The 144,179-nt window shown below is 42.1% G+C and overlaps 2 protein-coding genes across 2 annotated transcripts; both read left to right on the top strand.

Annotated features, from left to right (window-relative positions):
* Positions 1-31,562: 31,562 nt before the first annotated feature.
* LOC147890169 (uncharacterized) lies at positions 31,563-48,121 on the top strand (the record flags this gene model as incomplete). Its single annotated transcript, XM_087390225.1, has 7 exons — positions 31,563-31,605; positions 33,991-34,142; positions 34,463-34,561; positions 35,541-35,729; positions 35,916-36,035; positions 36,170-36,241; positions 47,766-48,121. Coding segments are annotated over 7 exons (909 nt in total), but the record flags the coding sequence as incomplete, so codon positions are not given.
* A 31,212-nt stretch (positions 48,122-79,333) lies between these two features.
* Positions 79,334-132,795, top strand: LOC147890168 (uncharacterized). Its single transcript, XM_087390374.1, has 15 exons — positions 79,334-79,732; positions 111,639-112,041; positions 112,168-112,345; positions 112,442-112,581; positions 112,892-113,969; positions 114,107-114,207; positions 114,426-114,570; positions 114,818-114,886; positions 115,021-115,066; positions 115,213-115,664; positions 116,518-116,597; positions 116,698-116,833; positions 117,771-117,954; positions 132,132-132,214; positions 132,508-132,795. The coding sequence occupies exons 1-15, from the start codon at positions 79,633-79,635 to the stop codon at positions 132,628-132,630; spliced, it is 3,318 nt and encodes a 1,105-aa protein (XP_087246500.1). The 5' UTR covers positions 79,334-79,632; the 3' UTR covers positions 132,631-132,795.
* The last annotated feature ends 11,384 nt before the right edge of the window (positions 132,796-144,179 follow it).

Here is a 144,179-nt window from a genome sequence, read left to right as displayed (position 1 = left end):
ATACCAAAAACTCTTCTTTTGGGCCAAAACAATCAAATGTTGACATCTTGCAAAAATACAAGGATGTGAAAATGCCCTCTTTTGACGCGCTCCCTATTTTGGCCCAAAAGATGACATTTTCACATCCTTGTATCTTTTGATTTACAAGTCCCAAATGGGGTCATGTTACATATCAAATAAAATGGCAAGGCATACTTAGATGATTATCATGTCTTTGTGCACCATCTAGTAAAATTTAATGCACCAAAATATGAATTTGTGGTCAATTTGTTGCATTGATAAGTTTAGTGGGAGGTAAGAATAAATCATTAGGGAAGGATATTTTGTAGTAACAAAGAAACGTGGGTTTTGTTCCAAGAGTGAACAGAGTTAAAAAAGCTAAGCATTTACATATGCATGGAATCTAGACTAATCCATGCAAGGAGTCCTTGGAAATACCCCACTTGTGTGGAAGGTTGCATTGATGATCTCAATTACTCTAGTGGAAAGAGAGAACTTGATTGTAGTAGGGTTTTTCTTTGATACAAACAATGACTTGGAAATTAAACATACAAACTGTCTTAAATGGATGATGTGAAATTAGTGTTAGTACTAGGCTTTAAAGCTATATGCATATTTAACCTTCTAGCATTGAGGAAACATATAGACTTTTGAATAAGTTATTATTTTTTCCTACTAAAATGGGAGATTTATAATTCTTTTATTGTTTTTTATTGCTCACTTTTTGTTGCTCGCTTTCTGGTAATCCTCCGTAGACACCTAATAACTCTTCTTCTTCCTCTCATGATTGAGGCCACTTTAATTCCAAGATTACTTTCGAATCCTACTATCATGGTTAGCTTTGGTCTAATATGTTCTATCGAGGCCATTGATTTGATCACCATGAGTGCAATATCTTACATATGATACACAAATCTTGCTGGCACAATTGGACAGCTAAGAAGACTTGCCAGGATACTACAATCGCCATCTAGGAAGTCATTTGCACCTATGCACTCCTCTACTTTGTGACCTATAGGATGCCTATAATTGTTATAGAATGCAGTGTCCGAGTCATTTCATCTTGTGAGATGCTCCACACCATGAGCCTTGTATACAGCTACTAGTGTACAACTCTGTGTTGGGGTGATACTAGCAGTCGCTACTCCGTATGTAGTCAATATTCGGGTTCAGTACTTAAGGCCTTAATGTAGAACTTTGTCAGCTGGAGTCCATTTTGACTTTGAACTGATGGATGATACATAGAGAGCCTTAGATGTAGTGTTTGGATGACAGGGCTCTAATATAGACTATGTGCTCATGATTCTTTTGCTTTATGAAGTGGCTCTAACATAGATCATGTACTACAAATAGTTTCAAAGGAATGGAGTTGATCATGGTAGAGAGTCGCCTTGCAAATATGCCGAATGGAGATGCACTGGTAGGAGTTGATCCAACATAATTACGATCATTGATGCTTAGAGAGAAAACCACTACTGGATTTTCACATATTTGGGCACTAGATACGACTACTATAGGCCATACACTTAGAGACAACAAAATACTAGTTGTTAGCTTTTAAATATGCTATGTGTTTACTTATACTCTAACCACCTTGGATAAGCTTATTCCAAGACTAAAGTTAGCTAGACTAGTCTACATGCTGGCTAACTACTTTTGGTAAGCTCATTACCATTCTAAAGAGGCGAATTGAATCGGTTCATCAGAGCAGTGTTAATTATTTTTACTGTTTTATGTTAATCATTTTCACTGCATTTTATATTTCTTCTTAGATACTATTGTATGTAGAATCTTTATTTGTCTATACCTTCCTTGCAATGAGGATTCTTATGTATGAGTTAGTGAATGAGCCGACATATAAAAGTGGATCTATATCCAAACTTTTTGGTGATATCAAAAAGCTATACATGAAACAACAACCAGTCTCTATGGTATACAAAAGTGTCCATCTCGTTGGTAATAGATAATGTGCCAATGTAACATTCAAAAATATTCGTCTGCAAATCTGGTTGAGAAGTGTGCCAACTCACCTGCATCCATCCACATAAAAGGAATGTCAGAACAAGAACCTTTTCAAATGTGGGACTGCAAGCATCCATGCTGGCACACAGATGTTATCCATGTCCCTCACCCTGAATTGCAATAATACACAATTAGGCACTTACATTGTCAAGAGTACTTGGTTAAAGAAAATTATAGAGTATCAGTTTACAGAGTAAATAGAGTAGGGGGCTCAATTTTCCATAACTGTGGTTTCATAGAGGACTCAATCTCCGTATGAAATCTTTAACAAATTTGTAATTCGCTTATTTTTGGGATTTGTCTACTAATGCCTTCAGAAAACTGATAACCATATAACTTCCCATGATTCAACTATTATGATAGATATTTGAGCGCTTAGCATGAAGGGGAAGGTCAGAAAACTAACATGACTTTTATTAAATAATTAAACATGGTTGGCCCAATATACTCTCTGGATATTCTCTGGTCTCCAGATCTGTCACGAGTTCAGCAACTAAAGTGTATGCAAGTAAATGGTACAAATATTTTTTTCATGATCCTCATTAGAGGTATGAATGGAGGCTGGTATTTTCTAACTGGTACTTGTCTATTCTACTTTCCAACCACATTTTAGTACATCAATCGTGCAACTTGGTGGTTACTTCACCCAACTGCCAAACTATTACAAAATAAGAAGATGAGCGAAATCTATTCCTCCCCTAGTTTTTTCTTGGGCGGTTTGAGGAAGCAGTATACTCTAAATCAGAAAATATAGGAGCACGCCGATGATGCCTAGTATATTCGGCGTTGTGCCAGTTAAAGTACCGGGTCGATCCCCTCACTGGCATGAAAGGTGTTGCCGCATAAAGACCATTTCTTATAGAAACACTAAGCCATGCTGCGAGAGAAATATCAACCCTCTTACAGGCAACATATGGATCTTCACATGGGATCCTCAGATAATATACCATCGTCAAGTATATCGTGGCATCTTGCTTGTAGATCAAGCGTAATCCACCTATTAATCCTTTCGTAATCTGCTCAGAGTGTTATCTCACTCATTCTTGTAGGTCTGGGTGTCCAAGATTGCTTATGACACAGGTTGATGGTGACACCATTCGTGTCTTCTACTATTTCATATATGGCGGTCGAGAAAAGGGCTGCCCAACCCACTCGTCTTCATACCTCATAGGAGACCTATGGTGTTCCGAAAGCTCTTCGCTTGCTAGTTCTCGTCAATAGTCCTACAGAATTTAAACCGCATGAAAGTGAAGGGAGTTCCTCGTCTCTTAACTATGTAGAAGTGGATTGTGACTTCGTAATACGAGCAAATGAAAGGGAGGACGTTTTTGTAATTTGCTATGTGACTTGTATATGCTCATGACGGGATCATGACGGGAATCGTGCATGACGTCCATTACGTTAGGCTGTTAATCATCGAAAACTATTCGATGATAAATGAATAAATCATGGACTGGCACAACGTGTTTCGACTCCAAAGCGTAGAATGGATTTTTGGATGTGCTACTGGAATGCATATTGTCACTATAGGGTGGAGCGAAAGGACTTCTAGCCTTTTGTCAAGCTCTGTAAATCACGTAGGTTCCCGGTAATCCTGGGGCTGACATATCACGCTCAACCATTATGGAATCGAGTTCTAGGAATGACCACGACACAATATGCCGCTCAAGCTCACAGTTCATGAAGATAATGTGTTCGACGGATTCTTTCTAGAGCCAGGCCGTCATCACGTTCCAATGTATCCAGAGATCATCCCTCAAGCTCCCGACCTAGGGCTTCCTCTCCCTTCCAGCATTTCGATTGTGTGGGGCTCCTTCATATTTTGTGTAGTATAGCCTGGCAAGTTGTAGCGAAGCTAACGTCTATAACTTCCTATGATCGCAACCTCCTATGCGGAGGCACCTCTACCGCCTTCTAAAGTAGGAGGTTTATTAGAGATTTTGCGGGGGAGGCGGGTTCTTCCCAAGCGTCTCCTTGATCCTTTCGTCTACGAGAGTCTCAAGGTAAGTACTCACCTGTGGAAGGTCCATTAGTTATCGCGTGTGTAGGGAACATCTCTTCTAGGCTCCTCGATGCGCGCAACTACGTCTCCAAGTATATTCACAGCCTCTTCCCATATGGAGTTCACCCGCTTCTTCTATCTAGCATGAATGACGGGGCTGTTTTACTCAATACTAGTAATATCCTCCTGATGAGAATACCTTGGATACCCCGTTTCTCAGGTATGGGTGAAGTTCCTTCTCTCGTGGTGGTAGTACCTAGCTCCATAATTGCTGGCCGTTCTTTCGTCGTCTCTCAGCCTGTGCGAATCTTGCGCCAAAATCTCCACTAGGGCTCTGGAGTCGCCTTCATTACTTCAAAGTGGGTGGAGGTAGTTGGATAGTCCTTAGGTATGCTTTGACTACCCAAGCCATAGTCGAAACTTATATGCAATATTCCTTACCGAAATCTCCCTCGTTGTCTCATCTTAATACTCATGTAAACGCATAAGGGGAAAATTATCCCATATTTCTTTTAAAAATTAATAGATAAGGGATACACAATCCCCATGGTGAGGTATTCTAGTCATCATTAAATTTTGGTCAATTAAGTAACCATGTGACAAAATTTCCATACTAGGCACCATGTTAAATAATCTATTATATTGTCATGTGTCCAAAGCTGTCAATATTAGTGTTTCTTATGGGGGCAAAACACCTTCATAATAGGTGTTTACTTACATCCTCAACAATGAAAGGATGTGTGTGCGTGCATGCGTGTATGTGTGTGTGTGTGTGTGTGTGTGTGTGTGTGTGTGGCATTAAGTCAGATAATAAAATGCTTATAAAATGTTAGAGTAACCCTCAATGGAAAAAATAGACTAATCAAAAGGCTTGTTGTCCTTTGATCGATTCTCCACTAATCATGATATTGAATCATAATAGGCATGCAAACAAGAACCCAAATCGATGCATAGGAACCATCATATAGAACCAAAGGGTAAAACTGTCTTCACTCCTGTCATATCCAAGAAAGTCATTTGATTCCTTCAGCAATTTATAACATAGGGCAAAAAACTCCTTTTAAAAAACAATGGTCTAAGATTTTCCCAATCATAACACATTGTGATGCCATCTTAATGGCCATTTATTCAAACCTCCATGGGTACCTATGAAATGTTATCATTCATAGCTTGCATTTAAATTCATTTATGCAAAGGAAAAAAGGGCATAAAGCATTAGGGGAGAATTGGGGTCTCAAAAGGACCTCATAAGGAATGGATTAGGGAATGCTTAGTGGGCTAATGCAAGGGGCTTGGAGGGTCCCAAAGAGGCCTAACCAGCCCAACCTAGGTGGGTTAAGCCCACATTTGAGCCCACCTCTCCCCCCATCAATGAGGGGAGGGAGCCACTTTTTGAAATTTGACTTTCAAATTTCGAATCTCCCTCCCTCCCTCTCTCTCTCTCCCTCCCTCCCTCTCTCTCCTTCCCCCTCCTCCCTCCCTCCCTCCCTCCACCTCCCTCCCTCCTCCTCCTCCCTCTCCCTCTCCCTCCCTCCCCCTCCCTCCTCCTCTCCCCTCCTCTGTCTTGCTCCTCCTCCTCCCTCCTCCCTCTCCCCTCCTCCTCCTCCCTCTTTCCTCTCCCCTCCTTCTCTAGCCACCCCACTCCCTCTCCTCTGCTCCTCCCCCCTATAGAATCTCTCCCTCCTCCTCCCTCTTGTAGCATCTCTCTCCTCCTCCCTTCTGCAACAACTCCTTCCCTCCCTTCTACACCTGTTGCCCTACTCTCCTCCTCCTCTTCCTCTTGCCCTAATCTTCTTCTCCTCCGCCCCTTTCCTTGCTACTCTCTCCCTCTTACTGCTCCATCTTTGCCAGCTCTCCCCTACATTTTAGCATGCATCACCGATACCTCTCTTTGAGTACTCATGGCACCATTCGAGGACATATCAAACAAGTACCATGTGAACCTACAACTCAAGGATGAATATGTAAGCACACGCCGTTTGGGACTCATGGCACCATTCGATGACATAACCAACAAGTACCATGTGAACCTACAACTGAAGGCAGAATATGCAAGCATGCGCCATTTGGGATATAGTTGAACTCCTCAAAGTGTGCTCCATAGTCTTCGATTGCAAGAGAACAAGCATCTTATCCTTTGAGTGGATAGAAACTTGTATCCTTTAGACCCTGCCACCCAAAAGAGTCCTCATTTTCATACAATGCATGATGTTGTTTGGTTTGTTGGCAATGGACATGCTGGATTGCTCAGTTATTACAATCGATTGAACCATTCTCAAACATTGGCTATGCAAGCAAGCGAGGTGAAGAGAGCCCAAGTAGAAGAACTTGCACATTTGGGAAATATTACTATTGTGGCAATACATAGTAGTATGCAAGACCTCCAATTGCAAAACAAACAACTTAGTGACAAAGCACGTGCACTGGAGCGACAGGAATTGGAAGAATCAATCCAAAAGAGAGAAGAAGAGGGAAAGGAAAGAGGGAAAAAGAGGGGGAAAGAGATTGAAAGATTGAAGGAGAAGAAGAAGAAAAGGAGGGAAAGAAGAGAAGAGAAGAGGGAAAGAAGATGAAAAAGAGGGGAAGAGAGGGTTCCTACACCCATCACTGCAACTAATGCCTTAAGCGCTAGCTGCAGGCCAATGCAAATAATAAAAATAACAAATGGAAAAAAGAGGAAGCACTTACCTGGAATCTTCTGGAATAGTACGTCCCGCTCGATGTTTTGTGAATTGGCCCTACAAAAGAGAGGAAACATACCATTTTTCAAATAAGATGTTAGAGGAAGGAGAAGATTACAAAAGCAACTTCTCAAAAAGATTGGATTGAGGAGACAAGGAGAAAGAGAGGGAAGAGAAATACAAAAAAGAGTAGAAGAGGTAAGTCTTCTTTCTTTCTTGAAATCTTGTTTTTTGTTTCAATCCTTTGAAATCAAGCATGAAAACTAGTACACAGGTTTAGCAATACAAGGAGAAGCACTCACAAAACGAAATCTTAAAAAAAACCTACCTACATTGTTGAAAGAGACTCACCTCTTGAAAAACTTCCTTTCAAGAAACCAAAGAGGGAGAAGGGTGGAGAGGGAGCACAAGAGCTAGGAGAGGGGTGAGTAGTGGTGAGGAGTGGAGATTAGAGTGGGACGTCATCGGAAATAGGTGGGAGGAGAGATTTCCTTGCTTACAATAGAGATTAGAGAGCGCTACAGAAAGCGCCACGTGTTGCATTGGGTTTCGGTTTTAATCCACAGCATCGCTATATAGCGACGCTTTTTCGTCGCTATATAGCGATATTTTCTCGATAATTTTAATCAAAATCGTCGCTATATAGCGACAGAACAGAGCAAAACGTTGCTATATAGCGACACTTTAAGACACTTTATGTTCTAAGTTAAAAAAGAAGCTCATAAATGCTATTTTATAACTGTTAATATATTTTCTTGCAACTTATCTTATGATTTTATAAGTGTAGATGCAAGGGACGGAGTGGAAGCTGGTCCGATGATGCAGCGCTAATGCCCAAGAGCACAAAGTGGCTTACGGAGAGGTTATACTGTCATTGCACTCATTGCAAGCGAGAAGTACGACATCGACGTCGTATTATCATGCACCACTTGCGGATGTATAGGGAGGAGCCCGAACTAGTACCCACCGTTGGTGTTGCACGTGTTGATGGATTATCGATAAGTCAAAGCTATTTAAGTTCGCGGTTAATATTGGATACCAAGAAATAGAAGATCTTATACTTACACAAAATCTTAAAACAGGATGAGGAGGATGACGAGGGTATGCATATACCTTCACACTTTGAGCAAGACTATAGTCTCCCAGATGATGACGAGGTTATGGTCGTCATGATGGATTCTATTTTTAGGGGCACTACATCCCATGTACATGTGATGTCAGAGTCTGAGGTCAAAATGCGAGAGTTGCAATCAACACAATTGTATGAGGGTGCTAGGATGTCTAAACTGTGTGCTTGTCTCTCAATCTTGAATCTGCAAGTAAAGTATGGGTGGTCAGATACAAGTGTCTCGGCCTTAATGAGGTTAGCTCTTGCATTAATTTGACTCATTATTTGGATATTGTTTGTTTTGAGAATCATCATGTATGGATTAGTGTATCAAATCATCATTGTTTGAAGCCTATGTATGCTTGAATTGTGATAGGTTGCTCCAAAAGATGTTGCCTACACCAAATACCATGCCCGCATCAAGAGATGAAGCAAAAAAGATGCTAACAATGGTGGGTATGGATAATGATACCATCCATGCTTGTCATAATGATTGTATTCTCTTTCGTCGTGAGCATGGAGATTTGGCTAGTTGTCCAAAGTGTGGGGAACAATGATATAGAGATGACTTGCAAGGTAAGCGGATATCGGTAAAGGTCTTGAGACACTTTCCCATCATTGCAAGAATACAACACATGTTCCGATGTAAATCCATAGCGGAGTTGATGACATGGCATGCATCTCATCGGTCCACTGATGACACATTAAGGATTCCCGTAGATTGTGCAGCTTGGAAGCACATAGACGATCAGTGGCCGGACTTTGTGAGGGAGCCACACAACTTACATCTTGGGCTCGCCATGGACGATGTGAATCCTCATGCTTGCACTACTTGTGCCAGGAAAGTACAAAGCAAAAAATATGGACGTGTACATGGCACCTTTGATAGAGGAGTTATAGATATTATGGAGAGGAGTGTGGGTTTTTGATATTTCTAGAGCTCCTAGACATACCAATGATATTTTGGTCAGGGGTATCTTGATGTGGACCATGCATGACTACCCAGCATATGGAGAGTGCGCAGGTACATGGTTGTGTCTCTACATGTATAATATAGGATTATGCTTTTATGACTCTCTTTCGCACGCATGTCTTATACTAACACATTCATGCACACGTGCAGGACTTGCTACAAGTGGGTATCATGCTTGTCCTGTTTGTGGACCGGGTTTGAAATCACTTGCACGCTACTTCAAACATATGAGAAAAAATGTTTATGAAGGTCATGCTCGATACCTTCCGCTCGACCATCTCACACATGGAGGTCCGCTTAATCCACCACCATCATATTTGAAGGCAAGTGACTGGATTCAAGCTTGGAGGGCAAACGGAGAGGAGCCTTCTCTTGGTATGAAGAGGCTATCGATCTTTCACGAGCTTCCTTATTGGGGTCAGTTACAAATCAATCATCTCTTGGATCCCATGCATATCTTCAAGAATGTCAGGGCTACTATTTGGGCACACTTGGTTGGTTCCAAAGACTCGAGAGGAGTGCAAGAAGACTTGCATGCTATGAATAGGATGTCTCGTTTGTGGCCCTAAGTGCATGCTTTGGGAAAAGTTGTCCTCCCGAAAGCAACGTGGATCCTCTCTACGAGGGAGGAGGCAACGGTCAATGCGGACATTGCCTCTTTTCAAACACTAACAGGGTACATGTGTTGCTTGAAAGGAGTATTTTCAAAGGACAATAAGCTTAGTGGGCTCAAGTCCCATGATTGGCACAAGGTCTTACAGGTATTCTAAGCTGTAGAATTAGTGTACCGATAATCGTGATGCATTAGCATAATTATGATTATGTTATATTGTTGACATGACTTCTTTGTTGCTTTGATAGTTCATCCTCCCAATTACAATAAAAGGGTGCTTACAAGAAGATGTTAGAAATGCTATATTCAAGATCTGTGGTATTGTGAGGTATGCTTACTATCAAATCGCATTGATTGCATTTTCTTCAATTTAAGCTAATTAATCTGTAGACTAATTATGAAAATATCTTACATGGACATGTGAAATAGGTGGATATCTCAAAAAGACATCTCCATATCGAGTATTGAGAAGGCTAGGGTGGAATCCATTGAAGCCGTATGCTTGCTTGAGAAGCACTTTCCCTCGAGCATTATGACAACTCAAGTCCACTTGCTTGTGCACATAGTTGATGAGGTGGCTATTGCAGGTACCGTTCATAGTCGATGGATGTTTTTCCTCGAGCGGTTTATGAAAACTTTGAAGGGATTTGTAAGACAAAGAGCAAGACCAGAAGCAAGCATGGCAAAGGGATGGCTTGTGCAAGAGTCATTAGTATATATCACGGGGTTTCTTGCATCCATAGATCCCGATATGCCACAAGCTGGACATAACAAGGATGATGATCGCATCGTTGGCGAGGTTCTATAATGAAAAGGGATTGAAAGAAACATGAGCGAAGAGCAAATGGATAAATTCCATAAGTTTTGTATCCTCAATAGCCCTGAGATGCAAAAGTGGATTGAGAGATATGAAGTGGCCAAAGCAGAAAGAATAAATGCAAGGACGAGATTCAGAGTAATGTATAGGCGATCACAACCAAATCCACAAGATCTAGCTCTTCTCCCCACTCACATGTCACTTGATTGGCTACAACTGGCTCTACGTAAAGCCAAACACGATGGAGAGACAATAAACGAGCGTGAGTGAGAGTTATCATTTGGATGTATCATGAAAGCCAAACACGATGGAGAGACAATAAACGAGCGTGAGTGAGAGTTATCATCTGGATGTTTTAATGATGCTCTTTTACAATACAAAAGGTACAGTGCATTATGGTCATATGGATGACATTTTCGCATGGAATGCATCGATTCAAAGAGAGTCACGTATGATTGTGGAGTCATGGCTAACTTCACACAAGATAGCCGAGCAAGTGCTTCGAATACCAATCTTCTCTCCTCACAATTGGATTATTGTGGAACCATACGCAAAATCTATGAAGTTGATTTCAGACGATTTAGTATTTTCATTCTTGATGTAAAATGGTTTAGAACTATTTACAACGGTCCCCATGCGATAGTGAGAAAAGATAATAGCAGTTTCTTTGCAATAGACTCCACCAAACATTGGACCAATGAAAGTGATACTTTTGTTCTTCCCGAGCACTGTGAGCAGGTGCATACTAATGATTTAATTAATCCAAGCTTTCGTTTTTAAAGATCCATTGATACATGTACTTGAGCATAATATCATATATATAATTGATGACATCTGGCACCCATCTTCAATATAGGTGGTTTTTCATCCGGATTGTTCTGATCCAAGATGGTGGTACGTGATCCAAGTTGCACCACAAAGTAAGCAAATTTTTGAAGATAGAGATGTGGATATGCCACTACCAATGCCGGATCCAATTGATCCCAATGAATCTAGCAAACAAGATGAAGATCACAATATGAGCCAAGAGGAAGATGCCCATAATGACATCGCACGGGAGGATGATGGAGATCACGATATTAAGAAAGAAGACAACGATCATCAAGAATCACCACACTTTATTGAAGAAGATGATCAAGTACTTTTAGGTGAATATACGATGCTAGAGTACAATGATGATATAGGAGATCAACTCGGTATAGAGTTGGAGATAGACTTGTTTGGCGCCTTAGACTTGGCTCAAGATGAAACAGTTGATGTAAATGCTCTTCATTGACTTTTTTCATCTCAAACTTAGACATGAATATATGAGCTTCAAAGGCTTGATGTACATGCTCTCATATTTTTATTCTCTCAAAAGATCAAACATGTATGAAAATTTAAAAAATTTTGGTAAATAAAAGTACATGTTATAAAACAAGATATTTACATAGTATTTTACATAATTTTATCAAATTCTATTTATAAAAGTAAGCCTTACTCCTCAGGCAAAAAGAAATTCATAAGGTGAGAGAATCAAGAATATAGTACCTATACAATGCCTTGCATAATTGCATCTTTGACATTTTTTGAAAATATTCTTAAAGAAATGCACTTTGTTCACACAAATCAACGGAAAGTTCTATTTTTTATTCTTGTAGAGCGTAGAAATCAATTATGCATTTTGCTAATTGTATCTTATGTGTTGAGGAATGGGTCATTGGAATGGTCATCCATGTACATATGGTGGGACGCATCTGTATATGTTATAAACATGAGGTAGATTGTTAGGAATGTGAAGAACTCTATGATGGATCTAGGTCATAGTGTGAATAGCCTTCATCTTAGTGATGCATAGCAAGACTTAGGGAAATATAAACAGTAGTGGAATCTAGTTGCCTTCAAAATACTAACATCAACCACTATGAGTCTTTAGTTGCTAGAAGCCATACAGAACTAGAAGTAAAACATGGAATAGAAAATGTGCCTTTATAGTTGTTGCATAGCCACACATAAAAAGATTTCTTCTACAATTCTTTACAAAGTGTTTGAATTGAATCTACCTCAGCAATCTGACTATGAATAGAGAACTCTCTCTCTCTCTCTCTCTCTCCCCCCCTCTTACTCAAGAACATATCTCTTTGCTAAAAATAGGAATGACATAGCCCATCCCTCATCCTAGCAAAAGGGACTCTAATACCGTTTTAAGAAATTTTTTAAGAAATTGGAGTTGTGTCCAAATGAAATCATATATACAATAGAAGTAAAATAGAGAAATGACACACGTCCAAAGGCTAGTAGGTATCACATATAATCACATGGATTTATTCATCCATATTTCACAAAGCTAGTTCTCACTAAGATGAATTACAAAGGCATCATGCAAGATCACCTTAAGTAGAAACGAGAATGCTAAAAGAAGTAAAAGTAGAAGAGGTAATTGCTTAGCAAAGAAGCAAGAAAGCTTGCTGACAAAGCAATGGTGACATAAGGCATGAGAGATGAGAAAGATCATGTGAGTTGAAAGGAGAGGGTCAACGCTCATGTGCAATCAAGAAATCATACAACAAGTGATGTATAGAGAAATTTCCAATAGCTAATGATAAGCAATTGCAAGAGATGTGGCAAACACCTATAGGGATAAGAAAGAAGCTCGTAGAAGACCTCTTGAAGGGTTAAAAAGACTTGGTGAGTAGAGAATCTTGTAAGGAAAAGTGAGCCTATGAAAAACTTAGGCGACACTTCAAAGAAGATTAGTACAGAATTGTAGAGAAAGGTTGCATTAGAGACCTAGAGCAAGCCCACATTGCATTGAGAAGAAGCTTGAACCAAGATTGCAAAGCCATCAAAGAAGACAAAGTTGAGCAAGAGAAGTGGCACCTAATGGACAACTACAATTAGTCAAAGGCAATGGATCACAAAGGAGAAGGAGAAAGAGTTGAAGGTAGTGGATCACAAAGGAAAAGGAGAAAGAGATGAAGGTGATGTGATGAACATGTGAAGTGATGACAAAACAAGAGAACCCCATTTTTAAATATAGGGAAATCAAGCAAACTCCACCCTCCTTTTTCAATGTGCCATTTTCTAGGTTCTAGGGCCATTATTGTCTTGTGTACTCCTCCTTATACACCATATGGGTGCCTTTAGAGCAGTCAATTTCTAAACTCACCCAAGTTGTTTTGAAATTAAGCAAGTCAAACTATAGATTTTAGGGAAAATCCAAAACTTAAGCCCTTAATTTTTTAGACTTGCCCAGGCAAGTTTAAAATTGAGAGGGTAAAATTCTTGATTTGGCACCTTGAGGTACCCATTTACTTTTAGGAAAATCTTTTGCAATTTTTTCAAAATTTGTATATTGGACAACAAATCAAGGGGTGGTATCATAAGAGGCAAATTGGCATTTTGGAAGCAAATTTTTGGGAGAGCATGACTTCTTGCTCATAACTCCAATTGTAGAACTCCTTTCTAAAGAGCTCATCTCCATCTACATGATGCATTGCTCAAATGCTAGATTTGAGCAAATGCTTTCAAGATCGTGAAATTTGTACATTGCAATTATCAATGCATTTGGCATATATGCTTGGATTTTGTAAATCCAAATGTGTCAGTCATCACCAAGATGACCTTTGTGGTATAAATTTGAGTGCTAAACCATTTAATGTGTGATGGCAAGAACTTCAATATCTATGAGTGCTAGATAAAGAATCTCTTTGTGGGACAAAAGCTATGGGCACTAGTTGAAACAAAGGTGCCTACTGTAGCACATGTGCCACAAAATCAAAGAAAGATACCTATGATGAGATGAATGCCAAATTTGTTAACACCCTTATTTCTTATCTCAAGAATATAGTGTTTGCCTAAGTGATACATTTGCAAAAGCATTTGTTGTATGGACTACATTAGCATCCATTTAGTAGGGCAAGACATCAATCACATGTCTCAATTTGAAGGCACAATTATGAAAGCTTAGATCATCATTAAGGTACAAATTTAATGAGAATGGATTTGGAATGGATGACTTGAAGTTTGTTGAATGGATACTCAAGAGCCTGCCCCCATTCTTTGATAGCTTTAAAATAGAGTGACTGCCAATGGCATAGCTATCAAGCTTGATGCATTGATTAGCCTATTGTTATAAGAGAAGGATTGGAGAAAACTATTAAGGGAAGAAATGCTAAGGGCATGCTAGTAGCAAAGATGCGTCATATGTAGTTCAAAGGTTGGAAGCCTCAAAAGTTAATGGGACTCAAACCAATCAATGATGTTGTAATTGTGCCTACATAGTTGTTGTGTAATTGTTAGACTCCATGAAGAAAACGCACTCAATTTTTTTTTGGAACCAACTATTGGCTTGAATTCTAACTTTGCAGCTCTAGTATTTGGATAATTGAAAAATAATGGAAGTAGATCAAGCACTCCATCAAAAGAACTTAATGAGGATTCCCAATTTCTTGAATAGTCACCCTCTAAATGAAAATACTTTTGTATGTCTTTTAGAACTTTTCAATGCACTTACATATCAAAATTTGATGAATATTATTTTTGAGGACATTGTGACAACCTCAAAGGGAGCCACTACTCCATGGCATATCTTAAGTAGAACATCAAAGAATTCATCTTTCAATTTATGTGATGTTCAAAACTTAATAGAAAAATCATCCTCATCTATGCTATAATTGTTGACATTCTGACTCGCTTCCATAATATTTTCAATCAACCATTCAAATTGCGACGCGTCAGCCATTCCAAGGTCAGTACAAAGCTTCAATAGGGAAGGCTACACAAACATCTACTCACTCATTGTTGGTGGATGAATCAACTCAACCTTGGTCCATCATTCCATTGACTTGAATTAATGGTAATCGTGCCTACTCTAAGTGGTTTAAAGAAGATGAGGCATTGTTGTATCATCTTGTGTTGGAACATGTAAACTCAACAGCAAATACTATTGCTTGCCTATTAGCAAGGAAATTACACATTACAAAGCACCATGAAAAAAATTTACAAAATTAGAATAACATGCTTTACTCCAAATGGACAAAACCAAGAGAATTCATTTATTCCAACAATTGTTCGTACATCTGACAATATTCGAAATAGTGAGCTTTAAACAACATTTAAAATTAATACTACAAAGAAAAGAAAAAGAAATAATACTTCATTGCAAACAAAAAACGAGAAAAAAATCTTGGACACTCCAAGTTTCCCATGAATTTGTTGTGATTCTTTGAAATTTTGTCAAGGAATGAGCAAGCTAACACCAACATTGGCAATTGTTCTAGGGCCATTATTGTCTTGTGTACTCCTCCTTATACACCATATGGGTGCCTCTAGAGCAGTCAATTTCTAAACTCACCCAAGTTGTTTTGAAATTAAGCAAGTCAAACTATAGATTTTAGGGAAAATCCAAAACTTAAGCCCTTAATTTTTAGACTTGCCCAAGCAAATTTGAAATTGAGAGGGTAAAATTCTTGATTTGGCACCTTGAGGTACCCATTTACTTTTAGGAAAATCTTTTGCAATTTTTTCAAATTTTGTATATTGGACAAATCAAGGGGTGGTATCATAAGAGGCAAATTGGCCTTTTGGAAGCAAATTTTTGGGAGAGCATGACTTCTTGCTCATAACTCCAATTGTAGAACTCCTTTTTAAAGAGCTCATCTCCATCTACATGATGCATTGCTCAAATGCTAGATTTGAGCAAATGCTTTCAAGATCGTGAAATTTGTACATTACAATTATCAATGCATTTGGCATATATGCTTGGTTTTTGTAAATCCAAATGTGTCAGTCATCACCAAGATGACCTTTGTGGTATAAATTTGAGTGCTAAACCATTTAATGTGTGATGGCAAGAACTTCGATATCTATGAGTGCTAGATAAAGAATCTCTTTGTGGGACAAAAGCTATGGGCACTAGTTGAAACAAAGGTGCCTACTGTAGCACATGCGCCACAAAATCAAAGAAAGATACCTATGATGAGATGAATGCCAAATTTGTTAACACCTTTATTTCTTATCTCAAGAATATAGTGTTTGCCTAAGTGATACATTTGCAAAAGCATTTGCTGTATGGACTACATTAGCATCCATTTAGTAGGGCAAGACATCAATCACATGTCTCAATTTGAAGGCACAATTATGAAAGCTTAGATCATCATAAACAAGATTAAGGTACAAATTTAATGAGAATGGCTTTGGAATGGATGACTTGAAGTTTGTTGAATGGATACTCGAGAGCCTGCCCCCATTCTTTGATAGCTTTAAAATAGAGTGACTGCCAATGGCATAGCTATCAAGCTTGATGCATTGATTAGCCTATTGTTATAAGAGAAGGATTGGAGAAAATTATTAAGGGAAGACATGATAAGGGCACGCTAGTAGCAAAGATGCATCATATGTACTTCAAAGGTTGGAAGCCTCAAAAGTTAATGGGACTCAAACCAATCAATGATGTTGTAATTGTGCCTACATAGTTGTTGTGTAATTGTTAGACTCCATGAAGAAAACACACTCAATTTTTTTTTGGAGCCAACTATTGGCTTGAATTCTAACTTTGCAGCTCTAGTATTTGGATAATTGAAAAATAATGGAAGTAGATCAAGCACTCCATCAAAAGAACTTAATGAGGATTCCCAATTTTTTGAATAGTCACCCTCTAAATGAAAATACTTTTGTATGTCTTTTAGAACTTTTCAATGCACTTACATATCAAAATTTGATGAATATTATTTTTGAGGACATTGTGACAACCTCAAAGGGAGCCACTACTCCATGGCATATCTTAAGTAGAACATCAAAGAATTCATCTTTGAATTTATGTGATGTTCAAAACTTAATAGAAAAATCATCCTCATCTTATGCTATAATTGTTGACATTCTGACTCGCTTCCATAATATTTTCAATCAACCATTCAAATTGCTACGCTTCAGCCATTCCAAGGTCAGTACAAAGCTTCAATACGGAAGGCCACACAAACATCTACTCACTCATTGTTGGTGGATGAATCAACTCAACCTTGGTCCATCATTCCATTGACTTGAATTAATGGTAATCATGCCTACTCTAAGTGGTTTAAAGAAGATGAAGCATTGTTGTATCATCTTGTGTTGGAACATGTAAACTCAATAGCAAATACTATTGCTTAACTCCATCAAAGACAAAATTGGCAAGGAAATTACACATTACAAAGCACGATGAAAAAAATTTACAAAATTAGAATAACATGCTTTACTCCAAAATGGACAAAACCAAGAGAATTCAACTATTCCAATAATTGTTCGTACATCTGACAATATTCAGAATAGTGAGCTTTAAACAACATTTAAAATTAATACTACAAAGAAAAGAAAAAGAAATAATACTTCATTGCAAACAAAAAATGAGAAAAAAATCTTGGACACTCCAAGTTTCCCATGAATTTGTTGTGGTTCTTTGAAATTTTGTCAAGGAATGAGCAAGCTAACACCAACATTGGCAATTGTACTTCAATCCAATGGGATTAGAATTGCCACCTCTCCCTTTTCACTAAAGCTATTGTGCTCCTTGTGTCACAAGCAACTAAAGCAAAGCAAAATACCATTAATGTCGTTATCAAACATGAAAATATCATGTGCATTAGAAAACCCAAGCAAGCTAAATCCCATCGAGCAACGTCTCATTTCCATTCAAATACCATTCGCGCAAATAAGGGAGCTAAACTATGAAGGCCAATATGAATTACATGGAAGTGTGGTTAATGTGTTTGCAGATGTTGATAGGGCACAAGAAGTTCTTCCTAGATTTTTGAGCCAACAAGACACAATAGCAATTTCCATAAAGCGCAAACTAGCATACAAGCATAACTACATGAGTGGCATAGTTCGACCCACTTTAACAATTCTAGCTTTAAAAGAAATGTTGCAAACTCCTCTCTCAAAGTCAAAGTAAATCCACTATGGGAAACACATATTAATTTTAATCAAGAACAAGAAAAGGATCTACAAAACAAAGAATGTTGCACCTTCTGAAGGTTTTTCTCCATTAAGTATTTTCAAAGACAAATTTTGTGAGTTGTCGTCTTTTCCAACATTTTTCTTTGGAACATCACATCAATACAATCTACCAGAATGCACCCCATACCAAGATGTGGCTCTCAATGAAGATATTGCAACGTGGCATGACATGTACAATGAAAACAAAAACATTATAGACATAAACAAGGATAAGTTTAAGAAGCTCATTTCAAAGACCCATTCTAATTCATCAACCACAACAACCTCAACAACGACTACCAATGTGTCGCATCTTGCAAATGTTGACAAATACGACATTGGGGTTGAATTAGCATACGTTGAGAGACCAAACCAATTCAATAATACAACATCACTGACCTACAAACTTGTGCCCAATGAAGAGTATTACATGACACTAAGAATGCTCAATCGTGAACAATGATACTTCTGATGATATCATGCTAAAAAAAAGAGTGGACACTGAAAAGCATCTCGATCTTTTCCTGACAGGGAATGCAGGAATAGGCAAGTCTTTCACATTGCTAGCCATTGTCCAAGCACTTCTTCGCCATTATTCCAACAAAGAAACTTCAAATGTTGAGCTCCCTAAAATTCTCATCTTAGCATATACAGGAAAGGCAGCATTCAACATTAGTGGCACAACGATCCATGCAGCCTTGCATTTGCCACTAATGGCAAGTCACTATAAGAGTTTATCAGCTGACAAATTGCAAGAACTCTCTCTATTGTACAAAGACCTTGAACTAGTGGTTTTTGATGAGGTGTCTTTGATTGGCCATTGTACACTAGTTGCAACAGACATGCGACTTCACAAGATCAAACATGAACACTCAAAGCCTTTTGGCGGCATTGATATCATCCTTTGTGGGCATCTGTGTCAAGCAATCCCAACAAAAGACTCATGGCTTTTCACCCACACTTCCACAACAATAGCATCACTGACATCTTACTGGCAAGAGAACGTCTTTCAATATGAATTGCACCAGGCAATGCGACAACGCAACTCTGAATACCTACTCATCCTAAACAGAATAAGAAATGGCGAACACACAAATGAGGATATTTCATATGTAAACAACAACTACTGGAGAAACCTTGTAAACAAAAGAAAAATTCCCTATTTGTTCTACACAAACGCATCAAAAGACCCTCATAACAAAGAGGTCTTTCAATTACTAGAAGGTGATGAGCATGTCCTCATCACAATAGACAAAAAACACACAACATGCAACAAACGCATTGCAAAACCAAAAAACTCAAAGAATACAGCAAGCTTGCACCAAGTTCTCCACTTGAAAAAAGAAATGATAATAGAGCTATGCTCTGGAAACTTGAACATACCTGACGGTCTTATAAACGGTGCCGACAAAATATTAAAGGATGCCAATCTCCAACCATCAACGCTATACATTTGGATTCTCTTTGCTAATTTGAATACTAGGAAGCGTGCACATTCGGAAAATAAACATCTTTACAACAACCACATTCCTAGCACTTGGACTCTAATAGACCACATCAACAGAGAATTCCAAATAGGGAAAAACAAATTAAATACCATCACACGATGCCAATTTCCAATACAACGTGCAACAGTAAGAACAATTCATTGTTCCAAAGGACTCACCATGGAGACACTTGCTTTTGACCCATAAACACATGGATTGGCCTACACAGCTCTCTCATGTATTTGAAATCCACAAAATCTTTACATTATCAACAAATTAGAAAGTAAACATATCAAAGTCGACAAAAATGTACTCAACGAGATAGAGCGCCTCAAAACAACATGAGCATGGACACTTGATCAAAAGGATTTAACAAATTGTGATTCAAACACCAAAACTTTGCAATCACTAAACACGAGATCTCTAAAAGCACATATTAAAGACATTCTCGCGGACAATAGCATGCAAAATGCCACAGTTTTATGCCTTCAAGAACTGCACAATAGCTCGACTGTATTTATTACATTCCCCGAATTTACTGTGTTTGAAGAAAAAACAAGAGTTGGCATAGCTACTTGCTACAAAAACATAATTGACGTAATCCATGACGAATACATTTTGGATAGAGGTTGCCAATGTCTTCTGACAAAATTCAAAACAAATTCCAACAAAATATTTGCAATTCTCAATGTATATAAATGTCCCAAAGCAAACACTAAAATATTGCTTGCTATCTTGGGTACTTTTCTTCAAAACATGGATGGTAACACACCAACACTCATCATAGGAGATTTCAACATCAACTACAATTCATGTAACTCAAACCTAATCCAACTATGCAAATTCATGAAAAGCTTCAACATGACACAACTAATAACTGTACCAACAACAACATACGAATCCACTATTGACCATATTTGGATCAACAAACTAGAATTCAACAAATAGTTTGGCACAAACTATATCTATTGGTCAGATCATTCTCTTCTTACACAACATTAGATCTACTAATAAGGCAGGCCTTTTGAATGTAATTCACCTTGTTACAAGAAGGTGGATCATCATAAGCTTCGTTCATAATCTACACCACTGCGACAAAATAGATGTTCATCAATCATCATGACCACGAATTCACGCTCATTCATGGATTATCATAAGCTTCTTTCGCAAACGTGTATGAAATTGTGAGAGGTTGGAGGAAAGCATGTGTTTGTAAGCTTCTTTCATCATCTACACGAGTGCACCCGAATTCGTGTTTAACATCACCACGGATTCAAATAGCCTAGACACTCTCAAGGTGTGGATGAAACATTCTTCTTCTAGCATCTTGATCTTTCTGATCAATCCATCATTGGCGGTCTGGGAGGACATAACCTGCTTGACAAGAGTATCATTGAGTTGCATCAAATTGGCAATCTTCTCCTTCAGGGACATTTCATGGTTACGATGGCTGCCACCAATCCCACGGCATTCCTCTTGAGACAGTAATATTTTTATCAAGCTGTCATTATTCTCTTCGCTCACAGCTCCATGGGTAATATCACATGCTTGATGGCTAAGGAGTAGGGAATTGACTTAGGTTCATGGCCTGATCCATGGGAGGAAAATGGGTGAATAGGCCGAGAGTGCGGATTCTCTCGATTCCCAATTGAGATCGATGACTAGTGCTGATTGTTTACTATGAATAGATGGGGGAGGTAGTGTGCCATGTGGCATGGGTCCGATGGTGCATCAAATTTTGAGATCCATCTAATAGTGTGAGTAACCTGACCCGTCTATGATGGGCTAGAGACCTGCTCCACTGGGTCTCAAAGTTGCGATCATACATTACCTTTAATAAAATTTAAGGTTTCATTTATAATTCTCAAACTTTAAGGAATTGCAAGAAATTTTTTGAAACACATACACACACACATATTCAAGAATTTTCAGCTGTACAATAATACAAAAGCCTTTCATTAAACCAAACTTCTAAACACACACACTCTCTATGTGTGTGTGTGTGTGTGTGTGTGTGTGTGAGAGAGAGAGAGAGAGAGAGAGAGAGAGTGTGAGTAGCATGACCTCATATGCATGCACATGGACACTTAAACATAGAACATCGCTTCTCTTTCTCGTGTACATCTACACACACATACATGCATACATCTTTGTTGAAAGTTTCTATGTCCCTCATACACACAAAAATTCTCTCTTGTGACTATTCCACTTACACAGACACACATGCACATACACACACAAACACTCAAATTTAGGCTCGCTCTCCCCTTTGGCTACCACATGGCAACTCTTTCCTAATAAAAGAATAGTAGTAAATATAGACATGTCTATATGTGTTTACATAGCCTTGATTGTGCAACACGCATGTAAATTTCCTTTCTATCTTTTCTTTTTAAACATGCATAGAATCTTTTTTCTAACTAAAAAAATTGCTTAGGCTTAACTGAGACCTAATTAAAAAATTCCTACAACAAATTCAAATATTGAGATCTATAACAAAACCTTAAATGTTATTCCATGAAATTTAAGGAAACCTTGCAAGAAATTTTTATAACTCATTGACGGATGATTCAAATTAAACAACCAACTATTAAGAAACTGCAATGAGGCCAAAGACAATCACAAAGGGAAAGTTAAAAAATTTTAATAGAGAGAGAGGAAGAGAGCTTAGCTCTCTATTACATTTGGTCTACCCAATGAGAGTCTCTTTATTAGCTTCTTCCTACTTGGACTTAAACTAATATGCTCCTCATCCTCCTTTTCCTCATCATCCTTATTAGTAGTAGTATGACCTTCTACCTCTTGCTCCTCTTTTGTTTGGATTGCAATGATGATGGGGGGAATCTCTTTGCAAGGGGTGGGATCGAGAACATCATATGCCCATTTTGGAGTGAGCTTGCATCTCCTAAGGTAGCTAACATTTTACAAACCTTGTAATCTAAAGCTTTCCCTAATGAAAAACTTACTAACTTATCGGATTCTATAGCAGAGATGTTCTTCTTACATTGAATAAAATGTGCTTGTTTTCTAAATCTATCCATACCAGTGAAAATTTTCTCATTTTTTCTCTTATTCTTTGGAAATTTAACATAAAATCCATAGTAGTATGACCCATATATGACGGGTTAGAGCAGGTCCCCATGCACCAGGTTCTCCTATCCACTACAATGGAAATTACCAGCTACAATCTGGGTGAAGGTACCTACTTCTAACTGGCTTGTTTCATCATTCAATCCCCATGGATGGGTCCTCGCTATCTGTGCGTGCTGTTTTTGTGTTGGATATACATCTCTGGTTGTTAGGTGGTGCTACCAACCCACATCCTACAACCTCTGGAATGAGTCTAGAGCTTTGCCTCGAGGCTCTAGCAATTTTTATGTCTATGAAACCTACTCTTCCTCATTTCCTCTTTATTTCAAATTTCCATTCAAAGATGCCATTGGTGGTGTGCCTATAATCCCCCTCAAGTAACCAAATGTAAACCCCTTGGGCTTCTCTTTGCTGCCCTTGGGCACACTATGCGTTTTCCATCATTTGGGTTCTCTTCTTCTGACTCCTCTCCCAACTCATCGCTCAATTGGTAACAGATCTACACTTCTCTCTATCTCTAGTGTTTTCTGCCCCTTTGTGAGTATATTCTCTCCCTGCCTTGGTTTGTTGCCCCACATCAACTTTATATATATATATATATATGTATAGATAGATAGATAGATAGATAGATAGATAGAGAGAGAGAGAGAGAGAGAGAGAGAGAGAGAGAGAGAGAGAGTTGAAGCGGTCCCATAATCAGAATTGAGCCCAGGCACTTCAAACAACAGGCGATAAACTTTTTTCATGCCAAGGGTGGAGCTAAAAAAGATCCATCCTTGAATTATTAACTGATCTACCCTCTTTTTCTCTTATATTTTCTGCCACTTTGTGAGTATGTTCTCTCCTTGCCTCTCCTTCCACAGAGTCCCGACATTGATGCCCTCAGCTCCCCATTGATCAATTAAGCCTCCTACTATCTGCCTCTCCTTTATATTTCCAAACCAACATGTAGGATCTCACCAAATAACTTTGTGCACACCTTATCAACCCGAATTTCCTTTCCAACTTTGGTTACATTCGTCTTCTTTCTTCAATTGTCTTTCCTTCCTTGCTTTCTTTGTGGCTTTAAAATTTCCCTAGACATCAATGTCTTCTTTTAGGGCCCCAGATTTAAAGACAATTGATTTTAGCATGCTTTATTATGCATTCTAATGATCTCTCTCACACTTGGCACCTACCACCTATTTGTTTCCCATTGCAAAGCAGGATGGCTTCACGGATGCTGACTAATTTCGAAAAGGGGAAAGAGGGGATTCGGGGGAATGATTAAGGGGAGGGGAGGGGAGGTGTGAAGATACAAGGGGCAGAGGTGATTGCAACGAAGAAGAGGTTTATAGAGGCCATCTTGACGATCATGGGACCAATGTAGGGTGAAATTGAGCACATGAGCTAGCAATCTAGGTTGGTACATCTCCCTAAATAGCATTCTTGTGATCTCTATGGCCTACTTCTATGTTATGAAGGGCAATGAATCTTGACAACCGCTTGAATTTTTTTTTGTGATTTGAGAAGGTGGGAAAGGGAAACATATCTTTGCACTAAGTGACTTAGAAGCATTTTGTGATTCAAGAAGGTGGGAAACAAATCTTTGCATTAAGTCACTTAGAAATATTTTCCTCGCTTCATTGATAAATATGGGTTAAATAGCTAATTGAAGAAGCAAAAGCATTACATGGTGAACATGACTCAGCTCTGAAAGTGAGGCTAAATGCAAATTGAGGAGGAAGAACCTATCTATTAATGACCATGCTTAATTAGAGAGGCCCGATAGCCAGGCTTTTTGTATCCACAACAATTAAATTCTACAACATTCAAGACAGGGATAAGGCAGGCAAAGGTAGCCATCCATGAGCTCCCCACATGTCCCAATGCTCACCAAACATCCCAACACATCCTGAAGGGGCTATGGTGTGAGAGGAAGGAGGGGGTTTCTAGGGTAGAGTTGATGAATAATGAAAAGAGCGATACATGCTTGGTGAGGAGGAGCGGGGTTCATCGAGGAGGAGTAGGGTTCATCCAAGAGGCATGTTCAAAAAGGAACCCCAGGCTGCAAGGAGATGCACCATATGGCAAGCTCCTACCCTCCTCTCCCTCCACATGGCACATCCCTCTTAACTTCCTCAGAAAGCTTTCCTTAAGGAAGTAGTAAGAAGTAAGATAAGATATATATATTTATATTAAATATTATACATACATCATGTATAATATATAATAAATAATAGATATATTAATCTTTTATGTATATATATAAATGAATTATATATATATAATATTATCTCTCTCTCTCTCTCTCTCTCTCTCTCATTTATTGCAAGTTTTGAATGGATTCATATAAGAAAAATATAAATGAAACAAGAAGATTGTAAGACCAAAAGATGAAAACACAAACCAAGTTTGAGCTCACTTCACAAATCAAAAATAGGTTATCAAGAGTTAAAACACATACGAATATCCCCTAATCACCTATAGCATGTATGAAACGATCTATGTACTATGATTAGATCGATAGCCCGCATTCTTTGTCACATTCATGAGTGGAGAAACCAATTGTTTTATTGTTCAATGCCTTGAAATCCTTACAAGTAGATTCATCTCATAGTACTATAGCTTCCATCTATTAGTTAAATCCTGTGTGCATTACTTGGACCACTGGATCAAATGTTCAAAATGACATTACAAAAGGAACCATCATATTTTTGAAGAGGTACTAGATTTCTTCATAGTAACAGAGTTTTAATGATGTGGTAACAAACACATCCATACACTTCTATGGATTAATGGTGCCCTGGTTTTTGGGGAGAAACAAAAAGAGATAGATACTCTTCTTGTGAAATTTCATTACTCCCCATAGTAATACAAGCAAATTCACAACATAAACCTACACAAACATGGAAAAAAAAGATCAATGCTCTTTTCAAATTCCATTTCTCACTACCTCCAATGGAAGAAGCACCTATATTATGACCTTTTAGAGAAAGCACAAAGCTAAAAGACCATGAGATGTACAAGACTTTGAGAGAGTACTTTCAGACACATATATAGTATTATTGATTTTATACAAGAGTTGCAAATTACAAAAAAGGAATACATCACAGCTCTATAACCAAGCTTAAAAATGACAACCTTAGCTTTAAAAAGAAATACTTCTAGCATATTGACAAACACATTTTGCAATATTAGTTGTGTCACTATAGGAACCAAATTCTGATGCACAATTCAAACTTGCTCTCTATGCAATGGCTGCATATTGTATTAGTAAACATTGATAATGCCATTAAAAAAATGCCAAGTGAAATAATACATAATAATGATAAAAATATGATGCAATAATAAGAATAAAAAGATTTGGATTTACTTCAAACTTACAATAAAGTCACAAGAACAAGTAGTTACATGATCTCATCATGACAACTCAATCATGCATCTAAAAATACACGATTTCTAAATATACAACTAGCTAATAAATGAATAGGAGTACTAAGATTGAACACAAGTCTATAAGCACTCCTTGATTACTGAGTTGATGTGATGCGCCAAACAATAATAGACTAGTACATTAATTGACCACCTTCCATGGATAAAATTTGGGTTTGTTTATGACCCAAAGAAATACACCCAAAGAAGAAAAGCATGAGTGATACATTACAATCATTACAATAAATATCAAGATCATAACAACTATTATAGAGAGCAAATGATGTTAGATAATAGATATTGGCAAAATACCACACAAAAAGGGTAGACACAGTCACAACAATTAAAGACAAATTCATGAACAAAAAAATTCGAATGATATCAAAGAGTTGGAGGAAAAGGTATGCAAGCTAGCAATCGAATGCAACAATATTCTTTGGGCTATAACAGATAAAATGATAGATATAACACTTACAACAAGAAAGACGATAAAATTATCAATATAGATATAAAAATTAAAACAAAAGCCCACGTGACATTAAAAGAATAAGGTGTATAGGCACCACATATGTTAACTGATATGGAGACTTGTCACTAACAAATTCAAAAGTTGGACATTGAATAAATAATTTATATGATGCCATAGTTTGGGGGGAAAAAACTCAAACCCCAATTCATCGCCTTTTAATCGAAGGAGCTAGTATAGTTATACAAGTCATTGTTTTAAGAATTATTACAAATATAAAATAAAAACTCCATCATGGACCACCCATTGAAGAAAAAAGTACTAGAGATGGAATACACTTGAAAAGCATCTTACAATATAGATAGAGATGCACTTCATTCTATACTCCTCATACATTACAAAAGAATACATAGAACTACAAACCTCAACCTTAAATGAAATCCCTTTAGTTGGAAAATAGAATTGATGAATGTTTATAGAGTATTAAATATGACCAAAACTTACCATTTGGTGGAGTAGAAGTTCTAGTAATAGGAGACTTATACCAAATCTTAGAAATCAAATGTGTAAAGAAGTTGATAAACATTTACAAAGTAGACATTCTAGTAGACATTGACAAAGTTGATAAACATTTACAAAATAGACATTCTAGTAATCAGAGAATTATACCAAATCAAATCTGTACATGATGCTTGGTTTGCTAAGAAGAGAATGCATTACAATTAAATTTATAGAATAATTGCATTTAATGCTACCAACTTTCAACAATTACATCTCAACAAGATGACATCTTCACTTGCATATCAAACGGACCAAAATACGCATCCACAAGCAAAAATTACATTGACACAATCAATTCAATATGCATAAAAAGTGCTCGTCATGATTTGCTTCTTCCTAGAATGTTCTACCTAAAAGCATCAACTCAACTCTAAAGCCACAACAAGTACTGGAACAAACAAATGGTGAGAGTTCCATGCAAAAGACAACACCATAAACCATACCCATCCGTACTGTTGATGTAGCGTCTTTAGAGCCTGTTCACGCAGGAGGGGTTGTTTGCAAACCACCTTGTCCCTCTCAGGGCTGACTAGCGACCAAGTTTTTCTACTCGCCCCTAGGGGCTCTTCCAAAACGAGTAGAGGTGAACCTAATTTGGAATTTGGCATTGATTCACCTAATTTGAAATTTGGCATTGATTCATCTAATTTGAAAATTGGCATCCAGCTATGCTATCACCTTCCATGGTGGGTGGTGCTGCCTTGTGCAACCCCCCCCTCTTCCAGCGTGCCCTCCTTCTTGTATCACTGTGCAAGCAGCGCCCCTTCTGCTGCTTGCCCTCCCACTTAATGGACCTTTCTCACTCCTCCAAACGCCCAACTGGCGACCCGCTAATGTCTACCTTGTGTGCTTGTTATTACCACATCATGTACGGTTGTGGATACTCTTCTTTCAGTCTACATAGGATTAGATTAGTTGTGTCACCTCTGTTTGCATCCGTTTGCTCGATAACACCTTCCAATAGAGAGAGGTAGAACATATAGCTTTGTTAATAAGTTAAGTCAGCATATAGGGGCTAGACTCTCCCAACCATGTGATCTATACCATCTCTAGAGACCATGATGATATCTAGCTAGAGAAGGTAGAACCTATAGCTTTGTTAGGGGCTAGAGGCTGCCAACCGTGTTTTCTTTACCATCTCTAGAGATCTATCCCTTGAAGTACAAGTATAACATCCATAACATTCGCAACGCAAAAAGAGATGCAAATGTGGTTATGAAAAGGTAAAGGAAAGGCTGATCACGCGTGGGTATATGCCAGTTGACTCTATACCTCTAAATGATTGAGGGGGAAGGACCTAAAAAATTCCTTCTTCTTTTGACATGAATATGAACATATGAGCCTCTTGTATCTATGTTTTGGGTGACATCGAGGAGCTTTTGCATGACACTTCTTGATGGGGACTTTTTTGAGGTGGAAGGCAAAGGTTGGTAAGCAAGGCAAAAGGCTTGGGCATCTAATGAGGAGATTCCATGATATTGCTAAGAGTGTGTGCAAATGACAGGTATAGGCATCATGTAGGTTATGATGAGAAGGGATAAAATGTATAGGTGGGCACATCCTTTGTAGATATTCACATTGTACGGCCGGTCTGGAATTGGAAACTATATATGCGTGTGTGTGTGTGTGTGTGTGTGTGTATGTGGGTGTGTATTTTGGGTAGCGGGTATGAGATGTGGATTAGGTGCAAAAGAAGGAAATTTGTCAATGCGTTATAGATAACCAGACCATGTACTCTTCATGGAGGCAAGCACATCACTTCATATCAAAACACATTTCTTGGGCTGGTCTTCTTTGCTACATATCATGTAGCATAAAGGAGTCTCCTAAAAAAAGTGAAATATATGTGAAAGATCAGGGAGTCCTCTCATCATTATTTTGTATAACAATGGGCGATATCAGAGGTGTCTAATACACCCACACACAATATAGTGCTAATGATAAACAACACATAGATATGTATCTCGAATGAAGTATGTCTAGGAATTGTGCCTAAAGGCCCTAGGGCCTTTGATAGTTGTGAAGCATGTCTGAAATCTGCAGTTGTCATTCATTAGTCTACTCCGTAAATCTTGCTGTGGTGATGTGCCAAAGTCTGTTGTTAAGTAGTTTGATGATGGGAGGCATGTGATCTCAACATAGGATCTGATGTGAGAACTAGCGGTATGAATGAACATGGCTAGGGTCCCAACTCACATTGTGATGTCTCTTGAGTATGTCCAAGATCTATCTTTGCCGTCCTCAGGGCTGCTCGATGGGCCTAACTTGCCAGAATTGGGATACAACTTGATATTGTGAGGTTGCTAGGAAGGTACATGGCTGCTTGTTGGCCTTGTCTCTATCATTATGATGGGGCCGATTTGTAGACCCAATTTTGTGAACCATTGTATGACCCATGTATGCCAATGCCTGCCAACCCTATTTTAAGCAAGCCAGGAGGAGCTCAATGCCAATGCATGAAGTGTATCATCATTTATCTTTGTGACTCTTGGTATGTACGCGGTAGTGTGGAAGGTTGTGTTTGGTTGCAAAGCTGATGCTTCAAACTCTCATGGACAATTTGGTGTGGATCCACATAGTTACTAGGGAATGGGAGTTCCGGGATCGTCCGATGCCGGAACGTTTCGAGATGGCGGAACGTGGAAGGGGGAATGGGAACGCCACATTGTATGACACATCACCAAATCACATGGAAATATACCAAAATATGAAAACAAAATTACTTTTAACCGCCCTAAACGTTCCATTTCAGCTTTAAACTTTTTAAAACATACCAAAATCCATAAAAAACTGAAATGCACATTGATGAAGATGTTTGCAATGTGCATAATGCCATAGAGGTGCAGATGCCAGAATATTATAGATCAGAGAGCATAATAAATATGCAAATTACAAGAAAAGGAGGCCATGCCTTAGGCTTGCAAGCGTGGGCCTGAAGCCCTGAATACAAATAGGAAGAATCGACTCAAGAGTCAAGTACATGATATATAGAAAAAGAATCTCAAGTAGTCAGCCCTAAAGTTTTGAAGGTAGCATAGTGATAGAGGGCTCCCCCAGTCCTCTTGAGCTCATCATCATGGTCATCCCCATGCTTAGGAGCATCCTCTGCTACATCCTCAGAAGTGGGAATGCCAGGGAATGCAGAAGGGGGAACTCTAGGGAACTTAGGAGCATTATCAGAAGGGGGAAATGCCAGGGAACCTGGGGGAACACATTTCAAGGACGGGGAAACGTAGTCCCTTGGTGTTCTGGGAAGCGGGAATGTATTCTAAGTTTCCCTATGATTAGGGAACGGTGTTGCCCCTGTCTGAGAAGGGGAACGGCGTTCCCTAGAACTATGGTGTGGAACCTTCGGGTTACTGCAGAGAGCATTGTGACCTTTAATTCTATCTCGCCTCTTTATTGGTCCTGACTGATTTTTGGTGCCCATAAAGCAGCCTAATACATCGCTCTAACACATAGCTGCCAGTCTAACAAATGAGTAAAAGGAGTTGTTTTGTCTATGGATCTTGGAGTATGCTTGGAAGCATTGGCATTCTAACGTTGCAATGGATTTATATCTCTTAACAAGTCTATCTTATGTTAGAGAACCAAATAGAGGGTATATGCAGCGGAAGACTAACCCCAGATAAGAATATGGAGCCCAGGAACTCACACAATGGTGTATTTCAATCTCAAACTTCTTTCCTTAACGGGTACTACGCCTAGATTTGCAGGAAGTAAATTTTCAATGCACACAAGAGAGATGATGTCTAGTGTGTCACTCTCCTACTCGCTCATCCTACATAAAATCATTAATTTGTCTCTGGATCGACCCCCTTCAATCAATTAACTTAAGCTCTGCGAACCTAAAATCGATTAATCGTCGCGCTGCCTCTCCCCTCCGCACTGCCTTTCTCCCTCTCAGCGCTCTCTCTCTCCCCTCCACTCAGCCGTCTCTTTGCCTCCCTCTCCCTCAAGTCTCCCTCCCCCTCCCCGCCTCCCTCCCCCTCATATACTTGCTGAGGGCGCTGGAGGGAACCTTCTGGAAACTGACCTGCTGGAACTCTCTGGAAACGAATCCTCTCGAATCCATTAATTCACCATCAGTTTTACCTTAATTCGCTACGCACCTTTCTCAACTAATACTAATGCAAATTTTTCTCATCATGGGGAGCTACTAGCAGAGTGTTGACGAGATGTGGACCCCTGAACACACAAAAGGCTGTTCTCCTACCTCCGTGGCACTTCCAAAACACTTGGCGTATGGGCTCTCTTAGAGCTTGAGTTGGACTTGTATGCGTGCCCCGCAATCACCACTTTCGACTGATCCTCCTGGACAGCCCCTTCATAAAGCAGTGGTTGCTATGGAACCTTGGCCTCCTTGCTGCTCTGAAATGCGGGCGCAGTCTTCCTCCGTGACCCTCTTCCTTGCTGCTGTGAGGGAAGCCAATGGTGAAGACCCTTGAACTCTTTGCTTGTTGCACTCAACCTCTTCCCTTGCTGCTCCAAGTCTTCCTGGATGACACCTAGAAGCTGGCTGGAGTGCTGCCCAAAACAGCTCAACAATTGGGTGGTAAATGTAGCCTTGAAGGCTCCCTTTTATTGGCCCCAAAGGTAGCCGACCAGTCAGCCCTTATCAACCAACTCAGCCAGCCCACCACTGGGTCTGTAAAACCCGACTTGCATGCAGCACTCTGCTGCCTGCCCTGCCTGGCCACGTGGAAGACTGCCACTGGCCCAGGCCTTCCTACATGAATTCTGCCTGTTTCCAGGCCTTGTATCTGGTTCATTCTGCGCCCCCAGGTACTCTGCCTGTCTGCTGAATCTGTTCGAGCATTGCTGCACATGCTACAGCTCTGCTCTAGCCACCTGTACTGATCCGAACAGTGGCACCACATGTCAGTTCATCCCTGCAGCCTGTTCCAGTCCCAGTTGCACCTACTCCAGGTCCCTCCAGGCCTGCACAAGTGCTCCCAACAAGTCCATGTGTCGATTGTGGCATGTCCTTGCAGGTTTCCATGGGTTGCTGCTGTTCCGATTCTGTACCAGAAACTTCCAATCAGCTCCTGTTGGTCACGCCTCAGTTCTGTGCAGATTCCGTAGAGTCCAAGCAGCCAGGTACTCCACTGGATGCTGCCCACATGGCAGCCTAGTTGCTGCCCATGTGGCAGCTCTGTTTTCTGCCTTTTCTTTGATTGCTTGCTGCCCACATGGCAGCCTGTGTGCTGTCCATGAAGCAGCCTTGCCTCCACAGTTAGATCTCCCCATGTGGTAGGCTCTCCTACTGCCCACATGGCTCCTAACCTACCCTGGTCCACCTCCGCCATGCTCTCCTCAGGGCTCACGGATGGGGAGTTGACCATCTATACTCCAATATCTTGTGCACTGGTCTTCATGGAGTCAAGCTGTAAAGAGTTCATCTTGAGGTATACATCATATGAGCGTCTCTCAACTAGCTGCTTGGAGTATGTGAAGACTCCTATGTTTGACCACTATAGTACTAATGATCTTGTGTCCATCTTGCCACTATACAGGCTTGCCTCGATATATTACCACTATAGTGTTCCCTGGTATTTGTAACTCCTCCTGATTAGACGTGCTGGAGGGAACGGTGTCAAATGCTTTTCAAAAATTTACAAGCACTAGTATGCCCTTTGATTTCTCGCCTTGCCCTTGTCAATGATTGCTTTGAGGGTAAACATGTCGGCTAGCATTGAGTGATTGGAGCAGAAACCTGCCTATCGTCTGGCTTTCTGTCCTGCTATCTCTGGATTATCACTGTTGTGTTAATCTATCCTTTGCCATGACTTGGTGGATCATGGTCCTGCGGTAGTTGCTTGGATGCAAAGTTTCCCTGACTTGAGATAGGATGGAAAGGTTTTTCTAGGTACAGGAAGGAAGCTAGAGCAAATTACTTGATTAATCCCAATCATGTACAAGGTATTCTCTTTGGAGCTGAGGCTGAGAGAGAGAGAGAGAGAGAGAGAGAGAGAGAGAGAGAGAGAGAGTATATTAAAGTCTTCAGAACATCGACGGGAATATGAGACTGTGAGAATCCTGATACAAGACAAGCTGAAAGGGTGGAGCTACTAAGCGAGCATCAACACTCAAGCTACATGCTACATGCTACATAGTCATAAAGAACATCAATACAGAGTCATAGTGTAATGTCAATGTGACCCTCCACATCACCTATGTCATCATATCATCAAGTGCAAAGTAAAGCCTGCCCAATACCATGGAGGACCTAGCGACTGGTGGAACAAAGCTAGAATAAAATCAGAGATAGGGTGTTGCCAACTATCCGTGGGTGCTGTATGGCGTCATCTCCTGGCAGAGCCTTTGTGTCGGACTAAGGCTACGGTGACCCCTATCAGACGCATCCCGACCCCGAACATAGAGGGAATGTCTCCAAGTGTAATCTCCATGTGTGTCCTCTGTCAGATACATCGTGTCGCTGGCTCTGGATCCTGTCAGTGTTGGAGGCTTGCTGGGTGATCACCTGTGCTGTTTGGCTGGAAGCCTCCAACACTGACAGGATGAAGCACAGGTGGGTGATCACCTGTGCTCTGTGATCTGAGTAAGCACTCCCGGTGTCTAATTGCCTCATGGATGAAGGCAGCCAAACATCTCTGGTCTGGGAAGTCAAGGAAGTGGGAGAGGAGCCCGGAGTTATCTCTAAAGATATAATAAAAGCAGCCTCGGATCTCGTAGTATACTGGACATCTAAAGATGAAAGGCTTGTTTGACTCAATCTCTTTAAAAATGAGAGAGAGAGCGGCCCCATTTTCTTTTTGAAAACTTGATTTTTTTTGTTGGAGTGCAGATTTTGGAAACTTTGGATGCTGTCCTAGATGTGGGTGGTATCTATGATCCACAGAAGTTTCTGTTTGATCATCATCAAAGAGGGTTTGATCAAACTTTTGGGCATGGTTTCTCAACAAAGCTGAGCAGCGCAGGACTCATATACAAGGTTTATTCCTTCAATCTCTTCATGTGAAATGAGAAACTTACGATGGGTGATTTGAGCTCCAGAATCTATGCTTGATAAGAGTCATAAATCTTTGCTAAATTTTCTCTGCTGCTTTAACTAGCTCCAAATACTCTAGCAAACCTCACCTTCTTTGTGTGCTAAGGATGCTACCACTTGACATCAAGCAAAATGAGCACTTTGCATTTGATAATCTTTGTGATTAAAATCATGTAATGCTTTGTCTTTAATATTCATTTGTAAGAAGCTGAGCGATAATCAGTAAAGTGTTCACGACAATATGGCTTCTTCTTTGGCTGCAGCATTTTGGGCTTGAGATTGTCGCAAAAGAGCTGGGTTATCCACCAACTCATCTAGATGTTGAACGTGTGTACAAAGCAGTGTACAAGAGTTTTCTAGAGGTATTCCCATGATTGAAGGTTTTGTTTGAATAGAATGTCCGTATGGTCTTCATAATGCGATGTTTTTTGAAGATATGGATGATGCATGAATGGTTCTTGCATATGTATTTGTAACATGCGGGGAATAATTGTGTGGAAAACATATTGAAAAGATGAATGCCAATAGGGACAGACACAGAGATCTTCCTCATTATTCCTACTACTCTTCCATTTGGCTTATCCTATAAGGTACTATACTCACAGGCTAAGCCCATGGTCAAGTCCTGGCAGGTGGTAGATCATGAGGTAATTTAGCTGGAAACACATCCAGAAATTTAGATTAACTTGAGGCGCCCTCAATTTTCGTGCATCTAATTGACTATTTTTTAATGATTTGTCGATTTCAGATGCAAACTTAGATAAAACACACATTGTAACACTTCATACTCAAAATCTGCTAATAATTTTTCCATTTCCAGAGAATTTATGAAGTTCGGAATGGAACATCAATTCACTCTTTTCCCAAAATTACATCAACCCTCTCTAGATTCATCAACTTGAAATCTAGACTATTGGTGTACGTTTGTATCGTAATTGGTACCAAATTTGCTTGTTGATTCCATATTTGACCTCTAGCTGGCATAACAACTCCCAAATTTTGCACAAGTTTGGCATTAATGAAGTTGTGACTTCCATAATACTGATCTATGTATCCGTACAAGGTTATTAGGGCCAAAACCTCACATTTTAAAGCTACAATATTTCTTGCAAGTACTCTGATCTAGAACGAATGTAGGAATGGAAGAGATAGTATTACCTCCTTTCACTTCAGTCAAATAACACCTTTTGCTTTATTCTACGCTTGAGGACTTTGTGGTGTGGGGGGCTTTTAAATTCTTAGATTTAATGAGAATGCTTATTTCTTATTTAGTTGGAAACTCAACTTTATCTTCTATTACCACTCCAGCTAATGAATTTAAGTTTTGGGGATTGTGGCAAGGCAATTGATGCTGTGGACAATGGTGTTAATCAATATGAAACTGACAAAGTGCCAAGATATGTAAACAATACACACCTATCTGCAAGAGTTGGAAGATTAAATCCTGATTGGCTAGAGGAAAGCTCACCTGGAAATGAAGACGAGAGTTTCCACCTGGCAATGCAGCTTGCTGGTCAAGAATTTCAAGATGTAAGCCATACTCCTGGTATTGTAGCTAGTCTGATTTTGACGCCAGGAGAGTCAGTTACAATTTATGTTTTTTGTTGGTTTATGTTTTTCCATGCAAAGAGATGGACATACAAGAAAATTATTGAATTCCTTTAGAACATTTGAAATATTTGACGTGAGAGTTAATGCCTCTTAAGTGGTGTGCAGTCATTGAAATATCATGCTAAGTCATGGCTTCCAGCTCGAAAAATTGTTTCTGATTGCATCTTAAGAAGAATGGAGATTCATCCCAGCGGCCAGATCATGGTTTTGGAACAATTCTGTCCAGTGAGTCAATATTACTTAAAATGCTTCAACTAGTGTAATGAAATTCTACAATTTACTTCAGTATTCAACATAGTTACAGTATTGGAAATGTAAAGGATATGATGACTTATCAATAAATCTATGTCGGGCTGTAGTGGAAAGAACACATTTTTGAGCTGGAACAAGAGCTTGAAGTGGAACCAACTATAAAATATGTGCTGTACCAGGTATAATCTTGATGCTTCAAACATCCTTACAAGTGCTGCCAACTTTGATATGTACAAGAAATGCCTGCCTTGCAGTTCCATCCTTGGCATAGTTTTGTTTAATGATTTAAGATATTTTAAATTTGGTTTGGTTGTTCAGGTAAGCTGGGAGCTTTAACCATTTCTGTTTTTCCAAAGTCTCATATAGAGATGCAGATGTTGAAGCTTGTTATTGCGCAGGAGACAGGCCACTGGCAATAGTTGTCCTAAGACAGGATATGGAATGTTCGCTTTTCAAAGCCAGAATTTCGATGGTAAAGAGGATACATGCCATGTCTATAAGCAGCGGAGGTTGACCATCATGTGCATTTAATGAAAAGCGTCATTATTGAAGTCAACACTGACAAAAGGACTTTGAGGGATTTGTTCACACAGGAGGCGTTGGCATTGGTGCAGTCCTATGACTTTTATCAAGAATGTGTTTGCAAAATGCCTTGTCTAGAATGTGGGCATGGACATTGTCTTTTGTCTCGTGCTTATCAGGATTGGATGCATTGTGGGCAATGCGCAGATGTGAGCCCCTATATAAGCAGGACTATGTGCTGTAGATGTAGGCTAGGAAGATGGGCAGGCTATGAATATAAAGCCCATTTGGGGCTGTTTTGGTAGGTCCAACAGGGCAGTCTTGGGCTGGCAACAGCCAGCTTGTGTAGGGCCATAAGGGGACTTTCTGATCTGGGGCCAACCTGTCAGAGCTTAAGAGAAAGGCTGCCACATGGGCAGCACACAGGCTGCCACGTGGACAGCATGAAGACATCCTAGATTTGATTGTACACTTAACAACAGGCTGAATACTCAACGTGGGACTGCAAAAACATCTTGGTTGACTACAGTCAACCCTCTTGGCCTAAATCAAGTCTCCTTGATCGAAGTCACCCCTTCTTGATCGAAGTCAAGTATCTTTGACCGAAGTCAATGCTTTGTCCAATTAAAATAACTCTTTGACCATAATTAGAACTAAATGAAGAACTCTTTAATTATGATCAAATAAAGGGTCACCTTTGTAGTTTACTTGGATGTTTACAGCTTGGTAACATCCCCTCGGCTTCTAATCAGTTGACCTCAACTAAAAAGCCTCTTTGTAAATACCTAGAACTTGTGGATAATCAGACAACATGTCTTCATCCATCCACTTGGCATTCAATACTGAATAATTCTTGAACTTTACAAGGTATTTATGAAATACCTTGCCTTGTGGTCCTTGCGTACCGTATAGTACACAATCTGCTCTAGCTGAAGGATCTCCAGTGCATCCACTTCTAGTGGGTCTTCCATTACAAGTTCTGTAGGCTATGGCCCTTGATATTTCTTCAGAAGACTCACATGAAAGGCATTATGAATCTTCCAATGCTTTGGCAATTGTAATGTGACCCGGAAAGGGCCATAGTACCTGGTAGACAGCTTGGCATACTTTTTCTCTTTGCCCTTAAGTGTGTGGAGCCTGGCTTTTTCAAATTTCAAAGTACCCAATCGCCTGCCTTGAGGTCTAGTTTTCTTCTATGCTTATCTGCAGCTATCTTTTGTTTCTCATGAGACCTTTCTATTACTATCCACATGTGGCTGAATGCCGTCCGGAGGTCTTTGACATACTGATCAGATGCAAATATCTCATCTTTGGTCCTTAGGATTGGTGGCAAAATCACCTTTTCATATATGACCTCAAACGAGGCTTTGCCTGTGGAGCTGTGAATTGAATTATTTTATGCAAGCTCCATGAATGGAAGGTACTTTTCACAATCTGATTTTTGGTCAGCCACGTAGCATTTCAAAAGATCTAGCACTATTGAATTTGCTACTTCACCTTTTCATATATGACCTCAAACGAGGCTTTGCCTGTGGAGCTGTGAATTGAATTATTTTATGCAAGCTCCATGAATGGAAGGTACTTTTCACAATCTGATTTTTGGTCAGCCACGTAGCATTTCAAAAGATCTAGCACTGTTGAATTTGCTACTTCACTTTGACCATTTGTCTGGGAATGGAAACAAGAAGAAAAATTCAGATTGTCCCCATATTATCCAATGAGGCTCTCTAGAATAGGGTGGTCATTCTAGGTTCTTGGTCACTAACAATGGAGGCATATTGTGTTGCTTGAAAATTTGAGCCATGAAAACTCTAGCCATATATTGTACTTTGGACCTAGGTCACGGACTCCCACCAAGAGTCACATCAGGGTCACACCTTGTTCACACCTAGGTCACATCATGGTCACATCATGGTCACCTGAGCATGCCAAGATGGTTAGACCTTGGTTACACTTGGTCGCACCGTGTTCACATCTTGGTCACTCTAGAGCGACGAGTACATGACTTGGACATGACTTGACAGTACATGACTTGTACATGACTTGGACATGACTTGGACATGACTTGGCAGTACATGACTTGGACATGACTTGGACATGACTGGAACAGGACATGACTTGGATATGACGGGAGCAGTACATGATTGGAGGAGTACCAAACCGACCTCGACGAAACTTGGTCAAAGTTGATTAGAGTGAAGTATCGGCGCACTGGACTGTAGCATTAAGAGAGTGCATAGGTGTGCAGGCGGTACACATGTTGGTGCACATGGGAAGCAATCCAATAGTTAAGAGGTACAGGTGGTGCACCAACCCTCGCCACCAACTAGTGTCAGGTGCACATGGAATAGACAGGAGTAGACATGGAGCACTTGATTTTACTGATTCGGAACGAGATGGAGAGTTGCAGAAGCCATCAAGGACGAAGTGGCAGACAAACAGCAGAACGGCTAAGGATGCAGGAAGACAACCAATAGGAAGGAGGGAAGGAGATTTCCAACGAGGAGGAGCAGATGAAGAGAAGGTGAAGGGGGGAAAAGGGGAGAAAGGGGGCATGCGGGGGCGAAGGGCGTGAGTGAGAGAGAGAGGCTAGAGTCAAGAACTCACCTAGTGTGTATCTTCTCCTGGTGTATCAGTCATTTGGTGTAACTCTCATGAGTGTATGATTCATTCCTTCGAATGAACTATGCTTCTTCCCATCTCTGCTCGCTCCTCTAAGATCTCTTCCCATTGTGTTCTCCTCCCCTCCTCTTCCTTCACCTGGTATAACGGACCTTGTGTCATGTGGTTGGAGTTTGGTTCCGTTCATGTCAAGGGTTGGCTTTTGTGATTTTGTTCTGCTTTAGTCTTCTTCTTGCTCACATCACTCCTGCAGTTGTACCACTCGCACATCGTTGACACCATCGACCAACACTCGCCCTACGCACCATCTGTGACACCCATGGCATGTCCTGCTTGTTTCTCGCACCAGTAGCCCTAGGCCTCCAGTAGTACTTCCGGAAGTGTCAGGAACCCCTCCCCCCTTTCAGACAGTTTATGGCGATCACGGTGGGACACTGTTGGTGTTGAGTAGCACAAGTGAAGTGGTGCTCTAGGGTCCTAGAGAGAGGTCTTATGCCAAGTAGTTCTGAAACGTTTGAAGGAGCTAGTGAGAGAACTAGGAGGTACTTGAGGAGACTGGAGAAAAGACTTCCGGCAGACCAAACTCGGTACAAGAAGTATTACGTGCGACGAAAGTTTGCGAAGTCCTCAACGCGAGCACAAAGTGAGCCCATTGGAGCGGCAGCCAGAGCAAGTAACTTCATCGACACTCTCATTGACTTGGATCAAGAGAAACCTTGGTGGTCAGATCCGGACTCCGAAGAAGAAGTGCAAAGCGGAGAACAGGTGAAAGAAGAGGGTGCGAAGGACGAAGGCTCCTCAGGGGAGAGAAGAGGGTGCGAAGGACGAAGGCTCCTCAGGGACTCATCAAGGTCAAGGCAGCCCCTCTCCTCCTCTTGCAACGATGAACAACCACTTTTGCCGGAGTGACTCCCTCTGCTCCCGACTCGACCTTTGCTGGTCAAGCTGTTACCTCATTTGTTATGCATAACTCCGGGTTTCTAGCAAATCTTTCTTCCACATCTATCCCCCTCGGGGGTACTTTTGCTCCGGCCATGCCTTTACCCTGCCGTGAAGGTTTCATCTCCCTTTCCATCCACACCTGTGCTGCCTTTTCCACCACCTCCTTCCTTTCCTACTGCCTACTCATCCATGACTTCAACTTCGTCCCTCTCTTTCCCAAATGCTCTCCCATCCTCTTTAACCCCACATCTTCTATGTTCTCACTCTTTCCCTCTGCAACACCGAGGACCTCTGTGTATGCAGTACCATCCGTGTACACTTCCTCTATGGCTACATCGGTGGTGACTTCCCCATTGTGGTCCTCCGCAGTAGGTGTTGTCGGTGTGGTCTTCTCCTCTGGAGCACCCACACTCATTACGGCTCTACAAGACTCCCTCCAACTCTTGCATCTGCTTCAGCCTCTGGGGTAGGGATGGCCGTTCTCAGTCTTGTAGATAGAGTTAGACTTCTCGAGCTACTCAACAAGGTCCACATGAAGACTCAAAAGTTCAAAGGCCACCTCCATGAGAATGTGCAAGCTCATGTGAGGAAATTCCTCACAGCATGTAGAGCTAAAGGTGTGGAGAATGAGCATGCATTCCTTCACATCTTTCCCTCGTCATTGGAGGATGCCGCGGATGTCTGATACAATCAATTTCCCCCTGATCACTTCCAGACATGGACAGACCTAAAGGAGGAATTCTGACGCACTTTCAAGTTGGAAAAATTCAAGCATATGATTGTCAAGGAGTTATCCGCTGATACCATGAAGCCTGGCGAAAGTATCTCGGAGACACAAGAATGAGGGTCTTGGCCATGAAGATATCTGTGCCACCCAATGACGCCGTCATGAAGGGGTGGTTTTTGAAGGCGTTACCTTCCACCATTGCTATAAGGCTGGTTGACAAACTCCCTGAGCATGCCTCACTACAAGACTTCTTGAGGGAAGTGGTGAAGATGGAACGGTCCCAGTTAAGTTTTGCCTCAACACACACTCAGACCGCCCAACTTCCGAGAGAAGAGGGCTCACAGGCTTGGGAGCAACTCAAGAAGGAGTTAGAAGAAATCAAAGAAGGTCTGAAAGACAAAACAAGGGTGGATGGACAGTCATCCTTTGAAGCTCAGATAATAAGTGGTCTTTGGTGCACCGTCTGCAAGGGTTCCCAATATCTTCAGTCTCCGTTGCAACCGTCTCTGTCGCCTCTCCCTCTCCGGTCTCCACTCCCTCTCTCACTATACCCACATCTGCAGGACATGTTTTTGAGTCATCCCTTCTTGGGCCAGCCTCTAGAGCTTTTCAGTTTTGGAGTTTAAGGCTATGAGTCAGTTTTATTTCAGTTTTGGAGTTGTAAGGCCATGAGCCAGTTTTATTTCAGTTTTGGAGTTTAAGGCTATGAGCCAGTTTTATATCAGTTTTGGAGTTGTAACTCAGATAAATGATCACAGATGCAGTAACACTCACTCAGAAATAACTTGGACGGAGAGAGAGAGATCTTGGGTGGACGTTTGAGTGATTCATTCCCTCCTATTTTTAACATGGTATCAAAGCCCAAGTAGGAGGCTCACAGGTGTGGGAGCCTGAAGGCAGGGACCTTGCTGAAGGACGACCTTGATTCAGAAGCTCTAGGGAATCGACTTCCACGACTTTAGGATTGTGCCCTTGCGAGAAGAGGAGGGTAACTCAGGTTCAGTCAGGTGCGTTTAAAGTTTGCAGTCCAGGTTATCTGGAGATGTACTTTTGTTGCAGACCTTGCCAAAGGAAGGATGGGTTGAAACAGACCCTCAGAGCATGGTGCCTGGAAGACTCCAGGTTGTTCACTCATTATGAGAGGGACGACTGGAAGATCGTGACGGCTGGATTGCTCGAGTTGAGAGGCGGGAACGTGATTGAAGGAGGTGGTACCAAGAGGTGCTACCAAAGATGGACCTGTGTACCAGGAAGTTTGCAAGCTGAATAAAGCTTTATATGGGCTGAAACAAGCCCCACGTGCATGGTATGCCAAGATTGATGCCTTCTTGGCAAGTAAGGGGCTACAGAATAGTCCCACTGAAAGCACCCTCTACATCAACAAGGATGGGGGGGATATTTTGGTCATCATTCTTTATGTAGATGACATGCTGCTCACAGGGTCAAATGAGGAAATAATTGCAGATTTCAAAGCTGAATTTGACATGATAGATTTGGGCATGTTAAATTTCTATTTGGGGATCCACTTCATACAAGACAAGCGTGGCATTGTTATGTCTCAATCCAAGTATGTGCAAAAGTTCTTGGATAGATTCAACATGCAAGATTGTAAGCCTACAGCCACTCCCATGGAGCCAGGGCTGAAGCTTACTATGTATGATGCAGGTGAATCAGTGGATGCCACACTTTACAGCCAGGCTGTTGGATGTCTCATTTATTTGTGCAATACACGGCCCGATATTCAGTATGCAGTATCTCAGGTGAGCAGGTATGTGCACAGCCCAAAGACAACACATTGGTAGGCTGTAAAACGCATCTTCCGTTACTTGCAAGGCACAAAGTCTTATGGCTTGATGTTTCCCAAGGGGGGTGGCCTGCAAATGCATGCTTATAGTGACTCAGATTGGGCTGGAGACTATGACACTAGGCAGTCCACAAGTGGTAATTGTTTCTTTTTGGGCAAAGCTTGCATTTCTTGGCTGAGCAAGAAACAATTTACTGTGGCTACTAACTCATGTGAAGCTGAGTACAGGGCAGCTTTCACAACGACAGTTGAATGTGTTTGGCTGCATCATTTGTTTGCTGATCTTTATCTCTCATTGGAGGGTCCTTCTCCGATTCTCACTGATAGTCAGAGTGCTATAGCAGTGGCAAAGAATCCTATGTTTCATGCTCGGGCGAAGCCCATTGAGGTTCATTATCATTATGTCAGAGAGAAGTTGCATGCAGGGGAGATCAGTATGATCTATGTGTCAACACATGACAATGTTGCAGACATCTTCACCAAAGCACTTCCACGTGAGCAGTTTTAGGCATTTCACATTTCCCTGAACCTATCTCCTTTTGGTGATTGATCACTTCCTTGTACATCATCACATTGGCATTGGGGTGTTAGAATTATTGCCATAACTCTAGGCAGTGACCAATGTAATCCATAAGTGAGTTAGGGGCACTTTTCCCTCACTAGAGGTTTTTCCCCCTAACCACAGCTAGTGGGTTAGTGTGGTTTTGTCACTTAGACAAAACCACCTCCACACTACTTTGTATTTTATATTGCATCTTCTACATTTTGGCTCTCCAGCTCTTGCTCCGAGCGTATCTGCTTCTCTCTCTCTTTCTCACAAATGGGATGTGCTAAGTATAAAAGTAAGTATAGAGAGCTTCAGTGAACCAACCATGGGTCCCATGGCTAAGATGGAGAATTTGCAGAGTGTATGCACATGGGTACTATCCTCCACATGCAGGTACCCAGCAAGTCTTGGTCAGGTACCACACTAGGTTCCGGTCATGTACCACACCAAGTCTCGGTCACGTACCACACCAAGTCTCGGTCATGTACCACACCAAGTCCCGATCATGTACCATACCAAGGCACGGTCACGTACCACACCAAGACCCAATCAATAGGTCCCCATCCGAATTCGGAGCAAGGTGGAGTTGGTGGTGGAAAGAAGTTGATTAACCATGTGAATAGCAAAAGATATGGGAACTCAAGATAATTACATGTGAAAATTTTGTTGCCCATGAATGAGCTGAAATATGTAGAGAAATAAAGTATTGTCAAAAATAAAAAAATGAAAGCATCCACCTAGAATCATGCATCCAAAAGTAAAAACTAGTGGATGAACACTGTAACCTAAACAATAGTTATCCCAAAGAGGGAATCTGTGTGGTTGCCAGACGCAAAGGCAACGTTGTAGAGTCAGGAGCTCGTGTGGTTGCCTCAGACAAAGGCAAACCCGTAGATGCACGAGCTTCAAGAACTGCAGTGGACTTAGGTGCAGATGGGTGCGGCTCTATGTCTGTTTGGACATCGCTGTCCATGGTCTCCATCATTGGGTGTTCCTGTTAGTGTATTTTTCTATGTTTAGCAGCTGTTATGCACTATACTTCTTTCCATCTCTAGTCGGAACTCCAGGCCCTTTTCATTTCGTACGTCTCTCTCTTCGTTCCCCTTCACCCAGTACAACGGACCTTGTGTCATGTAGCTTAAGTTTTGTTATATCCATGTTGAAGGTTGGGTCTTGTGATTAGTCCTCTCAGCATTTTGCTCTCACCTCACTCTTGCACTCGTCTAGCACTTGCACCATGGGTGATACCCATTGTCCTTTGCTCGTTCCATGCTTTCATTGACATATCTTACATGCTCCTAGCACCAGTGGCCTTATCCCTCCGGTAACACTTCTGGATGTGGTGGGAACCCCCCTTCAGACATGCATCCTCAGGCCAAGTATTGGCTTTTGGTTGTGCAAGGTGTTCACAACACATGAACTTTGAGTTTGTTGCCTTTGTGCATTTGCTTGAAATGGATCAAAAAAACCCGAATGCCAGTTTCGGCGTGCTTGCCAAGGAGGATACGTTGGATGGCACCAACTGTTCTCTCTGGTGTTTTATGGTAAGAATTGTTTGGTTGCAACTTGCCAAAGGACTTTACTATGTCACAGGCGATGCCCTTCCTGGTCCTATTGTGCCAGGAACTTCTCGCAGCAAGGGAGGGGGATTGTGGTGGTACATGAGCAACAAGCACAAGCGCAAACACCTGCAGGTAACACTCCTGAGCAGAGGAGACGGGATACTCGTGATGCACATGCCTTATCTTTGATCTCACTTTGTGTGAATATTATACCTCATATTTGGTCTCACCTCTCCTATCAATTTCAACCTTCATTAAGGCTACTGACAAAGAGGCAAAATGGCTTCTTCGTTGATTATACCATTAACTTACTTGCATTGACTCCATATTGTTACCATTCTTTCTCTTTCATTCTAAGATTTTCGTTTTCTTTTTTGGGCAGTAAAAAGGGGGTGTATTTATTGATAACTTATAAACTGAAAATACAGTATTTACATCGACATCACTGAACAGTATTCCAAGATAAACAAAACACCGTGTATAATCCATCTAGTGTCCTTCGACAACAAAACCAGTAGTAAACCACCAATTCAACCTGTAGTAACAGTAGACCAACAATAAATTTGAAAAAGAAACAGATTTAGTTCTGATTGGGGAGGGACTTGAAGATATCCTCCAGGCGTTTTAGCTGCTTTTGAAAAGACCAGTGGGTATCCACCAAGAGGTTCTAGATGTACTTCGTATCCACAAGGTGGGTACAAGCCAGTACAACATCTTTCTTAACATTAGCAGTAATCTATTCGATATGCTCATCACAATCTTTGATTATGGTCTTCGGAGCATGAGGACATCAGGTTTGTGACACAGCATCCAAATAAACGTTATTATACACTATAGCATTCCTTTGAAGCCATATAAACCACAAGACATGACTTCTCAGGAATGACCGCTCCTCCTGCATCCTAGGTGGTTTATCTCCAAGTAGTGTCATTGAGTAACTGAAAGGCATGCACCTATGCCACTGACAAACTCCCTGCCAGGCAAGCCTCGAGAATTTACAGCTAAGGAACACATGGGGAATATCGTCCGGAGCACTAAGGCATCTTTGGTGGATGGTGGGGCCTTTTCCAATAGCTGCAGCTCTACTACCTGTCCAGACTGCTTTGTGCATTATCAACCATGAGTGCTTCTTTGGCACCGACCTGTCCCCAATTTTTTTGAACCTCTTTCCTGCTGGATCCCTCCTCCCCCACTTCCTATTAAGAGACTCCTGCATGCCATTAAGAGAGAAAAAAAATAGGAACTGGTGTCAAGCTTTTCTGCCTGTCCGAGAAGGATTTTCTGAGGTAATTATCCTGCCCCTCCCCCCATCCATGCCAGAGATTCTCTATCCCACACTTGTAGTCTATTCTTGATAAAAATCAAATCAAACGTTTTGAGATTGTATCTCCTCCTTAGATCAATATCTGCCTCCTTAGGTCAATATCTGCTAACCACCTCCATGCAGCCTTGTCCCACAGGTCAATCCCATACCCTTTTTGTTTAAGCGCAGGGCGTGCTTGAGGTCTGTCTTGCAGAGGTTGAGCCCATATTGAGTTCTTAGCAATAAAAGTCCCCGTCTTCCTAGAAAAGCCCTTCCATCGGACATGGTGTCTTTACAGTTCCCAGCCCTTCCACATTGCTTTCCATAGACCCAAACCTTTAGTTAAGTATAATTCTCCCCCAAATAATACAATTAACTGGGTCACATTTGCATCTGGCTGGTGAGTGGATTGAAAGTGCTTCCTTACAACCACCCTTTGTTTATATTTTGGATTGCCTTTAAATTCCATTTCCCCATAAAGCGAGCTGCTGACCCTTTTAGATTGACTATACCTAATCCAACTTCAGACTTGGGTGGAATATAGTTATCCCATCCCACTTTGGCAATCTTTCTGTGGTTATCATCTCCTCCCCATGCGAATACTCTGAATATTGAATTGAGTTTGTTGATTCCTGTTTTGGATGGAGACCGACAAGACAACAAGAAGATTACTGAAAATGGTTAAGGATGAGCTTCCTCCTTGCCAAGGAGGGCTGTGGCCCTTGCCATATTTGAAGTATCACCCTAACTTCCTGTAATACCTACTCCCACCTGTCTTTCATCGAACAATACCCATTGCTATTCCTAAAAGCCTGAAGGGTTTTCCCTGTGCCATCTTGCATCGCTGCTCAATCAAAACGTTAGATACGGGTCCCTTGGTGCCATAAAATCCTGTTTTGTTGTGGTTTATCCGAGAACCTGAGGCTCCACAAAACACTTATAAGAATTCCAATTTTCCCCCAACAGATCTGATGTCATTGTGAGGAGTGAGATTAGTGTCATCAGCAAATTGCTGACATACTACCTGAGAATGATCATCCACTTGTATGCCAGTGCCTCCCCACAATCTGTCTTTTCTTGAATTAACCACCCCAAAGCATTTGCTGCTATAGCACAAAGAGGGGAGGGAGGGCACCCTTGCCTAATGGAATGTTTCAGAGCAAAAGGTTCCTAGGTCAAACCATTGACTTCCACCTTTGCTCTAGCATTAGAAAGGGAGCCTCACCAAAGCTTCTAAAGAAAGGGTCCACTCCCCATTCAAAGATTTCAGTGGAACATGGGCCAAATTTTTTGATTTCTGTTCAACAATCCAAAGGATTAGGGAAATGCCCCAAGAAATGCAGCTCAGTTTGAATGACCCAAGATCAGATTTTTAGAAGGAACCAAAGTCTGTGGCATAGGCCTAAATGCTATTGGAGTCTGTTGGAAAGAAATGTACTGTTGCTTGATTTGTCTATTACATTTTTTTTGTGTTAGTATTTAGAACAAGAGACAACAGTTCTTTTAAAAAACATGTGTAATGGCAGCATATTCTTAGGGAGTGGGCTGTTTTAGAGGCTGAGTTTGATTGCCTTTCTTGAAAAGTTGTCTTATGAATTAACATATCATTGTGGTTCATGCTGTTAGCTGGATCAATTGAATTTATGCTTTTCTGTATTCCATGTCTTATTGCAGGATGATAGGAATTTGCAGTGGCGTATTCAAGCTGTTGCTGTCGCACCTGGCATGTTTGAGAGTAGAAAACCTTTGCCAGCTTCATGGAGAGGTCTAATGGACTTACAATTGAGCAAGGTGGTTGGTGCCGAAAATTGTGTGTTTGTTCACAGTAGTGGCTTTATTGGAGGAAATCTATCTTTTGAAGGTGTTTTGACTATGGGAAGAAAGGCTCTTGAATCTGAAAATGAATAAATTTATGATGAGAAATCATGGTCATGGAGTTTGAAGGCCATTCAGCTTGTCATCTTTTGTGAAGCGGATTATCTTCTCAAGTCTAAAGGCTCATCAATTGTGGATTGGTACTATTTACAATATACACATATATACATGCATGCTTACATGCCCTGCCCCCCCACCCCCCTCCCCAAACCAAACACACACACTCTTTTGTTTTGTTTTGTAAAGGAACCTTTCATTAAGAAGAACACACATTCATAGATGTCCCAAAGTGAAACAACTACTACTCATAGACTAGAAGAAAAAGACAGTCATAGCTGCTCCAGTGAAGAGCAGCTAGGACCACAAAACTAAAAGCAGTGAAAGAACGCTTATAGCTGGGCCACAGGAAGATCTCCCATGAAATGCGCGTCTTCAAGGGAGTGATGCAGGGAGGAACGGAAGAAATGATAAATATCCAAATAGGAGTGTCCATACATCCAAGAGTTACGACCATGATATAAAGACCACATAGCCCAATAATCTCTCTCTCTCTCTCTCTCTGTCTCTATCTCTCTCTCTCTCTCTCTCTTTTTTTGGTGAAAGTCGTGTTTTATATTACCAATATCAAAATATTTCATTGTAAGACAAGTAATCAAAGTAATCTATCTGACGAACACACATATAATCGTAGAAAGAATGCCTCTGTGACATCTGGAAGGAGTGAAACTTGGAAAAAGTAGAAACTCCAAAGACTATGATTTTTGTCTTTCCATAGAATCCAAAGTCCCCAGTATCGAACCCAAGTTAAAAAATGATTAAACTCATGCCTTCGTGGATAAATCTAAAAAGCCAAAAAAGCTTGCCAAAGTAGGAAATTGAGCTTGGAGATGCTGGTGTACAAAAGTAGAGTGTCACGAGTCTTAGGTAGAGCAAGGATTCCCTTGGAGCCAAACATTTATGACAAACAATAGGAGCAATATGTCTACATGCTAGGAGTTGGCCGATTGGAATAACCCCAAGTCCCTCCCTTGCTTTTTTAATCCACACATTTTTTTGGGAGTAAAAGGTGGTATATCATTAAGAGAAAATGTACATTCAAAGCTACTCTAGAGAGGAGAAACTTCTCAAAAACTAAAAATAGTGAAAGAGCTTTTATCAAGGCCTGAGGAAGATCACCCTACTCAAAAACTAAAATAGTGAAAGAAAGCTTTTAATTGGGTCGGAGGAAGATTGCCCTATTGGGCATATGCCACTCTCCCCTCCCTCCCACATAGGTTTTGTTCGTACCTGTATGGTTTTGTGTTGTAAAGGTCTATACTTGTTGTACAGTCCGTTTTTGCCCACACGAAGACCTTGTTGTCGTTAGCCCTCCTTGCTCCCTTGTTTTTGTTGCTCTTCTACCTTGTGTTTAGTCCTCCCGTTTTCTTTCGTCCTTGTTGTCTTCGATTGTCCTGTGCATAAGCCCTCTGTCTGTTGTCCTCTTCCCTTGTCACCTCTATTGGCCTTTTTCTTTTTTTTATTGTTTTTATTCCTTTGTCTCTCTTCCAAGCCTTGCTGTGTTGACTGTGTATAAACTTACCCTCTTTCTACTTTCTTGCCTGCTCTTTCTCATCTTTATTTTCGCCTGTGTGTGGGTCTCTGTTTTCTTTTCCACTTCTACAGGAGCTAATGGCCATTATGAAGACTCATATGCATAAGAAGCAGAAGTAGGATTTGGGTCAGGATGACCCTGTACATGCCTCTCCGGAGGCCCAATTGGTATATGATGTGATGCATGAGGCATTTGAAGATACCTGCAAGTATTGGAAAGACTCTGCTTCCGCTGTTGGGATAATAGTGGACGATGATGATATTGTGGATCCGGTGCATGAATATGCCAAGCACGCAGTCATTATTTTCTTTCCAGGCCGTATGCTAGTTGCAGTTGATGTGGGTAACTGGTTGACACACTTTAGGTGGTTGTTTTGTTTGTAAAGTGCATTATGCAGCCAGGGGTTTTTTTGAAGTTATTATGGTGGAGGAGTAGCATAAACAAATGCGCTTGGAACACTCCACTTTTCTATGGACAGCAAATGGTTTATGTTCTCCCATGGTCACCCACCAAGGACTATCAAGCTTTGATTAGACATCATTGTCCGGTGTGGGTGGAGGTAGTGGATTTTCCTCAGCATGATGCGCCATTTGCTTTTATAACTCACCACCCCTGGTAGCCCACTCATTGGGATTTTCTATTGGGTTGTATTGATGGTAAGATCAAAGGTTGTCCGCTGGTCTCCAACATGTTGATGGACTGGAAACATATCCTCTCACATTTGGAATGGCATGGTCGGGATTCCTTGCAGGCAAATTCTTCCGAGAGCTAAGAGCATACATTGGTCAAGGTTTTTTGGCCCCTCCGCTGGCTTTGCAGGAGCCTAGATGTTCATACTTCCTTACTTTGAAAAGGATCCATTTAGTTGCTGATGGAACCATTCTTTCTTTTCCTTTGGCTGTTGCAAAATATGGTCTTGGCATGCATTATCATCCTATATGCACACTATTACTCACATGCTTCAGCTTTTCCACCCAGTACTGCCACTGGAGATTGAGGACCGGCTTCAGGATTGGACTCTTTGTTTGCCAAGGTCGACATGCCGTCCTTTGAGGCTATCCCACATTACTGTTTCTTCTTTATATAAATTTCTTTTTGCCCTTGCCCTGGGTTTCAGACATGGAAAATCATCTTTGCCAAATGAATCGTCCTGCAAAGTGGTGGCCAAAGAGATTGCGAGTGATTTGGAAATCTAAAATTCCACTTCAAAAATTGGTTTTCTTGTGGAGAGTTTTGCTAGGGGTTCTTCTATCTAGGCAACTTTTGGCACGTAGATATATTGCTCCAGCTGTTTGCCACAGATGTTTGGCTCCGTGGGAATCAGTGCCTCATCTTCTTTGGCATTGCTCCCACACTCCGTGATTTCTTGGGCTTCCTTAGGCAGCTTTTGAGAACAAGATTTCCAAATGCTACTTTTGGGAAAATTTTTGGCCTTTTGGGATTCACCCATCGAGACAAACGTTTGATTGATTTTTCACTTGGGTTCGTTACTGAGCACTCTAACTCTATGGAAAGACAAAAATCATAGAGTCTTTGGTGATCCTACTTTCTCAGCTTTCTCTTTTTTCAGGTACTCTTTGCAACAATCTCTCTATGATTGTTTGCAAACTACATCCAATTTTCGGGATAGTTATTTTGTAATATAAAGCATCAATATTTTCACAGAGAGAGAGAGAGAGAGAGAGAGAGAGTTTGCTGCTGTCGAGATGGCCATTGCATTCAAATAGTGCAATCTATTATAATGGCCTATGTGCAATTTCACGTGCCTTTCATTCCTTGGTCTTTCACAAACATTGAGAAATTCATATCCAAGGCAATCAAAAGTCTTTGGTGCACTAAAATGGATGGTAAGGCGGTTCGCCTATTGAAGTAGAAAACATACGCACACACACACACATGCATGTGTATGTATAAATACATGTAACACATACACCTTGCATCTAGGATGTGCTCTCTCTCTCTCTCTCTCTCTCCCCCCCCCAACCTTCTCCCCTTCTCTCCTTCCCCCCCACTCCCCTCTTGCCAGCTACCTCGAATCCTAGCCCTCCCGCCTGCTTCCTTGCTCCCCAACTTTCACCTCCCTCCTATCTCCCACTCCCTCTCTTGTTCTCTCTCTTTGCCCCCCCCACCCCCCTTCTTTGCATGTCACACACCTCTCCCTTTTGCAATCCCCTTGCTCTCCCCTACTTGTCCTTCTCTTGCCCTTCCCTCCCCCGCTCTTTGCACACCCCACTGCCCTCCTCCTTGCTTCAATTCTTCAAAAACTCAATGCATGAAGGGCCCTAAGCTCTCCCCCCCTCCAATGAACTTGGAAAAAAATAGACACAACCCAAAAAGTGTAAGAACAAGAGGAAGAGAGGAACGAAGAAACTCGACAAAAGAGACAAAGGAGGGAAAAGGCCAAAAAAGAAAGAGACTTAACAAAAAGGACAGTAGGACACAATTGATAACATCAATAGTAGATGGATGCATAGTGGGCTCTAGACTAATAAAATCTCTATGCAGAATCTTGCAGCCTTAGTATAACTACAGGCTCCACTTAAGCCTCCACTTCAGCCTTGGTGTGCCCCTCCAGTCCGAGCCATACTACCTCAATAATAGTTCTCAACCCCCACATATATCTTGGAGCAAATCCTCGTGGAGTTTCAATGTCAATGGGCAAGAGGCTGAGAAACATTGATGTTATAGCCCTAGCCAAGAGGTCACACATCTCTGAAAGGAGCTCGCTGACATACACTCCCAGGTGGAGATAGTCTGGAGTGGTGGACTAGTGGTGGAGGAGAGGAAGCCACCATACAGTCGGCTATAGAGAAGACTACTAGATGGGTGGACATTGCTAAAAGGGAGATTGTGAAGGCCACCGTTTCAACCACCATTCAAGAACATAGAGCGAGCAAGGATCTCAACATCAGATTTAGGGGAATCCCAAGAATCTCCACAATTGTCATTGAGGATGCCACTAGTTTCATGATCTCCATCTTGGGGGTCCAAGAGCATGGCATTGAAGGCATCTGGTGCTTAGGTTGTCATCCCACTCGTGATTAGGCTCTAGTCATTTGTGAAAGTAGGCTCTCTTGTAGCACTACGCAGGTGTAGGGTGCTCCCTAGTCATCGTCAAATTTACATAGATAAGAATCTCACACCTCTACGCATAGATGAGAGACGTATCCTCCTATAGTAGCTAGTTGTCACTTGCAAGGAGGGGAAGTGGGTAGTAGTTTGAGATGGCATCTCTTGATTAGTCTATGATGGACATTCGGTAGATCACTTCGTACAAGCACTGTTTCTTGGACGTGGGTAGGATATATGATCTCATCATTTACACTAGTCTAGACTGGTGGTCCTTCTCAGGTGGTTTTGCTTATTTCTCACATGGGCAGGCTCCAACGTAGTTGATTACCTCATGTGATCTGCTACCTTTGGATTTCTCACTTTCTCTGCCACCTCTCAAAGTTGATCACAGTTACCTCTTCTTTAGCCTATCCATCTCCACAACACTATACACACAACACATATCATGACATCCACTTCTATCATCTTTTATCCCTCAAGTATGATGATTGCCTTTCTCTCCTACTAACAGATCTTGAGCACCTTCCACATCTGGATGATTCGAGCTGCTCTAATTACCCACCCTTCATGACGTCCTCGTCCACACCTTTCCATAAGTACATGCTCCACTTGTCCGTCAGTCCCCTGCAATAGTTGGTATGACAATGAACGTAAGCCATTACACCACCCACTGAGATTTGAAACTAAGCACCATCTCTCTAGCACAATGGAGGCAATACACGAGTATAATCATTTGGTCCACCAAGGAAGGATGCATCCTTTCACCAAAACAAGGAGTTACTAAACATCTTGTTTAGGAGCAACCCCAAAGAATTTGGTTGAAGTTTCTCAACAATGAGCCCCTTCTCCTCTCATTGATACTAACCCCCATCGCTCCTATGCACACACTCTATATGACATTTCTCACTAGCTGCCACCCGGCCTCTCATAGTTACCTCACTCTATATGACATTTCTCACTAGCTGCCACCTGGACTCTCATAGCTACCTCACTCCACCTCTTGTGCATTCTTCACCACCGGTGACATTAGACACATAGTCCGAGTCAAAGATCATAAGGGATTGTATACCAAAAGACATTGCAAATGGATTAAGCATCCTAGGCCCGATTGTGGCAAAGCTTTTTAATGAAGCAATCGTTCCTATTCGCCTGAAAAACTGCAAGACCGTCGTGATTAAGCATTTATGTCCAATATGTATGCCTCGTTCTGAATGCGTAGGTTAGTCAGTTTGCACATCAAGGCCAAATGGTCTATGAGATGAAAGAGCTAGATACAATGAGAAAAACCTCAAGTGTGGGGCCACTAATCAAGCATCCACACCCAAGACGAATACTAGTATGTGGAAACCAATGGAATAAAAAAGATAGAAATATAATCAAGCATGTGGGGCCGCTAATAAAGCATCCACACCCAAGACGAATACTAGTATGTGGAAACCAATGGAATAAAAAAGATAGATATATAATGTGATGTCACTGTAACAATCTTGTATATGTTGTCTGAGAGAACAAATTGACTGGCCAGCCAAGAATGGATAGCAAGGTCTCAACTAGTAGAGGCTTTGGTGTAGGTCACAAATTACTATGGTTGATCAACTTGCGTGATTCTCTATCTATCTAACTGAAAAAATCACCTGATTGGACCTCATGATCTCGTCTCTGTATCCTAAGCAACTAAACTCTATGTCCTATGGCCTCATGAAGAAAACTTGCTACCCAGCTCTGATCCAAATGCACTAGGAGGCTAGAGAGACGTCCGAACCTTCCTAAATAGACAATGATTATGGTGTTGGATCTCATAGTACACATGACATACACAAGCAAAGTGCTTCTTTGACTCTAGTCCATAGAAATATGGTGACATCTTGATTACTGGCCATTTCTCAACACTCTTCAATCTTCTTTTCTCAAAGACGAGAGTGAAAGCACCCATACTAGCTCTGGTCCTAGGGTCCTAGAAACGAGAGTGAAAGCACTGACACTAGGACTGACCTCATATTTCATTGAACTTTTCAGACATATTTCTTGTCTGTCCTCAATCCACATTTGATGTGAAATCCACAGAAGTGTATCTATGAAATTCAAAATCTACAAACTTGACATAATGCAATTTATACTTACATGTACCTTTCAAGTATTTGAGGACCCTTTTAGTTGTAACAACAACGTCTCTATACTGATGAGGATTTGTTTACCATGAGGTGACAATTTAACGTTGTATTCCATAGAAGTGGGAGTGGCTTCTTGTAGTCATGTAGATGAAATTGCTTAAGAAAATTCTATATATAAAATTGCCATTTGTAAGCATGATGCATATACCATTCCTCCATATTTATATCCCAAGAAACTAATGTTCTCCCATGCCCTTTATATCAAACTTAATGTGAGCAAATATATAAGCATGATGCATATACCATTTCTCCATATTTCTATCCCAAGAAAATAATTTTCTCCCATGCCCTTCATATCAACCTTGATGTAAGCGAAACCTTGACCTATGAATGAGGTGTTCAATGCAAGTAGTTTGTTTGATGTAAAGAGATGAATTTGAGTATGATGGTTGCAAACTAGTACAAGAAAATGATTGTGAATTTTCATGGATGGGGTACAACCCATAAAAAGATTTTTGAAACTTACAGACTGTTATGGAAATTATATTTATGATATATCTTGCTTTGGACATTATTATTTTTAGTCGTGTGACTATGAGTGCACCAGACGCGGCAGGGGTCCTAGTGGATACTTTGTGTGGTTAGTTGGGGACACCTGACTAGCTTGTGTTTTGGCCATGCTAGATGATTGGTATTGTGGGTGATTCCATGTTAATACTGATGTCGCTAGTGTTATTGGTATTGTGCTTGATTATTGTGCTTTGAGCGCGGTTATGTTAGGATCGGTTGATTCAGGGATTCGATCAATCGATTGTTAATAACTAATGTAATTGGTGTCTTGAGTACAGGTGATGGAACTCATAGCGAGGATTGGAGTTAGTGCGAGGGTACCGATCGAGGTGTCGCATAGTGCCTTATATATGGCCATGGGCCGATTTTGTATTTGTTTAATTATTGCAAGTTTGAGCAATATATTTTGTTATGGACATAATTCATTTTGGACACTAACTCCTTGATGCTTTTATGAAATATCATAAATACTCTAGATGAGGAGGCATGAGCCACTCATCTAGGGGGAAGAGATTGTACCCAGTTGGTGATCGTTGTCTTTTGGTGTCTTGATGTTCTCTCTTTCAAATTATCAAGTAAAGCTTTGTGTGTGCTAGGAATTCCTCTTTTTGGTTTCAATGGTATCAGAGCTGAGGTCACGCTCTTGTGAAACAGGTAAAGAAATTGAGTCGAAATCCCTCATGAGAAGAAGCTGTTCATAAGATATTTCTAGTCTACTTTGGTACAAAGGACAGTAAGAAGGTTTTTCAAAGTAGTCCTTATCTTTTGAATAATAGCCCATAGGGGGCCAGGACCACATCACCACTATGACAGACTGTAGAATCATGTGTTCAGGCATCCAGCAAGCCTCATTGGTCTGTGCGTCCTTTTTCTCCTTTGCCTACGTGCTCGCTATCTATAGACTCTACACGGTGCATTGATGTGGCCTCACTGAGCTTCTTCCTATCACGTGGCACCATGGACTCGCATCTCGTGCAGCTCCACAATCTATTGTTTTTCCATAACTCTCTGGAGGGTGCAGCCGTCGATTTTGGTGCATGGAATCACTGCGATAGCGCGGCTCTGCCCATTCTACTGACTTGGTTTGCATGCTTTCTTTCCACTGTATCTCCAGAGCAGGCGCACAGTCTTGAAGAGACTATGGAATAGTGGCGCATCCTTTCGAACAGCATTAAAATCACTACAAAGAAAAATTTGCATGCCAATCTTTGGGTCCAAAATTGTAATTACAAATGACTTGATGTCAGGAAACTCTCTGTACCAGCCTGATTCCATTGAGTAGGTTTTCATCCGTGTCTACGGATTTCAGAATTCGCGTGATGCATTGATTGAGAACATCCAATCAGTGAGCACAATACTGTTTAAGCTATTGTATCCCAAACTTGCAATCTACAACACTAGAGTAAACACTAGAAAAAGTGTTTGGGATTTTGAAAGATTCGAGGAGAACTCGACTCAGCAAAATAGACATCGGAATTTGAAGTCAACTCTTAAGTTGATCCACCACATAATCGAAGGTGAAGGAGGGATTCTACACCACAAAGTTATTTAGCGATTATTTGAAGGAAGTGCTCAAGCACAAGGAGAGTATTTGGGTCACATTGTATCTATCGATGGGATTCAAGTAGATCCAAAGAAGATTGAGTGCATAGTCACATGGCCTAAACCCCGAGATATACATGAATTAAGATCATTCTTAGGATTGTGTAGCTTTTACAGAAAGTTTGTTAAGAATTTTGCATACATTGCACATCCATGGACAGACCTTCTTAGAAAAGCTAAGCATTTCTTGGGGTGCCACTAGAAAGTCTCGTGTATCCTTGTAGGGTTTGATTGAGATTTCAAGATTCTTGACTTCTCTAGTGCAATTGTATTTTGTTTTGGTAAAAGCAGCTTTGACCTTATAGTTAGATGGGAAAGACTCTAGGTTTAGCTTTGCTACAGTTCTTTCTGAAATGAAATCATGTGTACTACCATCGTCATGCAAAATAACAACCTCTTTGCCATTAATGAATCCTTTCATCTTTAGAAGAGCATGACAATTATACTTACCTCCTTCTTGCTTCGCTACTTCATCGTCAATCATGTGCACTTTTGCTGTTAGGGTCTTCTTCCTTTCAGGACACTCAATGGCTATGTGTCCTAGCTTGTTGCATTTGAAACACCTTATTTCTTTCTTTGGAAAAGTCCCACCGTTTGGCTTCGAAGAAGAATTTGTCTTCTGTGGAACAAAACCATTTTTAGATTCAAAGAAGGGCTTTTTATCAAATCTCTTTTTCTTATGGAAGGGTACATGCCGTTTCGGATCTTTTCCTTCTTTTGGGATTCCATTCTTCCTTTCAAAATTCATTGCAAGAGAAATTGATGAGCTCAATGAGTGAAGATGAAACATGTTAATCTCGGCTCTCAACTTAGACTTTAGACCTGCCACATACTTCCTTCATTGATCGCGCTCATTAATTTTCTCTAAAGATTGTAATTGGATCAACGTTTGCCAAAATCTATCAGTATATGTGGAAAGCATTTCCTTATCGAATTGTCTGAAAGTATCCCACTGTTGTCTAGCTTTTGCTTTGAAATGTGAGGGAAGGAAATCTCGCTTGATGAGCTTTTGAAAAGACTTCCAAGATTTTGGTCGCCTTTTACTATGCTTAGTGATGTTCCACCAAAGTGCAGCACTCTCTACTAAATGATTTGCAGCACATTTAATCTTATCTTTTTCAGTGAATTTCTCCCTCGAAAAATAATCATCTAGCTGACTGATCCAAGACAATGTAGTGTGTGCTTCTTTCTTTCCATCAAAATTTTGAAATGAGATAGCTTTTCGACTTATCTTTGCTCTAGCTGGTTGACTCTATAAGGAGCTTTGCAAGGTGGAGTGTTGCCCGGTAAAATTTCTATCCTATGATCTTCAGGTCGAGAACATGGTAGTCCAGGCGGTAAATCCTCTAAGAAACAATCAAAAAATTGAGAAAGAATTTTGGTGCATAGGCTTAGTGTTTGGCTAAGTAGCCGTAACCGTATTCACCAAAATAAGATATGTCTTCTCACGTTTTCTAATAGCTCTTTTGGCTTATGTGTGGTTAACTGACCTCAATTGGGTGTTTGATTATAGGAACTAAGAAGGTCTCGAAAAGTCGAAAGAACCACTCAGGCATCCACTGAGCATCGTCTCTTGGATGGTTCTTAAATTTGAGCAAGTATTTAGTATAGACATTTCCTTTTCGGGTCGAGATCTGTTGATGATCAAGAATGCATTCGGGTTCTAGAATTTCTTCTTCATGAACAATTAATGGGGCCTCTTCATAGACAGGATAAATGCACTTTTCCATCCGTTTAATTCTCATACACTTAGTATCTTTATTTTTCTCTGCTCTGCTTTATTTGTACTCATTGCATTATCATGGCGCATCAACCACAACCACCCATGCTCCAAGAGCAGTTAGATGCACTTCAGGCAAAGTTGGCCGATGAGCATGAGCATAGGGAGAGATTGGAAAAGAAAATCAATGGTAAGAAAAGGAAGAGACATTCATTTGATGATGAGTCAGATTTTAATAAATTATTAAACTCTTTATACATCAATACTTGACACATAGATTAACCTGGTAGCAGAGCTTCAGGGACTCATATCCATGGGACAAGTGGGTTTCTGGATAGATCACGGGACCAGTGGATCATATTCTCAGCGGGGTCATTGTGGAGGCCAATGCACAAAGATAGAGGGTCTATTGTTGCTTTGTGAAATTGCACAAGGCTTTTGACATAGTGCTAATAGCTCGACTCATCAGATGTATACAAGAGCTGGTATACGACCAGGAGATCACTTCGGCAATCATGACACTTTATGAGAGAGTCTTGGGTAGGGTTCAGATAGGTGCAAGGTGGACAAAGGAGATCATGAGCACCATTGGGGTCAAGCAAGGTTGTTCATTATCATTGGCCTTGTGCGACCTCTACATAGATGAGCTCGAGACCATAATTGGCATGCTAGGAGGGGGCTGGTTGCTCTCTATCCGGATCCTTGCTCTAGATTCTCATGTATGTAGATGATGTGGCCTTACTTTCTTCCTGAGCAGAGGGTATCTAGCAACACTTGGATGCTCTTCATGTCTTTTGTGAGACAAATGACTTGAAGATCAACCTTGGTAAAATCAAGGTCATGATCATGATCTTGAACACGTCCTAGGTAGCCATGCACAGAGAGCATTTCACCATAGATGGGTTACCAGTGGAGGTGGTTGCACCCTACACATACTTGGGGTTCCTTTTCTCCAGCTCGATCTTCACAATGCAACTAGCATTACAGGCCAACTAAGCATGGGATACGCCACACTGACCAAACTTGAGCTATAGTGCTTTCACTCTCACTTCCACGACCTGTGAACTAAGACTGTTCTCTTTGACTCTTGGGTCTTATCAGTAGGTATGTATGGAAGCCCTTGCTAGGGGCTACACCCATCAGAGACAGATTGGACTCAAGATTAGAGGCTTCAGGTTCTCATTTGTACTATAGTAGACAATATGGCTCCTACACCATAGGGCGATGTAGGCTTCCTTCGTTGGATTTATCCTCATCCCATGGTAGTGGCGGTAAAGGTGACCAGAGGTGTTGGTATGCACATACATGCAGATGGTTTGAGAGCTTGTGTGGGGGTTAAAGGCCACTATACCTTAACCTCGATTATGTACAATACTCAAATACATATATATATGGATGACATAGAAGATTAGGGTGTTCTGCAACCACCAAAACTTGTGTGGCTCTCTCTTTTGGCTCTCCCTCTCTCTCACCTTCTTCCGTTCCACTTCCATCGTTGAGATCTCTTAACTAGTATCAGAGCGCGGGTGTTCTAGATGAGCTCGAGTGTGTGCATGGAGCCCGAAGTCTACTAATGCAGCTCTGTGGAAGGAAGGAGAAGCTCTATTGGGTGACTTTACCTACATCTTGGTGTACAGAGACCTTGTAGAAACCTTTGGAAAGTTCTTTGAGTGGTTTCAGAGCAAAAAAAGATGTTTCTGATGATTCCCCTATTTCTTTTGACGACAACTGAGAGTCTCGAATGACTTGCAGAGGCAACCATTGCTTGTTTTGGTGTCCATTGCACTTCGGGAGTTCAAAAATTCCTTTATTCTTGAATTTGGGATCATTTCGTTGGATTTTTGACTCACTGTCGCTTAAACATTTTCCTACCAGTGTGTTGGAGCTCAAGTTTGAAGCAACCATTCGCAAATCTATCAGTTTCAGTGAACTCAGGAGGTCCTAAAACTTTTGTGTTGCTCATCATTTGCACTCCAGTGACGTTTACATATAGGTCTGCAAAAACGTTTTTTGGTCGATGATTGGGACCACGGTTTCCAAAACCGCCATCTGTTTCATTGTGTTTCGGAGGCCCAAAAACCCCTACTTGTTAGCTCTTACACGATTTCATGGAGATTTGGAGAAGTTCCATCTCTTGGAGGTGTCGAATCGTTTTGTTTCTCTGTAAAAAATCCATTCAAAGGTTCAAACCTTTGATTTTTTGATTATAGGTCAATTGCGAGGGTTGACTTCCCATTTCCCATTCATCGATTGGGATTTTGGAGTTCTAGAAGAAGAGAGATATTTGCAGATTGTCTTGCTAAGTCTGATTATGCAATGATGCCCATGTTTTGAGGCATCTGAAGTTCTATTTTACTAGCGATCATTGTCGTGGGGCCGTGATTTCTTGTATATACATTATGCATATCACTATGGTTGTAGTTTGAACCATGTGCGCTCATTCGTGGTTTGCATTGGGTTGTAGTGAATGCTTTGTAGGCCATTCAAATGCATTGCAATCCTTGTTGGATGCACTGATAAGCCTAGATTTCCTTATGGGATGCTTTATTAATGGACGTTTAGCACACAAATGCTATTTTATAATGAGGGAAGGCTTCGACACATTGCAGTTGATGCATTCATAGTGCTATGCTCTCTTGGATGAGACATTATTGATGCTTCTGCCCATGGACGGTGTTTATGCTTGAGGCATTTGGCTCTTATTGGCATTGGGTTTGCCATTGCTTTGTCATTGCTGGTTGACATTTTCTTTTAGGCAAGGTTTGTCCATATGGATGCATAGTATATGCACATGAGTCAGATGCATTTTGATGCTTTGATGCTTTCATCCTCTTGTGTTCATTCCATCCTCATGGGATACCTTTTGTACAGCTATCACTAACTCTGCACCTAGTGGAGTATTGAAGTTTGATGATGTGGGTAGCTTGTTGGCCAAGGAGATTAGACGGAAGTCTATGGATGGCAACAAGTAGGATGCAGCCTTAAATATGCAAAGGGGCAGATCACAGTTCAAGGGGAAGTCCCAAGAAAGAGGGAAGTCTCATAGCAAATCCAAGGCACAAAACATATTGAGTGTTACTATTGTGGCAAGAAGGGCCACATGAAAAAGGATTGCTACAAGCTGAAAAGAGAGCAAAAGGATAAGAAAAAGAATGCACATTGGGGTGCAAATAAGAAGGAAGAGAGTCCAAGGGAGGACAAAGAAAAAGTGAAGATCGAGGAGATCAATGCAGTCATTGATAATATTGACAATGACATTCTCTTCATGTCTAGTCTACCTACATAGTTGCTTACCACTTTAAATGATGCATATTCCCATGATTGGATTTTGGATTTGGTGCTTCATTCCATGTTACTTCTCATAGGGATGGTTCTCCACTTATGACAGTGGAAAGACAGGTTGTGTGCATCTTGGAAATAGCTTTGCATGTGACATAGTGGGAGCACATGACATCAAGTTTTCTTTTGCAAATGGATCAGCTTTTGTTTTGAAAAATGTGAGACAAGTGCCTAAGCTGACCAAGAGTCTCATTTCAGCAGGTCAGCTAGATGATGCTGGTTTTCAGACGACCTTTGGCTTTTCAGAGTTCGCAAATTCAAAAGGTCTCTATGGTTTTGGCAAGGGATGCCAAGTGTAGGACATTGTATTCCTTATATGTATCAGGGATGTTTGATTATGTTGTGTTGAGAGTTGTGGTGCCATGAGCACATAGATTAAAGGGCTAAGGTATGGTATAGGAAAGAATTAAAGTAGCCACCCTAGGATGTGGACTACAAGATGTGGAGATGTGGATTGAGGATATCCACAAGGAGAGATGTGGATGAGAGGATCCCACATGGTTTGACTATTCTAAAGGCTCTCTCTATATAAGAAGCCTATCATGTATTGTTGAGAACACACATTGCAATAGATTGACTGCTTGCTACCCTATGTCTACCTCATGGTGCTTCGATCCTCCTTTATCCCTTCTTTTCTCATGGTATCAGAGCCCCGGTTAGCTAAGTCTTGATTAGTTTTAGATGTAGTTGAGAATGCTTTGTGAGACTTCTTGAGTGTTGCCTTGAGAGAGAGAGAGAAAGAGAGAGTTTTCTCGACAGTAAGCTCCTACAAGGACCTTCACGAGCAAAGGCTCTAAAAGTACAGGTCGAGCTCTTGACTACTAGCCATTTCCTTCGACTCACCTTTCCTGTGCTCTTCAACTAGCTCACAAACGGCACATGCACACTAGTGCCTACGGACAGCTTGCCAACTACAACCGCCACCTTCTACGACTACCTACCTTCGACTTTGCCCTGAGACCCGTGACTAAAGCTCAGCCAACCGCTAACTCCTGGCTGCCCCCATGCGGTCCACAGACTGCTGCCCTCTCCATCTCTAGTCCTTCATTGCAAGACTGCCTACTCCATAGCTAGTCCTTCATTGTAGCCAAGCAGTTACTGGACGGCTCGAAAGTTGCAGCCAAGCAGTTGCAACGAACTTTGCTTCAACAAGCTGCGCCTTTCGACTATTCTGCAACGCTCCTTCTCCAACGCTTCTGTAGTGTGCTCCATCCCTCGACCAGAAGCTTCAAGCTCCCTACAAACAAAATCCAGGCTCGAGCCACACGCTTGCTAGTAAATCATCGAGGGTTGTATACCAACCTCAACTGCTCTGCGGAGCGTTCCCTACATCGCTTTCCAATCACACATGCGATGGAGGTTGGAACTGCAGATCCAAAATGATGACTGATCGCATGCACCTCAATATCTCGACCACGGCGCCTCCTCTGGTAGAGACTAGAGGAACGAAAGCAGAAGGAGGGCTTGGTTGGAGCAACAGAGGAATGGCAGGAGAAGAAATGGAGGCAACTACTAGAGAATGCAACTTTCCTAACGTTCACATAGCAAGGTAGAAAGCTGAGGCAAGGCCAAGCTCCCATCGAACCGACGACGCAGCCCAGAAGCAAGAGTCGCCACCGGCCATCGATCGCCATCATCCTCAGAAATCCAAATTCTTCTCTAAGGTGTAGCAGAGTGACATGTGGCAAAGATCAAAATTAACCATGGTTGAATGTCTTGAACCTTGGTTGAGTATGTGGTTAAAATTAACTGAGGTGGTTAGGTTAGTGGGGTTAGGTTCAATTGCTTGAATCATAGTTAAGTTTGCTTAGCCTTGGGTTAACTCAGCTGAGTTAAAACATTTCCATGTGGCATAGAGCGACCTAAGCACAATTTGTAAGCTACATGTGAATCCTTGTGCCACATCATCAAGGCCCCCTCTTCTTCACAAAAGCTTCAACAAGCCATAACTTGCAATCCAGAAAAAATTTGCACACGCTCCAAAAAGGAAAAGTGATCATCTTTTCGAGCTCTACGTAGCTGTCAGATCAGAATCATTGTATGCAATTAGACACTGCCAGATTTGAAAGTATCATCAACTGGTAAGACCTTTGCAATGGCAATCCGCACACCAACTGTTGAGAAGTTCACCGGGGAAGGATTACATGGTCTACACAAATGAGATATCTCCTGATGCACCAAAAGCTTTGGAAGACTGTAAAAGAAGACATACCCACTGCACAAAATGATGCTTGGAAGGAAAAAGATGAAGCAGCACTATCACTCATTGGATTGCACTTAGGTCCAAACATAATTCATCATATAGACTCTAAAGATCATGCCAAGGATGCATGGGATGAGTTGAACACAGTGTTTGGTGCAAAAGCCAAAAACCAAGAAATCCATCTTAAAATTGAATTCTATGGTATGCACATGGGCTTCAATGAATCCATGGCACAATTTGTCAACAAAATCAAAAGCATTATGACTCAACTAGAGGGCATAAATGCAAAAGTAGGAGAGAAAGATGCACTTGCAATTCTCCTTAAAAGCATGCCTGCAGAGTATAGTGCATTGACAACCACTTTGAAGAATTTGACAGATCCAAAGTTTGAAGAATGTGTATCCTCTCTTCTCGAAAAAGAAAGAGAGTTGAAGGCATCGACATCAACATCAACATCAACATGCAACAACTATAATGAAGAACAAGCACTATTCAGTAAAACATCAACGAAGTGCTACCATTGCGGAAGAATGGGTCACTATCAAAGTGACTGCAGATTGAAGAACAAACCAAAGTGTCACCATTGCAAGAAGCTGGGACACAAGGAAGAAGATTGCAGATTGAAGAACCAACAAGTCAACTACCTAGAGTCATCATCAAGCCATGAGCCAAAAGGTGACATCAATGGAATGTATTGAGAAATAAAAACCTTGCCAACCTTGCCTATATGTTTGTAAATCAAGCCTGACCACCTGAGAGTAGCTATGAAAGCACCCAGGGGAGGTATTGACATGTAAAATCCACACTTGACCACCTTAAGTAGCAATGCATGCACTAAGGGGAGGTGATGGAATGTAACTCACATCTGACCACCTTGCAGTAGCCAAAGGATTATGGCACCAAGGGGAGGTGTTGAGAGTTGTGGTGCCATGAGCACATAGATTAAAGGGCTAAGGTATGGTATAGGAAAGAATTAAAGTAGCCACCCTAGGATGTGGACTACAAGATGTGGAGATGTGGATTGAGGATATCCACAAGGAGAGATGTGGATGAGAGGATCCCACATGGTTTGACTATTCTAAAGGCTCTCTCTATATAAGAAGCCTATCATGTATTGTTGAGAACACACATTGCAATAAATTGACTGCTTGCTACCCTATGTCTACCTCATGGTGCTTTGATCCTCCTTGATCCCTTCTTTTCTCATGTTGTTGCAATAATCGAGCAACCAAGTACTTCTTTGTGGCATTTCCAACTACAGAACAGATGAACTATACCATTCAGGAAAGTTTGCAATGTATGCTTTCCAATGCAACTCTTTCTGGTGATTTTTGGGATGAGGCAATGAAGAGTGCAGTGCATGTGATCAATAGATCACCTAGTAAGAGTTTGGATGGTGGTATTCCTAAAGAGGCATGGAGTGGCAAGAAGCCCTCTTACTCTCATTTGTGTATATTTGGGTGTGAGGCGTATGCACATGTGCCAAAAGAGCTTCGGAAGAAGCTAGATCCTAAGTCTAGGAAATGCATCTTTCTGGGTTATGGTGAAAGTGGAGAGATGGGCTATCGTCTGTGGGATCCAGAAGCAAAGAAGATCATGCGAAGCCATGATGTGGTCTTCAATGAGAAGAAGATGCATAAGACATCCATGAGGGATGTGAAAATGAGGAGAATCACTTTCTAGGATGTGAATCCACTCGCATATGTTGATAGACAGCAAGTTGTCCATGCACCAAATGTGCAGGAAATGGTGCCACCATGTAATCCCACAGGTACACAATCGAGGACAGATGATGGATCATCTATTAGTGGAAATGATAAGCCAAATGTGGTTGATATGCAGGTGGTACAGCAAGCTAAAATGCTCTTGAGAAGAGCAACTAGAGTGTCTAGACCGCCTGAGAGATTTGTTCCAGGGGCAAACTATGTGATGCTTACTGATTGCGGGGAGCCTTCTTGCTATAAGGAGGCTATGATGCGAGAGGATCAACGCAAGTGGGAGTATGCTATGCAATCAAATATGAGTTCACTCATAAAAAATAAGACTTGGGACTTGGTGCTATGCAATCAAAGATGAGTTCACTCATGAAAAATAAGACTTGGGACTTGGTTTCTTTGCCACATGGAAAGAAAGCATTGCCATGCAAATGGGTCTATAAGATGAAGTTCACAAGTGATGATGTGCCCAAGTACAATGCCCGTCTAGTTAGTTAAGGGTTTAAGCAAGAGAAGGGTGTGGACTTTGATGAGATCTTCTCGCCGGTTGTGAAGATGACCACACTTAGATGCGTACTTGGACTTGTGGTCGTAGATGATATGGAGCTTATGCAGATGGATGTCAAGACAACTTTCTTGCATGGGGATTTGCATGTGGAATTTTACATGGTAGAGTTGGAAAGCTTTGAAGAAAGGGGCAAAGAACATTTGGTTTGCAAGTTGAAAAGGAGTCTCTATGGCCTTAAGCAAGCTCCTAGAGAATGATGTCAGAAGTTTGATGCTTTCATTTGGTCCCAGGGTTTCAGAAGAAGTGAGATTGATCACTGCCTCTACACTAAAGGGCTAAGGATAATAGCCTGATACTACTGGCACTTTATGTGAATGATATGCTATTGGCTAGCAAGAACGCTTATGAGCTGGATCCATTGAAGGCCAAGTTGCATGAGGCCTTTGACATGAAGGATTTGGGACATGTAGGTCATATTCTTGGTATGCGCATCATGCGTGACCGGAGTAGGAAACTCCTTTGGCTTTCACAAGAGTATGTTACAAAAGTGTTGCAGCATTCCAATATGGAGGAGGGGTAGGTAGTAAGTACTCCATTGCCTCCATATGTGAAACTGAGTCATGTAAATAGTCCCATAATCATAGGTGTTGATAGAGGCTCCACCCCTCAGCTCATTATAGGAGATGTACATTAAGGGTACCAAGGAGATGTACATTTGCTTTGGCATAGGAGAGATGCGTGTACTTAGGAGAGATGCGTGCACATTAAGGGTACCAAGGAGATGTACATCTACTTTGGCATAGGAGAGATGTGTGTACTTGGTTTTTTTCTTCTATTCATCATAGGTGTTAATAGAGGCTCCACCCCTCAGCTCATTATATCAGGTCTCTTTTGGTCTCATAGACCCTTTGGTCTTCCGAATACTTTTAATAAACTATCTCTCTCTCTCTCTCTCTCTCTCTCTCTAGCTCTCACATGGTCTCCCAACCTCCCCACCTAGCTCTCCCACAGTCCCCTGCTTGGTAGGCCCCTCACTAGGGTGTGGACCTACTCCAAGCCCCCACGGGCCATTTCCTAGTCACAAAATTGGTCTAAGCCCTCACGGGACAGTTTCCATTTGCCATGAACCTGCTCTCACGTGTTCCAGTGTGTAGCTTGGTGCCTCTGTCATGAATCTGCAACTACCTTAGCTCCTTCACAAACACTATCGTGGGATTGAGACCCGTGCGCAATAGCTTGTTCTTGGTTTTCTTGGTCACGTTTTTGCTTCAGCAAAACACCTACAGAGTGGTTCCTATCACGGACCTACTCTACAGCTTGCTCAAGGAATTTCTACTCTAAGTTTTGCTTTTATTGATTGTGCCATTTTCCTACCGAAGTTTTTGCTATAGCTTCTGGTCTATTTGCTCCATTTCTAGTCCCAGAAGTTGCTCCAAAGCACTCTACCAGCCCCAAAACATTCTGCCTAGCATCTCCCATTTTTTAGCTAGCAACTTCAGTGTATGGTCCAACCCATAATGGATAGTGTGAAGGGTTATGTGCCCTCTTCACCTCCATAAAGAGAGATCTACAAAAGTAGTAAAATAAAGGGAAAGATACCTCCATCAAACAAATATGGCAAAAGGGCAGAAAGCTGACAAGTAGGATGAGAAACCAAGAAGGAACACAAGCATCAAAGACAACCTAAACAACCATTAAAAGGAGAGATCGAGGGATTCAAAAACCATTGCAACCATAGTGGACATTCAGACAGATAGCACAGTTGTTCAAAAGGGAGCCATTAAAGCCCCCATCAGTCTCATATTCAAAAGGGAGCCATTATAGGCCCCATCAATCTCATATTCAGTTTCGGATCCAGATTTAGCCCGGTTAGCCTCCATCTCGAGCTTAGACTCACGACTCCAGCCTTGTCATCATCACCCACCTCTTCACCATCTATGATGACTACAATACCACCATCGACATCATTGGCAGCTCTAACATTAGTGGTAGCATTGATTATGTTCCCTTAGCCCAACCATTGTTCCACTCTATGCCTCACCACGGTATTCCTCTTTTTTGTCACCCTTGGGCTTACCACATCCCCATTCTAGTAATCCCCTCACCATTCTCAGTCCCCTATGTCCATCACCCAGCCTCTGTTTAGGCCCTATCCCTACCCAGTGCTTTAGGCTCACACAATTCCATCTAATGCCTGGGATGAGCTCCTCATATAGATTCGCCATCTCTATACACTAGAGGTAGAATAGGACCAAGTCATCCACAACCTTGGTTAGGAGATATTACAATTCCTTAAGGAGATGACAGTCATAGCGACAGCCCTGAGTAGTGGGCCAACAATGGAGGTAGAGGCACACATAGCTACCATGCGGTCGGCTGGAGACTTCCAAATGGGTGGATGTTGCAAAACGAGAGCATGCAGAGATCACCGTTTTAATCACCATTTTGGAGCAACAACAAAGAGCTAGTAAGGCTCTCAACATTAGAGTTTGAGGGATCCCCCGTACACCTGTGGCTCACATTGATGATGCGACCACCTTTGGGACATCCACTAGGAGTCCAAGAGCATGGGATTGAGGGGTCTGGGCATATAGGGTGGGACCTTAATTGAAGTAGCCTCTCATCATTCACTTCAAGGATGCTCAAGCTCACCTTGTGGCATTGCATGGATGATTAGTCCTATAGGATCATCCCAATACCTATTTGGATGAGGTACTTACAACTTTGTAGATAGCGGAGAGGTACACTCTCATAGAGTAGTGGGACATCGCTTGTAAGGAGGGGAAGTGGGCAATAGTGTGAGAGGGGCATCTCTTGATAGGCCCTTGATGGGCATTAGGTGGCTCCCCTACATAGGGGGATGGGGTCTATGAGGTTATGAGGATCGAGACTCTGACTTGCAAGCAATGTTTGGAACTACAATGGTACCTTATGGTTAGATCCAAGGAATTTCTCAGAGTCCTACAAAGGCCGACGAGGCATAGCTTTTTACATCTAGAGCCCAAAGCCCCTGTCTTTGCCTATAGTTAGTGGATACACATGGTTAGGTAGCATATTAGGATGAGAGTTGGGAGACGAGCGCAGGGATGGGGAGGTTTAGCAGTACTACATTGATCATCCCTCATTGGGACAATCACCGTCGAGAGGCAAGATATACATTCCATGTTTCTATGTATTCAGATCCACCGCCCTTCTTGAGTTGCAGTAGTATGTTACTTCTGTCCTAAGACCTTACAGGGAAGGGCATAACTTGTCCATAATTTAGATTGACATTCGTGGTGGATGAAGCACGAAAAGCATTGAATCTTGGCATAGGCCTTGTCCTTATTTTAGCTTGTTCCTCTTCTCAAAAATTCATGGATGTGTCCCTTTTTATAAACGTTCTTTTAGCTTGTGCCTCTTCTCCACAATTCATGGACGTGTCCCTTTTTATAAATGTTTGATGCTATGTTTCTTTTCTTAATATATGTTTAGTGTGTTATTTTGTAGAAACTATCCTTACTTTTGGTCAAAACTTTTATTGTATGTGTTGGATACATTCAATAAAATGGAATGCTTGATTTCCTTCTATGTCTTTTGGGATACTTCTTTATTCTCACTTGTCATGGTATCAAAGAATTAAATTGCCTTATTGTTGCTATAATAGCCCATGGATTGCCATTATATGATTTGCATTACTATATGATTGAGGCTTTCGATTCTTGAAGTGGAGGTTACAAGGTTCTAATGAAGATCCTAAAGTTTTAGACCATAAAAGCTTTGCAATAAGTGTACTCATATAATTTAAAATCACTTAAGTAGACAATTTATGATTAGAAATGAAGAGAAGGATGCAAATCCATTTTGAAATTGATTACTTTGTATTTTTGTCAAAAATCAATACTTGTGAATGATAAAAAAGTCACAATGTGCACATGAAACAACAACAAAATTTAAGGTCCATCATTGAATACCTTACACCTTTGAATCTAAGAAGTGGAAGCCCTTATGCACATATGATTATATTAGCCATCTATCTTGTTTTGTTTTGCTAATGCTCATAGCTTGCCATAGACATCACCATCAGCCCTCATGTGTCAAATAACTACAATAATTTACAAGCCAAACCAATTAATTTGCATGAATCAACTATTAAGACGACATCAAGAAGTGAACATTGTGATGACTTTCCGAATTTCATTTCACTTGCACTCATATAATGTTGTCAAACTACCCTCATGTATAGGAGGCATTATGGTCTTCTTACATTGACCTAAATGTTTTGCATCTTGTTACATTGAACTAATTGTGACAATTTGAAGAAGAAAAGTGAGTGATAAACATAAGATTATATCAGGATCATCAATCCAACTATGTCGAAGGGATAAGTTTCATTGAGATTTAGGCATAACATGAATACATCTTTTAACTCATTGCAATAAACAAGGCAATATTGCTTTGAAGCAATAGATTTTATCCTTGAGACTTAGATGTGGCTATGTTCTCCTTGAGGTTTAGAAATCAATTGTAAAGACGACGTTAAGAATTGAACATTGTAATGATTTTCCAAATGTCATTTCACTTGCACTCAATATCACCTTCTCTCTGATGTAGTGATAGTGGACCTCTAAGTGTTTAATTGTTGCATGGTAAATGGGATTCATGGCCATTGTTATAGTACTTATGTTGTCATAGTATATCACAATTGGACCAGCTCATCAAGAAGCAATCTCAGCCAAGTTTCTTCACATGCTACTATGGTAGCCTCTCTAGACTCAGCTTCCATGCTAGACAATGCAACTATGGGTTACTTTTTGTTGCTCGAACTAATCACACCACTTCCAAGAGAGAAAGCATACCCACTAGTAGATCTCCTATCATCAATGCATACCCACTAGTAGATCTCCTATCATCAGAGCTACCAGTCCAATAGCATTTGTATACCCATGCAAGCATATTCCTCATTTCTTTTCATAAAACAAGCCAACATTTGATTGTGGCTTTCACATATCTAAGTATCCTCCTCACTACATCAAGGTGACTGTTGCAGGGCGAACTCACTCACCACACCTAATGCATAGGTCAAGTATGGTCTAGTAATGGTGAGATATATTATGCTTCCAACAATCTTTCTAAAGAGAGTGACATCCTACAAGTAGCCACCATCATCAACCATCTTTGCATTTTGCTCTAGAGGAGTTTCATTTGCATGCTGTCATATCATACTTTTCCAGGAGTTTTAATGAGCTCAATGCCAAGAAAGTAGCTAAGCTGTCCTAGGTATTTCATGTCAAATTCCCTTGCCAATTGCTTCTTTATGGGTTTAACTCTTGCATCATAATTGCAGTGATCATCAAGTCATCAACAAATATGATAATGATCACCATTTTGGACTCCTTTTGTTGCACATACAATGAATAATCAGCTTTGGACTGCCTAAAATTTAATTTCAACAAGGTTTTGTTTACCTTGTCACACCATGCTCTCGATGCTTGTTTCAGCCCATAGAGTGCTTTTCTTAGCTTGCACACATGCATGGGAAACTTAGGGTGTACATACCCTCTGGCTGTAGCATATATACCTCCTCTTATAATGAACCATTTAGAAAGGCATTTTTTATATCCATCTCGATAAATTCCAGCCCAATAGTCATCTTTGCTATAGGGCTGAAGTCTCATCATAATCAAAACCATTTAATTTGACATCACCCTTTGCAACTAACCTTGGCTTGTATCTTTCAACATACTCATCTGATTTTCATTTAACTTTATAGACCCATTTACAGTCAATAGCCTTTTTTCCTTTAGGAAGCTTGACAAGAGTCCATGTATCGTTTTAATCCAAGGCATCCATCTCCTCATCTATATCATCTCTCCAATCTAAAATTTGAGAGCTTCTTCAAAATATGATGGCTCAACATGTTGGACTTTACTAACCATATATGCATAAATGGGATGTCTCACCCTTTCTGATCTCCTCAAGGGTTGTGAATTTGACAGTTGCTTTCTTGCATGTGACATACTTTGTGGCATGCTTGGTATCTTGAACTTTGACAAGTTGTAAATCACTCCCTTCATCACAACATGCATCCTCAATGCTCTCATCAAGCTCAACTTTTTGCTTCTCTTTGTCCAAATGCATACTCCCCCTTAGTCTTCCACTCCAAGGGCTCACACTATCAATGCCTTCTTCAAGCTAACATGGGCCTGTCATATCCATACTTGAAGGTACAACTTGCTGTATTTTTTCTTTCTCAACCTTAGTAATGTATTCATCCTCAACCATAATCGCTTTCGAGTGATACCAAGATTCATGCTCACTAAATTTGACATCACGACTTTCATACACTTGTCTTGTAGTGGGATCATAGCATTTATACCCTTTTCTTTCAATGGGGTATCCAAGAAAGCCCTTGGTTCCATCTTCTTTCTTAATTCATTGGGCACATGCACATAACTAACACGACCAAACACCTTCAAATATGCCAAGGTTGGCTTATAGCATAAATCTTCTCATAGGATTTCATCCCGTGTATGGAATTCGTAGGAGTCATCATGTGCACTGCTTCAGCCCAATAAGTCAATGGCATTTGCATTTTATCAATCATGGCTCGAGACATGTCTCTAATCACTCTATTTTTCCTTTTTACAATAGCATTTTGCTGTGGGGTGTACCTACAAGTAACCCAACTCTTTATGCCTTGACTATATAAGAACTCATCAAGCTCATAAGACATGTACTCTCCACCATTATCCATGTAAATAATTTTATTGGACACCCAAGATCCTTCTCAACCATTCTCTTGTATTAGCAGAACACTTTGAAAGCATCACTCTTTACTTTCAAAAAGTATACCCATATCATGCGCCTAAAATCATCTATAAAGGTAATGGAATACCTTACTCCTTTTGGGGTTACATTATCTGTAGGACCCCAAATATCTGAGTGTTGGAATACTGAAAGGAAAGAGTAGAGTTGACACAAAATCAGAATACTTGCATATAGAATGAAGAAGAAAGAGGTCCTTAAGTAGGCACCTCATACAAGGTCACTGACATCACTGATGACCTCAAAGCTCCACAATCATCTCCTCAATCTGCTCCTAGATTCACTCAATCATCCTATGTGGCTTTTCCACCACCTAACTGTGCTTGTGGGCACCTAACTGTGCTTCTAGCACTCACACATAGAAACATAAGGTGTGCCTGAGGCATACACCTTGAGATATCCCAACAAACCCCCCCTCAAGGAAATGCCTCAGGCTATGTCAAGGATACATCTAGTCTCATAGTTTCTCATGCCATCTCATGGTGGTCAAGGATAAATCTATGGCTAGGTTCTCATGCTAGCAAGGGTTCCCTTGGGTGTAAGGTAAACAGAAAGGGATACAAACATACCTTCCAATGGTTATCTCCCCTACATGTACATGCACACAATGTCTGTAGGAGGTACCATGGAACAAAACATACACATGGCCTACATCATAAGGTGACCAGAGGTGTTTACAAAACACACAAAACACAATAGTTTATTTTCATTCATTTTGGAGGACTATCCAGGCTGAGTACCTTGACATAAAAAGAGAGATCTGGAGCATACATAGAGATGAGTTTAAAATGCATAATCTTCATGGGATGCCTCATCTTGTGGAGGCAAAATATCCATGTCAAGGCAAGGTCTTACCACATGGGCAGTGTCTAGTGCCTTATAAGATGGTACTATGATAGAACAAGTGGATCTGAAAGTCATATCCTTCAAGAGAACAATTATCTTGTCATCTCCATAGTTGTGTAGAGAAGCATATCTTAAGTATCTGAGCTTCATCTTTTTCTTGTACTTGGAGTCAAATAAAAGTGCCATGAGAGGGTAGATCTCTGTAGTTGCTTCCTTTTTGGCAACCATTGTTTTGGCAATCTTCAACAAGGAAGTCAGGTTGGCATTTTCATCCTTTGTAGCATAACAAGACATTGCTTTATGTTTTGGCTTTTCACATATTTTGCTTAAGCAAGCCATGAGAGGCTCTAACCCAAGTATTGGGTAGTGTCTTCTCTCTTACAGGGCTTAGAATAACAACTGAAATGCTTCAAAATATAAGCATTTAATGTAGCAAATAGTAGTGACTAGATTTCAAACAATGATGCTTCCTTTTACATGCTTCATAGAAGTGGATGAAATGAACACTTTCCAATCACAACCAGGTCTAGCAAATCAAAGAAAAACTGAAGCAACACTTGTAATGAAGTTATTGAAAACTTCAAAAGACCAGAAATGCTAGAGTAGCATTTTATGTAGCATCATCTTCAAAACTTGTCCAAAACTGTCAAAAATGAAAAGCTGAACTTGGAGGGCTTGTAGCTCACTCTTCAAAGCAAGGAAAAGAGGGCTTTTTGAAGCAAAAGAAAGCTCATATACCAGAGAAGGTCCAACACAGAGGTTGGACGAAATGGTGCGCACTTTTGCCCGGGAGAGTTGCTACAGGCTGAAACTGAGTTTTGACGATTTCTCCCTCGTTACTGAACCAAATGACTTGAAAAATGGCTCAAAATCTTCGTCTTGAGGTCGCCCATCTACTCCTAAGAGGGCTCAGGCAATGGCGGAGCAGGCAGGGAGTATTGAGCAACAGAAGAAATTCGCTGTTTGGAGAATGGCAGCCACCACAAACGTTTTTTCTTCAATTGCTTGCAGGTGGAAGTTCGCCCATACTAGAGGAGTTTCCAGCTCAGAGGGTTTGGGCAATGGTCGTTTGTAGGTGGAGAACCAAGCTCTCAAAGATTTTGGGAAGAAAGAGAAAAATGGAGAAGAAGAAGATGAAGAAGAAGATGATGATGTGGCAGAAATGGGCTCAAGGGGGATCAAATGGCTCTGATACCATGTTGGAATACTGAAAGGAAAGAGTAGAGTTGACACAAAATCAGAATACTTGCATATAGAATGAAGAAGAAAGAGGTCCTTAAGTAGGCACCTCATACAAGGTCACTGACATCACTGATGACCTCAAAGCTCCACAATCATCTCCTCAATCTGCTCCTAGATTCACTCAATCATCCTATGTGGCTTTTCCACCACCTAACTGTGCTTGTGGGCACCTAACTGTGCTTCTAGCACTCACACATAGAAACATAAGGTGTGCCTGAGGCATACACCTTGAGATATCCCAACACTGAGTGTACTATTTCCAAAGGATACCTACTCATTCTCCCCCTGTTTGGAAATGGCAAACGAGTTTGCTTAGCAAATTGACATGCTAGGCATATGTGGCTAAAATCTAAATGTCCAAAAATAGGCAACCCTTTCACTAGTTCTTTTGTTTGCATCTCCTTCAACCTTCTATAATTGATATGGCCAAGCCTTTTTTGCCATAATTTAGCCACTTGATCTTGTTTGAGACCACTTTGTGCAAACATACCTTGCTATAAACAAGGTGTTCCTGCATCAAAAGTAAAGAGTCTTCCTCTCTACTTTTCCAACTCTACCATTGTAAAATTCTTCCACAAAGTATCCAAATTTATTAAATCTCACTTGATAATCTTGGTCAGCCATTTGACCCACTAATGCAAGATTCTTAGTAATGGTGGGAACATATAACACATCCCCCAAAGTGTTCTCAACACCATTTCTATCAACCAATGTAAGGTTTCCAATGTGGGTGATTTTATGCATGGTATCATCCCCCATAGCCACAAACTCATCATCTTGCATCTTATCTTTATGAGTAAGCCATTCACCATGGTAGGTCATATGATAGGTGGCACCCTAGTCAATAAACCAATCATCACTTTGTGATGGGGTTGACATGCTGCCCATAACATTCTCCATGCTAAATAAATGAGCTCCATGCATATGCTCATAATCATACTCCCTTTGGCCAACACAATTGTTATATTGATGTCTTCCACCATGGTCTCTATGGTTGGAATTTCGTTTGGCATAGAAATCTCTCTCATAGTGACTATATTGCCCACAAAAATGTTACTTTCCAGCTTGTTGCACATGAGACTGGCCCTTCCTCTACCACAGTTTGGTGCTCTCCCCCTTCCTCTTTGCATGTAACCACAGCCTCTTGGCACATTTTCATTTCTATCCATATTGTGTTCATGAGCATATGAGGCTCTCGCATAGCCTCTTGAGGGTCCACTCCTCCCTCTCACATCACTTCTACCTCCCCTATGGTAGAATAGATTATCTCTTCCACTACCACTTAACCCTTTTAGTCCAAGTTTAACTTCTTCCGTCATGCATAAAGAAACCATCTCTTCAAAACCAGGCATAGTACCTCTCATGGGGATAGACGTGTCCAAAGACTTATGTTGAGGCCCCAATCCATTCAAGGTGATGGACACCAAGTCATAATCCTCCACATTGCAATTAATTGAACCCAAATCCTTTGTGCTTTGCCTGATTTTTGCAACACAATCTGTAATAGTTCTATTACATTCCATGGAGTCTTTGCTTAAGCTAAAATTTTCTTGCTTCGGTTGTTGCACCATACATTTTATGAAGTATATCCCAAGCTTCTTTTGGAGTGTTGGCCTTCTTGATATGTGAAATGAGAGTTTCTTAAATGTATATTGATATCCAATGCTACACCTTCCTTGACTTCTCAACCCAAGTCCTATATGCCAAATTTTCCTTCTTCGTTGGTTCCTCCATGGCAATTCGGGGCATTCATCTTCACCCGTAATCAAACCCCATAATCCTTTGCCCATGAGGAAATTTTCCATGCAATAGGACCAAACACTATAGTTGTCTTTGGTGAGGTTCTCACCCACAATTTGATAACTTGAGAGGTTTCAAGCATTCTTGATTCACAAACTTTATGCTTTATAATTGCTTCCAAATGCAATTCAACAACATCCAAATGTTGGCACTTTTCTAAAATTTTTGCACACCAATTTCAACTCACTTCATGTTAGGCATATAGCATCCAAGTCTGAAATTTTCCCTTTGCCACAAGTGCATAAGCTTGCTCTATTTTTGAGCATTCAAGAACATCAATTTTTGGCATTCAACAGTCCACTTTTGGACATCAAATCATGCATTTTTCAATGCAACCATAGCATTTTTCACTTTCTATAAATGCATATTTTAGAGCATCGAATGACGCTCACAAGCATCCCAAACTTGCACTTGCAATAATTGGCTGGCAAATTGAAATTTATCCCACTATTTTAGGCATCCACAGACTTCAATTTATGAGCATAAATGGCATCAATCACCACCTTTCAAGTCATACGTCAAACTAAATTTTCCGTTCACAAATCCACCTCAACTCAAGCGAGGGACAAAGCATCCATTCACCAAATGCACCATAAACCTGTAATTTTCTATTTGTGACTTATCCTCTCACTTCATGTGATGTATGGGCATCAACTGTTTACAAATTTGGCATCAAATGGCCTTCGGCATCATGCATTTTTGTTCCAAATTTGTAAAATCTAATTTTTGTGTGTGGCACTTGCAAACAAATTCTATCCCTTGGAAACTATTAGCCACCGTGCTACTCCGGTGGGCTTGCCACTTTTGCAAGAAAAATCACAATCAATGATCACAAGAGGACAATGGCGCTTTACTTGGTCTCTAATGATGATGGTAGGTAATGATGACCCTTCTTCTTTTGAATAACCTTGGCACAATGTTCATGAATTACATTTTCATGGTTTGCAACTCGATCTCTATAGAGATCTCCTAATCATCCTCAAGCTATTGTACCAGGAAAAAACCTCTATCCACAAAGTTGAAACATAGAGTCCAATGTCAACCTAAGCATGCAAAAAGGAGGAGAGATCCTCATGGACAATGCTTCTTCATTACGGGATCTCAACCTCAATTACATCACACACTCCACCTTACATTCTTCTTACACCTCATGAACAAGAAGGTCCTTAAGACCCTTTCATATTCATACTTTGAAGATGCCACCCAAGCAACTCTATATTCCATACAACATGTTTGTATATATCACCTATACATCAATAAAATAGGCCAAATAGGCCCTCCCATCCACCTTCAAGCATGTGCAATGATGACAAGGTCATGATCTTTGATCGCATGGGTATGCCTTTATTGATTCCCTTGTGTAGGCCTATGAGAAATGGCCTCAACCCTCAGGCTATCCCTAGGACTGTTGCTTGAACTATTTCATGCAATTGTGCCTTCCATGTGTCAATACATGGATCCTCATCAGAGATTGCACAATGCTTCATCTCAATTTGTGCCAATTGATTGATGACTTCCAAGCTTGATATGCCTTTCAATGAGTTTCCAAGGACATTGAACTTAGACATCAAACTACCATGGCCATCAGAGCAGGTCCCCATGGAGCAAAAGTGTGGAACGTTTCGAAAAATCAAACTCTTCAAGCGGGTCCTCGTGCCAGCCTGCTTCGCAATGGAGATTTGCGCTCATTCTAGTGGGTGGGTTGGGGCACCCCTTGGCAGATGTTGCGCTCACCTTGCTCCCATTTAAACAATTTAGTTGATGCATAAGGACACTGATGATTTCCACTCTAAGGATTGTTTGTAGCTTGCTAAGAAGTTGTCCTCGCGATGGCATTTCACAGCAAAAACGCTTCAGCATGCCAGCGCCAAAGTTGTTCCCTTGCAACGCTCCGCTCCTTGATTTGTGGTGCCAAATCGGAGCAAACTTCTGCGCTGTTGGAGAGTGGAATTTTCCCTCTCTAGGTGGGTGATCCGGGGCTACGTATTGCTGACGTTGTTGAGCATTGCAGATACAGGCAGCACAGCTGAGGTGAAATCTGGTCCGGGAACGTTTTTTGAGCAAGGTAGCATTTTGCCATCTTTGGTCGTCGTCGCGGGAACGGCCACAAAATCCCACAAGTATGACGTGGCAGCTATTTATTTGACATGTTTCCAATTCGATGTGAAGGTGACGTGGCAGGCATTTATTGACACGGTTCGACTTTGATTTGAATATGTTTTGATGAACAGAATTCCATGTTGAAGCTTCGGGGATTGATTCATCATCTGCATCTTCATCTTCATCTTCATCTTCCATCGCCAACCATCCAGCAAGTTTGCAGATCTTCTTTCTCATCAATTCTACTCATCGCCATCGATCGGAGATTCCGCAAAGTTCGGAAAGCGGGAACGTAAAAGTCGGGTGCAAGCGGAACTCACATCGCAGCGACTCTGCATCAGCAAAAAGATGGCATCTTTTTCTGCAGAAATTTTCTCCCACCAGCGGTAGCTTACAGTGGCTTGCCTCAATGTACTTGCTGCATTTAGCCTCGGAGGACGATGACGAGGATGGAGAAACTGCAAGAGTTGGTGGAAGAGGCGAAAAGACGCACCATTCTCTGGGCGATCTTTGTTTCGGGCTTAGCTTACCTGCTGTCATGTACGTCTTTCACCCTCGCTTCAGATTTTTGCCGTTCTCTTCATGTTATTCATCCTTTTTCTTTTCTGCCCTCCAAGGGTTTCGGTTGAAGTAAGCGTACTCTTTCAGTAAAGCATGCTTCAGAATGAACTTTCTGGTTGAGTTCTCTGTAGATGTAAGTGCCTCTGAAATGCCCAGATGGAAGCTTCAGACACAAAGTTGTGTATAGTCGTTTGGTTCGTTTAACGCCAGCTCAAACATCCCATGCTTCATGCACCTAAGAGGGCGAAGCAGAAGGCACATACGTGCCGACCACTCCAATCAGAATATCATGTCAAGAGGCATTGGACTTCGGCTATCCATTCTTGTGAACTTGTTCTACTAGCCCTTTCAAGTATTGCAATCAAAGGCTGAACTCGACATGTAAAAGCGCTTCGATTATGGCAGTTTGTCCTGGGCAACGTAACAGCTGCCTATTTTTTGAGATAGCGTAGTGAGGACGCCCCTGCTTTTGTATGCGTAGTGAAAACCAGGAAAATTGGGGTTAAGCTGCATCATCTTGTCTTTGTCTGCTTGGTTGTTTCTGATGTCCGAACTGAAATTATGATTGAAGAGGAAGTTGACCTTGGAATGTTTGACATTGAGGCTAGGTGCAAGTGCTCTCCGTCTTCTTGCTTAGTCTTTGAAACCTCTTGATTTTGGAAGTTTCCATTCTCTTACAATTTCTCAATCCTTCACGGCAAGCGTTTACCCATAGTTGGCCCAATTATCAAGCACACGTTCATTGATCTACTAGTATTTGCTGTTTGGAGGAGCCCCCTGCTGTGGATGGGCTGCCGTGTTGGAATTGAAAGTATTATTGGAAGACTAAGCTTTCCCTTGGAAGACTTTAGCTTTGGCTTTCTGTACAAACCTATTTTGGGCACCCTTCAGCCTGCCAGGGAACCAATCAAGGCCCGACCAGCAGGTCCACTAAGCTGGCCAGTTGCCAACCAGCTAGTCAGCCTGGTCTTCCCCTACAGGGTTGGCTGTGCAGCAAGGGGTCGGGTCAGAGCTGTCCTTCCCAACTGGGCCATGTCAAAATGCACACTCAGCCCTTTTAGGCCTTTACATCAGCAGGCGGCATTGCATGCACAGCCGAGAAGGGGACAGATGCGAGTACCATGGACTTCATAAAGGAGGGCCACCCTGCAGCCAGTGTGGACTGCCCTTGGCATTGGCTGTATTTTTCAACAGTTGATTTTTGAGCCACAGCCTATATCATGTGGATTGATTCCCTGTGGTAGACAGGACATGTGGGCTGCACTTGTGAAACAGGCTTTGATGACTGCAGACTGCAGCAACTCAGGACCCCATGGCAGATGTTGGTGGCTCTTACAAGCCACGGCAGCCTAACCTTGAGGTGTGATTGGCTGGAAGGTGCTGCCATATTGGAACCGTCTACTGATTGTGACACATGGAGACATGATGGCGGTGCGAAAACCATAGTAGTGCCGCATCGTAGTTAAAGAACATGGTAAATCACACCAAGAACAAGATGAAACCACAAAGACACGCCTCATCATGTTCTTGGTGTGATGGAGGAGCCATACTCAATAGTGCACATGCTTGGATCTCAACACATGGCAGCTTGTCGTGACTGAGAAATAGCAACAAAACTTGCGACAGTTGGCTTGAATTTGACAATTTCTCACCAAGGATTGCTTGAGGATGGCAAGGGTCATGCTTTCTGTGACCTCCACACAGCAAGGCAAACTTCAGCTTTCCAAAGTGGATGCTTGTGACTGATTCTTCAAGGCTAAAGAACAAAACCAGCCAAACATCCGCCCTTGTGCTGGAACTGATGGTCATTTGTGAAAGGGGAAAAGAAAGTGAGGAAAACAAGAGGCTTGGCTGCTTGAAGAAGATATGGAATCTTGCCTTGCCTTGTCCAATTTGATATGTCTCCATTCCTCTTTGCTTAATCAATCACACGAAGGAAGGAGAAAAAGATTGTGGTAGTTCACCACAAAGAAGACACATTTAAAATAACTTTGTTACGTATGCTGCTGAAATAAATGGAGCGAAGGAACAAGAGTTATATCCTAGAGATCTCATGGGTTGAAGAGGCTACGAGCTAGTTGACTACTTTATGAGATGGGCTGGCTGATGCAAGGACTGTTCCATAGCATGCTTCTCCAATTCTCCAAACAATGCTGGAGCGATGAACGATGGAATTGAAGGCTGTCCCCTCCCCTCAAAGCTGACTGATTTTGCCTATAAGCGTCCGACTGGAAAGGTCTAGGGCTGTCGAATTCTAGGGTGGCCTTGGTTACCCTCCTCATGAGCTGGTTTACTTGCGTGCTCCATGTGACAGACTTTGTGGCTGCTGTGCACCCTAGAAAGTCCTCCAATGAGTATCTCCCTGGTCCAGATGGGATGTCTTAAAGATCTCAGCACTGTTGTTGGAATTGACTTTAAATTGTGGGGCGCTTGTGTGATCGGTGGTTCTCATAATGTTGACATATCTGTCTTTTCCTAGAGTCTGAAATTGTGCCCAGATGCATCCTATGTGCTCTTGTCTATTGCCTCTTCCCATCTCTTTGAATACAGAACTCACAAAATGTGTTAATGATATTCGATCATTCATAGGTTAAGGTACAACATATGTGCAAGAAGATAGGTAGCATGCCTACAATGCATTGTATGTGGCAGTGCAGTGTGATAGAAGATACCTTTGGAGATAGATGTTACCTCAAGCTATCAGTTTCTTTATCTTTTCAAAATTTTGGAGTGATTTTCAGCAGCCCCTATATTGTGAGTGTTATATTGCAAGGTCCCACATTTTATGGCTGTGTTGAGGTTAGGATCATCCACAAATATAAATCCCTCTCATGACCATGGGAGTCTCTCAACGTTCAGCAGGAAGAAGAATGTCCCAGTAAACCCTCTTCAGATGTTATGCCACTGCTTTTGCCTGTAGATTTCGTGGCATGGATGGTGATCTTGTTTGTGTAGATACAGACTCTGTTTAGTAGAGACAATTGGCTACGAGTGATAATATAATCAAGCTACATCATGACCGAGAAGACAGGTTGCTCAAGTACTACGTAGCTCCCTGCCAGAGAGACCACTTGTCTTCTATCTCATATCGTGTGGTTGTGGCGATTCAGTTCATGTCAAATGCCATTGGAAGTCAGGCAATCAGATATTTGTATAACTCTAGCGCATGCTATGTTTGGAGTTCAGAAAGGGAGATGAGCACAATTTCCCAGCTGGCTATTGGTGAGTCTATATCTGGGTATTTATTCTCATTTGTTCCTTCAATGTAGTGAAGCATAAGGAACACATGGTTTCTCTCTCTTTCAGTGATTCCAGTAGTTGTGTTGTGTTAGTGCTGTCGAATATTTGAAGATCAGGTTGCAAAAATGAGTTGGTAGTAGGATGGTGGTGAGAGGCAACCCTATCTCCTGCAGATGTCCACCTAGGAGTTTATAAATTAGCTTGAACAGGTGCACTTTTTCCAGAATAGTAGAGGATGTGAGCATTGAATGGGCATGGCGTGTAAGAGATTCACCAGACATATATGCTAAAAAAGTGAAAGCATTATACTCAAGGCTAGTTCACACATGAAGAGGATGGTTGCTAGTAGCCTCCAAATCTCCTTCCAATGGATGGAGAGGACTCAGGAGATGGATCAGAAATGATGGAGAGGAGCTTACAACTCACCTTTTAATAGTTCCCCCCTTGGCTAGAAATGACCTACTGCTCTAGGGGGAACTGGCTGACTGCCATATGTCAACCCACTAAGCCGACTGCTACGCGGTAGCCAGTCAGCCATCTGTTGTCACATCAGCATACAGGCAACCATCCTCATGAACAGTCCAGATGTCTGCCATGTCATCAATCGATGTGAAATGTGAGCATCACACGTGTCTACACTGTCATCAGCCAAGAGGTGTCAGCATCGAATATCCAGGTCTTTGATGGTCCCGATGCTTGGGTAATCCATGCATTGCATGACCATTTTGCTATGTCAATCCCAGCCATAAATGGCTTCTTCTCATTCAGGGGCCTCAAATGTCAAGCACCTAGAACTTGGTCGACGTCCAGAGGGTTCACCCCCCATTTTGATGGTGGTGACGCAATTCCCTGAATTTTCATCCGGTACTCATGTGCCTCTATAGGAGCAGGCAACGTATATCATTGTGCAGCTGTAAATATTGTCATTTTTGATCCCTTACAGCCTCGGAGCTTGGTTTGCCTGAGAATCGTGTGGATCCTTGAGAAGATAGCAAGCAGTGGGAAGGCGATGTGTTAAAAAACACAAGCTGCTATGTGCAACCCCAGGACATGCAAATGACAGCTACACAAAGTCTGTCCCAGGCAGGATGAATGTTCTCTTTTTCACAACTGATGTGTATTGATGCTCCCTCAGCAGTTGCATGGCCATGGATGTGATGGACTGTTGTGGAGATGTGCTATTGGCAGGGACTGAGTGCTGGAATGATGTGGCAGAGGAAGCAGATTGGCAAAGGGGTGACTCGGCAGATGGTGTGGACGTGGGCTTAGACTGTGCTGGGACAGGTTTTGGGGTTGGGGGGATTTCTGTTTTGCAATGCAGAAGTATACTCCCAGCTACATATCAAATGAAGTCAAGAACTAGTATGTTGCAAAAGTACACCTGGTATTTTGTGCGTTGGAGCTCATGGAGAGGCTCAGGATAAGTGTTGGTGAAGAGACTTCGTAACAATGGTGAGAATGGCCCAACTCGGCCTGAAATAGAGTCTATAAGAGGCTGAGAAAATGACCTTAGAAGTTGTGTTTTTATTTGTGTGTGTGTAGACTGAAACCAAACCTTAAGATACTTGAAAATACTATAGCAATAATATCGCTATTATAACACTTTTGAGCAGTTTGCAACATACAAAAGAGCTTCTAGAATAAATCGCAATATTACTTTACACGTGGAATAGCTTGCAGAGGCTGGGACAGGTTTTGGGGTTGGGGGGATTTCTGTTTTGCAATGCAGAAGTATACTCCCAGCTACATATCAAATGAAGTCAAGAACTAGTATGTTGCAAAAGTACACCTGGTATTTTGTGCGTTGGAGCTCATGGAGAGGCTCAGGATAAGTGTTGGTGAAGAGACTTTGTAACAATGGTGAGAATGGCCCAACTCGGCCTGAAATAGAGTCTATAAGAGGCTGAGAAAATGACCTTAGAAGTTGTGTTTTTATTTGTGTGTGTGTAGACTGAAACCAAACCTTAAGATACTTGAAAATACTATAGCAATAATATCGCTATTATAACACTTTTGAGCAGTTTGCAACATACAAAAGAGCTTCTAGAATAAATCGCAATATTACTTTACACGTGGAATAGCTTGCAGAGGCTCTTGGGCACTCTTAGACCAAATCGCAGCAGTGCTAGGCTCCCTGGAATCAATTCGCAGCAGGTCTGGGCACTCCAGAATCAATTCGCAGCAGCTCTGGGTGCTCTGGAGTCAATTCGCAGCATCATTGGGTACTCACACGTGCAGATGATACAAGATCTTGGGGCTAGAGTAAATCGTAATTCAGCCTGGAGGAGAGATAGTTGATTCACAGCAATAGATGCAACTCTGGGAGTGGGAGAGAGAAAACAAAACACCACACTCGGGCCCAGAAATAAGGGCTGGACCCCCCTTAAGGTCTTTATTGTAATAGAATAATCTTTGTACAACTGGAGGTGCTTCTACGACAGATCAGAGAGCAGCAGGGGGTGGTCAGACCACTACAGGACATAGAGGGTGACTGGGCACAGCGGCACGTCACAGACTTCTATACATTTGAGTCAGCCCTTGGACACAGTGGAGTGGAGGTAGAGGAGCTAGCCGATATGAGAGCAGTCTGGATGAGCAGCCGGCACAGTACCGCCGAGAGAGGGGCGTATAGGCCACATGTGCGACAGAGAGCCCCCAGAGTACACTCTATTGAGGTCCGACCTATCACAGCTTTCCTTAGAGGAGACCGACAGAGACGAGGGATCACTCTAGACATAGCCCAAAGAGTCCAGAGAGCGAGGAGACCGCGCCCCCCACCGCAGCACGAGACAGCTCGACAAACATAGATACGAGATATTTTTGCAGCCCACTAGAGAGCCATCACTGTACCAGGCCTCGGTTGGATAGATTGATTGATATGATATGATTATGATTATGATTATGATTCTATTAGCATAGATTAGTACTCAGCAAGGGTCCTAGTGTACCCTTTGCTTCAGCCCATTGAAGCTTGTATGTGTCCCATAGGCCCGCGAGGTCTCCTCTGGACATTAATATATATATCTTTCTTTCTTTCTTTCTTTCTTGAGCATGGAATTGAGTTCAATTATGAATACATCTGGGAGGCTTGGGGCCTTTCTTTTATAGACTTGGCCTAGCAAAAAGTTAGGGCGTGCTTTCTAAAGGCTACTTTTACATAAAAGCCAAGCTTTTAGGCTTTTCTTCCTAAATTTGAGACTTTAGGCGCCTTTTTAGTCTTGTGGGCCCTCTTTTTAAAGAGGTGCCCCCTTGTCCTTGCTTTGGAGCCTTGTGGGACTTGCTTTTTGTGCTTATCTCCCCTATCTTGGGTCCTACAAATTGCACAAACAAATTCCAACACCTTAACTCATTAGAGGTTAGCAAAATGCATGCATTCCTAGTTCTTGAACTAATCCTAGTCTCTTATGGGCGTCCCCACAATTCTCTTTTACCAATGCAAAGCAAAAGTAAAACAATAAAACTTATTCTTAGTTAACCAAAGTCAACAGTCTTTGACCGAAGTCAATGTCTAATAAAGATTATACTTGAGAGAAGTACCAAATGGTGACACTAAGCTACCTAAGGATCCCTATGACAGTTTTAACAAAAATTCCTCCTTTTAGGTTGATGGTGTTGCTAGGCAGGAGGTCTTGGTGAAGATGCTGCTGCATCGGTATCTTCGAGCTGATCTAGTTCGTGGTGGGGAAATTCCTTTCCGCTTGTGCATAGGTGTGGACAGGATGCCCAATAGGGCTTTGCTAGTCCCATGTTTCGGCAAACATCACGCAATTTGGGGGGGGGGCTTTGTTGGCAAGTTCATTGTCCCCCTTTGCCTTTGACAAGTGTGAATTGGAACGACTTGATGCTAAGGGCCCCTATGTCACCTAGGACTCATAGTCCTTAAGTCACCTAAGACAGCCAAGTGGCTTAGTCTAGTCCTAAGTTAATTTGGGGTGAAGGTAGTTTATATTAGTTTTTTTAAAAAATCCTCCTTTAAGGTCGATGGTGTTGCTAGGGCGGAGATCTTGGTGAAGATGGTGTGGCATTGGTATCTTTGGGCTGATCTAGTTCGTGGTGGGGAAACTTGCTTTCCGCCTGTGCATAGGTGTTGAAGGGATGCCCAACGGGGCTTTGCTGATCCAAAGTTTTACAATTTTTTTGCCGGGGGGGGGTGTTGTTGGCAAGTTTCTTGGCTCCCTCCGCCTTTGACAAGTGTGGACTAGAAGGACTTTTTTTGCTTGGAGTTGGGAAGGGTGGGCTAGATTGTGACACAGTTGCTTTCTATGTGAATTGACATGCAATTCCCTCAATCCAGTCTAGAACAAGCACAGGTGCACAAGGCCGAATCGACACACAGCCTATACAATAGACTTGAATATCCTATCATACATTGCGTGTCTATTTTTGTGATACTTACCTTCATGTGTGTTGATCCCTTTGGCCTTGGAAGCTCTTTCCTACTCTTAGCATGTTCCCAAGTGTCAATTCCTTATGCTTTTCCCCATAGGGTACTCTTATGCTTCTCTATAAAGGAATTACTATTAAGTGGTATGCATATTAATTACCCCAGGCAATGAATAATTGATAGCCATACATATGCACACATAAGGAACTCTTGGGAACCCTAATCCCCTTGCACCCCTCATCGAGCACCTCGACAGAACCTTGTGTATATCCATGAATTCGAGAATCAATTGGTTGTAAGAACCAATTGGAATTGTTACCTTACAAGCTAATCAAAGGTAAAGTGGTTGCGACTGCCCATTGCAACCAACATCAAAGTGGTTGCAAACCCTTTATAGGAGTCACAAAGTCCACCAAGTGTCAGGAAGTCAGTAAGTGTAGTAGACACAATCTGACTAGAAATTATAATTCTTTTACAATACAACTAAAAGCGTGAGCCTATGCATCTCTGCCTTCCCATATGGAAGAGCAGTAGTGTTGAAAGATGAAGAATCGATAGCATTGCCACTACCTGTAGTGACAGGAGCAGTGGCACATAGCTGTGACGGAAACCTCAGGGCTTGCAATAATATTCCATAAATTCTTGGCTACCAACACATGATGCATCATGTTGGACCACATATGGTAGTTGGTGCGACTAACTTATCTTCAAGTGCCTGCATTCCAAAATGATCATTGCTTGCCATTCACTGCCAGTACCTAGTAAACCAACAAGCAAATGTGCAGATATTGCACTCCAATGCCTTCGTAAGCTGTCTAGAACAGTAAAGATTGAACGATTTTGACCTCACAACTTTCAAGGCAACATAATACTTGCTGTATTGCCTTTACAGTCAAAGAAAGTCAACGAATGGTCAAAGTTTCACTTGCTACTAGAATTACCACAAGATTGCAAGTTGCATCCAGTGTTTCGGTTTCTTTATTAAACCGATTCTTACAACCAATTGATTCTCGAATTCATGAAATTGTTATGTCACATGCCAGTATAATCCTTTCGAGTTCATAATTCATATATGGCTCTCATTGATGCATTTAGTACTTGGTGCTTTGATAGTGGTTCTTCTGAGCACATAGCTTCATGCAAAAAGTTGTTTCTTTCTTTGATTGATGCACCTAAGGGGGCACTATGACTTGTGCCAGTAATGCTTCTTATGCTGTGAAAGGTTTTTCCCAAATTGAGCTTACCTCTCTCTTCAGGATGTTTTATATGTTCCAAGGATTAAAAGGATCTCATATCCATTTCCACTACTGCTACGTCGAGAGATAGAGTTATTTCTTATGGTTTCCATTGTGCCATTTATGATTTCGAAAATGGCAACACCATTGTCATCATTGGAACATTGACTAGAGGTCTTTATAGACTTGATGCCTATGAGATAGAGAGAGTCACATAAGCACTTGCAGCAGAAGATTTAGTCACTGCAGACACTCATTTGTGGCATGAGCATTTTAGGCATCTTAAGTATGGCAGTTTGGTCAGGTTACATTCATAAAATATGATTGTTGATCTTCCAAAGATGCATGCATTATCCAAACATGTCTGTGAGGGATGCTTACTTTGATAAATGCATAGGGTTTTTTCCCCTAAAGATGGAAGTGTTGGTGCAGCCCACAAATCACATTTAGCTCACAGTGATGTTTGTGGTCTAATGCAGACAGCATCTATTGGTGGATATTCATACTTTGTCACTTTTGTGGACGACTTCACTTGTCATACTTGGGTTTACCTATTAACATCCAAGTCAGATGTCTTTGCATGCTTCAAATAATTCCTTGCTATGGCACAATTGATAGTTTGCTGATTTCTTAGCATCTTGTGGTATAATTCATCAATGTACTATGCCATACACACCACAACAAAATGGTGTTTCAAAATGCAAAATTAGAACCTTGATGGAGATGGCACGGTGCATGATGAAGTGTAAGTCTTTGCCCAACAAATTTTGGTTGGATGCCATTATGTGTTCAAATTATGCTTGAACAGGTCACCAACCAGGGCATTGAAGACCATTACTCTCTATGAGGCTTGGATAGGTAGTAAGTGGTCATTTCACAAATGAGAGTGCTTAGATGACTTGTTTATATGAAAGTTGTGCACGTGCCGAAGTGTGTGTGTGTGAGAGAGAGAGAGAGAGAGAGAGAGAGTGTGTCGTGCCCTCCTGGCAGCTGCTCTACGCCTGATAAGTGCCATAGTAACCCGTGTTGGCCGAATCCTAGGTCTGAACATAGATGAGATGTGAGCTAGCGTGATCTATGCATCTGTCCTCTGTCGAATGTGTCGCGTCTCGGTCTCGGGGTCTCTGCCTCTCCTGCTATTTGTGATCAGGGGGCATCATGCTTTGGCTGGAAGAACTCTGTGATCACACTATGAGATGGGTTAGATAAGGCCTCTCGCCCCATCTCTGTGATTTGATGAGACACTCTCTATGTCGGACCGTCTCATGAATGAAAGCAGCGAGGCACCTCTGGTCTGGGTATGGTAGAAGCCTGGAAAGGGGTCCGAAGCTGTCTTTGAATTCTTCCTGCAAACATACTCTCTAGTATCTCCCAAGCTGCCTTTGATGTCTTGCATGACCGAATGTGAGGTATAATGAACCTCTTGATAGAGAGAGAAATCAGAATCCCATCTTTTCTGCTCTGCTGTGGGAGCTCCTGGAGCGGCAGCTCCAACTACTTGTGCTGCATTTTTACCTCTACCCCTGCCTCCAGCTGTAGGAGTGACAGGTGTGGCCACTGTATCTGGTCTTGCTTCATCTCCATTGACATAATCCCAAAGATTCTGCCAACCAAGATGTTGCGAACCATAAAACTCCACATGGAGTAGTTGGTGCCATCCAACTTATCCTCCTGTGTGAGGACTCCGAACACCTCATTGGGATTGTTTTGAGCCCTTTTTGCCAGATAAACTCCGAAATACAGCAAACTGAAGAAGTAAAATCCCTTCCTGGGATGCGAAATGCACAAGTAAAATCTGCCAAAGAAAATCTGCCCATTGTGAAAAATACTGTCACAGCCTATCAAAGGCTCAAAATGCACCACAATGCTCTGCTGAAGTCGTGCATCTAGGTGTCTCTAGAGCCCTTGAGTGGACGACGATAAGAGCACCACATCATCAACATGACCTTGGTTTTGTTGAAGATCATAACCTTGGTTTTACCCAAGGTTGACCTTAAAGTCATGGGACTCACAAAAAGCTAGTAGTGGATCTAGGTGTCTTTGGAGCCCGTGAGTGGACGAAGATAAGAGCACCACATCATCAGCATGTAATTTAATATGGATCAATGAACCGGCAAGAGAGCAACCGGCTCCCCCTAGGGTCCTCATAAAAGACTCAAGCTTGTCTATATAAAGGCCAAACAAGGTCGACGAAAGTGGGCAGCCTTGTTTGACCCCAATGGTGCTCATGATCTCATTTGTCCATCCACCTCTCGTCTGAACTTCGCCGGAAACCCTCTCGTATTGCGCCATAACAGCCCAGGTCATCTCCTGGCCATAGCCCAGCTCCTGCAACCGCTTGACGAGGCGAGCTCATGGTACTGTATCAAAGCTTTGTAGAAATCTACAAAGCAGCAATAGACCCTCGGCCTCCGTGCCCTTGCCTCCTCTATGACACTCCTGAGTGTAAGTATGTGGTCCGTGGTCCCTATATCACGTTGGAAACCTGCTCCTCTACTTTGAGTCACATCTCTACATAGCGACAGACCTCGGTGTCAAGTATTGAGGCATATAGCACAGAGAGAGAGAGAGAGAGAGAGAGAGAGAGAGAGAGAGAGAGAGTCTATTAATGTCCACTGGAGATCAAAAGGTCTATGGGACAACAAGAAACCCTCTAGTACATCTGCTTTAGGGAGGGCACATGGCAGCTCCCAAGGAGTGCAAAAAGCAACCCATATTATTTTAGAGAGAGAAAGAAAGAAAGAGTTTATTAAAGTCTTCGGAAGACCGATGGGTCTATGAGAGTGTGAAAAAACCTGATACAATGAGCTGTGGTAGTGGAGCTACTAAACGAGCATCCACACCAATGCAAAATGCAAAAAATGCAAAATGGCAATACTAAGTCCTAAGTACAACATAGTCATGTCGATAGTCGACTATAGATCAATCTCAGCATCATCATAATCATCATCATCATCATCATCAGCAGCAACAGGACATCAGGATGGTAGAGGCAGTGGAGGCATGAGGTCAGCAATAGAGCGATGTCGTCCCCTCAAGGGTGCAATCCTGGTACGTCTCCTGGTCGTAGTTGTGCATCTAACCAGGGCCACTGTGACCCCCGTCGGTTGGGCTCCGACTCGAAACAAGGAGGGGATGTCCCCAAGTATGATCTGTGTGTCAACCCTCTGTCTGAGCTATTGGGTCACATGCTTCGGATCATGGTCATGTCGAGGTCTCGTCTCGTGGGGATCTATGTGATCTGGCTGAAAGAACTCTGTGATAGAGCGCTGAGAGGTATCAGTCGAGGAAGAATTTTGCTCCAGTCTCTGTGCTCGGAGTATCCTCTCGTGGTGTCTAAGCACCTCGTGAATGAAACCAGCCAAACACTGCCTATAGGAAACGGGCCAAAACCCCATAACTATCTTTGAAGAGGCAGTAGAAACGCCCTCGGATCTCATAGTAAACAGGGCACCTGAAGATGAAATGCTCCTCTGTCTCAACCTTCTGCATGTCACACAAAGTGCATATGCGCCTCTCCCCGGGTAACCGCTCTGCTCTGCCGCTCTCGATACGAGGTCTGTGTGAAGAGACCTGGAACTGCCCAAGAGATCCTCAGCGAGTGGGGTAGGTGAATCTGTGTGTATCCTGGTGGATCAATGAAACCGTCCGTTGTGATATGTAAGAAGTGATCTCTGTAGAAGCCCAACTTCACTGGAAGATCACTCGGGTCAAAACAAGTCCGGAATGTGTGTAGCTGTAGTAGATCCTCACGAATAACTTAGTTGACCTCGTGTGATAGGAGGGGAGCTATATTGGAATGGAGGTAGTCTGTCCATGTGGAGCCCTAGTCCCTCAAACCATCTCTCTGTGTGTGCATATAAGCACCTCTGGTCTCTCCTTGCTGCAAGTGCTATAGAAGAGGATAGTGCTAGCCATGGTATCTTGCTACGCCCAGAGGTGTAATCCCCATACTCCTTGACTCGGTATAGATACGTGATGACCTGAAATGCAGCATCTAGCTGTAATGGAGGTGACCCAAACTCCGCTCGAATGATCTGGTGAGGAATGGATGGTTTACCACGGATCATCTGTGATAACATGAGAACCTGTAGCTGCTCCACCCTGACCCACTCTGTATCCAATAAGTTTGGCCTCTAGCATGGACTGCCATACATCCCTGCTGGGCGGACCAAGGAGTCAAAAAGCAACCCTTTGGTTCGTGGATCCTGAAAGTGAGAGCGGAAGCATTGCCTCTCTAGTCTAGCCAATGAAGCATATCCTCTGCTTAGGCGTGCATGCATCGTGGGTCTCATAGCGAAGATGGGTCCGGATTTGACGACCCCAAGATAAGTGTATGATGAAACTACCTCGACAGGGGACCCATCAAATGCGAATTGCTCCTGACGCATGACGGCTCGAGATGTATTGAAGATCATAACCCTGGTTTTACCCAAGTTGACCTTCAAATCATGGGACTCATAAAAGGACTGTAGTGCGTCAAGGTGTCTCTGGAGCCCCTCTGTTGAGGAAGATAAGCGAGCCACGTCATCTGCGCCAAGAGAGCAACCTACCCCCCTGTGTCTGCATCACGGTCTCGAGCTCGTCAATGTAGAGGCCAAACAAGGTAGGTGATAATGGACACCCTTGTTTGACCCCGATAGTGCTCATGATCTCGTCTGTCCATCCAGATCGCATCCGGACTCTACTTGAAACTCGCTCATAAAGTGCCATGATAGCCCAAATGAACTCGTGATTGTAACCCAAATCCTGTAGGCGTCGTATGAGGCAGGCTCTCGAAACCGTGTCAAATGCCTTGCTGAAATCCACAAAGCAACAACAAACCCTCTGCTTCCGTGCTCTCGCCTCCTCGATGATACATTTGAGCGCGAGAATGTGATCCATAGTCCCATGATCACGCTTGAAACCGGCCTGTCCTGTTGCTCTAAGTCCTCGACACTCCGCAAATCTGCTGACCTCAGAATCAAGTACTGATGCATAAATCTTGGACATGACATGTTTAATCATAATGGTCTTGTAGTTCTCTAGGCTCATGGGATGTGAATGGGTGAGATAGTGTTAATGGTCCAGGTGTGTTAAATAGCTTTGCTAAGGTCGAGGCTAGGAGGTTAATCCCATATGCAATGAACTCAGTGCATAGTCTCTCATGATCCTTCGGTGCATAGTCCCTCATGATCCTTCGCTCAGACATTATGAAGTTTCATTACAGCATCCTTTACCCCCCCCCTTAGTGAAGAGGGTGCAAGGTGTGGGGTGTGGCAGATGTGATAGGTTAGGGATTGGCTGATTTGGGATATCATAGAGTGTGCGTGCATAATCAAACCACACCTGAGTGTCAGTGAGTGGTGAGGGGGACTGTCCCTCTAGAAATCTCCGCCAAAAGTCCTTAGAGGTGTTAACTGAACAGAATGCTCAGTAGCTCCTCCTCGTTTCGGCGCACAAAGTCAAGTTTCTTCCTGCGTACTAGTCGACGACACTCGTGTAGCGTCTCTAGTTCGCTCGGAAGGTTGTTTTTGGTTTCAAATCTGAGTTGACGGCGTAAAGCCTTACTCTCATCATCGTACCAGCTATTACAGGATACGATCCCAGGTGGTGGTGGGCGGGTGGTGTGGGGGAAGGCGTGAAGAGCACCCTCGTGTAGTGAGCGGGTGACTAGGGAAGCACTATCCTCTAATAGGGATGTAAAGTCAATGTATGCGAGAAGTATGTATAGACGGCCAGAGTAAGTAGGTGAGTGATCGCGATCAAAGCGTATATCATGGTAGGTGGAGTGAGAACTCAACGGGGTAGAAAGTGTTGTGCGGCGGGGGGTAGAAAAGCTAAAGAAAAGATAGGTATGATCAGCCCCTGGGGGGAGAGGTGCTACAGTAAAGTCAGTGATGTGAGATGTGAAGGAAGGGGAACCCATGATGTAGTCCACAACACTGAAGCGTGCCCTATGTGGAAAGCACGTGAAGCCACCTGATGCGGGCCATCTGTCAAGACCCTTATAAATAATGAGATCATGCATCTTGCTGAGCGCTTGTCCTCGCGTTGAAGTCCCCAATTATGAGGACTTCTTTGCGGCTAGAGAAGTCAACAATGGATTGATAAAGAGTAGCAAATGGGGATGTCTCACCCTCCCCTCGAATATCTCTGGCAAAGCGGTGTAGCCTCAGTGCGTGGGATCCCACGTACTCTGATGTTGAGAGCCTTGCTAGCTGTCTGCTGCTGCTCTAGGAGGGTAGCCGAAACGGTTACCCTTGCAGGTTACCGTGGGGCTACGTCGACCATCTGGACGTCTCCTCGATGGCAGATTGCATGCTTGCAATTTGTGCCTCCGCAACTGGGGTGCACCCTAGGACTGTACATATAGTAGTGACCTCCTGTTGGAGCTACGAGATCTCCTGTCTGAGCCCTTGAATAAGATCAGCCTGGTCTCGGATACACTGAGACTGCTCCTGTATGAGACGCGCCTGCTCTTGGGTGAAGCGTGTCTGCTCCTGTTCGAAGCGTGACAGCTCCCTCTCGTGCTCTGAGATGTTATGAACCTCCATCAACAAGTTCTCCCAAGCCTCTGATGTGTCAGCTCGTCCGTGCTCTAGCGGAAATTGAAAGGACTGTGGCATGAAAGTGTGAGGATGAAACTGGAAGCTGGGTGATAACTGGGTGAGATGGGTGCGGTATGGAGATGATAGTGGCTTGGAGGAGGCGATCCTAGCAGGGTGTGGGAACGTGGGCTGACTTAGAGGCAGAGGGGAGAAAAAGTCGGATCTCATAGTAAACAGGACATCTGAAGATGAAATGCCCCTCTGTCTCAACCTCCTGCATGTCACACAGTGTGCATATGCGCCTCTCCTTGGGTAACCGCTCTGCTTGGCCACTCTCAATATGAAGTTTGTGTGAAGAGACCCAGAACTGCCCAAGGGAGAGCCTCAACGAGTGGGGTAGGTGAATCTGTGTGTATCCTGGTGGATCAATGAAACCCTCCGCTGTGATATGTAAGAAGTGATCTTTGTAGAAGCCCAGCTTCACTGGAAGATCACTCGGGCCCAACCAAGTCCGGAATGTGTGTAGCTGTAGTAGATCCTCACGGATAACTTGGTTGACCTCGTGTGATAGGAGGGGAGAGAAAGGAGCATCCATGCTGTACTGGAAAGGGGGTAGTCTATCCATGTGGAGCCCTAATCTTGCAAACCATCTCTCTGTGTGTGCATACCAACACCTCTGATCTCCCCCTGCTGCAAGTGTCATAGAAGAGGACAATGCTAGCCATGGTATCCTACTACGCCTGGATGTGTAATCCCCATACTCCCTAACTTGATACAGATATGTAATGACCTGAAATGCAGAATCTAGCTGTAATGGGGGTGACCCAAACTCCGCCCGAATGATCTGGTGAGGGACGGATGGCTTTACACAGATCATCCGTGATAACATGAGAACCTGTAGCCACTCCACCTTGGCCCACTCTGTGTCCGACAAATCTGGTTTCCAACATGGGCTGCCATACATCCCTGCAGGGCGGACCAAGGAGTCAAAAAGCAACGCTTTGGTCCGTGGATCCTGAAAATGAGAGCGGAAGCACTGTCTCTCAAGTCTAGCCAATGAAGCATATCCTCTGCTCAGGCGTGCCTGCATCGCGGGTCTCATGGTGAAGGTGGGTCGGAAAAAGATGACCCCCAGATAAGTGTATGATGAAACTATCTCAACAGGGGACCCCTTAAAAGTGAAATGCTCATTGCGCATGATGACTTGGGATGTATTGCGCATGATGACTCCGGATGTATTGAAGATCATAACCTTGGTTTTACCCAAGTTGACTTTCAAATCATGGGACTCACAAAAGGAGTGTAGTGCGTCAAGGTGTCTCTAGAGCCCCTCTGCTGAGGACGACAAGAGAGCCACGTCATGTGCATAAAGTAATATCCGGATCAGCGCGCCTGCGAGAGAGCAACCTACCCCACCCTGCGCCTGCATCACTGTCTCGAGCTCGTCGATGTAGAGGCCAAACAATGTAGGTGACAATGGGCACCCTTGTTTGACCTCGATAGTGCTCATGATCTCGTCTGTTCATCCAGATCCTGTTCGGACTCTGCTTGAAACTCGCTCATAAAGTGCCATGACAGCCCGAATGATCTCCTGGTCGTAACCCAAATCTTGTAGGTGTTGTAAGAGACGTGCTCTCGGAACGGTGTCAAATGCTTTGCGGAAGTCCACAAAGCAACAATAAACCCTCTGCTTTCGTGCCCAATCATGATGGTCTTGTAGTTCTCCGGGTTGATGGGATCCCCTGCCTTGTGGATGGGTGAGATAGTGTTGATGGTCCAGGTGCGTGGAAACCCCAAGCAAATGGCTTCATTAAATAGCTTGGCTAAGATCGGGGCTAGGAGGTTAATCCCATATGCAATGAACTGAGTGCATAGTCCCTCATGATCCTTCGCTCAGCCATTATGAAGTTTCATTATGGCATCCTTTACCCCCCCCTAGTGAAGAGGGTGCAGGATGTGGGGCGTGGCATATGTGATAGGTCAGGGATTGGCTGATTTGGGATATCATAGAGCATGCGTGCATAATCAGACCACACCTGAGTGTCAGTGAGTGGTAGGGGAGACCGTCCCTGTAGAAATCTCCGCCAGAAGTCCTTAGAGTTGTTACTGAACAGAATGTTCAGTAGCTCCTCCTTGTTCCGACGCACGAAGTCAAGTTTCTTCCTGCGTACTAGACGACGGTACTCGCGTAGCGTCGTCGATTCGCTCGGAAGGTTGTTTTTTGTTTCGAATCTGAGGTGACGGCGTAACGCCTTGCACTCATCATCGTACCAGCTATTACAGGGTACGGTCCTAGGAGGTGGTGGACGGGTGGAACGGGTGGTGTGGGGGAAGGCGTGAAGAGCAGTCTCGTGTAGTGAGCGAGTGACTAGGGCAGCACGGTCTTCTAGTAAGGGTATAAAGTCAATGTATGCGAGAAGAATGTACAGACAACTAGAGTAAGTAGGTGAGTGATTGCGATCAAAGCGTATATCGTGGTAAGTGGAATAAGAGCTCAATGGGGTAGAAAGTGCTGTGCGGCGGGGGGTAGAAATGCTTAAGAAAAGATAGGTATGGTCAGCCCCTGGAGGGAGAGGTGCTACGGTAAAGTTAGTGATGCGAGATGTGAAGGCAGGGGATCCCATGATATAGTCCACAGCACTGAAGTCTTCCCCATGTGGGAAGCAAGTGAAGCCACCTGATGCGGGCCATTTGTCAAGACCATTATAGATAATGAGATCATGCATCCTATCGAGGTCTAATAGGGCCTGCCCATAGGATGCGAACGGTCCTCGTCTGTCAGTCGAAACTCGTAGCATACCTGCCTCCTCAAGGTCAATATCTGACAGTAGAGTGGAATCATCCCTAAAGTTGAGGAGTGGTACCTGACGAGCGTTTGTTCTCGTGTTGAAGTCCCCAACTAGGAGGACTTCCCCACGGCTGGAGAAGTCAGCGATGGACCGATAAAGAGCAGCAAATGGGGATGCCTCATCCTCCCCTCGAATATTCTGGCAAAGCGGGAGGTCTCGGGGGGGGGGGTAGCAAACTGCGATAAGCAAATCCCGGCTATCCATGTGTCGGATCCGAATTTAGAGAAACTTGGAGTGTGGATCTCTCTGCTCCACTGAGATGATACCCAAAAGTGTGGATCTGTAAAGGACTGTGACTCCTGATCCTCGAACCCCTCTTGTATCCCTCGTCTTATCTCTGGAGGCAGACTCCCATGTATACCTGCTAACTGCTAGTAGTGGGCGCTCTGGACTCTGATGTGTCTGTGTAAAAGAGTATGTCGTGACTTGTATAGGATTCTGGGAAGTTCCCTGGTTCTGACCATAAGGTACCATTATAGTTCCAGATGGTACATGATAGGGTCTCGGATGTTTGAGAGAGAGAGAGCCTCAGTACCTCTTAATGGCATGATCAATTCCTTTGAGTGAGAGAGAGAGAGTTGACCGTCTTTGAGAGGTAGTGATCTTTGATCTTCTATTACACAAGGCATTTGAAAGCGAAATCTTCCTTTGACTCAATCTTTTTAGAGTCGCACAAGGTGCAAATGTGTATGTGTGAGAGAGAGAGAGAGAGAGAGAGAGAGAGAGAGAGAGAGGGAGGGAGGGAGGGAGGGAGGGAGGGAGGAAGGGGGAGAGAGAGAGAGAGAGAGAGAGAGAGAGAGAGAGAGAGAGAGAGAGAGAGGGAGGGAGGGAGGGAACAGCCAAGACCTCCTGCCCATGAGCAAAGTGCTTAGTCCGTAATCCCTCATGATCTTGTGCCCTCTTGTTATGGAGATGACGGAGTGCAGCATGCACATTCTATGCAGTGAATAAGTGACAAGTAGTGGGCCTAGGCATAGAGGACATATCACGTGGTGCTTGCATCAGGACGTGATAGAGAGAGCATGCATACGTGTGCCAACTATCTGGGTTTGTGATGGGAATAGGCGCCTTTCCGATAGAAGCCTCTATCCAATGGTAGGATCTCCGCCTCGGAATGATTTGATCATCTCATCGATCTTGTGTGAGGAAAATCCGCTTCTTACGACATGTCAGTCGTTGTGAGATCCACTGTGCCTCAAGTGATGTCAGATGGCCTAAGGATCGCTCACGTGTGAGGTGACACTCAGCTCTCTGCACTCGTCGTCGGACCAAGGGTTTTGAGACATCTTCTCGATTGGAGCATGTGCAGATTAGGTGTGGGGAAAGATCTCTATTGTACCATTGAGACAAGAGTGTCAGAGAAGTGGGCGAGGTCTGTATTATCTCCAAGTAGGGTTGGAAGCTCTCGGGCTAGGTGGCTCACATACATTGGATCAAGGGCACGGTCAAAGTGGATTGGACACGAGTGGGCATGGGAGGGGCCCTCCCAATGACTTGCATGGCAGCAGAGATACAAAAGATTAGGTATAAACGATTAGCACAAGTGGGGGGGAGGTGCAACAAAGTCATATATCCGTGAAGCAAAGGCTAAGGGACTGGTATCAGAGCTTGGTTGAGCGAAGCCAACAAGGAGACTGTAGCATTGCGGTGTTGCTGTGCCAAGAGCCCGAACTTGCTACGTGGAGTCTCCTGTTGCCCGTGGGCTGCCCCTGGGAGTTGTATTTTGACATATACTACAGTAAAAAACGACCTGCTGCTCTGCAATTCCAGCTTGCCCCATCTTTCCGGACAGTCTATTGCCTTGTTTGAGAGGGGGAGAAGGAATATTATCCATCTACAGTAAAAAACGACCTGCTGCTCTACAATTCGAGCCACTAGAAGTTGCTTTTTTAGGGCCCAAAAGAAAAAACGTTTTTTGCTTGTGGCGGACTCCAGTTGATCAAAGGCGGCTGGTACATTTGGGTTTATGCCTTCAAGTTGATGCATATCAAGCCAAAGGTTGGCTGAAAGTGATTGCTTACAATTGATGCATTTTGAGCCTTTGTTTGGCTGAGAAAGTGAGCATAAGTGGGCAGTGCTTTTTTGAAGTTGTCTTGTATCCCAGGAAGGGATTATTTTTGAGTGCAATACTCTTCCCACTAAGGGAATTTTTTGGACAACAATTTTTAGAATTGTTGGGCTATTTCATTGGAGTTATGTCTTAAATGCTTCAGGAAAAGTTGGTGATTGGCAGTTTGCAATCTTGTGACAGCAGTAAAAAGTGAGCAGGTGGCTGTTTTCAAAAGTGAATATTAGAGAATCCATGAGGAATTGTCTTCTGAGTTGAACTAAGAAGTTTTAGTTTTTTTTGGACAATCTACAATCTTGCTTTTGAAAGCGTTTCAATTTGAGATTTGGAGAAAAAGTTATGATGCCTGGTATGCCCATGATTTACAGTTTTGACAGTTTATGACAGTAGCTCGAAAAAGTGAGCAAGGGGCTGCTTTCAGCAGTGAATATCAAAAAATTCATAATGAATTTTTTAGACCTGTAGTAAACTAGAAGTTTGTAGATCTATTGGTTGTCTACAACTTTGGTGTTTACAGCCAAGGCAACCGGGTTACGGTTGGGAAGATATTGACAGTTCAAAACAGGCCAAAATTGTTGCAGACTGTTATCACAGCAGTAAAAGTTTGTAGGTGGTAGTTTCCAACAGCAGATATAAGGAAATCTGTAAGGATTTTGGACCTGCTGTAAACTGAGAAGTCGTAGAGTTTTCTACAAGCTATATTTCTTTTGTTTACACTTTTTGCATTGGAGCTACCGTGCAAAAGCTATTGGCTAGTTTTGGGATGCCCTGAGGTCACTTACAGCAGAACATGTATTTGTGACAGTGACAGTGTGGCTGTTGTCATTGCAGTTGATATTTTTTGGGCTTGAGTTTGGTACATTGATGCAGTGTATCCTGGTTGTTCTGTCATCCATTGTGATGGCTTCGGCATCAGAGAATGCATTGTTTAACATTGAGAAGTTAGATGGCACAAACTTCTCCTATTAGAAGGAGCAAATCTACAATGTTTTGGTGCAGAAGAAGTAAGTAAAGCCTATAAAATGCAAAGGCATAAAGCCAGAGGACTGGGAGGATGATGAAGAGTGGAAGGAATTGGATGAGCTTGCACGCTCCGTGATCATGCTCACACTTTCAAAATCGGTGTATTTCAATGTGAAAGATATTGCAGGTGGTGCCTATGGTGTGTGGACAAAGTTGCATGATCTTTATGAGAAGCAAAGTGTCGCTTGTCAAGTGTATTGGCTGAAGAAACTCATAGATCTTCGCATGGAAGAAGGAACTTAATGTCTAGCCATTTAAATGAGTTTAACTCAATTTTCAGTCAACTTTCAGCTCAGAAAATTACCTTTGATGACTCAGTTAAGGCAATGTTCTTATTGGTCACCCTTCTTAAAAGTTGGAACACTTTTAGGACTGCTATAAGAAATTCAGCCTGTGCAGGAGGCCTGATAAGCAATGATGTTGAGAGTAGCCTTCTCACTGAGGAGGTAAATAGAAAGAACAATGCTGGAACTAAAAGTTCAAGTGCTCTCAATGTGAGAGGGAGGTCATATTCCAGGGGGAAATACTAGGACAGAAATACAAGCAAGTCTAGAAGCAAATGTAGAGGAAAATCGCTTGCCAAAAAGGATTTGGCATGCTTCTATTAAAGAAAGGCCATTTCAAAAAGGATTGCTACAAATGGAAGAACGATAAAGGTAAAGGCAAAGCTAATGTGCAGCCCAAGAAGGAACAGAAATCCACGGTCAATATAGTGATGAGAGTGACATTCTTTATGCCTCTATGTTTGAGCATGCTTTTCTTGTGACTAGTGATGATGAATTGTCACAGAATTGGATACTAGACTCAGGAGCATCTTTCCATGTCACTCTACATAGGGAGTGGTTTACTATTCATGATGCTGGAAGGAAAGGAACGGTGAGACTTGGAAATGATTATCCATGTGGCATTGTTGGAGTGGGAGATATCCACTTGTCTCTTCCTAATGGTTCTACATTTGTACTCAAGAATGTTAGGCATGTTCCAAATCTGAAAAAGAGCTTGATAAGTACGGTATAGCTTGATGATGATGGCTATCATGTGTTTTTTGGCAACAATACATGGAAAATTAGCAAAGGGTCACTTGTGATTGCTAGAGGTTCCAAGCATGGAACGCTGTACTCAATGCATGTGTCGGGCATAAGAGATAATGTAATCAATGTAACCGAGCAGCCATCCATCTCTTTGTGGCATCGTCGATTGGGACACATGAGCATGACAGGAATGAAGATACTTTCTAGTTTGCAGTATGTTTCTGTGTTTAATTTTTCAGATTTTAGCATGTGTGAGCATTGCATGTATGGGAGGCAAACACGGTCTTCACATTAAAAATCTTTGGGTAAGAAGAGGCTTGAACCATTGGAGCTGGTTCACAGTGATGTGTGTGGACCTATGTCTATTGTCTCATTGGGTGGTGCTTCTTACTTTGCTACTTTCATTGATGATGCTACACGGAAAGTGTGGGTCTATCCTCTTCGAAAGAAGAGTGATGTCTTTGATGCATTTCAAAAGTTCTTAGCATTTGCTGAAAATCAGTCGGGCAAGAAGCTCAAATGCTTGTGCACTGAGAATGGAGGAGAGTATACCTTTCATGCATTTAAGAATTTTTGTGAGCTACGTGGCATCAAGCAGGAGTTGACTACTCCTGAGAATCCTTCTCAGAATGGGGTTGCTGAGAAGATGAATAGAACTATTCAAGAAAGGAATATAAGCATTCTTTCTAATGTCGGTCTACCTCATGGCTTTTGGGTTGAGTCTATCAAGACAGCAGTACATCTTATCAATAGATCGCCTAGCAAGGCACTAGATGGAAAAGTGCTAGAAGAGGTTTGGTCAGGCAAGCCACCATCTTATGGGCATCTTCGTGTATTTGGCTGTGAAGCTTATGTTCATATCCCTAAGGAAAAACGCAGCAAGCTTGATCCAAAGTCAAGGAAGTGCATTTTTCTTAGATATGGTCATTTAGGCGAGATGGGATACCGATTGTGGGATCCAGAGGCTAGGAAGATAGTACGAAGCCATGATAATATCTTTAATGAGGACAAGATGCACGAGAAGCCAGAGAAGACTGTTGAGATACGCAGAGTGGTGTTTCAGGAGGATGGACAACCACCATATGAGAGGCATGCACAGCCTGTTCCACATGATGCAGGGCATGGACAGCCCATAGATCGTGAGGTGGGAGAGCCACATCTAGGTGGACAACCTCAGGTTATGCAGGAAAATCAGTTGGGACAGCAAGATGCTCATGGTGAGCAAGTGTTGAGACGTTCCACTAGAGTCTCGCGACCGCCACAGAGATATGCTCTGTCTCTAGATTATGTCATGTTGACAGATTGTGGTGTGCCTTCATGCTTGGAGGATGCTATGTCTAGGGATGATAAGCATAAGTGGGAGAAGGCTATGTAGTCAGAGATGGATTCTTTGATGACGAATGCTACTTGGGATTTGGTTTATTTGTCCAAAGGAAAGCATGCATTGCCATGCAAATGGGTTTACAAGCTGAAGATGTCTCCAGCAGATGCATTGCCTAAGTATAAGGCAAGGTTGGTAGCCAAGGGTTTTAAGCAGGAGAAGGGTATTGACTTTGACGAGATCTTATTCCCAGTGGTGAAGATGACTACCCTTTGTACAGTGCTTGCATTGGTTGCTAGAGAGTACATGGAGCTTGTCCAAATGGATGTAAAAACAACTTTTCTACATGGAGATCTTCATGAGGACATCTATATGCAGCAGCCATAGGGGTTTGTTGTGCAAGGCAAAGAACGGATGGTATGCAAGCTTCAGAAAAGTCTTTATGGGCTGAAGCAGGCTCCTAGGGAGTGGTACCATAAGTTTGATGCATTTATGCGATCCCAAGGGTACACACGGAGTGAGATAGATGATTGCCTCTACACGAAGAAGGCATCGGATGGTAGCCTTCTTATTTTGATTTTATATGTTGATGACATGCTTATTGCTGGGAAATCTACTTTGGATGTGGATGCCTTGAAGAAAAGGTTCATGAGACCTTTGACATGAAGGATTTGGGTGATGCCAGTCACATACTTGGCATGAGGATTGTTCGGATAGGAACAAGAAACTCCTTCATTTGTCATAGAAAGAGTACATTAGCAAGGTATTTGAGCGTTTCAATATGGAGAGAGCGAAGTCCATAAGTACCCCGTTGCCTTCATATGTGAAACTCAGCCAAGCAGACAGCCCTAAGTCAAATGAGGAGCGGGCTGAAATGGCAAAGATACCTTATGCATCCGCAGTAGGAAGCTTGATGTATGCCATGGTTGCTACACGTCCAGATATTGCTTTTGCAGTGGGAGTTGTTAGCAGGTATATGGCAAATCCTGGCAAGAAGCATTGGGAGGTAGTGAAAGGTATCATGAGATACTTGAATGGTACAAAGAACATGTGCATTTTCTTTGGGAGGAAGGACACATCTGTTGTTGGATATGCATATGTTGATTTTGCAGGGAATGTAGACACCAGGAGGTCTACTACAGGATATGTTCTCTCATTCACTAGAGGTGTAGTTTCATGAGTCTCTCGTTTGTAGCCATGTACGGCTTTGTCTACCATTGAGGTAGAGTATGTTGCAGCCACTGAGGCATGCAAAGAAGCTACATGGCTTGCTCGTGTAGTGGGAGACTTGAGCATTGCAGGAGAGGTTTCAATTTTGCACTGTGATAGTTAGAGTGTCATCCAGTTGGCACGGATTCCTGTCTTCCAAGCGAAGACAAAGCATATTGATGTGAAGTATCACTTCATCAGAGAGGTGATTGAGGACAAGCGCATCCAGCTTGTCAAGGTTCACACAGATGAGAACCCTGCAGATCTTCTTACAAAGAGTCTTTCCTCAAAGCGGTTTGCACATTGCAGAGTGTTAATGGGTGTCGGATGACATTAGGATGCCCATCTTCTCCCTTAAAGGCGCATTGGCCTTTAAGTGGGAGGTTGTTGGGGTAAAGGCCAATGGCCAGTCTATACCCCTTTGTACCATACATACATAATAAGAGCTTACCTTGATTTGGGTGAGTTAGCACTTACCATTTTCCGGTGTTCTCCCTTTCTTTGTTGCTCTCCGATAAGACCTCCTCTCCATCACTCCTGCCCACGACCAACGTCAATGTCAAGGAATCATCACCCTGTCGTACGATCGTACGGTTGTACGATCAACTTTTCCGTACACACCTGTGTCACCTGCCATATACACATGTGACACTTGCTGTACTAGAGCCGTACACACCTGCAACACCATTGTCGTATGGTTTTGTACAGCATGTGTTAGCTGACCGTACTAGCGCCGTACTGCCTTGTCATCCGTACAATGCTGCCATTAGTGTTTGTCAAATCCTCCGTACAATCATATGGCAGGCCAATCGTTAATGTTGGGAATCCTGCCACCAATCGTCCATACGACGTGTTTGTCTGTACAATTTCTACGTCAACCTTCTGTACAACTTCAAATTTTGGAGATTTTGAGTTTTACAAAGACATTGGGCAGCTTCTATGCATTTGTCCACTTTTTGACTCAGTTGGTCACCCAAATTTGGGGCTTTTGAGATTGACATTGGTAGATTTGTAGTTTCTTGCTTTTGCTCTCTCTTTGGCGAAATTTCCCTCAAGAAAGTGGGGCTTTTGCCATTGGGCTGCAATTTGGCATTGTAAAAGGCATTTGGCAGATATTTGGGCACTGTTCCACCCAATGCGAGTGAGAAATTCAGACATTTGCTAGTTTTAGCAGACTGATTTGGCATTTTTTGGCATTTGGCAGACACTGCATTGGCATTTGCAGCACATTGCAGTGACATTGCAGGACATGGCAAGAGATTTCATCACATTTGCAAAATTTCAGCAAAATTTGGGGTTTTTTCACATTTTCCCTCTTTTTGGCATATGTGCCCTCCCTTAATTTGGGGATTTTGCCAAATTTGCTTATATTTGTAGCGATCTTTGGTTGGCATAGCTAGATTTGGGTTCTATTTGAATTTGCCCTTTCATTTGGGCCATTTGTCCTTTCAGATTTAGAGCATTCAGCCACCATTTGGAAGGGACAGATTCAACTCAGAGTTGCATTGGACAGATTTGTAGACATTTGCCCTTTGTTTTGGGCTGGTCATTTGCAAGACAGCTCTTTTGCAAAGGGGTCCTTTGTTTGGACATATATATTTTGCAGGTCCTCTTTGGGCACAGCTTTCAGTGTCTGAGCAGCCTATGTGGCATTCAGTTGCTGAGCATTTGCTGTCCTTTTGGGTTGGCACTTGCAGATTTGCAGTCAGCTTTGGAGCAGCCAGCTCATTTCATTGTAGCCTTGAGGCCTTGACGTTTGCAGGGCACACTTTTTCTTTGGGGATTTCTATTTGCAATGGCTCACCATCAATATCTTGGAATGCTTGCCCATGAATGGTACTTGTTGGTATCCCACAATTTTTGGGGTATTGTCAATCAATCAGAGACGAGACTTGTCTCTTCATCACAGACACTTGCTGCCCCACTACTCCCTCGGTGCCTGCCGCAGACCCTCCAACGCTTGAATAGATTTGTTGGGATTAGAGAGATGCATAGCATGCAATGATTGCTATGAATAGCAGGAGGGAGGTTATACCTCACATTCAGTGTTGCAAGACAGACAAGGATGCATGGGATACTTTGGCCAGTCTTATTAGATTCACGATGAGGTTTGGGTTGCCTATTTACGCAGGCAACTGGAGAGTGTTGAGATGAACGAAGGGGACATCATGGATGCCTATCTCACCAAAATTATGGATTTTAGAGAGCAGCTCATCTATGTTGATGAGATTGTGCTAGATCCACAGGTAGTGTCTACGACACTTGGGCTCCTTGACTCGTACCAAGGATTTGCTACGACACTGAGGCTAGTGGCCATGGGTGACCCCAACCACTATATATGTTCAATCAGCTTGTTTCCCTTCTCTTGCAAGAAGAGCAGGAGCCGCACCAATCAGGCTGCCTCCATTCATGCAGATAAGGTCTTTACAGATCATAGAGGCAAACAAGAATTTCAGCAAGCCCGAGACTTCTAGGCCTTCATGAACTTCTGCCCCCTCAGATGGGAAGAGAAAAAACAGCAAGCTTTGTAATTATTGCAGGAAGCCAGGTCATTACATCTTTGAATGTTGCAAGCGCATAGCTTCAGAGAAGAAAGAACAGCAAATAGGTCTTGCTGCCTCTGCTGCCCCTGCACATACTCATGAGGCAGAAAACCTTGCTAAGGATGAGTGGGCATTTGTTGTGACATGCCATTACCATCCAAAGAAGCATCGTACAGCCTTGTTCGTCTCGGATTCTGAGTCAGATTGGTACTTTGACAGTAGCACATTACTTCCCGTAGATCTCTCTTTCAGTCTTTGAGGGCTGCTCCACATGGTGGCACAGTGACATGTGCCAACAATGCATCCTACCCCGTCAAAGGGATAGGCTAGGTTGAGGTTACCTTAGTATCAGGGGTACAATAACACTTATGGAGGTGTTATTTGTGCCAGGTATAAAAAAGAACCTCATTTCTATCTCAGCCATCTCATTGAATGGCTTTCAAGTTCTTTTTGACGGTTATCGTTGTGTCGTGTATGGATGACTGTATTGTACTTATTGGGTCACTTTCTAGTGGGCTGTACCACCTTGATGTTTATGAAAAAAAGCCAGCTATTGAGGCAAACTTGGTGTTAGAGTCTGTCATTTCAGATTCTCACTAGTGGCATGAGAGATTGGGACATCTCAATTTTTAGAGTCTAGTGAAAATGCACTCAAAGGATATCCCACCCATGCATGCACCTCCTAAACATGTTTGTGAGGGTGCTTATTGGGCAAAATGCACAGGCTCTCATTTCCAAAGGATGAGGTTGTTGGTGCATCTAGAAAGTTGCATCTCATACATAGTGATGTATGCGGGCCAATGTGGACAGCACTTGGAGGCTACTTATACTTTTCCACATTCATGGATGACTTCACCAGGTTCACGTGGATTTATGGCATGAAAGCCAAGTCAGATGTCTTCTCATGTTTTCAACATTTTCTTGCCATGGCTGAAAATACAGCGGGAATAAACTCTTGACTCTCCCCTTTGATAGGGGGGGTGAGTACATGTCCTATGAGTTTCCTCAAATTTTAGTAGTCTAGGGTATCATTCATTAGTGCACAGTGCCATATACTCTACAGCAGAGTGGAGGAAAAATCGTACAGAGATGGAGATGAGCAGATGCATGCTGAAGGGCAAGTCTTTGCCGAACAAATTTTGATTGGATGCCATCATGTGTTCCAAATATGTACTCAATAGAATACCAACTTGCGCATTGGATGTGCACAGTTTTCGAGCAAAACCCTACGAGCAGAAAAGTACAAGCGATAATTTTTGACACCAACCTAGTATATTTCTCAAAGGAATAGACAATTCTTTCTTAATTGCTTATTTATGGAACCATATACTTCCTTATTTACCATTATAACCCTCATTTTAGAGGACATCATCTATATATGAACAAATAGTGAACACTTTAGAAACTCTTAAATCCCCCCCTACCATACTCTCTTTTGAGTATTATGGTAATTCAATGGATTTAGAAGAGTTTCCCTTAGCTTTAGCAATTCCATATTTGAAGTATTGAGAAGCTCTCATGTAACAATGTATAACATATTCCTTGGATGAGTTAGGAAAGAGATATTGAAAACCCTCATAGTTAAAGCCATTATAATCGATCATAATCAGCTCTACCATATTATCAAATATGGGAAGGCAAGGGAGGGATTTGAAAATTCTCCAAACCTAAGTACTTTTAAGGAAATGCGGTCCCTACTGAACTCCTTCCTACCATAATATGAATTAGGGAGAAGTAGCTCTCATATACTCCTTGAAATTCCCAAATTTTCTCTTCTGTACATCTCAAAATTATGCTCTCAAGCCTACCATTTTGAAATTTGAACATTTTTTCTTTTTACAACTCCTCAATCCGAGCTAAGGAGCAAAAGTTATGACCCCTTCTTTGTAGGACCTCCAAGGGTATTTTGCCGACGGAATAAGGTTGGGGCAAACTCTTCAAACCATAATCCTCTAGCAGAATACACTTCGAGGGTCTACAAAGAAGGGGTTACTTTTTTCTAGCTGAGGAACTGTAAAGAGGAGATTTACTCAAAATTTCATGATCTATCCAATGGTGAAAGAAAAAAAAGGATATTTGAAAGTCATAAAATAAGTCACCACTTAGATATTATATAAAGGTATATTTATATCTATCTCTATTCATAAATATTTTCAAATGTACTTACAGGTTCCTTGAAAAAATTTGGAATTTTGTGCTCTCCAAAAATGACTTGAGAGTATATATTTTGACCCCTTCCATCTTTTGTCCGCTCGTCGCTTGAGGCTTTTCGCTTGAAAAATGGAACACCCCCCCGGTCATTGAAAACTATCACATCCTATGAGGCATGGATTGGTTGGAAGCCTGTTATTTCACATATGCGGGTGTTTGGGTAATTGGCATATGCGCATGTTCCATCTCAGCTGAGGCATAAGCTTGAGGACAAGGCCATCAAATGCATAGTTGAAGTTGAATCTCCTAAGCTCTGGGCTCTTTCCAGTTCTGCAACACTTTCTGAGATAAACATCTCAGCCTTGCGACGATATTTATTCTTTAGGCAATCCTTACATAGATGTGGTTGAAGGCATGCAAAGCATAATCCTTCTCTTCTTGCTTTCTCTTTCTTCTCTGGCGTCAAAGAAGATTTTGACCAAGCCCACGTTGCCATACGGGGTACTTATTTTTTTATCCCTATGGTGGTACTTGGTTAGGAAACACTACTAGTTATTCTAGCTTGCTTGGCTTGATTATCGTTTTGTTATATGCTACCTTGTTTTATAAACTTTCCTAAGAAGACTTGTCTCTTTGGGTACTCATACCTAGACCCTAGATACAAAACCACTTGTTCTGCCTCTTACATCCTTCTAATATATTACAATAGCAATTGCATCTCAAGTGTGTTTGTGATGCTTCATTTGACCGTGTAACTTGCAAACCAAACATAAACCACATGCAATCAAACCGATTGTACAGTAGAAAAGGGGAAAGGGGGCAGATGTAGGAAGGGATTGAATAGCAAAGGGAGTATGAGAAAGGGGAAGAATAGAGATAGAGAGATGGATTGGAAGGAGGGAGAGGATGTAAGGTGAGGGAGAGATTGCACAGATGTGAAGGAATTGGAAGGGGTTGTAGATAAGGTGGAAATGTCAACATCATGCATACCCAGCACAAGTGGGGAAATAAGACTTATAGTCCCCCCTACTATCTCCTTTTTAGGACTCTTAACTCTGCTTTGTCCCCCTAGGGCTACCCCCTCCCCCCCTTCCCTTTTTATTGTAAGTGTTGTTTGGAGTAGAAGGAAGGCTTATCCTGCTGCTTGTTGATTCACTTCTCTACTCACATGGATTTTGAGAAACTTATGATATCGTTGAAAGGCATCTCACATTTGGAGGTAAACAGATATAAATGCTAAATTGTGCAAGTCACTTAGAGTCAACCAATATCCTACCATTGTGGTATTGTGGAGCCACAATATCATGATCAGAAATGAACTGGTCTTTGAGGCACATAAATAGGTCTAGATCCCATCCATGGCAGCGAATATGGAGTGGCCTTTAATCACAACCGGCAGCATCCCTGCCAAATGTTTCATGGGTTATGTGGTGGTTTGTCAGCTCATTGGTAGTTTCCACAAAATTGTTGAAATTGGCTGGGTCTTGTGCCACCTACTGCCTGTTGCCAGAAGAATCCCTAATCTCTACCATAGAATCCCTACTATGTTGTCTGATGGGCGTTTACAAGCATGGAGATATGTTAGGGTCATCATTCGGCACAGGAGGCATGAGCTGCTTATTACGAGTATCTTGCTTGAGTTGCCAATGGTGTCCTTCAAGATGGAGGTAGCATTTTCAGTTTGTGTGGCATGCCTGATTTTGAATTCTGTGTTTTGTAACCAATGGGCTTGAGCCCTCTGTGTGGCATGTGCTTTGATCCACTTCTGCATTACTGAGGAAAAGTGCCCTCATTGAAAATATCAAACCAAATAGCAGAACTTGCGACTGCGAAAAGCACTGAAAGGACGTGAAGATTTACTAAAAAATGCTCAGGAGGTTTTCTGCTTTCTGCAAGTTGCTCTACGCCATTGCATATTGCTGATATGAAAATGTGGCGGTTTCTTCAACGTGTCCTGTTTTTGTTTTTCATTGTGCAATTTTTGGGTAGGGTGGGAGGTGTGCCACAGGAAGCATCCCTGAATACAAGATGGAATATATAGTGTTTTTCAGAGTATTGTAGACCCGTCATCATTGTAGATCCAACCCTCAATACAAGATGGAATATTTAGTGTTTTTGTAAAGTATTGTAGACCTTGTCATTGTTGTAGATCCAATCTATGTCTCCAACTTATCTAGATGTTAACTGCCTGTGGTGTATGCATTGTATGGGTATGTGATTTGTTTATCGTTTGATCTTACAGAACTTATTAAGTCTGCTTCGTGCACAACATGATAAAACTGGAATTGGATGTTTTCACAGTGACAAGCAGTTCAGTATGGTTGAACATTCCTGTGGCAATCCTGATACTAGCTGCACTGCGGTATCTTTCTTTTGAGCTGGAGATACGTAAGAGGGTTCAGGCAGTAGATATTCCATCACATCTCTCGCATCTGCTGAAGCACCAAATATCTATTGAGCATCCACTACTTTGCTCTTCACCTGTATCAACCAGATGGAAAAGAAAGATTGATTCACCTATGATCGAGGCAGCTGTTGATGACTTCACTTGCCATATTGTGAAGGAGTTTGTAACAGATCTCTGGTACTCTTCACTCTCACCAAATCAAGATGTTCCAGAACAGCTCCGCCTTCTTATCAATGATATCGTTGGGGAAATTGCTCAAAGGGTCAGGCGCATCAATCTAATCAGTCTGCTCACTAGGTGCTCTGAAATCTCTCAGACGTTCGATGGTGTGAAAAGTTGCTGATATGGTATCATGTACATACCGTGTTTGGTGATAAGCTCCTGGATTTGTGATTATGCTCATTTGTGGTTTTGAGGCTGCAGGGATGTTGTGGATTTGGTGAAGAATCATTTAGAACTTTTTAGGCAGACAAAAGCCACTGTTGGTGTAAAAGTCTTTGACACTCTTTCATCCGAAGAACGAGAGGACAGATTGAAGCTAACTTTATTGCGGAAGAACCAGCTACACCCAGCCCTTTCTTCACCAGAGTTTGATTGCAAGGTGACAAGATGGCTGCCTTTTCATTAGACGTTCTACAAAACATTATATGATATTTTCTTTTGATGGTCAATGTGTTTAATGAATGTCTTTTTCCAGGTCCTGCAACAACTGATGAGTGGCGTGGTTGCTATTGTTTTGAGACCTCAAGATGCACAATGCCTTCTCATGAGAGGCCTAGCTCGAGAATTATTAGCCTGTGCTGTTTTACGACCGATCATGAACTTTGCAAGTCCTGGGTCTGTATATTTCACATTCATATGCCCAAGTCCTGATTGTTCTGCCAGATAATTCAAGAAAACAATCTGTTTGCAAACTGATGTAAACACCAAGTTCTTCATTGGCTCTTAATAGATTTGCGTCTGTTAGCCATACCCTATGAGATGCTTTTATTGTAGTCTTCTTGTTTGATCAGTACTATTTTGTATGTCTCTGAATGTGAGAGAGTTTCTCTATACCAGTGAAGGGGGTGGTTGTGCAACAAATTAGCGAGAAAAGTGATGGCTTGATCTTCCACTTTACTTGACAATTAATCTGCTTTTCATGTAGGTTTATCAACAAAGCCATTGAAAAAGCAGCACTTACTGCAAAAGAAAAGTCTCAAAACAAGAAGTCTGAAAGAGGAAATATGGATGAAAGCTTGAATAAGTCTTCTAAGGGTAACGTTTCACATCATTCTTACTCTGGTATCGATGCTCCTTCAAGTGAAGATCCATTTAAGGGAGGCGGCTCAAACACTGACAACCGGGATTTTGGCAAGAACTCTTTGCTTTCAGATAGGTCATTGCACACAAATGTTCGGCCAGATGCCCACACATATGGAAAGCAAGGAGACTGGGCTCAGGTGCTTGATGTTGTTAGTAAAAGGAGGACCAGAACTCTTGCTCCAGAGAACTTAGACAACCTGTGGGCAAAAGGACGCAACTATAAAAAGAGGGAATTGGAGAGGGCTTTGGCAAAATCAAATCAGGCAGTTTCAGGGACAGTTCCCCGGACAAGTGAAATGCCATTGAGGCTATCTTTTGAAAAACAAGACATGAGGCCTACTGGGAAAGATGCTTCTGTAAAACATGATGTTTACAAGGCAAACCAAGTTTCACAGTGGGGGGATTCTGTCAAATCTGTATCAGTAGAACCATTCTCTAGCTTGAAAGATTCTAGAAAGTCTTTTGAGCTAGCCAAAGCAGATAAGAGATATGAATCTGTTTCACGTAACCAGCTATATGGACAAGGCTTCCTTCAGGGAGAAGGAACTGGCACTGGTATGCAGAGTTCTTGTGAGTTGAAGCAGGGTGGTTCCTTGAATACTGATTTGCAGGTTGTGGGACATCCATTAGCCACTACAGTGGTAGATTCTCTACATGAATCAACTCTGGATGAGCCTCTGGGAGTTGGATTACACCAGCGACACACTAAAAATGCAAATACCAGCTTAGAAGGGTGGCAGAAACTGGAAAAATCTTCTCCAAGTCAAGATAATGGCCTAGACTATTGGGATACCACAGGGATGCAAATGTCTACAAGTAGTAGTCAGCTTGACCAAGTAGCTGGCTGGCTTAATGATCCGCCTGGAACAAGTGGACAAAGCTTGTCAGTGCGTTCAGCTGCCTCCAAATTGAATTGCTGGGTGAGGACAAGAAGCATGAAGAGCTTGAAGATCAATATTGTTGAAGGGATGTTTAGAAACTTACGTTCCCTGTTTATTAGTCCAGGTGGTCTTCTTCTGTTTTATTGTTGATATTTGTTTAGACTTCTTTTGTGCAGGTTGTTGGAGCTCATTTACAAAAGGCTGCATCCAAAACTTTCGCTGTTTACTCCATTGCTGTTACAGATTCTGATAACAACACTTGGTTTGTAGAAAGAAGGTATACTGATCTATTTTGGTGCAGGGACAGAATTGCTAATGGTCTAACAATCTTCAACTGCCTTTGAAAAGATCTGGCATTGACTCAGCAATTAGGGTTGAATTTTGTCTTCTGTGTAGATTGTTCTCTTTCACATGAAATTGTATTGAACTGTTGAGTATTTTAGCTGAGCATTAGCTTCTTAAGCTGAAAATAGTGGGGGCATGTCGGGCTTATAGGTTTCGGAATTTTGAGCAGCTACATCGGAATCTTCGTGACTTAACTCAATATAACCTTCAGTTGCCACCGAAGCGATATTTGTCATCAAGCTTGGATGATGCCTTTGTTCGTGATAGATGTATTTTGCTGGACAAGTATTTAAAAGTAAGTTCCAAAGAAAACAAGTTTTCTGGAATTTTCTTACTCTACCTTACACATCCATGGATAAAAGAAATTCACTTTTTGTGTGGTGGCCATTGATTAATGTGAGTAGGAATGTCATGGAATAATGTTGCCACCACATTACTGGCTTGAAACTTGAGAGTGTGGATTGTGACCATCCAAGATTATTTGCTTTTTGTCAAGTTTGGAAACCAACATGGACTCATCTTCTTATCTCTTTTTCTTTCAGGACTTGCTCACAATTCCAAGTATTGCAGAATTACACGAAGTCTGGGACTTTCTAAGTGTCACCTCAAAGGTCATGTTGTGGTTTTCATGTTGCAAGGGACAAAACATCAAAACTTTGTGCAAAAACTTAAAATTGATCAATTATGTCTCTATTTGATAAGATTTTGAATCTTGCTTCTTGTATTTCAAAATAAATTCTTGCAGAACTATGCTTTTGCCAAGTCTCCTTCAGTCATGAAAACCTTAGCAGGTAAGTCTTAACATGCTTTAATTCAGTTATCATTGCCTTCGTTTGCCTAAAATAAATCCACAGCCAATACTCATTTAGGTGCATTTATGCATTTAGATATTTATATTATCATAAATTAAATGTCTTCATATCATTAAATGTGGCAGTGAATGTTGATGATGCTGTTGATGATATGGTTCGACAATTAAAAGGAGTCTCTCATGGTATTCTTCGACGTGTTGGTGGTCCACCATCACCTGTAAGGGATGAGGTTGGTCCTTTGGTATCTGGGGATACTCCAAAGGTGGCTGGCCCATCAGAAACACCTTTCTGCAATAACATCTCCTACTTGGAGAGAGATAGATCAGAACAGTATTCAGATGACGAGTATGGTGGGCTTCCAGAGGATGAAAGTTCCTACTTGGTGGCAGGTTGGCACTCAGACAGTGAATTGCAAATGCCGGACTCAGTTTCTAATGCCTTTGCACAGCAGAGGATATCAGAATATGATAACAATGGTCAACGTCTTGAAAAAAGAAATGAACGTGATGCATTGTCTCCTGAAGAATCTACTGCAGGATCTGAAGTATTGGAAGAGGAGCTTGCAGTACCACCTGAGGTGTATACCAATATTGAATATTTTGTGTCTCAATTTCTGGCTTTCGTGCCTAGATTCTTAATAGGAGCAGTTTGGATAACATAGGGTTGTTACCAGCTACCTTTTTGTTCCATTGGTCCCCTTTGGTGCTGAATATAGAGAGAGGAGGCTTCATTTTAGATGTAGACTGCATGGTTCTCTTTGCAAAATGTGTATTTTACTTTTGGAAGGTGAAATTTCAGGGATTGAGAGTGTAACATATATAAAAAAAATGCCGGATTTGAATAAGCATTCCATGTAATAGGAAGGAAAAGCCCACCTCTTGAATTTGGCTGCACCTCGCCATAATTCAATTGACCTCATCTGTTGGATACGATAGGCTTAGAGTTTGTGGGATATATGTGTGCGCATGTGGATGTTTTGGGGTGGTGTGTGCGGAGCCTTTGAGGATCGAGGACGTGTTGATTGTTGAACAAATAGAAAGAATAGGTGTATCTCTCCAAGGTTAACACACGACCCTATATTATAACACGCTCATCCCTTGCTAGATAGATGCTTTGGATGTGAAGACAAAGTACCTGTTCTAAAGAATGGAATATCTTCTCACATGGATCAGTTTTCTTGTTTCACTCTTTGTAGCCTGACTTGTCAGAGGTTGCTTTATTTCACTTTTCTTAGGAAACAATTCAGGTGACTACAAGGCTTTGTCTTTCAAGTCTGTCTGTCTTGTACATTAGTGAGGACTGTTTATTTTTGTGTGATAGCGCTGCATCCCTGGACAATCACCAATTTCATTATGCTTTATAGGCAGGTGAGATATGATTGAACCATGAAATGTGCAATCAACCAACTAGAGGAAATATTGTTTTTGCAGTGGACGCCTCCAAAGTTGACCGTGCCTTTGTTGAATTTGGTAGATGGCATCTTTCAGCTAAAACGGAGGGGTTGGATAAGGTTGGGAGACCCTTTTCTGTTCATTTTTTGCTTGTTCACCTTTAAGTATAATGACTTCAACCTTGTATATTACATCAACACTTGCTGTGGGTTTTTGCAGGCGTCAAGTGTTCTGGATGGCAAAACAAATACTGCAGCTGGGCATGGGAGATGCTGTGGATGATTGGTTGGTTACACAAATACAGTACCTCAGAAGAGAAGATGTTGTCTCATCCACCATAAGACGGGTTGAAGAGGTAAGAATCACTAAAAAAATGGGAATGTTTAGTGATCGTTTAGTTTGACATGTATGGTCGAAACCTTTATTGCAATAAAGTTACTGTGATGTGCTCTCTTTCCTCGTTTTGCTTGCCAGAATTTGTGTGGAGTGGTGCTTGAATAAGCTTCTGACTGTAGAGCTTCTTATTTTGGTGAAAGTTACTTATATGGCGATTTCTTTTATATCGAAAGTTTCACACACACACACACACACACACACACACACGCATGTATGTCTCTATTTATTTATTAGTGCATGAAAGAAAGAAGGAAGAAAGGTGTATTAATGTATACGGAAGGCCAAAAACCTTATGAGACCAAAAGTTGAATAAATTATGGAGGCACTAGGAGGAACTAGAGGCGTCTAGCACCATATAAGAAGCTACTAAGGAAACTAGGTCCATGGTCTGGAATGATTCCTGCTATGTCATTTGTCAGCCATGAGTAGGTTGAGCTTCGCATGTTCTTGATTAGGGTCCCATTGGCAATCCTGGTGTCTAGGGAGTATATCCCAAATTTGTTGTTGGTGTCCCCTAGTCATTGCTGAAGGGCATACTTTTGGGCGACTTGAGGTTGCATGAGGCTGGGATGCAACTATGGTGGTGCCTTAGATGGAGAGAGAGAGAGAGAGAGAGAGAGCTCAAAGCTAATACCCAATCTCAGATTCAAAACACATAACCAGGTGCCATGGTGGCTCTCCTATGAGCTAGAAAATACAGGGAGGGAGGGAGGGAGGGAGGGCTGCAATTGGTGCTGATGAAGATGCTGGAGAGGTCATATCTGCTAGTCCTCTGTATGGTGGAGTTTGTGGATTGAAACATTGTTAATGACTTTCATGAGGTTAAAATAAATGTTCCAGCTATTTTACTTTGCATGATGGGAATGTCATTATTGACCTTTACAGTTTGCTTTCAGACTCTTTGGCCTGGTGGTGTATTCATTACCAAAAACAAAAAGGTGGAAAACAGTAGTATATCAGATGGCTCCTCAAGCAAAGCAACCAAGCAGTCTATTCAAAAAGGGTTGGATCAGTCTGCATTATTCGAGTCACAACTGGAAGCTTCTCGATGTGCACATGTAGTGCATGAAATTCTTGTCGGTAAGCTCTTTTCTGAAATTTATGTGCATGCTTGGGTGGGTAGATGCATGTGCAGATGTGCATGGGGAGAAGAAGAGAGAGAAGTAAAGGAGAAGATGTGTGTTCTAATGGCTTAAATGCTTTGAGAGTCTTGATAAAAAAATACACATTCAGATATTAGGACCTCGGCTCAAATGCTTTGAGAGTCTTGATCGAAAAATACACATTTTGATATTAGGACCTGTAGTGCCAAATCATCTACTATACGGCCAATCTTCTTGATCTAGACTTTGAGGGTCTAGATGGAAAATGCATGTTTAGAGGCATGTATACAGACAATCCTTTTCAAATATCTCTTGAATAACATTCCTCTTACTTGCTTCCATGACAACCCATAGATAAGCCATCTACTTGTATATTAATTTGTGCACTTTGCCCATCCATTTTTGTTGCTTTTGGTTTTTTGAATCCTTTTGCAGTCGAGAATTGTTTAATGATGGAGGCACTAGGAGGAACTAGACACATGGTGAGCTAAAGAGATTTTCAGGGCAAAGGACCATTCAAAATGCTGAAGGTAACATGGACATTACCATTTGTCCGGCAGCCACATTGGTGGACACTTGGATTGATGAGGCTTCCTTGAGCTCTACATATGTATGCTATGGATTCATTGACTGCACATTGAGGGATGGTGTTGGAGCAGTGTAGATGTGTTGATACCTAGGTGTATGCTCCCATATGGAAAGAGCTAGGATGTAAGTACGATACATCTTTTAAAGGCTCACTTAGGGGTCCAAACTTGGGCCAATGAGGGGCTGTTAGTTGGATGAGGTGGTAAATAGAAGTGGTAAGATCGAGGGGTCTGCTGCCATGTGGCAGTGGTGTGAGTGTTTTGTGTGAGTTCTTTCTATAGGACTTCAAATACTGGCTAGTTATCTTCATTAAATCCAATGCATTGGTCATCTACGTCTAGTGATATTACTTTCCATGCTTTGTACACCATTCCACTATGTTGTGTTGCAAGATGATTACCCATATTTCTCAAACAAATACCAATTCCAACTAGTATTGTATCTTCCAACCGAGGTATTTTGTGTCCACTCCCTCCCTATTTAAAATAGGAATTGATCAAATTGCAATTCATCATTGGATAGAGCATGAGAAATTGAGTTTTTTAATAATAATAAAAAACTTGTCGATATGAGGTAAGGTTTACAAAATATGACGTCTTTTGTATCGGCTCCCCTCCTTATTTCGCCGGTGAAATGGGGGTTGAGGGGTGATCAAATTTCAACAATTGGATAGTGCATGAGAAATTGAGCATTTTTTCTTTTTACAACTTGTCCATCCGAGGTACAGCTTGCAAGTTACGACATATTTTGTATCAACTCACCTCCCTATTTCGCTAGAGAAATAGGGGCTGAGAGATAATCAAAATTCAATTTTCAATCTAGCATTGGATAGAACATGAGAAATTTAGCATTTATCTTTTTACAGTCTCTTTGTAGTCCTTTTTTGTTTTGGACCATTCATATTGCCTAGTCCCTTTTTGTTTAGGCTAATATAAGTTTGGGCTTGTGGGATGGCATATTTTCTAGTACATATTTTCGATGTGGCCATTCTGACAAGCATGTTGATATGTAATTTTTATAGTTGTTTTGAGGTTATGTTTGATAATTTGTTTCATTGCTCGTCGAGAATGGACTAGGGTGTTTTGGGGTTATTTCTTACAAAAATATTATGAAGCCAGTGTCTAAAAACCTTCATAAAAACCAACATCTCCAGCCTTTAGGCCTTTAAACAGCTCGGAAGCTTGAGGGTTTTAGCTTGAAAAATGGTAAGTACCCCACAGTTCACACTTCATTTAGTGTACAACCAGTCACATCTAGGTGATAGGATGTTGGGAGCCAGCGCATGGGCTACATGTGGAGTTATCATACAATCCATATGGTTGTTTAGGCTTGTAGGGCGTGGAGCATCGTAGTCTTATGAGGCATGCAACATGCTCAATAGATAGAGAGTGATCCGATGAGAAAAGTGTTTCCCATACCCTCTCATGGATTTATACACCCTATAGTTCCTAGTACCTTCAAACAAGGTCTTGTGGGTGCTAGGCAATATTGTCTATTTACGGAATGGAATGATATTATATAGTTTAACTTGAGGGACTTTGGAACCAGCAATCTTCGAGTGAAGTCTAGTTTACACAGTAGGTAGTAACATTGAGCCCTAACGGTTACCTTTCGTTTGGGTGAAGTTTGAGAAGTCTAGCTTGAGTTATGGCCCTAGTAAACCTTGAATACATTAAATGCTCAAGTTTGTGTGGATGGTTGCATTATTCTGGTTAGAATGTAGCATGACCTCCGGTCTAAGAGTGGTGCAGTAAGCATACGAGAGAGAGAGAGAGAGAGAGAGAGAGAGAGAGAGGGGGGGGGCGGGGAGGGAGGGAGAGGCAATGACACTGTATATACATTAAGAGAACCATCCAAACACTGAGGAGAAGAATGCTCCAAGAGATGCTATGCAAAGGAGGGCATGGTCGTATATAGGCGTGGCAGTGACTGACCCAGGGCTTGCCATCTGGCGGACCTAGGGTTAGTTGATTGACCCAGGCCAGGTCGCTTAACCCGACCAGCTACCTAGAGGAAAACCTAACTTGAATAGGGCGGGAACACCCACAATAAACCCTCACTCCCTATGAGATGCACATAACTCTAACAGCCTCTCTATAGCTCAAAGTGAGCATGTAATCTTAGGAAATAAGTCAATGAAGACGCAACCATGAACCCTCGAAGACTGGCATATTGGATTCACCCACCAAACAACCTGGATCCTTGAAACAAAATGCCACCTTGAGCAGAGGAGTCATCCGCAGTTGTGATTTCCCAAGCCAGTAGCACCGAGTTCCCAATAAAGTAATACGGACTGTGGAACACGCTACGCCCAGTCCTTGCGGTGAACACATCAATATCAATATAGGAACCTTGGACATCGAACTCCGGAACAAACCAGGCCCTTAGTCTCTGTGCCACCAAGCAACGAACCTCGAACGCATCTGGTCCATAGCTACACATTGCTACCTTGCCTACCAGACTTTCAAATGATTGGGGCCATTATCAACCCCCACTCCCTCCCACATGCCCTCTCTGGCTGTGACTCGTGGGAGGGCGCGGAACTGGTGCTAGAAGGCTGGGGTAATCTGGAGATTCTTGCCAAGAACTGCCTTGGAACAACTAGACTGTGAAGAAGAATCTGACTCTAAGTTTTAGTCCTTTGATTTGCCTTTGGATTGACAATATGTGGCCAGATGCCTTTGCTTATCGCATTTATAACACTTGCTCCCCTTTTTCTTGTGTGTGAACGAAAGTGCTTCACCTCCATAGTCACAAGAAACGTTTCGTCAGTTTTGTTGTTTCGTCGTTTTGACAAGTTTCGTTTCGTTTTGTTTTGGCTTTTCATACGAAATGGATAGGTTTCGAATTGATACTTCATATATACCCTTATAGGGACAAAAAGATATGTTATATTTAAGTTAGAGTGAATAAAGAGAAATATAAGTCAAGATACTAAACACCTTGGATTCTAGAAAAAATGGGTAAAAAACGTTTATTTTGATTTGGGCGAAACAAAGGTTTCGTTGAGAGCGTTTTGTCCTATTTCGAAATGTTTCGTTTGTTTCGCGTTTCGAGGTTTCGAACAAGATGAAACGGGTTTTCATGTGACTATGTTCACCTCCATGTGGAGTGATCTTGAGCTTTCCCTGGGAGAAAGAACCGATTTCTCCTCAAGGAGAAGGGAGCCTAGATCATGAAAGTCTCTTGCATAAACTCATTTATGAACACCTCACAAAGTTCAATCCAAGTCTTGGGAGCATACCTCAACGCTTGGGCAACCATGTTGTAATGAGGAGGAAGCTTGGTGAGAATGAGTGATGCCAACTGACTCGTAGTGAGGGCAGCACCCATGGCCTGCAACTGATCCTGGAGAATCTTGGCCTGCATCGAGAATGGTTGCATGGAACTCCCTTTGAGGAACTCGAGATTGTACAACTATCCCTGCAAGGTGACAGCATGCATCACCGAATCCCTAGCATAGAGGTCCTCTAGGGTAGGCCACACCTCAGATGAACTGTCCAGGTCCTGGACAGCTGGAGAGACTTTCTTTGTGATTGTCCTCACCAAAACTGAATGTGCCTTTGAGTCCCGATCCTACCAATACTTGAGCTCCTCGCTGAAACTCATCCTCCCGGGCAGCATCCTAGTTGATAGAACTCTTGGGACATTTAGGCTTCCGTTCATAGCCCTGAACAAGCTTCCACAGGCCCTTATGATGATCCATATCTTTATGTTAAGCTTCCAATGGGCATAGCTTGTGCTGTCAAGCTTGTCCTTCTTACTCATACACGAGCGTCCCATGAAGCTATTCCAATACTCGTACCCTTGCTGATCTTGGCACAAACAATCCACCAAAAGAGATGCAAGACGGGATAGAGGTGTGCAAGAAAACTGCCCTTCTGACGTCTCCAATCACGAACCTCCGTAGTTGTCCTCGACTGCAACAGGCTGCTTCAATCAGCCACCTATTCCTTCTGCCTCTGGATTGGTGGCCGGCCCTGCTGGCTGTCCTTGCCTTGAGCAGACTGCCCCGACCTACTGCTGCAAGATGGTGTGGGCAATCAACCCTGAATCGCTGCCTCAGCATGCTACTAGTAGAGTGCTCAGACCCTCCTTAATCCGCTGCCTTGAACTGTACTAGACAGCCACTGATAGCTGCCTTGAAGCCCTGCTGCAGATCGCCTTCAACCAGGACTGCGATACCTTGCTGCCGACCCTTGTTTGCTGTCCCAAACAGCCACGAATAGGCAGGTTGCTTCTGGTAGTGGTAGCCCACACTGTGTACTGAGCACTGTATGTGCAGACTGCACAAAAGGGCTGCCTTAGATAGCCTTTAGGTTACAGCTCCAGAGCTCAGAGCAGGAGCAGATGATCAGCCCCCTAGACACGTCCTCTACATAGCAATGCCTTCAAAAAATGTGCTTGAATACTACCCTCTCGTGGTCTCGGGCCGACCTGACGTTTGATGCCATGTGAGAGTGGTGCAGTGAGGAAGTGTCATGATATATATATATATATATATATAGAGAGAGAGAGAGAGAGAGAGAGAGAGAGAGAGAAAGAAAGAAAGTGTATTATTGTCCACTAAAGGCCAAAATGGGCCCATGGGACATCAAGAACTCTGCATACAAGATAGCACAAAATCAACGTGCCACAAAGAAGAGGCATCGTCGAATATCATCTAAGTGCTACGCAATACAATGCAAGTGAAAGTGCATAATGTCAAATCTGAGCCTAAATACAAAGTAAACTAGATGCAAGGAAACCGCCCCTGGGTGCAAAATGGGGGGATGAGTACAATATGCCAATGCAAAGATACAAGTCCAGGTGTCACGGAGTCTGAGAACCAAAATAATACTGGAAATCCTGTCCATCGACTTTGCCTCCTGCTATGAGAGTACAAATCTGAGCAAAGGTGAGGTGAGCGGCTGGTGGGGCGAGATCTCCATGAGTAAGTCTCCTCCAAAAAGCTGCCATCATCCTGGATCGTCGGGAGATGAAGCGACGAGTACGTCCCCTATGTAACAAGATCCTGCGGCGTCTACAAACCATCTCATATGTACATCCACAGGGTGGAGACATGTGTCCTGTGTGAGCTCTGACCTCCTCGTGCTCCTCCTGGTCTCTGTCCTCTGGTATAGCGTGTGCCTGAGCTCTATCAGGCTGGGCTCTATCACGCTCCGATCTGTGCTGATGGTCTCTGAGGTAGTCTCGTCGAAGCATAGTGGCCTCCCTGACATAAAGAGCTAGGCAATGCTGATCCTCGTAGTCCATCACTCGTGAGAGAGGTCCAAAGCCATCCGTGAAGAGACAGTAGAATCTACCTCTGAGCTCATAATATAGCGGGCATCTGCAAATGAAGTGCTCCTCTGACCTCTCCCATGGTGCAACAAGGGCAGATCCTGGTCTCTCGGCCTGGTCGCCGTCCATCCTCCATGCGTCGCATCCTACCAGCCTCTATCTCGAGCTGATGCGAAGAGACTCTAAGCTGGCCAAGGGCAATCCTCAGTGAGTGGGACATGTGGATACGTGTATAGCCTGGTGGAATGACAAATCCATCCTCTGAGATCTGAAGGAAGTGGTCACGATATGTGGCCATCTTCGTCGGAAGCTGCGTGGGATAAATCCAAGTGCGATACGTATGAAGCTGCAGCAAGTCTGCTCTCGTGACCTGGCTAAGCTCGTGGCGAGTCAACTCGAGATGAGGGGCATCTATGCTGTATCGGAAGGGAGGCAGTCTATCCATGTCTAGTCCAAGAGATGTGAGCCACCTAGTGAGTCTGAAGTACCAGCAGTATCGGGCCCCAGATCGTGCCAACTCCATTGAAGATGCAAGTGCTAACCATGGCAACCGAGCTCTGCCTGCTGCTGAGTCTCCAAACTCCCTAACCCTATGCAAATACATGATCGACTGAAACGCTGCATCCAATGCAAGGGGAGTAGCTCCAAACTCTGCTAGCATGATCTCGTGCGGAACTGTAGCCTTGGCCCTAATGAGCCAAGAGAACATGATGATCTGTAACCTCTCTACTCGTCTCCAATCTGCAGCGCCGAGGTCTCCTGCCCAGAAAGGAGTTGCATACATCGCAGCTGGTCTCACCAATGTATCAAAAAGCAAGGATTTCGTATCGGGATGCTGAAAGTGGGACTGAAAACACTGACGCTCAAGATGAGCCAACGAAGCATACCCTTTACTAATCCTATCTCGTGTTGCATATGTCATGGGGAAAACCGGTCCCCTGAAAACTGCCCCCAAATAAGTGTACTCTCTAACAAGCTCAATGGGCTGTCCGTCATATGTGAAGCAAAACTCATCCGTGCTGTAAATACGATCAGAGGTGTTGAAAACCATAACCTTGGTCTTGCCAAGGTTTACGGTCAACCCCCTGTCCTGGCAAAACCTGTGGAGTGCCTCAATATGTGCCTGGAGGCCCTGAGCAGTAGAGGAAATGAGAACCACATCGTCCGCATACAGGAGGATAGGAATGGAGGATCCTGAGAGAGTAGAGCCCACACCGCCTGTCATCTGTATAAACATCTCTAGCTCATCAATATATAATCCAAAGAGAGTAGGAGAGAGTGGGCAACCCTGCTTCACCCCAATCGTGCTGCATACCTCCTCTGAGAGCCCCTCGCGTGTCCGAACCCGACCAGTGACCCTCTCATACAAAGCCATGATAGCCCACTGTATCTCTCCACTGAAGCCCATCTGGCGAATCCTCTGAAACAATTTGAATCGCGGAACTGTGTCAAATGCCTTCCTGAAGTCCACGAAGCAACAATAAAGCCGTTGCCTTCGTGACTTCGCCGCCTCTACCAGTGCCCTGAGTGTGAGGATGTGGCCAAGTGTTGAATGATCCCTGCGAAATCCAGCCTGCCCTCTGGCTCAGAGTCCTGTCATCTCGGCATGGTCATTTATACAGCTTTCCAAAACTGATGCATAGATCTTGGCCATAACGTGGCCAATCATGATGGTCCTGTGATTCGACGGCTCCATAGGGTCCCCCGACTTGTGGATAGGTACTATGGTATTGCCTAACCAGGACTGTGGTAGGCCTGTACAAACAGACTCATTGAAGAGACGGGAAAGAACGAAATCTAAGGCATCAATCCCATGGATTACATACTCCGCTTGCAATCCATCATGGTCCTTAGCTCTCCCGTTCTTCAATCGGTGGACTGCTACACGGACACTCTCTGGTGTGAAGAGACTAGATGAAGCTGGCCTAGGGGAATGGGATAAATCGATGGCTGGCTGATCTGGAACATCGTATAGAGCTGAAGTGTATGCAGACCAGACACGTGGATCTGTGAGGGGGCTCTGAGACTTCGAGCGGAGGAATTTTCTCCAGAATTCCTTGGGGTCACAGCTGAAAAGCAAGCTTCTCAGCTCCTCCTCATTCCGGGCTAGAAATTGGCGTTTCTTGCGCCTAACCAACCACTTGTAGTCTCTCTTGGTTTTGGCAAGGAGGGGAGACTTCTCCTTGGTCTCAAGGTGAAGTTTCCTGTGGAGTTCCTTACACTCCTCGTCATACCAACTGTTGCAAGGAACAAGACCAACCGGTGGGGGACTAGACGAATGACATGTGGCAGGGAACGACATGTGAGCGGCAGAAACGAGTGAAGTATGTACAAGTTCCCACCGGTCCTGCGTGGATGGTAGAGCATCTAATAGATGAGGACGGAGTAGGCGGCTGAGGTTCTGGCTATATACATCATCGAACTGGTGGTCGAAATGAACCTCGTAATAGGGTTGGCGGTCATGATAACGAGGGGGGGTGGGTCATGAGAGACATTAGTCAAAGTAAAGTGGATGAGTGCATGGTCGGCAGAGGGCATGAAGGGGCTAACAGTAAGGCTATGGATGGAAGGGGAGCTCCAGTAACTGACGTCCCTGATCTGTGGGCTGTACTGTGCAGTCTGATGAAGTCCGACAGAGGCTATCATCGTGAAATGCTGAGAGTATGACTGGATCCTCCATGAAGTCGTAAGTGAGGGCCTGTCTGTCTGAGGTCCTCGCGTTGAAGTCTCCTAAAAGGATGACTTCTCCGCGATGTGAAAAATCTGCAATGTCCGCTGAGAGATCCTCAAATATTGGTCTGGTCGAGTGGAAGAATAGATCGACTGCGCCGGGGGGAAGTAGCAAACTGCAATAAAAAGATCTCGCTGAGGGGCTTTGCGGCAGATGCGTACCCACAAGAATCGGGCATGTGAATCCGCTCTCTCCACTGTGATGATCCGATCGAGATGCTCTCTGTACAAAATGGCCACTCCTCCAGATCCTCACTCCAAATGTTCGGCCAAATCTAAGAGTGAGATTTCTAGGGACATAAGGCATTTTGTGTGTAATTCAATGACTCAAGCAGGGTCAATTGGAAGTGTGATGCACACAGTGATTAAGGATGGGTGGAGAAAAGTTCTCGCAACACCCGTGAGTGACTTAGTAGAGGAAGAACGGGAAGGCTACATGCGTTTTTAGAGCGCAGGGAATTGAGAGCATCATTGAATTCGTCAAGGTTACGTGGTGCTTGGCAAGCTACCAGTAATGACGGGCGATTTATTAAGGAACGAGAGCATGCTACCCGTAACAAAGAGCAGTACGCTAGGATGTTTGTTGATGGTGTGCTAAGCTAACCTCAGGCCAGGGATTTTGGGGTGATGTTCAGTTGTTGAATCCCGCCTCTATATCTCTGTTTCGTACGTGGCGAGATATCCCCTAGAGCTCATCTGGTTGATCAAACATGCGCTCAACTGCTGCTTTGATACCAAATGTGAAGAACCAGATTTTTCAAGAATGCAAATGTGTGCAATGCATGCAGAATTTGAAGGGCGATTGGCCCTCCAATGGGGGAAGAGCGCCCTCGTAGGAGTACTTGTTTCTCTTTTAAACCTACATGCAAGGTGGGAGAGAGATGACGGATGAATGCAAGGTGAATCGAGAGAATGTTATGTGAGATTCACAATGAAGTGTGTGATACGCCTTCATTAATGTCCCTTGAGATCACTCAAATTCCATCTAACCTATGACCCATGCATCTACCATTCAATGCACCTCTACCTTCCTATTGTCCCTAGGACCTTGACACGTGAGTGCACATCGTTATTAATAAAAGAAGTGTTACATGTCCCAATTTGGTGCCATCTGAAGCAGTGGCTCCAGCTCGACTAGCCCTCTCTACTCAGATGATCCATTGCCGTAACAATTGGTCGGTGTGCATTATAAATACAAATAATTGGCGTATAATATATAATAATATTCTAATTTCTACTAATCACAAATTAGTGATTTCTCTTGTCATGACAGAGGATGAGTGTCGGGAGATGAGATCTGACCTAAGCTTTGGGACATTTGACGTGGTCTCAGGCACAACGATTTCACGATATCTGACACGACGTAAGAGGCGGGCGTTCCTCTCACATAGGATGGATGAGGTGATTTGATCTTTTCAAGGAGGTGATCCTACCTTTGCATGGGGACTCTTATCTGGGGAAAAGTCACCTTTTTTTATCACAAACCCATATGTGTGGCACACCTATGCGACATTCCTCTATTGCAATATGCCGGCTCCACACTGAAGAGCCTTGGACCTTTGAGGAGATACGGATTGAGCACTTCGCACATGGACAATATATCTTCGCCGTGATCCTAGGAGGAATGTTAGGTAACCATGCTATATGCAAAGGCTTTCCCATTGCTTGGAGTACTACCACCATTGTGCCGATACACAAATTTAGGGATCCCATGGATACTAGGAACTACTGCACTCTCATGATTGTTCGGTCATACACTGGCCCAGATTTATGGGTCTATACTAGAGAGAGACATCAGCTCCTACACAAAGACACACAAGGATTGGGCATTGAGACATATTGGGTTCCGGAGATCACATTCCACTTTTGATCATATCTTCACCTTGCAGGTAGTCATCGAGGAGGCGAGATCAAGATCCTAGAAAGTCTACTCTTGCTTTGTAAACTTTCAGAAGGCCATCGACACAGTCCCACGATTTCGCATGATCAGGCAACTTTAAGAGATGCAGATCCCTGGAGTCGTGATTTGGGAGGTGATGAGTTTGTACGAGTTAGTTAGAGCGAGAGTACGCGCCCCTAGTGGCATATCAGGTTGGATCGAGAGCACAATACGAGTGAAGCAAGGATGTTCTCTCTCACCGGCACTGTTTGGGCTCTATATTGATGAGATTACGAGTTTCGTTGACCACCTAGGAGGTGAGGGATCGTTGCTGGCCGATGACATAGTTCTTCTATCCTCTTCAGCAGCATGCTTACAGGTACAGATACTATTGTTGACTGATTTGATGATACATATACTGTTATATGCATATGACATAATCCTTCTATCCTCTTCAGCAGCAAGCGTACAAAGGCACCTAGAGGCCCTAGAGGTGTTTTGCAGAGAGAAAGACTTGACAATTTGGAGTAAGCCCGCAGTCTCCCACTAGATTGTACATGCAGAGTTTGCTATGCCATCTTTTGAATAGTCACTTATCTTTACAGGGTCTGGGCCTTACCTAGAGGGAGACTACAGAGGTTGGCAGTGGGGTCATCTATATGACTAGCTGGGAGTTGGGTTCAGATAGCGTGGTACGCATGCATATCCAGACGATTTGACAGCTAGGGTATTTAGATGGACCGTCTCCCCCCTATCAATACAGCTTGGATGCCCCTAATCCCTTGGTCCCACGGGACGAGATCAATCGTATTATATGGCTAGACCTGCTCCAGCTCTATACGTCACGGACTGGGAGAGGGGACTAGGAGTTTCTCACCAAGATCTAGTTCTACCGCGATCACTTCTTGAGAGTATCGGAGGATGGAGTGATTATCAGACCCCCAGTATCTGGCGGATAGGTGAGTCTCACACGCCTTGAGGATGGACATCGGGTAGATTCGGGTCTCGTTCCATCAGTTGAGGGTCAAGGCAGGGAGAGCCACAAGTACGCCTAGAGAGCAGTGGATTTGCAGATTATGCACGCTGGGGGAGATGGAGATGGAGATAGAGATAGAGGAGCATTTCTTGTGTACTTGCCCGGTTTACTATGAGATCCGAGGATGGTCTTTCAGGAGAGGCACGGTTTTTGGCCTCACTCCCGGCTGATTCACTTCTAGGACCAGTTCTGTGTTGGCCTCTATCTGATGGAGATGTGACGATGCAGAGAGACCCTATTGCGCCAGAGTAGCCAGAGGGCCAGAGACGCAAGGACCACACACGATGCAGAGGCGGACTAGAGATCACACGATGGAGGTTCAGCCCATCACAGCTCTACTCAAAGGCGTCTCTCTCGACATACAGAGATCGCGGAGACCACGTCCCTCGCCACAACAAGAGATTACCCGGCAGACACGAATACATATATTTTTGCAGCTCACAGGAGAGCCACCATGGCACGTAGTTATGTGTTTTGGCTCTGAGATGAGTAATAGTTTTGGGTTTTGAGCTTTGAGCTTAGTTTAGTATAGTACTCAACAAGTGGTCTTAGCGAGCCCTTTGCTTCAGCCCACAATGGCTTGTGTGAGTTACTTTGAGATTGTACTTTGTCTCATAGGCCTGTGAGGCCTCCTGAAGAACGGTAATACATCCGTGTGTGAGAGAGAGAGAAAGAGAGAGTGTGTATGTGTTTTCGTAGTGGATTAATTATCCGTAAAATTTTTCCAGTTATCTTCAGAGGGGTTTGACAAACCATCAGAGTCATCATCTTCTAATCAACCATGTTTCTCTTGGTAAGTTGAATTATCAATGCTACCTTCATTCTTGACTGTTGTAATGAAAGAGCCGACTCTTTTTGCAGTCCACCAATCTTCCATTTGGATCGAAGCAGATTCCAACTTGGAAGTAAGATTATTATATGTATTCCTTTCTACAATAGCTTTCTATCACAAGATGAAGCAGGAGTTCAACAAAACCACGTGAGCCACAAACAGGAAAGCTCTAGGAAGAACCTTTCTCAAAATTGTGACCAGTAAGGGTATTAGCAGCATAACAATGGTGCATAACTTTGGCCAGTTAATTGTAATAATGACCAGACTGGGCTGGCTGCATATGATAGAGATCAAGGGTTTGTTGCTCTTTGAAAATCTTACGCTCCCTAGTTTTGTTAGCTTGCAATCCCTGCACAAAAAGCGCTCTTAGCATAAAGCCTACAAAGCTAAATTAAAGCTCAATTGCTTAAGGAGAACAAAATTAACCTGGCCAGAGCTATGGAAAGTAGACCTTGCTTTCTTCCCAAGCCAGCACTAAAATCAGGAAAGCTATGCAAAGAAATACTCGTGCCTCAGCTTTTAACAGCCACAAGCCCTCTGAATGAGCTCAAAATCTCCATGAATAGCCAATTTGCAAAAGAGGAATCTCTGGTTCTGCCAAATTGCCACAATGCCATGCTCAGCGTTTTCATTTCCAAAAGCAGCAGCCCTGCTATACATCTCCAGGTTCATGAACTTCTTGAGCAGCCCTGATGTGTCATTATCATGCGGCCATGCTCATCATTATGCTTGTGAGCTTAATTTGTCAAACTATCAAGGTGTGGGAAACCCTCTCCTTTACTTCAAAATCTCTATGAAGGATAACACATGCCCTAGTTATACTGATAGGTGAACTCCATGTACCCTTCAGCTGATTGTCAACAAATTCGCTTGCTAAAAAGTGATTCTAGCAGGCAATCATCACAGATTGCTACTTGCACAGAGTGTGAGCAATCATCAGGCCAAATTTCAGATGTTGAAGGCGATCTCTGGCCTGGATGGCTTGATCAACCTCATGGCTTCAGATGTCGCCCCCCTCTGGATTCCCCGTCTCACCACGGTTGCTTTACGATGTTGGGGAATCTAGGCTTGTATCCTAGCACCTTGATACATCGCTAGACCTCTCACGTAGCGGAAGAACAGAGAACCAATGGAATTTGCCAAGTTTTGAATTTCATTCTAAGACTTTGTGATCTAACGAGATGAATGAATTTTTTAGAAGAGAACAAATGAAAAGAGGCCGAGCGTTGAATTGATGATTTTGCGATATCACCAGCTATTTCTATCAGAGGTAGAGCATCGAATTAACAATTTTGCTCTATTAATGACCATAGTCATATGAAAACCCGTTTCGTCCTCTTCGAAACCTCAAAACGCGAAACAGATGAAACGTTTCGAAATAGGATGAAACGCTCTCAACGAAACCTTTGTTTCGCCCAAATCAAAATAAACATTTTTGCCCCGTTTTTTCTAGAATCCAAGGTGTTTATGTTTTGAATTTCCTTTTATTATCTTGACTTTATATTTCTCTTTGTTCACTCTAACTTAAATATAACATATCTTTTTGTACCTATAAGGGTATATATTAAGTATCAATTTGAAACCTATCCGTTTCGTTTGACAACATGAAACGAAACGAAACAAAACCTGTTGAAACAGCGAAACGGCAAAACAGACGAAACGTTTCTTGTGACTATGTTAATGACTACCAGCTACCTCTACTATGTTTTCAGCTTGCACTAGGAAAATTTTCTACTAACAAAACATGGATGTGTTCTGGTAATCTGTGCTGCTGATACTTCTTTGTTTTTGTGTTTCTCGGGTAAGAGGGTGGGCCAGCAGCTCTGGTTAGCTTGGTTGGCAAGAAACAGTACACAAGGTGTGCAAAGGACATCTATTACTTTCTCCAGGTGAATATTCAGTCTCATGGAAAACATAACTAACTTTTAGCTACTATGTGCAGCCAGTCGTTTATTCTAGGGGTTGATTTAAATATTGGAATTGCCTTTTGCATTCTAACTCAGACTATCATAGGACTAAGAACGGTATAGTTCCACGCAGCAATGTCTGCAATTGAAGAGTCGCATGAAATAAGGATTTGACAGAGTTTCAGCACCTGCTATGCTTGCTTCCTATGTCATTGTATAAAAACAATGTTGGTAAGATGAAATTATGTGACGTGCTTCTATTGTGGTTGATGCAGTCTACAGTCTTTTTGAAACAGTTGACCTACAGTGTTTTGGAGACTCTTTTGTCGGCCACTTTCCCAGAGCTTACTCGCCTTATACTTGATATCCGGCAAGGATCTGGTCAAGTTGTGATTTGATGAGAGTGGACCGCCTATTTGCAGACAAGAGGCTTGTGGTTGTGGGGTTGGATCATTGTATCTCAGGGAGCTCTTGCCATAAGCTCACTTCAGGGACATAGAACCTGGATCAAACATGCCACTCAGTAGGATGGAAGTTGTGCAAGTGCGTCTGTTGGGGCAGATTAGGGCAATGGTAAGTTTCCTTGAAACAGTTTTGAAGTAGTTGATACCTTATCTGAGGGCCATGTCTGCAACTGATTTGCATAGTCTGTGCCATTTTTACAGCTTTTGAATATGGCAGAGCTTTGGAGTCGAGGTCTCCTAGGTTTGGCTTTCAGCTGGTTGGAAGGCCCACATCTCCCAATCCAATTAGTGTGTATAAAAATTCTACGAGATTATTTTAATTGCCACCAATCATCAGCCTACTTAACCTTTGTTTCATAGAGCTGGTCTTCAACAGCGGCTAGTTGAGGGATAGGTTTAATGCCAAGAGGGGAACCCACCAAGATTTGGTTGGGAGCAACCAAGAGAGTATGCTCCGATTTGTTCATGAGAGATCGAAAAATGTAAGCTAAGATTTTGTACATCTAGCTGTTGTATATATTAATATGATGAGGGACTACATTCCAATTGTAACCTTTCATAGTGTAATCAATCAGGTGTAACATTCTCCTTTTATCTTGTGTGCTCACTCCAACAAGTAATAATGGTACATGTTGCTTCTTTTCCATTTCAGTGGATTTTTATTTAACTAATTTACATTTTAGCGCAAAAAGAGCATATCACACCTGGATGGATCACAATTCCCTGGGACCAGCTTTGGGATCCTTTAGAGGTATAACGCATTATCGAGAATGAGCAAAAGATTCACAACACATATAATGGTAATTATTGAAAACAAAGCTTTACACAACATTCTGTGGCAAATGGAAATTTCTGATTCGACAATCAGAAATTCAAAGTAATATGGTGATAGCAGTGGAATTAGGAAAGGTAGGTTATTTGGCAAATGAAATCAAGTCATCAATCTGCATACACATGAACATTTGATATTTTATTGAGTTATGCCATCCTCCTTGAGATAGTGTGTGATTTGTCAAGCAATTTTCATGAAGCATATATACCATTGTTAATCACAGTTAAGGCAATGTGGTATTAAGATGACAAATGTCAAGGTGACAAATAGTACGGGCAGCAGTTCTAAGCAAACGGCTAGGGCACTTTGCTAATGACATTCTTGAATCCTCTTTTTATGACGAGTCTTGGTCTTCCCAGCCGAGAGCACCTATGAAAGGTTCCATGCTATATATTGTGACTTGCATTAAAGGTTTCATGCTAGATAATTGCAATGTGTACAAAAGGTTCCATGCTAGCAATGATTACTCGGAAAGGACAACACATAAATAATGTTTTTGGTTTTGTAGTTTACCATTGTCTCTATAGTAAGAAAGTTATTAAAATGGCACCCTTGCTCTTTGTTTTGTTTTGTTTTGTTTTTGTTTTTTGTTTTTTTAAATAAAGGGGAGAGGGGGGGGGGAGTAATATATAGGTGGGTAATGGGGTACATGGGATTTGGTTGGAGATGCTTCATCGTTTTTAAACAAGATGAATGATATGTATCATTCAATAGGCTTGCCCAAGAGGAGGAAGAAAGAGAAAGGAAGAGAGGGAGTCCGGACTCGGAGAGAGAGAGAGAGAGAGAGAGAGAGAGAGAGAGAGCTAAAATGTGGAGAGAGAGGAGACTCTAGATTTCTACCAAGTGGCACAAATTTCTCAAAAAAATGAGCTTCTCAATGCCATCGGCTTTACTTAGGCCTCCATTTATGGCAGGCTAAAAAGTCAAACATCTACTACATGAAACTTGCAGGTTGAAGCAAAAAACAAAGAATGATGAGTTAGTTGCATCAAGTAAGAATGAACGTATGGTGAGTTTGATAAAGTAAATGTTGTCTTTAGGGGATTAACAAACAATGAGGTGGAAAGGGGGTAAGCAACTTGACACTCTTAAAGGATTTATCAAACGTGCAATGGCAACCAATCCTTGCATTAGAAAAAGCAATAAGGATTTGACCAATGCATTGAATAAGTGAGATATAATAAGAACATATGGAAGTATAGATGCTCATGTATTTGTGTTGATAGTGAACTCGAAGTTGCTAAATGGGAAGGCTACTTCAATACATGTGGTGGTTTGAGAGAAGTATTTCATTTTTATTCACCCAGGAAGAATTGATAAATAGTCCAAAAAACAATGTAGATTGAATGTAATTGGGATGTATGTCCTATCAGGCAGTGTAGGCATATGACAAAATTGAAACTAGGGTTATGCATGCATGTGGACTCATCCTAATCGCTCCGCGCACTTTTCCTATTAAATAATTAGTGTCTAAAACCCCGGCTTGATCCTCAATTAAGCTGAAGTGATTGTCGAATTAAGGTAAGGAAGGGGTTTGCGATCCTCCCTCTTCAGCCTCTCCTTTCCTTTGGCCTCTTTTTTCCATACTACACCTACTCCTCCCCTCCCTTCGCTCCTTCCGCTCAGCCGTCCCCTCTCCCACCTCTCCTTCCGCTCAATCCTCTCTTCTCCCTCTCCCTCCTCTCCCTGCGCTCAGATCTCTCCCTCCACCCTCACCCTCCTCGCAGCCCCTCGACCCTCTCCCTCCTCTCACCCTCCCCTCCGCTCCATTCCTTGTTCTCCCTCCCTCCCTCTGCTCAATTCCTTCCTCTCCCTCCCCTCCCTCCGTCTCCGTCTCCCTCCCCCTCTCTCCCTCTCTCTGCCTTCCCCTCCCCCCTTCCCCTCATATACTCGCTGAGGGTGGCGTTTCGAACTTTTTGGATTTCTTAGAACCTTCTCGATTTTGTCTCACATTAATTGGCATTCGACATACATTAATTTGCCCTCGCTTGTCATAGGTTAATTTGCATTGCGGGGGTCCCTATTTGGACATTTGGGAACCATTCCAATCTAATTTTGAAGTTACCGACTTCGACATTCTGTGGAAACGTTAGTGGGATAGCAAAAAGAAAACTTGATGACTTCTTAGATTGTGCAACAAATTAGAACTCAAAGCTCACAAGTACAGCATGTAAGATTGTGGTGATTCACAACTAAGTATCATACATCATATCACATTGGCAACACTGGGACAATGTTGTTTGTTGTAGTTGCTACATGTAGTCCTGCATGTGTCACCTCTACATTTTCTAGCCATAATCCAACTTCACCTAGATATGAGACTTCACCTAGATAATGTAGTAGCTTGCATTGCATCCCAAACTTAGTAGACTCCTCCAAACTCGAGTAGTAGCATCAACCACCTAATCAGGTTGTTGCCTTAGTATTTAACCTAATCCTTCGTTGAATATCTAGCCCTCAATAAGAAGGGTCAAGCTAGGTGATTTTGCAACATTAGCATCTTCTTTAGGACATGGGCCTTATCTTGAAACTCAAGCATGACACAAAATACTTGCATGTGCTTATTATAAATACAAATTGATGTACAACAGTATTTGGATGCTAAGGTAGCTTTACCATTGCTAATTACTAGCTTGGCCTTGATAGCTTATAGTAGTTAGTAGGGCTATAGATAGTAGCCTTGTACCATTGCTAACAACCATCATGTAGATAGATTGTAGTAGCTAGCAGATAGTTTGAAACATTTAGCAATTAGCAATTAGCAGTGTGAAGTTAATGGTGTTGCTTGCTACTTCGAAATGTCACTAAAAGTAGAAGGCTAATTGACATCCCTCCATTTGGAGATAACCCCCACAATCTCAAGCTCAAGGATGACGATGGTATGTGACTGATGCATCTTATTTAATGTTGTGGTGCAAAAATGCAATTCTCAAATTCAAGGCTAGCAGAGCTAGAACTTCTAGGGAGTCCCCACGACTAAAATAAACGGTCACATAATAAAGGCGAACAACAGATGATGCCTCTAATGCAGTTGATACTTAGGTAAAATATCGTGATTGATAATGAAAAACATTGAATGTTTGTGATGCTAGATTGCGATGTCTTTGTGGAGAATGCATTAGACCAGCCACTCCCACCAAGGACAAGAAATGCAAAAAGGATCACAAAGAATACTAATGGTGAGCACCTCAAGGAAGAAGCTTGCAAGAGGGGGTAGATGTGTTGATAGCCCACTACATTGAAGTTTGAGCTAGGAGGCTAAAGTTATATCTTGTTGGCCAATTTGTCCCTTCTCTTCACATTGTGCATGGTTCGTCCTTGGTAGAGGCTTAGGGTGCAAGAGTACATTGTGTTTAGGGTGCAAGAGTACACAATGTAGTGTTTAGTGTTCTATTTGCCACCCATGTAGCTAGGTGGTTTAATTTCATCTTACATTATTTGGTTGTACAACTGATTGTCATAGTCAAAGAGTTAAGACCTTTGGAATATAGACAATCAACATCTTTATGTAAATGGGTGTCAATTATCACGTGGGCTTTTTTTGAATTTGAATATCGATGGGAGAATGCTATGATACTATGTTTGTGGGATTGCTCTTGTATATAATATTGCTCCCTAGAACCTCTTTGCATGCTTTTTATGTGAATTGGTGTCGACTACCAAATTCCTTTATTTGCATTTGAATCTCGATGGGTAAACGCTATGATACCATGTATATGGTATTGCCTTTGTATATCATCTTCCTCCTTAGAACCTATTCACATGGTCCAATTTATACTAAACAAGATTAAAATTAGGGACTAGTAGTGCATTCCATAACAACACCAAGGCAATGACGACACTAGCAGGGACATTGGTAAAATTATGGTAACATAGAACAACCACTCAATCATGTAAAAATACATTATCAGTTACCGAAGGCAATCAAATCAAGCAATACAATTAACATTATCCATGTTGGTATAATGCTATGGTATTGAGCATTGCTACCACTACCCAACATCTTCTATCTATTGTAGCAATACTTTTATTGCAACACGATTACATGTCAAAGCTCTCCACTACCCAACAACTTCTATCTATTGTAGATATTGCAAGTGCTATCAATCAGGTATAGCAATAGTATAGCAGTGCCCAATCTTGCAATATCATAGTGCTTGAGAAGTACTATGATCGAGAACTACACAACTGATGCTACGATCATAGGTAGTCTACCGTGATTGGCTATATATTTGCTACCTAATGTTAAATAGTGGAAAGTAAGAATATGGGAGGTGTGGAAAGGGTGATGGTGGAAAGTAAGACTATGGGACATGTGGAAAGGGTGCAGGATAAGGAAGGCTAGTTTTGGAAGATCTTGCACCACTGGCTCTCGCTCATAAGCGAATTGGCCAAGAGTTTTGTAGTTAATTCACAATGTGCTTGTGTGAAGAATCCATCGAAGTGGTGCACCAATTTTTTTTTGATTGGCCAGTGGCAAAGGAGGTTCGGAACTGACTGGAAGCAAAAATTTGCAGTACATGGTTCATGGCCTAGTTCCACATTAGTGGCCAATGGAGAATTCCTTTGTTGGGAGGTGCTATGTGTCTTCCCCTGACTCTAGTGACTTATTGGCCCTACCTTAGGGCTTCTGTTCTCCTTGCAACATGGGAATGTAGGAATAAACAAGTCTTCCAACGTAAACAACGATTCTAATTATGGTCAAAGTGAATATGAGGGATATGACCCTGTCAATTCTTTGCTTTAATTTTCTTTGATTTATTTATGATTTAAATAATTCAATTGAGCTTCTAGATTGCAATGGCTAGCAATGCTGATTATTGTTTTGTAATAATACAAAGAGTGTCCATGACTTGGAGAAGAAATTTGTTGAAGGATGTTGAAGGAGGGTGTTAAACTAAGATTAAAAAGTTTCCCCCCTCAATACTTTAAAACTACAAGCTATTGGAAATTACATTCAAATAGAGCTCTTTCATCCCTCTATTCTTTTCTTTGAGTTCTCTTACTTGATCTAGTGTTAATGGTGTTGTTGATGTTGATTTGGAGCTTCAGGTGTTTTTCTATTTCTCATTGACAATATTACATAGTTTCTTTAGTTGGAAGCTGTTCATCCTCAATTTGGTTTTTGGATTGCCATAACTATTGTCATTGAATTTGCTATTAAAGTCCATGAAAATGATGTCATTATAAGCCTATTTCATGTTTGTGTACTTCAATACTAAATAGCTATTTAGGGAATAGAGAACCCACATGTGAAGATAGAATAGATTATGATCAACATAATGCCAAAAAACTAAAAGATAATGTGGAAGCTTGGTGTAGGTGTTATACTTTTGCAAAATGCTCCTATATTCTCAAAAATGGTTTGGAAATTTTTGATTTGATGTGTTGAATCTGGTGGTAAGACAACACTCAATTTTGACGAGTTTTTGTGCTCATTTTTTCCCAAACATATGGCGCAGTATAGGTGTAATGATTAAGGATTGTGCTCAAAGATTACATATTCACGAAATCACATGCACTTTTTGCGTGATTGACATACGTGAAAATCCTTTTCACACAATGATTTATGCAATGACAATAAAATCTTCCTTATACTATGAATAAATAGAACTGTACCCTCAATAAAACTAGTACTATCACCAATAAAAGCAACAATAAACTTGGCGGGAGATTGGACTGCTGGTGCTATAATTTTTGCCAACAATACATAGTTTATTACTTCCCATTATGGCAACTTAACCATCAATAATAAAGTCAATACTAGTGGTAACGGAATAGCATCAGTAGTGCTAGTACCACCTATATCTATATAAAGAGTTTCTCAAGCCAGGGATGCAATTTTTTGGCGAGCTTTTTCAAGCAAGGTGAGGCCTTTTGTAAACTTGCGACTTTTTGGTGAGCTTTTGAAATTTATATTTGAAGGAAAGTTTCAATCAAGGCAAGCTTTTTGGAAGTTATAACTTTTATTGACCTTTCAAAATTTAGTTATGGAGGCAATTCTTTAGGTGACTTGCACACCTATGCACTTGGTGATGCACCCTTATTATGCAATTTGATTTCGCAACTTGCACAAGCACTTCCTTTGTGTCATGCCCTATCCTTATAGCCTCATCTCATTGGATCAATGCTTGATGTAGACAAAATGAAAAATCACATGCCAAGGCCCAGCATGTCTCTACCCATAGATTTTTCATCTTGGTCTAATCAAGCATCTCATCAACTATACCACATCAGCATACACATGATCTATGGGTGTTTAAGTCCCATATATAGGGGTTAGATCTCTTTCCCCAAGATTTTGGATCAAACTTGAGTTTAGATTTGAACAGTCTACCATTCAACGATAATCTAGATGCATCATTGACCCTTAGCAACACACCCATATATGCTCGGGGAGGCAACTCAAAATTATGTAAGATAGCATGTGAGTTCAGCAAAAGGCACTTTTTAATGTCATGGAGTTACATAAAATATATATACATGAGGGGTTTTTACTTTGAAAAATGAAAATTTCCATACAAAAAGGATGTTTCAATTATGGAAAGAGGTACAAAAGAAGTAATTTTGCAAGATAGTCATAGAATATACAATTCAAAACAATTTGAATTTGAGGCAAATGTTTTTGCTTGGCCATAGCTAGGAAATAGATTTCACGAAGATAAAGCAATGTTTTGGTTTTGGCCAGTTTTAAAAAATTGCCTCTGATGCACTTTTTTTGCTTGTGGCCACAGCTTGGAATTAGCTTTTGCCTGTTGAAAGCTTGTTCTTGTGTTTGGCCAGAAAACAAAATTTCCTCATCCAATAGCATCAATGGATTCCTTGTGATTTGTCAATTAATTTGGTATGCTAGATGACCTGCTTTCAATTTATAAATGGAAATTTATGGTAATTTGAAGGTTGGTGGGAAGCTAGGAAGTGGCTTTTGCTAGGCGAAAGCCACTTCCTAGCTACGTCCAGGAAAAAAACTTTGTGGCCCAATAACTGAGAACAAATTTATGTGCTAGCAAATAAACATTATGGGAGACCTATTTAGGATCCCAAATTGCATTTAGGCTCCAACCTAGTCTATAGATACATGAGAATTAGTTGACTTGGCTACACGTAAGGAAAATGCTCACCAAATTTATGCACACACAAGGGAAAATCTCACCAATTCTATATTTCCTAGAAAAAAAAGATTACTTAGCTCAAAAAAGCTCGTGAGAAAACCTATCCTATCAGGCCATTTTCATTGCTATGTTTGTGCATCCCAGATTGAATGATAGGATGAAATATGGGCTTTGCATAAAAGTAAATTCCTATGATCTAACAAGAAGACCATTATGATTGAGAGATGAGAGAAGAAGTAAGCATCAATGTTTAAATAGTAAAGGAGTGAGTTGAGCAAGTTGAGGAAGGAGGCATTGACATCTTGAAAGGGAAGGTATAGGGAGTTGACATGCAAAAGGTATAGAAGCACACTATTCACATAAGAAATGTCACTTTTGTGACATTTAACACAGAGAAAGAGATCGAGGTCGATGGAAAGGTTGGATCTAGAGCCTACGAGACTATCTAACAACTCCGTGCATGAAGAGCGGTGTCCATGCAAGTAGCACACCCTATCCTTTTTTAAGTTATTGATAAGGAGCCGCTCACAATACTTCAATGGTGGGAACCTTTCTTAGTTTTCCTTGGGCTACCATTTAATGAAGGGTCCTTTAGGCTTACATTCATGCACATATGAAGAGAGGAGGAGACATGAGGGCAAAGGCAAAAGGAAAGCAAGACGATGCAATCAAAGGAGTAGACGTGGTGCAAATATTCAACTTCTTTTGTGCCAATGGTTCCAATAGACTTGCATCCTGGCAAAATCTTGCTTGCTTTTACTTCAAATGGTACATGTTAAGTTGGAATGCAAGATGAGAGTGATGAGGACTGGGCACAATGGATTCTCCAATGCGAGAAAGACCATGCCAAGTTGGAATGTAGGATGAGAGTGATGAGGATTGGGCACAATGTATTCTCCAATGGCTAGCACCAAGGTTACGAGTTTTTGCACCATGGGCACAATGTATTCTCCAATGGCTAGCACCAAAGTTGTGAGCTTTTGCACTACAAGGGAGATACAATCCACAATCTGATGTGTGTACCCTTAATTGGATCATCAATAAGATGTATAGTTTTTCTTTGAAGGCTGTAAATATTCCAAATTGGGTGTTTGCATGAAAGACCCATTAATTTTGCAATCCATTGTGTTACACATTGGTCATAAGATGATGGTAGAAAAACCATCGAAGAGGCTTACACCTAAAGATGCAATGTAATAACTCCATGTGTTTGGTTGTGGTGCAGGTACATTGAAGCTATAAATCTCGCTCTAAATCTTATAGAGTAGTAATATAAGACAAATGATTAATATGCACGAATTCTTGATACATATTTTTGTTACAATGACGTAATATAATCAAACTTTTAGGAAAGTAGACCCTGTTAAAAATTGCTTCAAATAGATTGTACACTTGTCATGCATCATATCATGTTGTAACCTATCATCTAACATCATCATGCATCACACAATGTTGCGTCATCATGTTGCATTATCATGCATCAAGTAAGCATGCAACCCTCACATGTACTAAATACTCTTGGGAGTAGAACAAATTCTGGACAAATCTATTATATATTGCTTCCAAGCAAGTGGTATAGAATCCCAATGGCTTGTTTCATATGCTTTTGATATTGGTTCATCACCATACTACTATGATAATGATCTACATATGGTATGAATGATTATCCAATCCTAAACATATCCAAAGGGTGTAGCTCACAATGATGGAAGTATTTGACTAGTTATTTCTCCTCAGGCCTTTAATGTCATGCACTATAATCATAGACTCAAACTTTGGTAGGACCTACATACTCAAAAATCACTACCACCAAAACATCCAAGGCTATTGGCTTTCCTTTAGCATGAAGCACTGGAATTATTTCCAAAAGAGAGTCTGGATTCCTTGACCTAGCTAGCCACCAATTAATGTAGTATGTTATTTTTCATACTTTTCTTGCCCTTCTCTTTTTTCATGGAAAAGTTACACAGGTACCAAGAGGTATTCATGCTACTTTATGCCATTTGCATTGATGCCAAATGAATATATCGACACAACCTTTCAATATATTTTGCATCAGTGCATTTTTCTAAGGATATATTAGTGAAGATACTGATGTTTCTACACTTAGAAAAAAAATTACTTCTTCAAAAAATCCATTGGTATTAATATTAAAAATTTCTTGATATCCTATAATGGAGACAAGGAATAAGATAGTAAACCACTTGCTTGAGGGATTGACACTCAACAAAGGAAGCGGTTGGCAAAGGAAGATGTCAAGAGAGACCCTGAACAAAAGTTTGGACGTTCTTATCTTTGTATAGGTTGTTTGAGCCTAAGGTTTTCCAACAACCAAACTTAATTAAGAAAATAGAGAGCAAATTTTCATCCCTCATCCTATACTAAATTAAGTTCTATCAATCCTAGAGGAAAAGATTAAGCCAATGACAGGACCATGGAAAGGACCATGGTGGGTTAGTTTTGGCTCATCAATCAAATGGTACCATGTGGTGCGTGCAAGTTGCACTAAGATTTAGAGTTTCAAAAACAAAAAAAAAATCTTCAAAGTCTCATTACTTGACTCTCCTCTCATAATTTCCATTGCATTCATTGGCTTGTAGTTGTGGTAATCACTTGCCCAAATACACTCGATATTGGAGCAGTCAATTACTTCCACTACCATAATGAACACTCTCTCCCTCACCCTCTCCTCAAACTCTCCTCTCACAACTCAATTGTGGTCCTTACCCCAACATGCGAGGTGCATGAGCTATGGAGTACAATCTTATGGAATAAAGGGCGCTTGTGGCTCTCACAAGCCTTTTGTAAGAAAAAAATGGTGGGAAACTAGGAAACATTGGTAAATGCCATAGTACGTTAGTATTACCATCATACCATGGTATTTATACTATTATAATCTGTAATATTTCAATAGCCCACCGATATTTAAGATATTTTCACAATTGTCCCATTAATATCATTGGTAAAATTAAACTTATAAGCACTATAGTTATCTGATTTACAGGTTATTTTTCTCAGTTATGAACATCATGACATTGTTCTGATGTTATTTGGACAAAAAAGATGATCGTGAATGACACATTTGCAATGAATCCTTGATTGCTTGTGTAGAGTTTCCAAAGAATATTTTATGAGGACATGGCAAATTGACCTTGGTTGACCACAATTTGCACCAATTTAAGATTTAATTGAATATAATTAATGTGAACAAACTTTGACTAGGGATAGGATTAGTCTATCCTAACCATGAGCATACCCAACTTGTGATTAGCTAAACCACAACGAAGTGGCTGGTTGATGATATGGTAGATGCCATGTGGCTTGTGTCAAAATTTGGTCCACCACGTCCTTCAAGTGGTGATTCACCTTTCTGTGATGTGGAGAAACTAAGGGTTCAACTCGGTGCATTGAGTGGATTAGAGCTAAAGAGACATGGTTAAGAAGGAGTGCGTGGATTAGGAAATGTAGAATGAAGAGCTCGATGAGTTTGGAGTTGAAGCTCTACACAAATGTGGAGGTATGCCAGCTGACAATCAGTG

Source organism: Dipteris shenzhenensis, chromosome 19 (assembly GCF_047967505.1).
Source record: "Dipteris shenzhenensis isolate YYH24624 ecotype China chromosome 19, Dip_SZ_1.0, whole genome shotgun sequence".
NCBI lineage: Eukaryota > Viridiplantae > Streptophyta > Polypodiopsida > Gleicheniales > Dipteridaceae > Dipteris > Dipteris shenzhenensis.
Note: the sequence above shows the minus strand (reverse complement) of the source record. Positions and strands in the feature narration are given on the sequence as shown.

Coding starts and splice junctions, on each gene's coding strand:
- LOC147890168 (XM_087390374.1), top strand. CDS start 79,633: ATGACGAGGATGGAGAAACTGCAAGAGTTGGTGGAAGAGGCGAAAAGA. Junction 114,571..114,817: donor TGCTGGACAAGTATTTAAAA/GTAAGTTCCAAA, acceptor TTTTTCTTTCAG/GACTTGCTCACAATTCCAAG. Junction 115,665..116,517: donor AGCTTGCAGTACCACCTGAG/GTGTATACCAAT, acceptor TTGTTTTTGCAG/TGGACGCCTCCAAAGTTGAC.